This window comes from Pseudophryne corroboree, chromosome 7 (genome assembly GCF_028390025.1).
Source record: "Pseudophryne corroboree isolate aPseCor3 chromosome 7, aPseCor3.hap2, whole genome shotgun sequence".
NCBI lineage: Eukaryota > Metazoa > Chordata > Amphibia > Anura > Myobatrachidae > Pseudophryne > Pseudophryne corroboree.
In genome coordinates, this window is record NC_086450.1 from 492,315,671 (window position 1) to 492,459,849 (window position 144,179).

The following is a 144,179-nucleotide window of genomic DNA, read 5'->3' on the forward strand; positions in this document are numbered from 1 at the left end:
CTGTACTGTGAGATGTGTGAGATACACCTGGGGATTATGCACCCTATATTATTATTATTATTATTATTATTATCCTTTATTTATATGGCGCCACAAGGGTTCCGCAGTGCTCAATTACAGAGTACATAATTAATCAAACAGGAAAACAGCAACTTACAGTTGATGACAGTATAGGACAAGTACAGGGTAAATACACATAGTTACATCAGCAGATGACACTGGAATAAGTATCAGGTGGCAGAAGACTGCTGGATTTGGTGCAGTTGAAGATTATTAAAGTGATCCGAAGATCTCCTTCTTTATAGTCATCTAAAAGTTGGTACATATATAAGACTGGGTCCTTTTCATAGGTTATATAATAATAAAACCATGTGTTCATAATAGGTGCTCGTGCTAATACCAGCCCTCACCACTCATCCTTGGAACCATCCTCTGTTTCAAACATATGCTCCACTGCTTTACCAATCATTGTGTCAGCCAAATGGACATCGCTGATTCGGGATGAGGCAACTCTGTCTGGTAGAACTTCAAGAGCAGACACCCTTTCATCCTTGTGAAGCTCAAGTCCATAGACACAATCAAATCCATCATACTTTATAAGATAGAGGGAGGGATTCACTGGTACTTGATCCAGAACTGTTCCTTTCCACTGGGTTATTGGCCTACTGCCCTCTTTCCACCCATGCTGTATTCTACAGCTTACAATATTTCGCCTTGGCTGGGAGATTGGTTTACTTGGTCCCATATTGTTTCGATGTTTCTTATGAGATGTTGTATTCTTCATCATATTTGCAGAAACACCTGCATGTGCTGCATCAGCTCTTGATCACTGAGCGGCCGCCTTTCCAAATGGAGTCTTCATTTATCTGTGTATTAAAGGGCAGCAGGGCTGCCGAACTAGGGTGAAAAATGTAGTCACTCCAAGTTAGTTGTAGTCCTTCCAGTCTACATTAAAAAGAACTCCTTCCTTTCCACCTTTCAGATAAACTCGGACCCTCAATTGCTCTGATCAGAAGTCACTTATCTGGGGCAGATGGGATGTGTTTCCCTCCACTCCCCCTGCAGGTGATGGCTGCGGCACAGTGCTCCCCTGCGGCCAGTTGCCCCAATCCTCCTCCTCTCTCCTTTGTAGACTCCGTCACCACCACTGTGCGCTGCTATGGAAGAGCAGCTCCCGCCTCACTCCCCCTGAACTTCCAAGCCCTCCGCTCAGACACTCCAGCGCTCGTTCCCTTCCCTCACCCCCTCCCTCTCCACACACTGCCAGATTTGGAGCTGGCTGCTACTATACGGCCGCCTGTCACTCTGCTGCCAGGACCAGGCCTCGCCTTCCTGCCAAATACTGATCCCTCCAGTGCTGCATACTGTATACTGTACTGTGCGACGTGTGTTATACACCTGGTGATTATACATCCTGTAATCTGTACTGAGCGATGTGTGAGATACACCTGGTAATATCTGTGCTCAGTGTGCTGCATTGTGGGGACCACCAGTATATAATTATAGTAGTACAGTACAGTAGGCCATTGCTGTATCTTGCAGCTCTGTGTCACTGCAAGTATCCATTTCATATCTGTGCTGCATTGTTGTGAGCAGTATATAGTAGGACAGTGCAGCATTTTGGTGATCAGTAGTATACATATAGTACAGTACAGTAGGCCATTGCTATATCTTGCAGCTCCGTGTCAGACTCAGTTCTAGTATCCTGATCAGTGCTCAATATCTGCTGCATTGTTGTGACCAGTATATAGTAGTACAGTGCAGCATTGTGGTGACCACCAGTATGTAGTAGTACAGTACAGTAGGCCATAGCGTTATCTTGCTGCACCGTGTCACTGCTAGTATCCTGATCAGTGCTTAATATCTGTGCTCAGTGTCAGTGCTGCATTGTGGTGACCAGTATACTACAGTACAATAATCCAGTGCTGTTCTCGCTGCTCAGTGTCAGTTCTCCGTAGTATCATCAGTGATCAGTATAATCAGTTCTCAGTATAATCAGTGCGCTGTTAGACTTGTGCCCGTTTTCCGCCATTAGTGCAGTGGGATTTAGACAATTGATGAAGTTATTATGTCCCCGGTACAAAATCCCATCTAGATTCCACTTCACTAGGCAGGCGATAGCGAGATTTTACCAATTAATATCAGTGATTTATAATTATTAATTACAGTGATCTTGCCAAATAATTCCAGTGATTTTGTCATTTTCTTCCAGTGATTTGGACCAATAATATAATTTATTCTATTATTTATTAGCAGTTTCTTATATAGCGCAGCATATTCCGTTGCGCTTTACAATTAGAACAACAGTTATAGAACAAAACTGGGCAAAGACAGACAGACAGAGGTAGGAAGGCCCTGCTCGCAAGCTTACAATCTATTGGGAAATAGGCATTGATACACAAGGATAGATGCTACCTGTTACATAATGGTTCCCCAGATTGCTAGGTTCTTAATGGGTTGTATGATATCATCACCCAGCAATGTTGGAAGACAAAATGTGAGTTTATGTGGACTGTACAGAGGGGATGTAACTTGATAGGGAAGCATTGAAGGTTATGTGTGTGGGTCTGAAATTTGGTAGGCTTGTCTGAAGAGATGAATTTTCAGGGAACGTTGATTAGAACGAATAATTCCAGTGATTTTGTTATTTTCTTCCAGTGATTTGGACCAATAATACCATTGATTAGAATTAATAATTCCTGTGATATTGAGGTGTTTGTGTCGCTTAGCTTAGCCGTCCAGCGACCACAGTGCACCTCTTTTTCTCTTTTCTTTGAATCATGTGCTGTTTGGGGCCAATTTTTTTAAGTGCCATCCTGTCTGACACTGCAGTGCCAGTCCTAGATGGGCTAGGTGTTTGCGTCGGCCACTTGGGTCACTTAGCTTAGTCACACAGCTACCTCATTGCGCCTCTTTTTTTCTTTGCATCATGTGCTGTATGGGGACTATTTTTTAAATCTGCCATCCTGTCTGACACTGCAGTGCCACTCCTAGATGGACCAGGTGTTTGTGTTGGCCACTTGGGTCGCATAGCTTAGTCACACAGCGACCTTGGTGCACCTCTTTTTTTCTTTGCATCATGTGCTGTTTGGGGACTATTTTTTTGAAGTGCCATCCTGTCTGACACTGCAGTGCCACTCCTAGATGGGCCAGGTGTTTGTGCCGGCCACTTGGGTCGCTTAGCTTAGTCATCCAGCGACCTTGGTGTAAATTTTAGGACTAAAAATAATATTGTGAGGTATGAGGTGTTCAGAATAGACTGGAAATTAGTGGAAATTATGGTTATTGAGGTTAATAATACTATAGGATCAAAATTCCCCCCAAATTCTATTATTTAAGCTGTTTTTGAGGGGTTTTTGAAATCCAAAACACACCCGAATCCAAAAAAAAAAAAAAATTCAGGGAGGTTTTGACAAAACGCGTCCGAATCCAAAACACGGCCGCGGAACTGAATCCAAAACCAAAACCCGAAAAATTTCCGGTGCACATCTCTAAAAATAATTAAAACTTGCTAATTATGCTGTAGCACAAATGAAGAGGATTATAGAACACAAAATGAAATTACAGACTAAAGAATCCTATTTTTCACAGAAAGTACCTGTTTCTACAACTATTACTTTACCCAATAAAACAGACAATGGGGGTCATTCCGAGATGTACGTAGCTACGATCATTCACACTGACATGTGGGGGGACGCCCAGCACAGGGCTACCCCACCCCGCATGCCAATTCCGCCCCCCCCCCCCCCCCCCCGCCTTTGCACTTCAAGAGTAGCTCCCGACCAGCGCAGCTTTAGCGTGCTGGCCGGGAGCCACTGCGGCCCGCCCCCGTTTGGTCCGGCCATTCCTGCGTTGGCCGGACTGTGCCCACGAAACGGTGGCGAAACGCCGCCATTCCGCCCCGCCCAGCGAAACGCCGCCATTCCGCCCCGCCCAGCGACCGCCCCTGCCTGTCAATCAGGCAGAGGCAAACGTAGCGGCCCGACGGCCTTTGGCCGTCTGGCATGTGCCGGCGCACTGCGGCGCCGGCGCAGTTCTGACCCGATCGCACCGCTGCGATAAACTGCAGCGTGCGATTGGGTCAGAATGACCTCCAATGAGCGTTCCGGCAGGTGCTCTGATCCCTCCATAGATGCTGCAACAAACAGGACACAAATATATATTTATGTGGAATAAACAAATAAAGTGACGTCATTGCGATTGGGCAATCCGTTATTGGCAGCGCACACTGGCACATCTTCAGCCCATGGTATAAATAGCTCACGCACATGGGTAAATATTCATATCACCTTACCTGGAGGGAGAACTCTGATCGGCGGTCTGACACAGCCTGAGGTATGTTGCTACGGGTGATGGTAGATTGAAATTGTACTTTTGTTACAATTACACATATTACAGGGAGATTGGTACATGCAAGTAAATCATTCTGGTTCAAAAAAAATTATAGTTGTTTCCACATCATTGTAGCATCACCACCGTCATGTATGTGTGGGAGGTATTGTCCAAAAGAGAACAGAGAAGATATATGCCCATGCTTGGTTATGTTCCCAGCTGCATGGCAATATTAATGCCATGTGTATATACTGTATACAAAACAGAAAAGACTTCTGCTATCGGCGCTAACTATAATATGCTGCAAATCGGTATGTGTCTAGCAAATAAAAACGTGGGGGATTAGTTCATATTTTGATCAAAACCTTTAAGCTTGCAGCCCCCATCCAGGGACCCCATTTCTCTGAAAGCCCCAACCATTGCACACTGTACATGCACAACATATTATTAAATTGCATTAAAAAATGCACTCGCTTCTCAGGTACAAAAGGTACCATGCTACCTTTATAAAGGGTCCATCTATACAGAGGCTGATTTAGATCTCATGAGGTCCTAGGCAAGAAACTGATTTGGGGCCCCCCTTCCTCTAACAATCCATAACACTATATCCTGTCATCAGCGCCTCTGGCTGTGCCTGCTGTGTGCACACCTCTTTCCCTCACACGTCCCTCATGCGGCAGCAGCAGAGCAGGTCCTACTTGTACTCCTGCAGTGGGGGCAGATTCTGGAGCCTTCTCTCGGGCAGTGTGGGGACCAATTCTGCTCATCTGCAGCTAACCCCAGCAACTCTCCCAGTAGCCACGCTGCTGCAGGAGGTGGAGGCTGGAAATGACCAGAATCATCCCCAAACAGCAGCACCAGCAGGGGCAGAACTATGGGGGTAATTCCAAGTTGATCGCAGCAGGACATTTTTTAGCAGTTGGGCAAAACCATGTGCACTGCAGGGGAGGCAGATATAACATGTGCAGAGAGAGTTAGATTTGGGTGTGGTGAGTTAAATCTTCAATCTAAATTGCAGTGTAAAAATAAAGCAGTCAGTATTTAGCCTGCACAGAAACAAAATAACCCACCCAAATCTAACTCTCTCTGCACATGTTATATCTGCCTCCCCTGCAGTGCACATGGTTTTGCCCAACTGCTAAAAAATTTCCTGCTGCGATCAACTTGGAATTACCCCCAATGCTTTTCTTTCAGGGGGAACTGGCAGTGGACATCCACTCACTGCGAGAGGTTTGTGTTGCATGTTCAGAGAGAGAAGGACGCCAAAGCGAGCCTACAACAATTGAGAGACCCTGGACAGGTGCAAGAAGCAAGATGGTAGGTAGCTGGCAGTAGATGTTTAAGAAGAGAGAGAGAGCAAGAGAGGTGGAGAGAAAGAAGTAGAGAGAGGAGAAAGGGGCGAGAGAGGGGAGAGAGAGAGGCAGAGGGGGATAGAGGAGCAGTCCGTAGCAGGACAAACCAGGAGACGGGGGAGTGAGAGTCCAGTTTTGTCTTATTCCAAAATAGTCTTTATACAGTATTTATAGACAAAGTAGTATTTTCTACACACCTGCAGTCCTAGAAGTGCACACGTCTGTGCCAGTGACTGATACAGATGGAGCCCCACTCATTTAGGGTTCTCTGCTGCACCTAGGTGCACCAAGTCTTATTGCATACTTGCCGACATTCTGGCTGCTCTCTGCGGGAGAGAGCAGCCAGGTCGGCTCAGCAGGGGGGCAGGGGAGGGCTGTGACGTGGTGGAGGAGGTGGACCGGAGGCGGGACGGGGTGGAGCAGGGGCGGGACGGGGGAGGAGTTATCGTTGCACATCCGTTAAGCCACGCCCCCGCTCTGTAATGCCGTGATCCCCGGCATTACACTGCAGGGGGCGTGGCTATGATGACGCGATTCAGCAAGAATCGCGTCATCAACTGCCCGGACCGCCCACTTTACACATAAAGTGGGCGGACGGGCAGGGGGACCCCTGATTCCGGGAGACTTGCCTGCTCTTCCCGGGGGCCGGGAGGGTCACCCAATTTTCGGGAGCCTCCCGGCCATTCCGGGAGAGTAGGCAAGTATGGCTTATTGGCTCAGTTACTCCTATGAAAGGGATAAATGAGGAGGGCTCCTTCTGTAGTCTACACAACGGCTCTTCTTCATATTTTAACACCTTAAGTGCCTGTGTAGCAGCCTATAAAGTGTGTGGATGGGCTCCGCAGAAGAATGACAGAAGACGCAGAAATAAGTCAGTATAGGGGACACAACGTCCATAGGCAAATGCAGGGGGGGGGGTTCCAGTTGCCTGGAAACCCCCCTCCTCTTGGCAAGTGGCTCAAATTAGGACAATAGCAATGGTATATAATAAGATTACTAGAGCTGCTACCACATCATACAGTGCAAGGGACAGAACAGAGCTGCTGCACATGCCCAGTCTGTGTGTGTGGTTCTCAGTCCTCAATCAGTGCAATGGACCGGAGAGTTGCTACCAGGAAGAAGAGACAGGAGCCTTACCCTGAGGTGGGAGGATGTGTGCTTAGAAAGTGCAGTATTGGTTCTATTATGTTTGTGTATTTATTACAGTATGTTTAACCCTTTCCTGACCACTTATTTATATTATTTAAATATGTTTGATACAGCCAATACTATAGGCAATCTATAGTGTTAAATATTAATACGGTATTCCATGTTCCGCTTAGTAGGAGATTGTGGATTGCATTTGGAAACCCCCCTATAGAAATCCTGCGTTTGCCACTGACGTCCAATGACTGCTCTCTACACTCTCACATACAGCAGGCTGGGTGTCATGCAGGAGGTGGACATGGAGAGGTGAGCGGATGTTCATCACAAGGCTTTCTCTCCTAGCGTTAGTCCTGATCACAGTTCAGGGACAAATCATAGGGAAGTGTGGAGGTGGCAGGTCACACTGGAGAAGGAGGAGGTGGATAGCAGCTCCCAGGACTCTAGTCTGCATTCCCTCTCCCCGGCCGGAGGTGAGAACCAGACAGCTGGACTATTGCGAGACCTGTCACATAGAATTTGACAGCAGATAAGAAATACTTGGCCTGTGTAGTCTGCCCCTGTACACTCATGCACTAGGGTTCATTTGTGTTGGGAGCCAATTAACCTACCTATCCGGAGTACCTGGTGGAAAACTATGCTAGCAAGGGGAGAACATACAAACTCTACACAGTTAGGGCCATAGTGGGAACAGAACCCATGACCTCAGTGCAGTGATGTAGTAATGATAATCATTACACCGTCCACACTAAAGGGAGTATGCAAGTCACTTTATTCCATGGACACTAACATACTGCGCACCGATACTGTATATGATAGTACTATATATATATATATATATATATATATATATATATATATTCATCCTGTGGTTCAGTACTCACTATTGTAAATGCAGTTGCCTGGGTGCCCTTGCTGATAATGATGTATATAATAAGTGTGATGTCCTTTCCTTAGATGCTCCCAGCACCAGGTGACACATGCTGCACAGCACTCCAGGACTTCTTATCAATAAACTTTTACTGCAATATATCAACAGGTTACTAGAGACTAGAGATGAGCGGGTTCGGCTCTCAGAGAACCGTACCGTACCGAACTTCACCATTCGAGTCCGGTTCCGAGTCAGGCTCGGGTTTTTCCGCCTGACTCGGAAACCCTAACGAGGCGAAACGTCATCATCCCGCTGTCGGATTCTCCCGGGATTTGGATTCCATATGAGGAGCCGCACGTCCCCGCCATTTTCACTCTGGTATTGGGAAGTGTACAGCGAGGACGTGTCTCCATTCTCTCAGTGTCCATGTCTTGTGCTGAATCTGTCCAGTCACAGTGGTGGTGTCCTCTGCTGCCATATGTCCAGTGCTGTCCAGTGGTGCTGTGTTGTGCTGCATCAGACCAGTGGTAGTGTCCTGGCCATCAGTCATTCCAGTGACCAGGCAGTCACAGTGGTATACGCTGCTGCTATATGTCCACTGCTACATTATTATAATAATAACAAGTAGAGATGTGCACTTGAAATTTTTCGGGTTTTGTGTTTTGGTTTTGGGTTCGGTTCCGTGGCCATGTTTTGGGTTCGACCGCGTTTTGGCAAAACCTCACCGAATTTTTTTTGTCGGATTCGGGTGTGTTTTGGATTCGGGTGTTTTTTTCAAAAAACACTAAAAAACAGCTTAAATCATAGAATTTGGGGGTCATTTTGATCCCAAAGTATTATTAACCTCAAAAACCATAATTTCCACTCATTTTCAGTCTATTCTGAATACCTCACACCTCACAATATTATTTTTAGTCCTAAAATTTGCACCGAGGTCGCTGGATGACTAAGCTAAGCGACCCTAGTGGCCGACACAAACACCTGGCCCATCTAGGAGTGGCACTGAAGTGTCACGCAGGATGGCCCTTCCAAAAAACACTCCCCAAACAGCACATGACGCAAAGAAAAAAAGAGGCGCAATGAGGTAGCTGTGTGAGTAAGATAAGCGACCCTAGTGGCCGACACAAACACCTGGCCCATCTAGGAGTGGCACTGCAGTGTCACGCAGGATGGCCCTTCCAAAAAACACTCCCCAAACAGCACATGACGCAAAGAAAAAAAGAGGCGCAATGAGGTAGCTGTGTGAGTAAGATAAGCGACCCTAGTGGCCGACACAAACACCTGGCCCATCTAGGAGTGGCACTGCAGTGTCACGCAGGATGGCCCTTCCAAAAAACACTCCCCAAACAGCACATGACGCAAAGAAAAAAAGAGGCGCAATGAGGTAGCTGTGTGAGTAAGATAAGCGACCCTAGTGGCCGACACAAACACCTGGCCAATCTAGGAGTGGCACTGCAGTGTCACGCAGGATGGCCCTTCCAAAAAACACTCCCCAAACAGCACATGACGCAAAGAAGAAAAAAAGAGGCGCAAGGAGGTAGCTGTGTGAGTAAGCTAAGCGACCCTAGTGGCCGACACAAACACCTGGCCCATCTAGGAGTGGCAATGCAGTGTCACGCAGGATGGCCCTTCCAAAAAACACTCCCCAAACAGCACATGACGCAAAGAAAAAAAGAGGCGCAATGAGGTAGCTGTGTGAGTAAGCTAAGCGACCCTAGTGGCCGAGACACAAACACCTGGCCCATCTAGGAGTGGCACTGCAGTGTCACGCAGGATAGCCCTTCCAAAAAACACTCCCCAAACAGCACATGACGCACATAAAAATGAAAGAAAAAAGAGGTGCAAGATGGAATTGTCCTTGGGCCCTCCCACCCACCCTTATGTTGTATAAACAGGACATGCACACTTTAACCAACCCATAATTTCAGTGACAGGGTCTGCCACACGACTGTGACTGAAATGACGGGTTGGTTTGGACCCCCACCGAAAAAGAAGCAATTAATCTCTCCTTGCACAAACTGGCTCTACAGAGGTAAGATGTCCACCTCATCATCATCCTCCGATATATCACCGTGTACATCCCGCTCCTCACAGATTATCAATTCGTCCCCACTGGAATCCACCATCTCAGCTCCCTGTGTACTTTGTGGAGGCAATTGCTGCTGGTCAATGTCTCCACGGAAGATTTGATTATAATTCATTTTAATGAACATCATCTTCTCCACATTTTCTGGAAGTAACCTCGTACGCCGATTGCTGACAAGGTGAGCGGCGGCACTAAACACTCTTTCGGAGTACACACTTGTGGGAGGGCAACTTAGGTAGAATAAAGCCAGTTTGTGCAAGGGCCTCCAAATTGCCTCTTTTTCCTGCCAGTATAAGTACGGACTGTCTGACGTGCCTACTTGGATGCGGTCACTCATATAATCCTCCACCATTCTTTCAATGGGGAGAGAATCATATGCAGTGACAGTAGACGACATGTTCGTAATCGTTGTCAGGTCCTTCAGTCCAGACCAGATGTCAGCATCAGCAGTCGCTCCAGACTGCCCTGCATCACCGCCAGCGGGTGGGCTCGGAATTCTGAGCCTTTTCCTCGCACCCCCAGTTGCGGGAGAATGTGAAGGAGGAGATGTTGACAGGTCGCGTTCCGCTTGACTTGACAATTTTGTCACCAGCAGGTCTTTGAACCCCAGCAGACTTGTGTCTGCCGGAAAGAGAGATCCAAGGTAGGTTTTAAATCTAGGATCGAGCACGGTGGCCAAAATGTAGTGCTCTGATTTCAACAGATTGACCACCCGTGAATCCTTGTTAAGTGAATTAAGGGCTCCATCCACAAGTCCCACATGCCTAGCGGAATCGCTCCCTTTTAGCTCCTCCTTCAATGCCTCCAGCTTCTTCTGAAAAAGCCTGATGAGGGGAATGACCTGACTCAGGCTGGCAGTGTCTGAACTGACTTCACGTGTGGCAAGTTCAAAAGGTTGCAGAACCTTGCACAACGTTGAAATCATTCTCCACTGCGCTTGAGACAGGTACATTCCACCTCCTATATCGTGCTCAATTGTATAGGCTTGAATGGCCTTTTGCTGCTCCTCCAACCTCTGAAGCATATATAGGGTTGAATTCCACCTCGTTACCACTTCTTGCTTCAGATGATGGCAGGGCAGGTTCAGGCGTTTTTGGTGGTGCTCCAGTCTTCTGTACGTGGTGCCTGTACGCCGAAAGTGTCCCGCAATTCTTCTGGCCACCGACAGCATCTCTTGCACGCCCCTGTCGTTTTTTAAATAATTCTGCACCACCAAATTCAAGGTATGTGCAAAACATGGGACGTGCTGGAATTTGCCCAGATTTAATGCACACACAATATTGCTGGCGTTGTCCGATGCCACAAATCCACAGGAGAGTCCAATTGGGGTAAGCCATTCCGCGATGATCTTCCTCAGTTGCCGTAAGAGGTTTTCAGCTGTGTGCGTATTCTGGAAACCGGTGATACAAAGCGTAGCCTGCCTAGGAAAGAGTTGGCGTTTGCGAGATGCTGCTACTGGTGCCGCCGCTGCTGTTCTTGCGGCGGGAGTCCATACATCTACCCAGTGGGCTGTCACAGTCATATAGTCCTGACACTGCCCTGCTCCACTTGTCCACATGTCCGTGGTTAAGTGGACATTGGGTACAACTGCATTTTTTAGGACACTGGTGAGTCTTTTTCTGACGTCCGTGTACATTCTCGGTATCGCCTGCCTAGAGAAGTGGAACCTAGATGGTATTTGGTAACGGGGGCACACTACCTCAAGAAATTGTCTAGTTCCCTGTGAACTAACGGCGGATACCGGACGCACGTCTAACACCAACATAGTTGTCAAGGCCTAAGTTATCCGCTTTGCAACAGGATGACTGCTGTGATATTTCATCTTCCTCGCAAAGGACTGTTGGACAGTCAATTGCTTGGTGGAAGTAGTAAAAGTGGGCTTACGACTTCCCCTCTGGGATGACCATCGACTCCCAGCAGCAACAACAGCAGCGCCAGCAGCAGTAGGCGTTACACGCAAGGATGCATCGGAGGAATCCCAGGCAGGAGAGGACTCGTCAGAATTGCCAGTGACATGGCCTGCAGGACTATTGGCATTCCTGGGGAAGGAGGAAATTGACACTGAGGGAGTTGGTGGGGTGGTTTGCGTGAGCTTGGTTACAAGAGGAAGGGATTTACTGGTCAGTGGACTGCTTCCGCTGTCGCCCAAAGTTTTTGAACTTGTCACTGACTTATTATGAATGCGCTGCAGGTGACGTATAAGGGAGGATGTTCCGAGGTGGTTAACGTCCTTACCCCTACTTATTACAGCTTGACAAAGGCAACACACGGCTTGACAAATGTTGTCCGCATTTCTGGTGAAATACTTCCACACCGAAGAGCTGATTTTTTTGGTATTTTCACCAGGCATGTCAACGGCCCTATTCCTCCCATGGACAACAGGTGTCTCCCCGGGTGCCTGACTTAAACAAACCACCTCACCATCAGAATCCTCCTTGTCAATTTCCTCCCCAGCGCCACAACACCCATATCCTCCTCATCCTGGTGTACTTCAACACTGACATCTTCAATCTGACTATCAGGAACTGGACTGCGGGTGCTCCTTCCAGCACTTGCAGGGGGCGTGCAAATGGTGGAAGGCGCATGCTCTTCACGTCCAGTGTTGGGAAGGTCAGGCATCGCAACCGACACAATTGGACTCTCCTTGTGGATTTGGGATTTCGAAGAACGCACAGTTCTTTGCGGTGCTTTTGCCAGCTTGAGTCTTTTCATTTTTCTAGCGAGAGGCTGAGTGCTTCCATCCTCATGTGAAGCTGAACCACTAACCATGAACATAGGCCAGGGCCTCAGCCGTTCCTTGCCACTCCGTGTGGTAAATGGCATATTGGCAAGTTTACGCTTCTCCTCCGACAATTTTATTTTAGATTTTGGAGTCCTTTTTTTACTGATATTTGGTGTTTTGGATTTTACATGCTCTGTACTATGACATTGGGCATCGGCCTTGGCAGACGACGTTGCTGGCATTTCATCGTCTCGGCCATGACTAGTGGCAGCAGCTTCAGCACGAGGTGGAAGTGGATCTTGATCTTTCCCTAATTTTGGAACCTCAACATTTTTGTTCTCCATATTTTAATAGGCACAACTAAAAGGCACCTCAGGTAAACAATGGAGATGGATGGATACTAGTATACTTATGGATGGACCAGCGACTGCCGACACAGAGGTAGCTACAGCTGTGGACTACCGTACTGTGTCTGCTGCTAATACAGACTGGATGATAATGAGATGAAATTAATATATATATATATATATATATATATATATATATATAATATCACTAGTACTGCAGCCGGACAGGTATATATATTTATTATGTAATGACTGATGACGGACCTGCTGGACACTGTCAGCTCAGCAGCACCGCAGACTGCAACAGTAAGCTACTATAGTAGTATGTATCAAGAAGAAAGAAAAAAGAAAAAAAACACGGGTAGGTGGTATACAATTATGGATGGACCAGCGACTGCCGACACAGAGGTAGCTACAGCCATGGACTACCGTACTGTGTCTGCTGCTAATATAGACTGGATGATAATGAGATGAAAATAATATATATATATATATATAATATCACTAGTACTGCAGCCGGACAGGTATATATATTTATTATATAATGACTGATGACGGACCTGCTGGACACTGTCAGCTCAGCAGCACCGCAGACTGCTACAGTAAGCTACTATAGTAGTATGTATCAAGAAGAAAGAAAAAAAAAAAACACGGGTAGGTGGTATACAATTATATATATATATTATATACAATTATATATATATATATATATATATATATATATATTAAACTGGTGGTGATTAATTAAACTGGTGGTCAGGTCACTGGTCACACTATCAGCAACTTGCAAGTAGTACTCCTAAGCAGACAATCACAATATATATACTAGAGATGAGCGCCTGAAATTTTTCGGGTTTTGTGTTTTGGTTTTGGGTTCGGTTCCGCGGCCGTGTTTTGGGTTCGAACGCGTTTTGGCAAAACCTCACCGAATTTTTTTTGTCGGATTCGGGTGTGTTTTGGATTCGGGTGTTTTTTTCAAAAAACACTAAAAAACAGCTTAAATCATAGAATTTGGGGGTCATTTTGATCCCAAAGTATTATTAACCTCAAAAACCATAATTTACACTCATTTTCAGTCTATTCTGAATACCTCACACCTCACAATATTATTTTTAGTCCTAAAATTTGCACCGAGGTCGCTGTGTGAGTAAGATAAGCGACCCTAGTGGCCGACACAAACACCGGGCCCATCTAGGAGTGGCACTGCAGTGTCACGCAGGATGGCCCTTCCAAAAAACCCTCCCCAAACAGCACATGACGCAAAGAAAAAAAGAGGCGCAATGAGGTAGCTGTGTGAGTAAGATTAGCGACCCTAGTGGCCGACACAAACACCGGGCCCATCTAGGAGTGGCACTGCAGTGTCACGCAGGATGTCCCTTCCAAAAAACCCTCTTCAAACAGCACATGACGCAAAGAAAAAAAGAGGCGCAATGAGGTAGCTGTGTGAGTAAGATTAGCGACCCTAGTGGCCGACACAAACACCGGGCCCATCTAGGAGTGGCACTGCAGTGTCACGCAGGATGTCCCTTCCAAAAAACCCTCCCCAAACAGCACATGACGCAAAGAAAAAAAGAGGCGCAATGAGGTAGCTGTGTGAGTAAGATTAGCGACCCTAGTGGCCGACACAAACACCGGGCCCATCTAGGAGTGGCACTGCAGTGTCACGCAGGATGTCCCTTCCAAAAAACCCTCTTCAAACAGCACATGACGCAAAGAAAAAAAGAGGCGCAATGAGGTAGCTGTGTGAGTAAGATTAGCGACCCTAGTGGCCGACACAAACACCGGGCCCATCTAGGAGTGGCACTGCAGTGTCACGCAGGATGTCCCTTCCAAAAAACCCTCCCCAAACAGCACATGACGCAAAGAAAAAAAGAGGCGCAATGAGGTAGCTGACTGTGTGAGTAAGATTAGCGACCCTAGTGGCCGACACAAACACCGGGCCCATTTAGGAGTGGCACTGCAGTGTCACGCAGGATGTCCCTTCCAAAAAACCCTCCCCAATCAGCACATGATGCAAAGAAAAAGAAAAGAAAAAAGAGGTGCAAGATGGAATTGTCCTTGGGCCCTCCCACCCACCCTTATGTTGTATAAACAAAACAGGACATGCACACTTTAACCAACCCATCATTTCAGTGACAGGGTCTGCCACACGACTGTGACTGATATGACGGGTTGGTTTGGACCCCCCCCCAAAAAAGAAGCAATTAATCTCTCCTTGCACAAACTGGCTCTACAGAGGCAAGATGTCCACCTCATCATCACCCTCCGATATATCACCGTGTACATCCCCCTCCTCACAGATTATCAATTCGTCCCCACTGGAATCCACCATCTCAGCTCCCTGTGTACTTTGTGGAGGCAATTGCTGCTGGTCAATGTCTCCGCGGAGGAATTGATTATAATTCATTTTAATGAACATCATCTTCTCCACATTTTCTGGATGTAACCTCGTACGCCGATTGCTGACAAGGTGAGCGGCGGCACTAAACACTCTTTCGGAGTACACACTTGTGGGAGGGCAACTTAGGTAGAATAAAGCCAGTTTGTGCAAGGGCCTCCAAATTGCCTCTTTTTCCTGCCAGTATAAGTACGGACTGTGTGACGTGCCTACTTGGATGCGGTCACTCATATAATCCTCCACCATTCTATCAATGTTGAGAGAATCATATGCAGTGACAGTAGACGACATGTCCGTAATCGTTGTCAGGTCCTTCAGTCCGGACCAGATGTCAGCATCAGCAGTCGCTCCAGACTGCCCTGCATCACCGCCAGCGGGTGGGCTCGGAATTCTGAGCCTTTTCCTCGCACCCCCAGTTGCGGGAGAATGTGAAGGAGGAGATGTTGACAGGTCGCGTTCCGCTTGACTTGACAATTTTGTCACCAGCAGGTCTTTCAACCCCAGCAGACTTGTGTCTGCCGGAAAGAGAGATCCAAGGTAGGCTTTAAATCTAGGATCGAGCACGGTGGCCAAAATGTAGTGCTCTGATTTCAACAGATTGACCACCCGTGAATCCTTGTTAAGCGAATTAAGGGCTCCATCCACAAGTCCCACATGCCTAGCGGAATCGCTCCGTGTTAGCTCCTCCTTCAATGTCTCCAGCTTCTTCTGCAAAAGCCTGATGAGGGGAATGACCTGACTCAGGCTGGCAGTGTCTGAACTGACTTCACGTGTGGCAAGTTCAAAGGGCATCAGAACCTTGCACAACGTTGAAATCATTCTCCACTGCGCTTGAGACAGGTGCATTCCACCTACTATATCGTGCTCAATTGTATAGGCTTGAATGGCCTTTTGCTGCTCCTCCAACCTCTGAAGCATATAGAGGGTTGAATTCCACCTCGTTACCACTTCTTGCTTCAGATGATGGCAGGGCAGGTTCAGTAGTTTTTGGTGGTGCTCCAGTCTTCTGTATGTGGTGCCTGTACGCCGAAAGTGTCCCGCAATTCTTCTGGCCACCGACAGCATCTCTTGCACGCCCCTGTCGTTTTTTACAAAATTCTGCACCACCAAATTCAAGGTATGTGCAAAACATGGGACGTGCTGGAATTTGCCCATATTTAATGCACACACAATATTGCTGGCGTTGTCCGATGCCACAAATCCACAGGAGAGTCCAATTGGGGTAAGCCATTCCGCGATGATCTTCCTCAGTTGCCGTAAGAGGTTTTCAGCTGTGTGCGTATTCTGGAAACCGGTGATACAAAGCGTAGCCTGCCTAGGAAAGAGTTGGCGTTTGCGAGATGCTGCTACTGGTGCCGCCGCTGCTGTTCTTGCGGCGGGAGTCCATACATCTACCCAGTGGGCTGTCACAGTCATATAGTCCTGACCCTGCCCTGCTCCACATGTCCGTGGTTAAGTGGACATTGGGTACAACTGCATTTTTTAGGACACTGGTGAGTCTTTTTCTGACGTCCGTGTACATTCTCGGTATCGCCTGCCTAGAGAAGTGGAACCTAGATGGTATTTGGTAACGGGGGCACACTGCCTCAATAAATTGTCTAGTTCCCTGTGAACTAACGGCGGATACCGGACGCACGTCTAACACCAACATAGTTGTCAAGGCCTCAGTTATCCGCTTTGCAGCAGGATGACTGCTGTGATATTTCATCTTCCTCGCAAAGGACTGTTGAACAGTCAATTGCTTACTGGAAGTAGTACAAGTGGGCTTACGACTTCCCCTCTGGGATGACCATCGACTCCCAGCAGCAACAACAGCAGCGCCAGCAGCAGTAGGCGTTACACGCAAGGATGCATCGGAGGAATCCCAGGCAGGAGAGGAATCGTCAGAATTGCCAGTGACATGGCCTGCAGGACTATTGGCATTCCTGGGGAAGGAGGAAATTGACACTGAGGGAGTTGGTGGGGTGGTTTGCGTGAGCTTGGTTACAAGAGGAAGGGATTTACTGGTCAGTGGACTGCTTCCGCTGTCACCCAAAGTTTTTGAACTTGTCACTGACTTATTATGAATGCGCTGCAGGTGACGTATAAGGGAGGATGTTCCGAGGTGGTTAACGTCCTTACCCCTACTTATTACAGCTTGACAAAGGGAACACACGGCTTGACACCTGTTGTCCGCATTTCTGTTGAAATACCTCCACACCGAAGAGCTGATTTTTTTGGTATTTTCACCTGGCATGTCAACGGCCATATTCCTCCCACGGACAACAGGTGTCTCCCCGGGTGCCTGACTAAAACAAACCACCTCACCATCAGAATCCTCCTGGTCAATTTCCTCCCCAGCGCCAGCAACACCCATATCCTCCTCATCCTGGTGTACTTCAACACTGACATCTTCAATCTGACTATCAGGAACTGGACTGCGGGTGCTCCTTCCAGCACTTGCAGGGGGCGTGCAAATGGTGGAAGGCGCATGCTCTTCACGTCCAGTGTTGGGAAGGTCAGGCATCGCAACCGACACAATTGGACTCTCCTTGTGGATTTGGGATTTCGAAGAATGCACAGTTCTTTGCTGTGCTGCTTTTGCCAGCTTGAGTCTTTTCATTTTTCTAGCGAGAGGCTGAGTGCTTCCATCCTCATGTGAAGCTGAACCACTAGCCATGAACATAGGCCAGGGCCTCAGCCGTTCCTTGCCACTCCGTGTCGTAAATGGCATATTGGCAAGTTTACGCTTCTCCTCCGACAATTTTATTTTAGGTTTTGGAGTCCTTTTTTTTCTGATATTTGGTGTTTTGGATTTGACATGCTCTGTACTATGACATTGGGCATCGGCCTTGGCAGACGACGTTGCTGGCATTTCATCGTCTCGGCCATGACTAGTGGCAGCAGCTTCAGCACGAGGTGGAAGTGGATCTTGATCTTTCCCTAATTTTGGAACCTCAACATTTTTGTTCTCCATATTTTAATAGGCACAACTAAAAGGCACCTCAGGTAAACAATGGAGATGGATACTAGTATACAATTATGGACTGCCTGCCGAGTGCAGACACAGAGGTAGCCACAGCCGTGAACTACCGTACTGTACTGTGTCTGCTGCTAATATAGACTGGTTGATAAAGAGATGTCTATGTAACTATGTATGTATAAAGAAGAAAGAAAAAAAAAACCACGGTTAGGTGGTATACAATTATGGACGGACTGCCTGCCGAGTGCAGACACAGAGGTAGCCACAGCCGTGAACTACCGTACTGTACTGTGTCTGCTGCTAATATAGACTGGTTGATAAAGAGATGTCTATGTAACTATGTATGTATAAAGAAGAAAGAAAAAAAAACCACGGTTAGGTGGTATACAATTATGGACGGACTGCCTGCCGAGTGCAGACACAGAGGTAGCCACAGCCGTGAACTACCGTACTGTGTCTGCTGCGACTGGATGATAAATGATATAAAAAATATATATATATCACTACTGCAGCCGGACAGGTATATATTATATATTATATAATGACGGACCTGCTGGACACTGTCTGTCAGCAGAATGAGTTTTATTTTTATAGAATAAAAAAAACAACAACACACAAGTGAAGTCACACGACGAGTGTTTAACTTTTTCAGGCAATCACAATATAAGTATACTACTAACTATACTGGTGGTCAGTGTGGTCAGGTCACTGGTCAGTCACACTGGCAGTGGCACTCCTGCAGCAAAAGTGTGCACTGTTTAATTTTAATATAATATCATGTACTCCTGGCTCCTGCTATAACCTATAACTGGCACTGCAGTGCTCCCCAGTCTCCCCCACAATTATAAGCTGTGTGAGCTGAGCAGTCAGACAGATATATAATATATATAGATGATGCAGCACACTGGGCTGAGCCTGAGCAGTGCACACAGATATGGTATGTGACTGAGTCACTGTGTGTATCGCTTTTTTCAGGCAGAGAACGGATATATTAAATAAACTGCACTGTCTGGTGGTCACTCACTATATAATATTATGTACTCCTGGCTCCTGCTATAACCTATAACTGGCACTGCAGTGCTCCCCAGTCTCCCCCACAATTATAAGCTGTGTGAGCTGAGCAGTCAGACAGATATATAATATATATAGATGATGCAGCACACTGGGCTGAGCCTGAGCAGTGCACACAGATATGGTATGTGACTGAGTCACTGTGTGTATCGCTTTTTTCAGGCAGAGAACGGATATATTAAATAAACTGCACTGTCTGGTGGTCACTCACTAGTAAACTCTCTGCACTCTCTACACTTCTACAGTACTCCTCCTAGTCCTAAACTCCAGTAAATCTCTCTCTCTTATAATCTAAATGGAGAGGACGCCAGCCACGTCCTCTCCCTATCAATCTCAATGCACGTGTGAAAATGGCGGCGACGCGCGGCTCCTTATATAGAATCCGAGTCTCGCGAGAATCCGACAGCGTCATGATGACGTTCGGGCGCGCTCGGGTTAACCGAGCAAGGCGGGAGGATCCGAGTCTGCTCGGACCCGTGAAAAAAACCATGAAGTTCGGGCGGGTTCGGATTCAGAGAAACCGAACCCGCTCATCTCTAATATATACTGGTGGTCAGTGTGGTCACAATGGCAGTGTGGCACTCTGGCAGCAAAAGTGTGCACTGTACGTTAAAATATGTACTCCTGCTCTCAGACTCTAACTGCTCCCCACTGTCTCCCCCACAAGTCAGATATACAGTCACACTATCACTTCAGCAAGTAGTAGTACTCCTCCTAATGCTCCCCAAAATTACTAAAGTAAATACTGTGTCTCTCTCTACTCTAGTCTCACTCTCTTCTCTATAAACGGAGAGGACGCCAGCCACGTCCTCTCCCTATCAATCTCAATGCACGTGTGAAAATGGCGGCGACGCGCGGCTCCTTATATAGAATCCGAGTCTCGCGATAGAATCCGAGCCTCGCGAGAATCCGACAGCGGGATGATGACGTTCGGGCGCGCTCGGGTTAACCGAGCAAGGCGGGAAGATCTGAGTCGCTCGGACCCGTGTAAAAAAACATGAAGTTCGGGCGGGTTCGGATTCCGAGGAACCGAACCCGCTCATCTCTAATAACAAGTCCCTTACAGTGTTGCTGTGTTGTGCTGCATCAGACCAGTGGTAGTGTCCTGGCCATCAGTCATTTTAGTGACCAGGCAGTCACAGTGGTATACGCTGCTGCTATATGTCCACTGATACAGTATTATAATAATAACAACAACAACAACAACAACAACAACAACAACAACAAGTCCCTTACAGTGTTGCTGTGTTGTCCTGCATCAGACCAGAGGTAGTGTCCTGTGCATCAGCCATTAGTCATTCCTGTGCCGCATATTGGGGGTAATTCTGAGTTGATTGCAGCAGGAAATTTTTTAGCAGTTGGGCAAAACCATGGCCCTCATTCCGAGTCGTTCGCTCGGTAATTTTCTTCGCATCGCAGCGTTTTTCTGCTTAGTACGCATGCGCAATGTTCGCACTGCGACTGCGCCAAGTAATTTTGCTATGAAGATAGTTTTTTTACTCACGGCTTTTTCTTCGCTCCGGCGATCGTAGTGTGATTGACAGGAAATGGGTGTTACTGGGCGGAAACACAGCGTTTTATGGGCGTGTGGATAAAAACGCTACCGTTTCCGGAAAAAACGCGGGAGTGGCTGGAGAAACGGAGGAGTGTCTGGGCAAACGCTGGGTGTGTTTATGACGTCAAACCAGGAACGACAAGCACTGAACTGATCGCAGATGCCGAGTAAGTCTGAAGCTACTCTGAAACTGCTAAGTAGTTTGTAATCGCAATATTGCGAATACATCGGTCGCAATTTTAAGAAGCTAAGATTCACTCCCAGTAGGCGGCGGCTTAGCGTGAGCAACTCTGCTAAAATCGCCTTGCGAGCGAACAACTCGGAATGAGGGCCCATGTGCAATACAGGGGAGGCAGATATAACATGTGCAGAGAGAGTTAGATTTGGGTGGGTTATTTTGTTTCTGTGCAGGGTAAATACTGGCTCCTTTATTTTTACACTGCAATTTAGATTGCAGATTGAACTCACCACGGGTGTGGTATTGAAAGTCGACAGTAACTAGGTCGACAATGTCTAGGTCGACCACTATTGGTCAACAGTAACTAGGTCGACAGGGTGTCTAGGTCGACAGGGTCTTTAGGTCGACAGGGTCTTTAGGTCAACATGAGTTTTTCATGTTATTTTGGTGTCGTTTTCTTCGTAAAGTGACCGGGAACCCCAATTAGTGCACCGCGTCCCCTTGCATGGCTCGCTTCGCTCGCCATGCTTCGGGCATGGTGCCTTCGCACCGCTACCGCTTCGCTCGGCACAGATTTCCATTCCAATCGTAGTCCACGTGGATCGCTAAGTATGAAAAGGTTCAAAAAAATAAAAAAATTGTGAAAAACTCATGTCGACCTTTTGACCTGTCGACCTAGAACATGTCGACCTAAAGACCCTGTCGACCTAGACACCCTGTCGACTTAGTTACTGTCGACCAATAGTGGTCGACCTAGACATTGTCGACCTAGTTACTGTCGACTTTCAGTCCGGATCCCCTCACCACACCCAAATCTATCTCTCTCTGCACATGTTATATCTGCCCCCCCTGCAGTGCACATGGTTTTGCCCAATTGCTAACAAAATTCCCGCTGCGATCAACTTGGAATTACCCCCCATTGTGTTATATAACTCCAGAAACATAATGGAGAACAAAAATTTGGAGTATAAAATAGGGAAAGATCAAGAACCACTTCCTCCTAGTGCTGAAGCTGCTGCCACTAGTCATGACATAGATGATGAAATGCCATCAACGTCGTCTGCCAAGGCCGATGCCCAATGTGATAGTAGAGGGCATGCAAAATCCAAAAAGCCAAAGTTCAGTAAAAAGACCCAAAAAAAGAAATTTAAATGGTTTGAGGAGAAACGTAAACTTGCCAATATGCTGGGAAAATACCGTTTCTGGCTCCAAAGATTTTTCCCACCGACCGTGATGAAAAGTTCAAACGTCCGTAGATGATGAATGCACAGCAGGGCAACGCAGACGCGTTTTTGGGACTATCCTGTCCCTTTTTCAAGGCCTTGAAAAAGGAACAGGATAGTCCCGAAAACGCATCGGCATTGCCCTGCTGTGCATTCATCTTCTACGGACGTTTGAACTTTTCATCACGGTCGGAGGGAAAAGTCTTTGGAGCCAGAAACAGGGTATTTTCCCGGGATACTCTGCTTTACCTCAACACCTGTGGCTCCATACACCCCCACCGGTATGACTTTCTCCTGTCTGCATTGTTGCATAATTTGCATTTTATGTTAATGTATTTTAACCAGTGTTACTTTTATTAAAAATACTTTTTATTTACTTATTTTATCATCTTTTGACACCTAGCACTAGGTAGTTACAAGGTTTTTTTGGCGCCCAAAAGGGGGAGTGAAATCTTTTCTAGTTTGCTTTTTCCTTTGGAGTCTAATAGGGGACTCATACCCCCCCAGGCCAGCCTATCAAAAACCAATACAGCGCCCTACTACTCCCACCTTTCTTCTTTGCCAATATGCCATTTACGACACGGAGTGGCAAGGAACGGCTGAGGCCCTGGCCTATGTTCAAGGCTAGTGGTTCAGCTTCACATGAGGATGGAAGCCCTCATAACTGAGGCCTTGACACTTATATTGGTGTTAGACGTGCGTCCGGTATCCGCCATTAGTGCAGTGGGATTTAGACAATTGATGGAGGTATTGTGTCCCCGGTACCAAATCCCATCTAGATTCCACTTCACTAGGCAGGCGATAGCGAGATTTTGCCATGTAATTCCAGTGATTTGGACGTATAATTATTAATTACAGTGAACTTGCCAATTAATTACAGTGTTTTGGACGTATAATTACAGTGATTTTGCCAATTAATTCCAGTGATTTGGACGTATATTTCCAGCTGGAATTGTTTGTGTCGCTTGGCTTAGTCATACAGCTACCTCATTGCACCTCTTCGACATCTTTGCATGAGGTGCTGTTTGGGGCCTAGTTTTGGAAAAGTTTGAAGTTTTCAGTCTGGTATAGATTGTCATCAGGTATGGTATCCTGATGACAATCGATGTGTTCATGTACATCTTTGCTATTTTGCTCAATTTAGCGCAATGTGCAAAACACGCCTAAGCTGATTTTCACGAGTAACGAGAGGATGGATTTAAAAAAAATTGTTTACCATAATAGAATATGTATAAAATAATATATTAAAAAAATCAAATTAATAAAAACTGAGTCTATGGCATGCTGAACCGTATCATACAGTACATGGCGGGATATACTGTAGCAAAGATGTATGTGGACACATCTGTATACCAGATTGAAACGTTGATTATTTAATGGTGCTGCTGTGTGTGTCATTATTGAAGGCATCCTAAGTGCAGCACCTTCTAGCAATGTGTATAATGAGCCACCCCCCCACCCCCCTCCCGCGCCCAATCACCGGCATTCAGCACAGTGATGTGACCGTCACAAGAATGGGTGAGTCTGCCCTGGACCCCCACTTACCCACAGAGCCGGTGGACACAGCGGTTGGCCGGTGGGACTTTCCCTCGGAACGCTGCGGGTGCGCATGCTGCTACAAGCTCCTCCTCCTCCGGTGACAGGCTCCAGGCTGCGAGTAGCTCCTCCTCCTCCGAGGACAGGCTCCAGGCTGCGAGTAGCTCCTCCTCCTCCGGTGACAGGCTCCAGGCTGCGAGTAGCTCCTCCTCCTCCGGTGACAGGCTCCAGGCTGCGAGTAGCTCCTCCTCCTCCGGTGACAGGCTCCAGGCTGCGAGTAGCTCCTCCTCCTCCGGTGACAGGCTCCAGGCTGCGAGTAGCTCCTCCTCCTCCGGTGACAGGCTCCAGGCTGCGAGTAGCTCCTCCGGTCCTCCACCTCATCTGCGACCTTGGACGAGGTGATGTGATGGGAAAACTGACCGGCTGTCCCTGCCACGTGAGCACGTTGTACGGATCACTCAGTCCATCACGCGCGTTGCAGTCTTAGCATCGCTGAAAAGGGGACAATGTGCCTAATTTTGTACATCTACGATCAGCTTCCCTGACATGCGGGGAGACGCCCAGCACAGGGCTAGTCCGCCTCGCATGTCAGACCCTACTCCGCACCGCACAAGTACCAAAGCGCACAGCAGCGATGATTTTGTACTGGAAGAGTAGCTCCTTACCAGCGCAGCTCCTGGACACTGGCAGGTAGCTACTCATCGCTGTCTGGGTCGCATCGGCTGTGTGTGATGTCGGTGCCCCCTAAATGGCTGCCAAACGCCGCCGGCCCGTCCCCTCCCACCCAGCGACCGCCTCGGCCTGTGAATCAGGCAGAGGTGATCGCAGGGCTGAGACAGCCGTTGACAGCGATCAGGTCTGAATTAGCCCCAATGTGCCCCTCAGCGGCAGCTTATGATTCAGGTCTCTGCCTGTCTATAGCCCCCCCCAAGACCTGCCATGCCCTAAGCTATTGCCTATGTTGTCTAGCGGTAAATACGCCACTGCATCTATATAGGGATGGCTTGTGAGCCACACCCAACTAGCTTTGGTTGAAAGCAGCCATGACAGTACTAGGCAAAACCTTTAAACAAAACAAAAGAAAATGGTGTTGAGCATACATGCCAGTCTTGGGACTTGCGGAAAAATGGGATCCCTTGGTCAATGGAATGCCATTAGAATCCAAAGGCGCTCAAAAAAAACATAAATAAACATTCATAGTGTATCATACATATACAGGAATGATTCAGATGGAATCTTTTAATAAGCTTTGTACCTATAATTGAGTCTACTTTTTTAAGAGTAGACCATCACACTTTTGGGGGGAGCTGGAGTTCCACCAGTGTAGGTTCTAAATGGCTTTGGTCTTCCTCTCCACAAGTGTGACCCCAAAAAAGAAAGATAGAAAAACCTCCAATGGTGCAATATCTTTTATTCACTATGTTGAACACATACAAGACAGGGTTAAGGGTGGTCTCTCACCATATGAAGTGGTCTACAAAGTAGACAATACCAGCAGGTTTTAAAGATGTTCCCACTCGGGCGTCCCCGGTACCGGCCGCTCAACTCCACAAGTGATGTCCCAACCGTTTCCCTCACAACAAACAGGTCCTCCTCCCGACGCGTTTCGACACAAGCAGTGTCTTCATCAAGGGATGCAAGCTTAAATGTTTTGATCAAAATATGAGCACACACAGCAGCGTCATTATATAGTCAATATGTCAATCAGGAAAAGGCGATCGCAGGGCTGAGACAGTCGTTGACAGCGATCAGGTCTGAATTAGCCCCAATGTGCCCCTCAGCAGCAGCTTATGATTCAGGGCTCTGCCTGTCTATAGCCCCCCCCCCCCTCCCCCCCCCTCCCCGAGACCTGCCATGCCCTAAGCTATTGCCTATGTTGTCTAGCGGTAAATCCATGAGCATACATGGCAGTCTACACGCAAGTCTTGGGACTTGCGGAAAAATGGGATCCCTTGATGGGGGCTGCAAGCTTAAATGTTTTGATCAAAATATGAACAAAATCTCCATAATTTTATTTGCCACACACACACACACACACACACACACACACACGCACACACACAGCATATTCTTTTTAGCACTGATAAAAGCCTTTCCATTTTGAATTGTACAACGGGTACTTGAAATAAGGACTCTTAGGCAAGTTTTCCTGTTAAACACAGTGTTTTTACTGGCATCAAACACTGATTAGTGCTCAGAGCCGGCCCCAACCAATATGATGCCCTAGGCAAGATTTTGGTAGGTGCCCCCTAGCACCGCCATTAGTTTCACCTCTGACCCTGCACCCCTTTTCCAGCACCATCACCCCTCGCCCATAGCAGTCCTCATTTTGTTGCTCCTAACCCCTATGTTTTAAATAGGAACAGTGCGCACATTCGGTGCACAGCCCAAAAAAGGGAGTGTGCTTGCCAGAAAGGGGCATGGCCACACAATAGTACCCCCCAATTCAAAGTATGCCAACAGTAGTGCAACTTTATTCACATTATATCATGCGATAATGTCCCTTATTCACATTACATCACACAGTAGTACCACTTCACCTTATAAATGTTATTCCTCACAGTAGTGTCCCTTATTCACATTACATCATACTGTATTCACATAATTATCCTTATTCACATAACACATACGAAATGCTACATTACAGTGATTTCCAGGAATTCTTTGCAATGTAGCATTTTGTATGCAGATACAGCTGCAGTCACACACAGAATATAGGCATGCTGCATATCATTTTAATCAGCAGAAGCTGCTTGTGCCCCTAGGCATTCCAAATGCCCTAGGCAATTGCCTAGTTTGCGTATGCCTAGGACTGGCTCTGCTCAGGCTTAAGCCTGAAACACAGGTGCATGCAAAAATAAGCCGAAACATAAAAGTTTAGCACTCCCCGTGCTTAGAGTCATTCTGCTGGATGCAATGACTTGCAACCACCATCCGCCATGCTCTCCTGACACAGCCAATGTTATCAGTCAATGGCACTACGGAGACTTCAGCCTACTAGCTGTCCTCTAGCAGGCATCAGTGCCCCAAGCAGTGGGTGAATGGGAGTTTTAAACCCCTCTCCAGCTTCTGATTTCCTACTGGCTCTGGGTAAGCTGTAAATTCCCAGCATTATATCTTCCCACTTTGAGTTGTGCACTCCACAAAGCCTGGAGTTCCAGAATTCCACTGCAGGTGCAGAATGTGCAGGCCTTCTTTTTCTCTCTTGGGGGGAGATGATCTACAGAAATGTGGGAAATTGTTGTGAGAAACAAGCCATCTCACCACTGTATATATACATGGTTTTAATATTGCCATGCAGCTAGTACCATGTTCAATATGGGTAAAACCGAGCATGGGCAAATTTTTTTTACATTTTGTTTTAAAAAATGTATTACGCAGCCAATAGCCATAGGGAGATCACCAGTTCGACTTTATGCAGCTTGGCGTGGGTAATCGTGTAAGCTGACAAAGGACACATCCATGTATGAGAGTGTAGGGACTTGGAAAAATGGATTTCCTTGACGGGGCCTTCTAGCGTAAATGCTTTGCTCAAAATATGTAATAAACCCCCATGCTTTTATTGGCTAGATACACACAGATTTGCAGAATATATTTGTTGAGTTGAAGATATGAAACCATATACTGGTCGGACTGTTAGCTGTTCCAATTGTAATGAAACTTGTAAAATATGTTGATAAGTAGTAACACAGAACCTTCAAGTCACAGGTTTGTAGACTTTAGACACATTCAATCAGTGGTGATATAACAAAATAAAATCTGCTATTACAGCTGGATGCCAGGAACAATTTTTAACAGTTTGTGACTGAGCATGAGGATATAGCAGTCCTGGGATGGGAAAGAGGGTGGAGGAGACGGCAGTACTGGGATGGAATAGAGGGAGAAGGAGACGGCAGTTCTGGGATTGGATAGATAGAGGGAGGAGGAGATGGTAGTACTGGGATAGGCCAGAGGAAGGAGGAGACTGTAGTACTGTGAGGAGCAGACAGTAGTACTGGGATGGGACAGAGGGAGGAGGAGACAGCAGTACTGGGATGGGACAGAGGGAGGAGGAGACAGCAGTACTGGGATGGGACAGATGGAGGAGGAGACAGCAGTACTGGGATGGGACAGAGGGAGGAGGAGAAAGCAGTACTGGGATGGGATAGAGGAAGAAGAAGACTGTAGTACTAGGATGTGACAGAGGAAGGATGAGACGGCAGTACTGGGATGGGACAGAGGGAGGAGGAGACGGCAGTACTGGGATGGAATAGAGGGAGAAGGAGACGGCAGTTCTGGGATTGGATAGATAGAGGGAGGAGGAGATGGTAGTACTGGGATAGGCCAGAGGAAGGAGGAGACTGTAGTACTGTGAGGAGCAGACAGTAGTACTGGGATGGGACAGAGGGAGGAGGAGACGGCAGTACTGGGATGGGACAGAGGGAGGAGGAGACAGCAGTACTGGGATGGGATAGGGGGAGAAGGAGACTGTAGTACTAGGATGGGATAGAGGGAGGAGGAGGAGGAGGAGACGGCAGTACTGGGATGGGACAGAGGGAGGAGGAGACGGCAGTACTGGGATGGGATAGAGGGAGGAGGAGTAGACGGCAGTACTGGGATGGGACAGAGGGAGGAGGAGACGTCAGTACTGGGATGGGACAGAGGGAGGAGGAGACAGCAGTACTGGGATGGGACAGAGGGAGGAGGAGAAAGCAGTACTGGGATGGGATAGAGGGAGAAGAAGACTGTAGTACTAGGATGTGACAGAGGAAGGATGAGACGGCAGTACTGGGATGGGACAGAGGGAGGAGGAGACGGCAGTACTGGGATGGAATAGAGGGAGGAGGAGACGGCAGTTCTGGGATTGGATAGATAGAGGGAGGAGGAGATGGTAGTACTGGGATAGGCCAGAGGAAGGAGGAGACTGTAGTACTGTGAGGAGCAGACAGTAGTACTGGGATGGGACAGAGGGAGGAGGAGACGGCAGTACTGGGATGGGATAGGGGGAGAAGGAGACTGTAGTACTAGGATGGGATAGAGGGAGGAGGAGGAGGAGGAGGAGGAGACGGCAGTACTGGGATGGGACAGAGGGAGGAGGAGACGGCAGTACTGGGATGGGATAGAGGGAGGAGGAGTAGACGGCAGTACTGGGATGGGACAGAGGGAGGAGGAGTAGACGGCAGTACTGGGATGGGACAGAGGGAGGAGGAGACGGCAGTACTGGGATGGAATAGAGGGAGGAGGAGACGGCAGTACTGGGATGGAATAGAGGGAGGAGGAGACAGCAGTACTGGGATGGGACAGAGGGAGGAGGAGACGGCAGTTCTGGGATTGAATAGATAGAGGGAGGAGGAGATGGTAGTACTGGGATAGGCCAGAGGAAGGAGGAGACTGTAGTACTGGGATGGGACAGAGGGAGGAGGAGACTGCAGTACTGGGATGGACAGAAAGAGGAGGAGACGACAGTACTGGGATGGGATAGAGGGAGAAGGAGATGGCAGTACTGGGATGGGATAGAGGGAGAAGGAGATGGCAGTTCTGGGATGGGATAGAGGGAGGAGGAGATGGCAGTACTGGGATGGATAGAAAGAGGAGGAGACGGCAGTACTGGGATGGGATAGAGGGAGGAGGAGACGGCTGTACTGGGATGGGATAGAGGGAGGAGGAGACCACAGTACTGGGATGGGACAGAGGGAGGAGGAGACTGTAGTACTAGGATGGGACAGAGGGAGTAGGAGACGGTAGTACTGGGAGAGGGGGTGGAGGAGACAGTAGTACTGGGAGTATGAGATGTTAGTACTGGGATGGGACAGAGGAAGAAGGAGACGGTAGTACTGGGAGGAGGAGACGGTAGTACTGGGACGTGGAGACGGTAGTACTGGGAGGAGGAGACGGTAGTTCTTGGAGGAGGAGGACCAGGACGGGACAGAGGAAGGAGGAGACGGTAGTACTGGGATGGGATAGGGAGAGGAGGAGACAGAATTTTTTTTTTTTTTAAATTGAAAAAAAAAGAAGAACAAAAGTATCTAGAACGTGTCCATCTACTCCTGTGACATTACAGGTTGGAGAGAAGTTGGCCGGTGTAATGATAAAGTTGGTTAGGTGTGTGGGGCAGCATTGTAGTTGGACAGACTAGTTGGACGGTTGGTCAGTTGGATGGTTGGAGGAAAGTTGGTGTGATGTATGGCCAGCAGAGTGAATTTCCTCACGCTACTCCTTCTTGTAAATGTCAGTACTATACCTGCACAGTATATCACTTGTACATGCGTCTGACAGGAACGCTGTGATATTTTCCTCTTATGTGTTTTTATTTGTTGACTGCCCAGCAGCCACAGCAGCTTGAGTCATATGGGGATATTTACTAAAGCTTCTAAAAATAAGAAATGGTGATGTTGTCCATTTCAGCCAATCTTATTCTGTCTATCATTTTCTAGGATTCAATTGAGAAATAAGACACAATCTGATTGGTTGCTATGGGCATTATCACCACTTCTCATTTTTAGAAGCTTTAGTAAATAATAATATACCCCAAAGGGTCTCTATTTACTGTAGTGTAATCGATCAACATACACACTTTGTACTACGATCCCCACCAGCTCCTTCGGTTTTTCCTTCACTTATGTACAAGTAAAACAAAAAACTTTTTTCCCCATTTAGAGAATGTGGTGGTTGCCGACCCTCCTCGTCCTTTTCCTGTTTCTGGAGAGGAGTCACCAAACAGCTGACATGGTGCCCGGGAACCAGGCGAATAGTAAGTGAAGTTAGAACGGTCACTGGTCTCCCTGGCAACACTGACATTGTCATTGGACACCCTGACTTCCTATAGGTTCTGACTGGAAGAATATGAATCCCGTTTTTATTTATTTTAATTTTAATGAAATATATGCTGTGACTGGATGACCTTGTTCTGCCAGGCAATCACATTCTCATTGCCAGGCGAAATAGAATAGGGTTTGGTTACTGGTCTCGGAATAACCCAAGTGGGCCTTACGTGCCTAATTTTTAGAACTAATTTCCGGGTGAAGGTAGTAGAAGGTGCCGTGTAAAGCGTGGCACAGCAATGAAGCAGGATGTCATGCTTAGGGTTACCACCTCATCCTTTTAATTCTGGACACATATTAATTACACAGGTTCTCTGGCTTGCTAATGTGATGCCCAATATCCGCCCCAGCCACTGCTGAATACTTTAACCCACCGGGGACCGCCGGGGTTTATTTGGCTGGTCGGCTGGTTGCTAGGCAACCGACTGAAAGGGGGACTAACGGGAGAGCACTAGGACCCAGTGCCTCCCAACCAAAAATGCAGGGATTGGCTGCCCGCAGAGCGGGAGAAGTAGAGGAGGAGTTGCGGGTGCGCGCCTAAAAAGAGAGGTCGGAAGGGAGCTGGGAGAAGTAAGCGACGGAGCCCAGCGCAGCTGACCGCCGCAGCAGGGAACGAGGAACGAGTGACTGCCGCTGGAGTCTACGCTGCTGCTGGCCGCCGGGCTGTGTGAGGAGAGCGTCACACAGCCGCCGGAGAGGGGAGGAGCACGCCGCCGCCGGGAACAGAGGAGACCCACTGCCACTGGCCAGAGAGAGAGAGCCGCAGTGAAGAGGCGGCCAAGACCAGGAAACGCTGTGCGCCTAAGAAGGAGAGAGGCACGTCTGGAACACTAACAGGTATCAGCTCCCCAGTGTTGTGCCCCCTGTAGTAACCAGGACCTCATAAAGCCAGCCTTACCCCTGGAGTTAACACAAGACCCAGTGTTGTGCCCCCCCTGTAGTAACCAGGGCCTCATAAAGCCAGCCTTCCCCATGGAGTTAACACAAGACCCAGTGTTGTGCCCCCCCCCCCCTGCAGTAACCAGGACCTCATAAAGCCAGCCTTCCCCGTGGAGTTAACACAAGACCCAATTAGGGACAGCGCTTTGGGCTATGCAAAACCCCCAGTCTCAATAGGCTGACCTAACCTCCATCTAAGTGGCCACCGGTGATCATTCACTAGACTTTCCATTCCGTGTTATTGGCAAGGACACTTGCATTTGGACTTCTCCGGATTATATGTATATTGGGCCAGAGACCCGCTTTATTGAGTTCATAGTGCCACCTAGTGGCGTGTTCAATGTACTGCCTGTGTATTCACGAAACCTTCTGTTCTAAAGGCCCTTTTTGGGGACGTTAAAGTTCTGAAATGTATTTGTGTCATTATTAGGCCATGTTCATATTACTGTTGTGAATGATATGTGAGAAATGGTAAAGATCCTAACTGAAAGGTATTAGGGTTACCAACCACCAATTCCATTTCCCTGAACGGGGAGTAGCCGCTGTTATAATAAATCTTTGTTACCGTATCCCACCGTAGTGATCCTTACACACTTGGGGTGTTGTCCGTACTGGGGTATCTCCGTCCTTCTGCCCAGGTCCTATACAGGTGTCCCCCGCAGATTCCAACAGGCTCCACCCAAGCAGGAACTGGGCGACCGGACCAGCCGCAACGGGACCTACACAAGACTTCAGGTACGCTTCACCACATATTACACTAACTTCAAGACTCCATTTCACTTTGTTTTAATCAGCCACAGAACCTGTGTAATCAATATGTGTCCAGAATTAAAAGGATGAGATTGTGACCCTAGTCATGCTCCACCCAAAGTGCATGTCTAGCCCCACATGTGGCCATATATATGTTTAAATGCTTGGTGCATGATATTTCTATATAACAGTAACAGTATGTTGTGGGAAATTTTGCAAGTACTTATTTGCAACTATTTGCTGCAATATTTGTTTTCTTCTCACACAGCACAATATACATGATAAATGTTATGCCTGTGCAGCAAATTCCAAATGCAATTTGACCCTGAGTGAATTGTTACTTTAATAATCATATCTCTGTAAAAAAAAGATTTTAAAACTTTTTGTTGTATTGTGTTTTTTGTTTGTTTACCTACAGATTACTAATAACATTCCACAGCTCACACACACACACACACACACACACACACACACACACACACACACACACACACACACACACGCTGAGATAAGAAACAGATCACAGGGGTCAGGCAAGCTATGTTCTATCCTGCCGGGAGTCCAACAAGGATTTGCTAGAGTCTACAGCAGAGGTTGATGTGCCCAGCGAGAAATCATAGTGACCTCAGCAAATCATGGTCCTTGCCCAGAAATTCCTTGGTGGAGCCCTGGCTGCAGTGAATAATTCAAAGAATCTGGAGATTTAAAATGCAGGGCAGAGGTAGATTAGAGCTTGAAATGGGCTTCTCCTTCAGGATCCCGGGGGATAGGCAACTATGTAGTGAGCGCAACACAGCACCCCAAGGAATTCCCTTATCGCCGTCAGTAACTGCCCATTACCGACTCCTCCCATTGCATAGTGGGTGGGTAACTTGCTGCCACCAACAGGCTCTGACACTGGCACCACTTCTCCCAGGCTCCTCCCACTGGCACCTGGAGCCACCTAATTCTTGGTATGTGTGGACACTTTCTGGGTAGTGTGTCACCGAATTCCCCTATTGATCCCTCAGTATGGATCAGTCTGCACTGAGTAGTTGGCAGAGTGTTTCAGCTTGGAAACACTGGGCTCCATCCAGAACAGCGGGAGAATAGAATTGCATTTTCTGTACGATCCTCTCTGACGGTTAGAGGAGATATGCTACAGAGCTACATTGTAGTAAGAGGACACGATACAGCAGGTTGTAATCCTGCTCCTAGACCTCTAGGACTAGTATACAAATCAACCATTTGTCACATAATATAAATAATAAATCTTACAGGAACTGAAGTTTCCGTCTTCATTTCATATATCTGCCACCCAAACCAGTTTGCTTTTAACACAATCTGATTTAGCGTATAACGGTCTCTTTCCTAAACACCTTCTTAGAAAACTCAGCAATACATGTATACCCCTGGAGTGTATTAACTGTTAACAAAGGCTTGGGGGCAGGATGCATTACCACCAATTAGAAGACCGAGAAGCCACAATTGAGAGGAGGATTGTCACCGAGAGGAGGAACGATGAGCGGGCACCACCAACCATGGTACTAGTAGGAGTGTCTGCCATGATATTAAACCCTGCAGAACCCATTTGACGAGCAGTCACTTATTTCCCAGACAATTTATTCACTGGTTCTCGGCGACCGGCAGTAACTAAAGCTAAAGGTAGTGCAGGTTTTATATCACAGGCACACACTGTATTTTAAACAAGAACAAAAAAACTAATGGATTACTAAAACTATTCAGAAACTAGCATGCCAGATCTTCAGGATAGCTTCAAAACTATTTACTGAAGATTATGCTTGCCAGTCTTCCAATCCAATAGCATAAATACATATTTTCCTGTACAATTCTCTCAAGTAATGTCTTTTTCAAATATAGAGAGCATATAGAAGCAACAAAAATACTAGTATATACAGCAAGCCAAAGTATTTATATAAATGCAGCAATGCTATCCTTAAAAGGCACAAGACATTTCCAAAATTAATATATAAATGATTAAATGCTGTAGTGTCACATTTACTGCATGCTTTAACAACTGACTTAGTAAAGAAATACTGCATAATATTTCAGATCACACAGGTGATTTGTACAGCAGCAACACAATAAAAATATCTTCATAGTACTCCAGGTGCTGCAAAGTAATGGCAATCAGTTCTTTTCCATATGAGCAAATGATAAAACTGTAGATTGATACTTACAGATCTTGAGTAAAAGTTCTGGTTCATTTCTCATGGTGGAATATATTTGAAAAACAATCCTTCTAAATGAAGCAAGCAAGTGATCTTACCTGAACAGATAATAGGACAAAATCCAGCTGCACTCCAAGATACAGCATACTTGCCTACCTGACCCTCTCCATGAGGGAGAAAATGCTCTGTTCCTGGACTTTCCTGGTAATGTATGATTGCCATCACCTGTGGTGAAACACCTTTCTTATCAATTACCTAGCTCACCACAGGTGATGGCAATCATACATTACCAGGAACGTCCAGGAACAGAGCATTTTCTCCCTCATGGAGAGGGGCAGGTAGGCAAGTATGAGCTACAGTCTAGGGGGCCTAATTCATATCTGACAGCAGCAGCAAAATACCCTCTCCAGGAGGGACAGAATTCTCTGTTACTGGACTTCCCTCTTAATGTATGATTGCCGGCACCTGTGGTGAACTAGTTGTTTGATAAGAAAGGTGTTTCACCACAGGTGATGGCAATAAGTAATTAAGAGGGAAGTCCAGGAGCAGAGCATTTTGTCCCTCCTGGAGAGGGTCATGTTGGGAGGTATGCTAATGTGCAAAACCATATGCAGGGCAGGTGGGGCAGATGTAAGATGTGCAGAGAGAGTTAGATTTGGGTGGGGTGTGTTCAAACTGAAATCTAAATTGCAGTGTAAAAATAAAGCAGCCAGTATTTACCCTGCACAGAAACAATATAACCCACCCAAATCTAACTCTCTCTGCACATGTTATATCTGCCCCCCCCCCCTCCCCCTGCACTGCACATGATTTTGCCCAACTGCTAAAAAATTTCCTGCTGCGATCAACTTGGAATTACCCCCAACACACGGTAATTTACTAAGAACCAGGGGGTATATTTACTAAGGTGTGAGTTTTTCTTAGAAGTGGAGATGTTGACGATAGCAACCAATCAGTTTCCACTTAACATTTATCTAGCTGCTTCTAGAAGAAAATATACAACACAAATGGCCTGGCACTAATAAACAATATTATCAAATATATAAAAAATATATAAGTGTATAGAAAATATTTATTAAATTAAGCAGCAAAAGGCAGGAAAGTGTGCTTTAGGTTGCACAGAACAGCACCTTGAAAACAGGTGTAATACAATTGAACAGCAGAGCGTCTCTGCACTAAAAAAAATATATGACATGGGAAAACTAGTCTGGCAGAAAATGTCACACCAATATAAATAATATAAATACAAATGTATTAAAAGTATACTGACCGGTCAAATAAACTAAGAACATTTTCAAATTTACCATATACAGATGGGTCCACGTTTATCTTGTCCTTTAATACGATTAACTGAGATTGGCCAATCAGACTTAATCCCCTGCTGTATTGTTCTCTGTATTGTATTGCAGATGAGAACAATAGATGGAGGGTTTATGTAAATAAACCGTGGTGTGCCTAGGTGCAGCAAGCTAGCAAAGATAACTGTGGAACCATCTGTATGTGGGGGGGGGGATTCCGAGTTGTTCGCTCGCTTTTAGCAGCATTGCACACGCTAAACCGCCGCCCTCTGGGAGTGTATCTTAGATTAGCAGAAGTGCGAACGAAAGATTAGCAGAATTGCGAATAGAAATTTCTTAGCAGTTTCTGAGTAGCTCCAGACTTACTCAGCCATTGCGACCAGCTCAGTCCTTTTCATTCCTGGTTTGACATCACAAACACACCCAGCGTTCGCCCAGCCACTCCCCTTTTTCTCCAGCCACTCCTGCGTTTTGCAACTCGAACGCCTGCGTTTTTCCGCACACTCCCAGAAAACGTCCAGTTTCCGCCCAGAAACACCCACTTCCTGTCAATCACACTACGATCAGCACAGCGATGAAAAAGCTTTGTTATGCCGTGAGTAAAATACCAAATTTTTGTGTAAAATAACTAAGCGCATGCGCTCTTAGCGGATAATCGCAGTATAGCGAAAATCGGCAACGAGCGAACACCTCGGAATGACCCCCATAGAGCACACATTTTCACAGCTTAAATAGCAGCTTTAAAATATACCTTCAGATATGTAAAAATCCACTGGATTTACCTATTTTGGGAGGTGGATCTATGATGTTTTAGTATAGCAGACAAAGGAATAAAAAACTTGTCTGTTGTTATAATTGTGTCCGCATTTAAAACATGATAATTTACCGGGAATGAACATGTTTTAAATGAGGACACAATTATAACATTAACCCCTCTTAATTTTCCAACCCAGAAATAAAGGTTACTAGATCAGCACATCTACCCAGCATGCCTTTTGTGGTCTGGTAAGCTTACGTCCCCTAGCAATGCAGAAGATTATGGTTCTAGTTTATTGGACCCTAGGGGGTGCCCGGTGATGCTGTGGTTCCTAGTGGTTTGCCAACTCTGGTGGTGAGTAACAGTGACCACAGTACTTCCCTATGAATAGCCCCAACTAGACTCACCCTCACAATCCCAACATAAAGGCCCCTGTAGTGTGTCCTAACATAGAATAAAGTGAGAACCACAGGCAAGAGTTCAGCAAGGCTCAGCTCTCTGGCCTATCTCAGAAAAGCATGAGACGCCAAGCTGACAGCGTCCTTTTAATGAAGGGAGTGCGGGGTGTGAACTGACCAGGAGGGTTAATGTGCAGGTTAGCCAGGAAATGTAAAAGGTCCAGCTGGTGTCCCAGGAAACTTTCATGCACAACTAGTGTTGGTTGCCCACAAACCCCTTTGACACAGAGCTTGTCCTGGCCTGGAATCTCATAGGATGTCCAGACCAACTGTAAGTCCTATGAAGTGTGTTGGTGGTTTGGTTGCTCCAGTGTTCATATTATCCGTAGGTCCCTGGCCAAGGTGGTACGAGAAGATCTAGGTGGCAAGCTAGGTTCCCCGGGTCAAAGGGGGTTAGCGAATTGGAAGGCAGACTTGATAGTTAGGGCAGACGGATGACAGATATAAATGATAATGAGATGCAGTGCCTGGGGTATATAGAGTGGGAGGAGGCAGAGGTAAGCCCAAACAAGGTAAGAGGTAAGCCCAGAGACTGCCCCAGCCCACATCCCTGAGACAGGTACTGACCACAGGAACTGTAGGTCCCTATGTACGAGTTGTACCTTATTTTAGTTCTGTAGTGATATCCCTTACAGATTAGACTAGGATGTGTCTTCCCAAATCAGTGGACAGGATACACACTTGTGAGTTGGCATTCCAGCCACTGAAGGAGTCACTGGTACCTTCTCCAGTGCTGATGGCACAAATTCGTGACCAGGACATTGTGGTATGAACTGATATGTCACTGCACTGGGAGCAGCACTGAGCCATGAGGGGCCATATGGGCAAGAGCACTCTGTGTGCTGTTTGAGCAGGATACTGCTATGGTACGAGGTATGGTATGCCTCATTGGAACTCAGTGGTTTGCAATTATGTGTGCATTGGGCCAACTTCAGCACTGTTTCTGCAACTGGCCCTCCACATTGATAACTGACCACCCTCTTTTTGAGTGGCTGCAATCTGGGGGCAACTGACAGACAGTTGTGGTGGAGCCTTGGACTTCAGGGGGACTGTTTGGACAAGGAAAAGCCCACTGCAGTATGGATGTACTTTCTAGGCTGGAGCCAAAACTCCCCAGGTAGCTACCTTTAACACAAAGAGACTGGAGGACCAGGAGCCAAATCATTGGGACATGGTCCGCTGGTTGCACATATAGAGAGGAGGGTGGGGAGAGTGTGGCGGGACACCCAGCCCACATAGCTGTGGCATTGAGAGAGTAAATCCCTTGTTCTACAGTGCCATATTCATGTGAACTATTTGTGCTTGGCGCCCTGTAAATGTACAGATGGGTCCACGGTTATCTTGACTAGTTTTCTGCGCCTAGGAACAACATGACCTATTAGCATAAACCCTTCATCTATTGTTCTCAAGTGCAATACAATGCAGAGAACAATACAGCAGGGGATTAAGTCCGACTAGCCAGTCTCAGTTAATCCTATTAAAGGTCAAGATAAATGTGGACCCATGTGTATATTTAAATATGTTTGGTCAAGCGCGTGCCACAGCTCCAAGCTAAGTCCGGCAGCTGTGACACTAGGGGCGGAATGTATTAAGATACATCGCCGCCCCTCGCCGCTAATCGCAGCAATGTTGATCGCATATGTACTAACATATGCGGTCAATATCGCAATGCGGTGACGGAGACCCCCGCGATACCTGTGAGGTGGTCTGCGGGGGGTCTCCGTCACCTCCCAGGGGTCTCCACACTCCCCGCACGCCGGGAAGTAGGAGCAGACTGCCCCCGGCGCCTCCTCCTCCCCCCTGCAGCTGGAAGGGCCTCCAGCTGCATTGCTAGGGGAGGAGGAGATTACCTTCCGGTACCAGGTCTGCCTGGAGGAAGGTATGCCGGGGGGAGGGGGGGGTCAGCGTCTGAGGCGGCGGGTTGCGGTGGTCAGCGATAAGAAGCCCATAGGCTTCTATAAGGTATCGCCATCCAGAGATGGTGATACCCTGGACGGTGAAAAACTGGCGGTAGGGTCTTAGTACATTTGAAAATGCGGTAAAACCCCCGTTTTCGGGGGTTTTACAGCATTTTTCCTTTAGTACATCCCACCCTAGGTGTATTACGCCGCAGTGCACTGCGTCTGGGGAATGTACATTTATTAGCCAGTGTCAAGGTGTAGCTGCAAAGCCCACTGCAGCTGGGAGCATTAGTCCGAGGCTGCACTGTAAGGCTGTCTTCAGTGTGATGCTGGAACACAGCATAGGCAAGTCCCAGCCCTGGGAGCTGAGACTGGTGATAACAGTACGGCATACATAAAATAAACTGTATTAAAAAATATACATTGCTGTAAAGCGCTGCAAACGAGCTGCTGTGCATTGGTGGATAGAGCAGAGTATATTTAACAGTCTGTAACATGTTTAAATGCATAGAAATTTCAGATGGGTCTATGGTGGTCATTCCGAGTTGTTCGCTCGTTGCCGATTTTCGCTATGGAGCGATTAGTTGAGAAAACGGCAAAAAAGCGCATGCGCATTAGAGATGAGCGCCTGAAATTTTTCGGGTTTTGTGTTTTGGTTTTGGGTTCGGTTCCGCGGACGTGTTTTGGGTTCGACCGCGTTTTGGCAAAACCTCCCCGAATTTTTTTTGTCGGATTCGGATGTGTTTTGGATTCGGGTGTTTTTTTCAAAAAACCCTAAAAAACAGCTTAAATCATAGAATTTGGGGGTCATTTTGATCCCAAAGTATTATTAACCTCAAAAACCATAATTTACACTCATTTTCAGTCTATTCTGAATACCTCACACCTCACAATATTATTTTTAGTCCTAAAATTTGCACCGAGGTCGCTGTGTGAGTAAGATAAGCGACCCTAGTGGCCGACACAAACACCGGGCCCATCTAGGAGTGGCACTGCAGTGTCACGCAGGATGTCCCTTCCAAAAAACCCTCCCCAAACAGCACATGACGCAAAGAAAAAAAGAGGCGCAATGAGGTAGCTGTGTGAGTAAGATTAGCGACCCTAGTGGCCGACACAAACACCGGGCCCATCTAGGAGTGGCACTGCAGTGTCACGCAGGATGTCCCTTCCAAAAAACCCTCCCCAAACAGCACATGACGCAAAGAAAAAAAGAGGCGCAATGAGGTAGCTGTGTGAGTAAGATTAGCAACCCTAGTGGCCGACACAAACACCGGGCCCATCTAGGAGTGGCACTGCAGTGTCACGCAGGATGTCCCTTCCAAAAAACCCTCCCCAAACAGCACATGACGCAAAGAAAAAAAGAGGCGCAATGAGGTAGCTGTGTGAGTAAGATTAGCGACCCTAGTGGCCGACACAAACACCGGGCCCATCTAGGAGTGGCACTGCAGTGTCACGCAGGATGGCCCTTCCAAAAAACACTCCCCAAACAGCACATGACACAAAGAAAAATAAAAGAAAAAAGAGGTGCAAGATGGAATTGTCCTTGGGCCCTCCCACCCACCCTTATGTTGTATAAACAAAACAGGACATGCACACTTTAACCAACCCATCATTTCAGTGACAGGGTCTGCCACACGACTGTGACTGAAAGGACGTGTTGGTTTGGACCCCCACCAAAAAAGAAGCAATTAATCTCTCCTTGCACAAACTGGCTCTACAGAGGTAAGATGTCCACCTCATCATCATCCTCCGATATATCACCGTGTACATCCCCCTCCTCACAGATTATCAATTCGTCCCCACTGGAATCCACCATGTCAGCTCCCTGTGTACTTTGTGGAGGCAATTGCTGCTGGTCAATGTCTCCGCGGAGGAATTGATTATAATTCATTTTAATGAACATCATCTTCTCCACATTTTCTGGATGTAACCTCGTACGCCGATTGCTGACAAGGTGAGCGGCGGCACTAAACACTCTTTCGGAGTACACACTTGTGGGAGGGCAACTTAGGTAGAATAAAGCCAGTTTGTGCAAGGGCCTCCAAATTGCCTCTTTTTCCTGCCAGTATAAGTACGGACTGTGTGACGTGCCTACTTGGATGCGGTCACTCATATAATCCTCCACCATTTTTTCAATGGTGAGAGAATCATATGCAGTGACAGTAGACGACATGTCCGTAATCGTTGTCAGGTCCTTCAGTCCGGACCAGATGTCAGCATCAGCAGTCGCTCCAGACTGCCCTGCATCACCGCCAGCGGGTGGGCTCGGAATTCTGAGCCTTTTCCTCGCACCCCCAGTTGCGGGAGAATGTGAAGGAGGAGATGTTGTTGACAGGTCGCGTTCCGCTTGACTTGACAATTTACTCACCAGCAGGTGTTTGAACCCCAGCAGACTTGTGTCTGCCGGAAAGAGAGATCCAAGGTAGGCTTTAAATCTAGGATCGAGCACGGTGGCCAAAATGTAGTGCTCTGATTTCAACAGATTGACCACCCGTGAATCCTTGCTAAGCGAATTAAGGGCTCCATCCACAAGTCCCACATGCCTAGCGGAATCGCTCCGTGTTAGCTCCTCCTTCAATGTCTCCAGCTTCTTCTGCAAAAGCCTGATGAGGGGAATGACCTGACTCAGGCTGGCAGTGTCTGAACTGACTTCACGTGTGGCAAGTTCAAAGGGCATCAGAACCTTGCACAACGTTGAAATCATTCTCCACTGCGCTTGAGACAGGTGCATTCCACCTCCTATATCGTGCTCAATTGTATAGGCTTGAATGGCCTTTTGCTGCTCCTCCAACCTCTGAAGCATATAGAGGGTTGAATTCCACCTCGTTACCACTTCTTGCTTCAGATGATGGCAGGGCAGGTTCAGTAGTTTTTGGTGGTGCTCCAGTCTTCTGTACGTGGTGCCTGTATGCCGAAAGTGTCCCGCAATTCTTCTGGCCACCGACAGCATCTCTTGCACGCCCCTGTCGTTTTTTAAATAATTCTGCACCACCAAATTCAAGGTATGTGCAAAACATGGGACGTGCTGGAATTTGCCCATATTTAATGCACACACAATATTGCTGGCGTTGTCCGATGCCACAAATCCACAGGAGAGTCCAATTGGGGTAAGCCATTCCGCGATGATCTTCCTCAGTTGCCGTAAGAGGTTTTCAGCTGTGTGCGTATTCTGGAAACCGGTGATACAAAGCGTAGCCTGCCTAGGAAAGAGTTGGCGTTTGCGAGATGCTGCTACTGGTGCCGCCGCTGCTGTTCTTGCGGCGGGAGTCCATACATCTACCCAGTGGGCTGTCACAGTCATATAGTCCTGACCCTGCCCTGCTCCACTTGTCCACATGTCCGTGGTTAAGTGGACATTGGGTACAGCTGCATTTTTTAGGACACTGGTGACTCTTTTTCTGAGGTCTGTGTAAATTTTCGGTATCGCCTGCCTAGAGAAATGGAACCTAGATGGTATTTGGTACCGGGGACACAGTACCTCCAACAAGTCTCTAGTTGGCTCTGCAGTAATGATGGATACCGGAACCACGGTTCTCACCACCCAGGATGCCAAGGCCTCAGTTATCCGCTTTGCAGTAGGATGACTGCTGTGATATTTCATCTTCCTCGCAAAGGACTGTTGGACAGTCAATTGCTTGGTGGAAGTAGTAAAAGTGGTCTTACGACTTCCCCTCTGGAATGACCATCGACTCCCAGCAGCAACAACAGCAGCGCCAGCAGCAGTAGGCGTTACACGCAAGGATGCATCGGAGGAATCCCAGGCAGGAGAGGAATCGTCAGAATTGCCAGTGACATGGCCTGCAGGACTATTGGCATTCCTGGGGAAGGAGGAAATTGACACTGAGGGAGTTGGTGGGGTGGTTTGCGTGAGCTTGGTTACAAGAGGAAGGGATTTACTGGTCAGTGGACTGCTTCCGCTGTCACCCAAAGTTTTTGAACTTGTCACTGACTTATTATGAATGCGCTGCAGGTGACGTATAAGGGAGGATGTTCCGAGGTGGTTAACGTCCTTACCCCTACTTATTACAGCTTGACAAAGGGAACACACGGCTTGACACCTGTTGTCCGCATTTCTGTTGAAATACCTCCACACCGAAGAGCTGATTTTTTTGGTATTTTCACCTGGCATGTCAACGGCAATATTCCTCCCACGGACAACAGGTGTCTCCCCGGGTGCCTGACTTAAACAAACCACCTCACCATCAGAATCCTCCTGGTCAATTTCCTCCCCAGCGCCAGCAACACCCATATCCTCCTCATCCTGGTGTACTTCAACACTGACATCTTCAATCTGACTATCAGGAACTGGACTGCGGGTGCTCCTTCCAGCACTTGCAGGGGGCGTGCAAATGGTGGAAGGCGCATGCTCTTCACGTCCAGTGTTGGGAAGGTCAGTCATCGCAACCGACACAATTGGACTCTCCTTGTGGATTTGGGATTTCGAAGAATGCACAGTTCTTTGCTGTGCTGCTTTTGCCAGCTTGAGTCTTTTCATTTTTCTAGCGAGAGGCTGAGTGCTTCCATCCTCTTGTGAAGCTGAACCACTAGCCATGAACATAGGCCAGGGCCTCAGCCGTTCCTTGCCACTCCGTGTCGTAAATGGCATATTGGCAAGTTTACGCTTCTCCTCCGACAATTTTATTTTAGGTTTTGGAGTCCTTTTTTTTCTGATATTTGGTGTTTTGGATTTGACATGCTCTGTACTATGACATTGGGCATCGGCCTTGGCAGACGACGTTGCTGGCATTTCATCGTCTCGGCCATGACTAGTGGCAGCAGCTTCAGCACGAGGTGGAAGTGGATCTTGATCTTTCCCTAATTTTGGAACTACCAAAGGAGGTTGGTGATTCCGCACCAGTGTTGCACAATTACATGTGTTTGTAAGGACCAGTATATATTTATACGGAGATAATCTCTTATTGCTATCTGGTGGTGCACCCAGAGTCAGAAAAAAGCTAGAGCAAACATGAAATGAAGAAGACTCTTTTTTGGGTGCACTCTTGTTAACTGTGTATATATGAATAATATTAAAACATATAATTTTATTATGCTTTATTAAAATATTGTCCGTATCCAGTCATTCTCCCCATGAAATTAATATATATCACAAAGCGGAGATGTCCATAAATAAATATATTTGTTGGGGAAACAAAGTCACAAATGGGATTATGTCCTGGTTTAGTCTATCCCAATATAGACTGGCATGGAGGTGTAGATATAATCACCGTCCACCTGTTCTCATGCCATACCTGTACAAGCAATGCTTGTTTTAATGGGACCAAAATTGGTCATGCAAGAGTAGGTATCACTTACACCGGGAGTGTGTATACCATATGTACTACCTTATCCTGTCCTTGACACTCAAAACCCTAATGGGTGTGCCTGATATAGAGGAATAGAGAATTCCTAATTAATTCTCACCTAAGAGAGTAATCATACATCTATTCTTATACCGTATCAGTACAGGCTAACGCATGTGTTGATGAGACCAGAATTTATATTATACAAATGTTCTTGCCTGAGAAAATCAGGAGGAATATATACAGGTGGGAAAGAAGAAGTAGTGGTGATACTGCTGTTGGTATTGAGTTTTGATTTGAAACAACCTCAGATTACTACACTGGGTATTCTCTGAGGGTCACCCCTCAGATACTGACCCAGCCCATCACCGTTTTGCTTCCAAGATCAGACGAGATTGGGCTCTAGCGGTGAGGTATGATAGTAACCTATAAATGAGGTGTTCCACTCACCAATGAGAGTGCACCTATTTAGTAGATTAGAAGACAAGTGTGGATCTGCTGTCCCTGTTAGACCTGGGATTACTCCCAGGAATCATGGATGAGAGTCCACTAAAATAAGAGAAGTAATGAATTATTTGTAAGAAAATGAGAAGATAACACAATGCACTATTCAGGCAAAATTGCACAATTGCACATCTGTATTGTCTATGGTATGTGTTCACGGTGTCCCCGTATACAAGAAAATGGGGGAAATAACCTGTTATGGGAAAAAAAAAATTTTTATCCACACATTTTCATTTCAATTTGAACAACATATCCAATAGTATCATAAAGAGCGGTCTCAGATACAATGTATATAAGAATGTATGACGGGTAAAGGTATTATAGTAATCAGGTACAGCATGCGTGTGTCACGACTGGAGCTATCATCTCCATTCATTGGTTACACCTGGGATAGATATGCTGTCTTATGCACCAATTAGTGTATATTCCAATGAAAAATCACAAGGACTGATAGAAAGATTAATAATATCAAAAGTGATACCGATTACCGCCCAGGTCCCTGGGTCAGTTAGGGGTGATTGGTAGTATAGGTATTCTCCCGTGTAGGATCCTATTGCATGCCTTGCTCAGAGTCCTTACTGCATATTAGGTAGGAGTCAGAGTCCTTACTGCATATTAAACAGGAAGCATATTGATAGGAAAACGCGTTTCACCCGTAATAACGGGCTTGCTCACTTCCAATGCTGCTGTCCTGGCTAGTACTGGGTTTAAAAACCCTGTTATTAATTGGTCAGCCAATGGCTGTTCGTTTCTAATTGGAAATACAGCTCCTGCTGTGTTCGGCAAAAGCCGTGATTGCATGTGTGGTTGCTTAGCAACCCAGGGAGTGTCAGCCTATCAGGGGTGAGGGGGAGGTCCCAAGTCCCGGACGGAGAGAGAAGCGGTTCTCTTACCGCTGTATCTATATGTATATATATGGTTGCTAGGCAACCTGGAGGATCTCGGCTTGCGGGAGGTGAGGGGGTCATATTACCGTGGATATTATGGAAAAGAGGGAAACACTATGTGCCTGGCTTTGTGGATATCGAGCCAGGCAGCTGCCCTAATCGAGAATACAGCTCCCGCTATGTTCGGCGGGAGCCGTGATCGTGTATGTGGTTGCTTAGCAACCCATGAGGTGTCAGCCTATCGGAGGTGGCGGGGAGGTCCCACGTCCTGGACGGAAAAAGAAGCGGTTCATTTTCCGCTATGTCCGTATATATGTATATGGTTGCTAGGCAACCTAGAGGATTCAGGCTTGTGGGAGGTGAGGGAGGTCCTATTAAAGGGGACACACTGAAAGAAGGACGCTCTATGTGCCCGGCTCTATGGATATAAAGTCAGACAGCTGATTAGTCATGGCTAGTATGTAGGCGACTCTATTGCTATGGCAACCTTATATACATTTCTCTTGTGGTCTGGATTTTCTAAAGGTAGCGTCACGTTGCATGACAATAGAATATTAGCATAAGTGGATAAAGAAAGTGAATAGAAAGAGATAAAGAGAAAGATAAGGAATAAAGTTGTGTAATATATATAAAAAAATAATTTTTGTTGTTTTTTGGGATAAATTATACGTCAGTGGGATTTAACCGCCCAGATATGGACCATTATTGTATAGCTTGTGGATTGGGTGTGGGAATGGCCAGTTGAGTGGAGAAAGTTAGGGGGGGGGGGGGGGGAGTTGGGGGGGGGGGGGGAAAGGGAGGGGTTTTTTTTGTTGGGTTGGTGTGGAGGGACGGGGGGCGGGGGAGGGAGGGGAGGGGGTTAGTTAGGGGGCGTGGGAAAAGGGGGGGAGGGGGGAAGTGGGGGAGGTAATAGGAGATGGTAGTATGGGGCTTGAGAAGCCTGAGATGGTGAATGGACGAATTGTGACAGGGTCATGAAGGAGTTTACATGGTTTAACTTGTCAGTTGGTGTATGTGGGTGAGAATTGTGATATTATAGTGGGTTATTGATAAGTGGGCGGTGTTGTCTGTGAGCTTTATTTTGAGGGGGTGAGGGGGGGGGGGAGGGTAAAGGGGGGGGGAGAGTTGTGAGAGGAAAGAATGGGGAGGGGGGTTATGCGGGTGTGGTGATGTGAGAATTGTTGTGAGGGAGAAAAGGAGGAAGGGGTGGGATGATTATTGATAGTATTGTGATTGAGGAGTGTATCTTATTGTCTGTTTGGAAAATGTGGTAAGTGTATGGTAGGGTAAATGCCTACCATGCGTGAAATAGATGGTGAGAAAAGGACTCCAGGATGTGTGAATACTTTGAACGGATTGAGATTATAAATGGATAAATGAATTAGATAATTAGGATATTGGTGATAAATAAATTGTAGAAGTGCCTGGTAGGAAGAAGAGAGTAATTGCTACACATGGTGAATACATGAGGTTAGTAGAGAGTTGGATCTTCATTGTATTCGATTTTGGTGATGCTGGCTATTGTTAATGTTGTTAACCATGAAACAATTTTTTGAGATTTTCAGAGAGATTTCAAAGGAAAGCACTATAATTAATGCTTTCATTTAGTCCTTGAGGTCTATATGTATTTAATTTGAAAATCCATTCTGTTTCCCGTTTAAGCAGTTCTTTCGTCATATCTCCTCCTCTTATTCCCAGTTGAATTTTGTCCAGACCAAACACCTTGAATTCTTTTGAGAAATCCGTGTGATGAGAGTGGAAGTGTCGTGCCACCGAAGTCAATTTTTTCATTCGGATCAGGTCTTGTTGGACGTTTCGGCAATTCCCTGCATGTTCCAAAATGCGTTCTTTTAGTTTTCTTGTCGTCATCCCGACGTATCTTAGATTGCAATTGCACTCTATACAGTATATCACTCCTTGAGTGCTGCAGTTAAAGAAGTGTTTGATCTGAATGGATTCTCCGTAGCGGTCAGTCACAGAATTGGTCTTCGATATGAGGGAACAGGCCTTGCAATGCCCGCAGGGGAAGGAGCCAGTTGGTGTGTTTGATTTGACCATAGGTTTTTGAAAGTGACTCCTAACTAGGAGGTCTTTGATATTCTTCGCTCTCCTCCAACTCATCTGGATACTATCATCTATAAAGGGTGCTAAGTCACTGTCTAATTTCAGAATAGGGAGATGTTTCTCTATTGCTTTTTTTAGAAGCCTCCATTCCGGACAGAAAGTCCCGATGAATCTGATCTTCTCATCCTTCTCCTGATGTGTTATCGATTTGGCTGGAAAGATCAGAGAGTCTCTTGGTATTTTGGTTACTCCAGTGCATGCCCTCTTCAATGAGCGCTTGCTGTAGCCCCTCTCTAGTAGCCGCTTGGTCAGTTCCCGGCTTTTAACTTTGAAGACCTCTTCCTCTGAGTAATTGCGTGTGAGTCTTAAGAATTCTCCTTTGGGAATATTTTCCACCGTCGGTGGAAAATGTGCGCTCGTTTGGAATAATAGAGTATTGGTTGCTGTTTCTTTTCTGTACAGCTCAGTTGCCAGGTATCCCTTGGGGGATTTGTATATGTGGACATCCAGGAAGGCTATCCGGTCTTGGCTGATGGTATGCGTTAATTTCAGATTCAGATTGTTTGTATTAAGGAGTTGAATAAATTCCAGAAGTAAGTCAGAGTCTCCATCCCAGATGACAAATATGTCGTCTATGTATCGCAGCCATAGTATGATGTGTACTGTATATTTGTCATTATTATCCGTAAAAACCGACATCTTTTCCCACCACCCAAGAAAGAGGTTTGCATACGTTGGTGCACATGCTGCCCCCATAGCGGTGCCCCTAATTTGGAGGTAAAAATGTTCTTGAAAAGTAAAGTAGTTCTTCTGTAATACGAAGGCTAGTAGGGAGTATAGAAGATCATTAAAGGTACTCTTCTCTCCTCCATCCAGAAAATATTTAGTAGCACTCAGACCTGCTTGGTGGTCAATACTGGTGTACAGTGCTTCAACATCCAGAGTCACAAGATAGAAGCTATCCTCAAAGATGATGTTATGAATTTTACGCAAAAGATCCGATGTGTCCTTCAAATATGAGGGTAGTTGAAGAACATAGTCTCGGAGGTGTAAGTCTAAAAAGCGACTGGGCTGCTCCAAGAGGCCCCCATTGCCAGACATGATGGGTCTACCAGGTGGTTTTTTTAGATCTTTATGTATCTTAGGGAGGAGATAAAAAGTCGGTGTCTTTGGATTCTGTACAATCAGATATTTATATTCTTGTTTGGTTATTGTTCCAGCGGCTAGTGCTCCTTCTATTAATCCAGTGTATTCCTTCAAGAATCGTGATGTTGGGTTGTTTAGTAGTCGTTGATAGCAGGTGGTTTGTTTTAGCTGACGTAGTGCTTCTGTAACATACATCGTGCTCGGCCAAAGGACTATGTTCCCTCCTTTGTCTGAGGGTTTTATTATTACCTCCTTCCATTCTTGTATCTCTTTTAATGCTGCTCTTTCTCCTGCGTCCAAATTTGGTGGAAAGAAATGAAGTCTGTTGTGATTTTTCTTCTGTATTACGTCAAATTCTCGGGATACCATGTCCATAAAGACTCTGATTTCTGGGCTATTATTATCAGGGGGAAAGAAGGTTGATTTCCCTTTACACATAGGACGATGTTTGCTGGTCATTTCCATCCCAGATTCCTGTTGGAGTTCTTCTAGAATTTCAATCATGCCCAAATCTTCAGTATCCCAAATGGGATCATTATCAGCCAGAACTCGTGTGGGGTCTTGTTTCTTAAAGAATTTCTTTAGGAGTAATTTTCTCCCATACATTCTCAGGTCTTTCTCCCACAGGAATCTATTGAATGGTTTAGATGGTGAGAAAGACAGGCCCTTGCTTAGGACCTTAGTTTGTTCTGGGGTGAGTATTCTCTCGGATAGATTAATGATCTTTAAATGATGCATAGATGGTTGATTTATCGAGCCTTCCTCTGTCGCTCCGGATATCTCGAGGACCGTGGGGTGTCCCAATTGTTGTTCCTTCCTCTGTCTCTTCTTTCTCCCCCTCCGTATTGGCCTCCGGGTCTGGTTCTTCCTCTTGTTTTCTGGCCCCGACCTAAAAAATAGGGCGAGTCCTCTCTATCCTCCGGGATATAGTGAGTGCGTGGGGCATCCGTCACTTCGTTTGCTGAATCTTCGCTATTAGATGACTCGAACTCGGAGAAGGTATAGTCCTCTTTTGGTTTCCTCTCTCTATGTTTTGGGGGCTGTATGTTCCAACGAAATTGATTGCCCTGTGAGAAGTCCCGTTTGTCCCTTTGAAGTTTGTTTCGCTTACGTTCTATGATGTTTCTTTCATAAATCTCCAGGTCTCTCTTGTGTTTTTCAAACGTAGATTGAAAAGAGAGATCTTTTTCCCACTTTTCCAGACTTTTTCCAACCTCTTCTATTTCTTTTTCTACCTGATCCAGGATCAGGGTGTCATGTTTGATGAGTATGTGTATTAATTCACTGGAACATTTAAGAAGGGTATTTTCCCACTCTGCCTTCAGATTATCTGTGGCTAAGGGAAAAGAGGGAAAAATCCTGGGTCTGAGGCCTCTTGGTACGATTTTGTGTTTAATATAATTCTCCAGAGTGGTGATATCCCAAGTGAGTCGTGTTCTCCTCTGTAATGTTTTCTGGAGTTTAGATAATGGGCCCCTCCAATCAGTAGTCGGGGTTTCTGAGTCCCCAGTTTCCAAAAAGAGATCTCCAAAGCCCTCAGTGTTCCTACGTCTGGTAAGTTCAGTTTTTAAGGAGAATGAAGACATCATAGGCGATTCTGATGTTCTGGTGGATACTGAGTTGATCCAGGGCAGTGGCAAAGAAAGAGAGAGACCACTGACAACTGGATAAAATGTTAGTTGATTTGACTGTGCAGGAATCAGAAACTGATCTAGGATCAGCACAAATACAGATTTACCAAAGGAGGTTGGTGATTCCGCACCAGTGTTGCACAATTACATGTGTTTGTAAGGACCAGTATATATTTATACGGAGATAATCTCTTATTGCTATCTGGTGGTGCACCCAGAGTCAGAAAAAAGCTAGAGCAAACATGAAATGAAGAAGACTCTTTTTTTGGGTGCACTCTTGTTAACTGTGTATATATGAATAATATTAAAACATATAATTTTATTATGCTTTATTAAAATATTGTCCGTATCCAGTCATTCTCCCCATGAAATTGATTTTCTCAGGCAAGAACATTTGTATAATATAAATTCTGGTCTCATCAACACATGCGTTAGCCTGTACTGATACGGTATAAGAATAGATGTATGATTACTCTCTTAGGTGAGAATTAATTAGGAATTCTCTATTCCTCTATATCAGGCACACCCATTAGGGTTTTGAGTGTCAAGGACAGGATAAGGTAGTACATATGGTATACACACTCCCGGTGTAAGTGATACCTACTCTTGCATGACCAATTTTGGTCCCATTAAAACAAGCATTGCTTGTACTGGTATGGCATGAGAACAGGTGGACGGTGATTATATCTACACCTCCATGCCAGTCTATATTGGGATAGACTAAACCAGGACATAATCCCATTTGTGACTTTGTTTCCCCAACAAATATATTTATTTATGGACATCTCCGCTTTGTGATATATATTAATTTCATGGGGAGAATGACTGGATACGGACAATATTTTAATAAAGCATAATAAAATTATATGTTTTAATATTATTCATATATACACAGTTAACAAGAGTGCACCCAAAAAAGAGTCCTAATTTTGGAACCTCAACATTTTTGTTCTCCATATTTTAATAGGCACAACTAAAAGGCACCTCAGGTAAACAATGGAGATGGATACTAGTATACAATTATGGACTGCCTGCCGAGTGCAGACACAGAGGTAGCCACAGCCGTGAACTACCGTACTGTACTGTGTCTGCAGCTAATATAGACTGGTTGATAAAGAGAAGATGTCTATGTAACTATGTATGTATAAAGAAGAATGAAAAAAAACCACGGTTAGGTGGTATACAATTATGGACGGACTGCCTGCCGAGTGCAGACACAGAGGTAGCCACAGCCGTGAACTACCGTACTGTACTGTGTCTGCAGCTAATATAGACTGGTTGATAAAGAGAAGATGTCTATGTAACTATGTATGTATAAAGAAGAATGAAAAAAAACCACGGTTAGGTGGTATACAATTATGGACGGACTGCCTGCCGAGTGCAGAGACACAGAGGTAGCCACAGCCGTGAACTACCGTACTGTACTGTGTCTGCAGCTAATATAGACTGGTTGATAAAGAGAAGATGTCTATGTAACTATGTATGTATAAAGAAGAATGAAAAAAAACCACGGTTAGGTGGTATACAATTATGGACGGACTGCCTGCCGAGTGCAGACACAGAGGTAGCCACAGCCGTGAACTACCGTACTGTACTGTGTCTGCAGCTAATATAGACTGGTTGATAAAGAGAAGATGTCTATGTAACTATGTATGTATAAAGAAGAATGAAAAAAAACCACGGTTAGGTGGTATACAATTATGGACGGACTGCCTGCCGAGTGCAGAGACACAGAGGTAGCCACAGCCGTGAACTACCGTACTGTACTGTGTCTGCAGCTAATATAGACTGGTTGATAAAGAGAAGATGTCTATGTAACTATGTATGTATAAAGAAGAATGAAAAAAAACCACGGTTAGGTGGTATACAATTATGGACGGACTGCCTGCCGAGTGCAGAGACACAGAGGTAGCCACAGCCGTGAACTACCGTACTGTACTGTGTCTGCAGCTAATATAGACTGGTTGATAAAGAGAAGATGTCTATGTAACTATGTATGTATAAAGAAGAATGAAAAAAAACCACGGTTAGGTGGTATACAATTATGGACGGACTGCCTGCCGAGTGCAGAGACACAGAGGTAGCCACAGCCGTGAACTACCGTACTGTACTGTGTCTGCAGCTAATATAGACTGGTTGATAAAGAGAAGATGTCTATGTAACTATGTATGTATAAAGAAGAATGAAAAAAAACCACGGTTAGGTGGTATACAATTATGGACGGACTGCCTGCCGAGTGCAGACACAGAGGTAGCCACAGCCGTGAACTACCGTACTGTACTGTGTCTGCAGCTAATATAGACTGGTTGATAAAGAGAAGATGTCTATGTAACTATGTATGTATAAAGAAGAATGAAAAAAAACCACGGTTAGGTGGTATACAATTATGGACGGACTGCCTGCCGAGTGCAGACACAGAGGTAGCCACAGCCGTGAACTACCGTACTGTACTGTGTCTGCAGCTAATATAGACTGGTTGATAAAGAGAAGATGTCTATGTAACTATGTATGTATAAAGAAGAATGAAAAAAAACCACGGTTAGGTGGTATACAATTATGGACGGACTGCCTCCCGAGTGCAGAGACACAGAGGTAGCCACAGCCGTGAACTACCGTACTGTGTCTGCTGCGACTGGATGATAAATGATATAAAAAATATATATATATCACTACTGCAGCCGGACAGGTATATATTATATATTATATAATGACGGACCTGCTGGACACTGTCTGTCAGCAGAATGAGTTTTATTTTTATAGAATAAAAAAAAAAACAACACACAAGTGAAGTCACACGATGAGTGTTTAACTTTTTCAGGCAATCACAATATAAGTATACTACTAACTATACTGGTGGTCAGTGTGGTCAGGTCACTGGTCAGTCACACTGGCAGTGGCACTCCTGCAGCAAAAGTGTGCACTGTTTAATTTTAATATAATATTATGTACTCCTGGCTCCTGCTATAACCTATAACTGGCACTGCAGTGCTCCCCAGTCTCCCCCACAATTATAAGCTGTGTGAGCTGAGCAGTCAGACAGATATATAATATATATAGATGATGCAGCACACTGGGCTGAGCCTGAGCAGTGCACTGCACACAGATATGGTATGTGACTGAGTCACTGTGTGTATCGCTTTTTTCAGGCAGAGAACGGATATATTAAATAAACTGCACTGTCTGGTGGTCACTCACAGTCACTATATAATATATTATGTACTCCTGGCTCCTGCTATAACCTATAACTGCCTGGCACTGCAGTGCTCCCCAGTCTCCCCCACAATTATAAGCTGTGTGAGCTGAGCAGTCAGACAGATATATATAATATATATATTATATAGATAATAGATGATGCAGCACACTGGCCTGAGCCTGAGCAGTGCACACAGATATGGTATGTGACTGAGTCACTGTGTGTATCGCTTTTTTCAGGCAGAGAACGGATATATTAAATAAACTGCACTGTCCTCACTAGTAAACTCTCTGCACTCTCTACACTTCTACAGTAACAGTACTCCTAGTCCTTAGCTCCAGTAAATCTCTCTCTCTATAAATCTCTCTCTCTTATAATCTAAATGGAGAGGACGCCAGCCACGTCCTCTCCCTATCAATCTCAATGCACGTGTGAAAATGGCGGCGACGCGCGGCTCCTTATATAGAATCCGAGTCTCGCGAGAATCCGACAGCGTCATGATGACGTTCGGGCGCGCTCGGGTTAACCGAGCAAGGCGGGAGGATCCGAGTCTGCTCGGATCCGTGAAAAAAACCATGAAGTTCTGGCGGGTTCGGATTCAGAGAAACCGAACCCGCTCATCTCTAATGCGCATGGTAATTTAACACAAAATTTAGTAGATTTACTCAAGCTCGAGCGACGTTTTTTCACGCTCGAGTGATCGTAGTGTGATTGACAGGAAGTGGGTGTTTCTGGGCGGAAACTGGCCGTTTTCAGGGAGTGTGCTAAAAAAACGCAGGCGTTCCAGGCAAAAACGCAGGAGTGGCTGGAGAAAGGGGGGAGTGGCTGGATGAACGCTGGGCGTGTTTGTGACGTCAAACCAGGAACTAAACTGACCATGGTGATCGCAATCTAAGAGTAGGTCTGGAGCTACTCAGAAACTGCAAGAAAATATTGAGTAGCAGTTCTGCTAATCTTTCGTTCGTACTTCTGCTAAGCTAAGATACACTCCCAGAGGGCGGCGGCCTAGCGTTTGCAATGCTGCTAAAAGCAGCTAGCGAGCGAACAACTCGGAATGAGGGCCATTATCAGAGGTTTTCAAACGTGATCCTCAAGGCACCCCACTGGTCCAGGTTTCAAGCTTATCCAGGTTTTGCCACAGGTGACTTAATTAGTCAGTCGGGTTGGGTATGGGTGACTGGCACCGGGGATTAATTGGTTAAGGGACACAGGGTGCAGGGGCTGAATTACCATTGGTTCAGCAGGTGCATTGCCCAGATCAGCAATGGGTTATCCCCTGGCTCCCTCATTTTGAGAAATGTTGGATGAATGGCCCAGTGCAGAGAGCATGGTAGGCCTCACTGCCTGAGGTACAGTACCTGCCACTTACGTTATGGAGGCAGGGCTGACCTTGTGTGTGCCGGTCCTGCCACCTATCAGCGCAGATGATCACAGCCACACACTGCCTCTAATTAGCAGACAGCTGTATATGAATTCTGAGTCACTTCTGTCTGTGAATTATAGGCAGCTTACACCCGGTGTAACTGGCGCTGACAGAGGCTGCCTGCCCGAGTGCTAAACTGAGGAAAGCAAAAGGGGCAGGGGCCCCTGTCACAGACAGAGGAGAGGCCACTGTGTTTCTACCCCCTCCAAGATACATGCCCGATGTTCTCCGCAGCAATCAGGCCATCATGCTTGTTCTCCTGTCACCCACTGTCTCCCCCTGCCTCCCGCTATCACCCTCTGCTTCCCCTTGCCTTCTGTTTTCGCCCTCAGCCTCTCCTGCCCTACGTTGTCACCCTCTGCTTCTCCCTGTCACCCACTGACATGTGGCATATTGTGAACTTGGGTTGGGGTGGAGGAGGGGGGCCCAAATCATATTTTGGAAACTAGGCCCACCACTCACAAGTTCCGCCACTGACAGGGTGGGTTTACCCCTTGTGGTACTGTGTGTTAGTGTGGGATAAAAGGAGGGCAAGTGAGCCCTGTGTGTATTCTCGAGCATCAAGGATTGTACTACTGTAACATGTGTATGCTGTGATTGCCCTGAGCCCCTTCAGTGATGGGAATGGCTTTTCTCCAGATATTGAGAAACAAATAATAAAAATTATTTTGCCTTAAGACGATGCGTCTGCTGAATCCTGTGACCATCAGAATAGTGCAAAACACTATTCCGTTCTCTGGCTGTTCTGGATAGAGCACATTGGGGCTAATTCAGATGAGTACTGGAGCTATTGCCTCTTTGGAAGCAGCAGTGATAGCAGGAGGCGTCTTTTACAAGTAGACACCTCCTTCTGCAGTAATGATCCGAGCTGTGTCCCAGTACGCCGCATCCTATCACTGCGACTCCATCACTCATGGGTCACGTGCTTTGCAGCTGCTGTGTTGGCTTTTCTGCATGCACAAGGATCGTTAAGTGGGGGAAAGGCTAGTTCTTCACTCACAGTATACTCCTGATCTCTATCTCTCTCCCTCTTTCTCTCCTCCCCTCTCTCTCTCTGTCTCTCTCTAGCATTGTTTCCTCAGCTCTCATGTTAAACCCTCTTGTTTTTTTCTGCTTGTTTCTCCCAGATTCTTTCCTTCATGTGAGCTCTTTCTACCCTTTACCCTCTCCCCATCACCCACAGCCTCTCCCCATCACCCTGTCTCTCCCTGTCACCTTCATCTTGTCACCCACTGCTTCTCCATTTCACCCACTATCACCTCTGCCTCTCCCTGTCACTCACTACCTGTCATCATCGCCCCGTTACCCTCTCCCTGCCACCAACTGCCTCTCCCTTTCTCCGACTCTTAATCACCCTCTGCCTCTCCCTGTTATCCTCTTCCTGTCTCTCCCTGTCACCAAAGCATATTTTTGCACCTGGGTCCACCATTCACAAGTTCGGCCACAGGTCCTTACATTTAACATGCATGTCTATAAATACGCACCGCACATTAAATATAACATGTTTTTAACATGTATATACGTTTACAGTACATGGCACATAGTGCCAATAGCCTACATACATGCAACTCTGGATACAGGCAAGATCTGCATTTATCTCCATATGCAATGCGACTGCACCTGAGCGCATCTCCAAATAAGTCCCTAGATGTCAGTGCCATATAGAAGCACAACACTCTGTTGGCTGCAGGCTACACTGTGCCTCAGAGGGCTGTTCCCAGCACACAAGCACTTCGCCTTTTTCAATGATATAGTAATGAATGGACCACTCTATGCTGTCACTTTTTCGAGTATATTTTACACTTAACTCTTTACTTATCTTGTACTTGCAGTTATTGTGTGCATAGATACCTGTCACCCACACGACTGCTCGGATGTGTATGCCCAGGGTCTGTCTACAGATGGTGTGTACATGATATACCCAGGTGGAGGGCATTCCCCTGCCATACCTGTGTACTGTGACATGACCAGTAAGGGGGGACCATGGACGGTAAGTAACAGCAGTGACCTCACACTGCAGGAGGGGTTCCCAAATTATAGATGTATACTGTATGTGGATTGCAGAAGTTGAGTCATTACTATACACCTTATTATACATGATGGCCCTCATTCCGAGTTGTTCGCTCGCAAGCGGATTTTAGCAGATTTGCTCATGCTAAGCCACCGCCTACTGGGAGTGAATCTTAGCATCTTAAAATTGCGAACGATGTATTCGCAATATTGCGATTACACACCTCGTAGCAGTTTCTGAGTAGCTCCAGACTTACTCGGCATCTGCGATCATTTCACTGCTTGTCGTTCCTGGTTTGACGTCACAAACACACCCAGCGTTCGCCCAGACACTCCCCCGTTTCTCCGGCCACTCCTGCGTTTTTTCCGGAAACATTAGCGTTTTTTCCCACATGCCCATAAAACGGCCTGTTTCTGCCCAGTAACACCCATTTCCTGTCAATCACATTACGATCGCCAGAACGATGAAAAAGCCGTGAGTAAAATTCCTAACTGCATAGCAAATTTACTTGGCGCAGTGCGAACATTGCGCATGCACATTAAGCGGAAAATCGCTGCGATGCGAAGATTTTTACCGAGCGAACAACTCGGAATGAGGGCCGATGTGTTTATCATACATAGGATTACCATACTAGCCCTTTAATCTGGGACAGTCATGGATAACACAGGTTCTGTGGCTGGCTGGCTGCAAGCCTGCATCTTACCTGGTTTTAATCAGCCACAGAACCTGTGTAAATCATGAGCTTCCCGGTTTAAAGGGATAGTATGGTGTATCTAGTCATACAGAAAGTGCCTCTGCAGCCATTGTTCAGCATGACTGCAGTTTGTAAAGACACACTTCTGCAGCTCTCCCAACTCCTGTGGTGATTTGCACACAGACCACTTTATATAAATAACCCACCTCCAAACTCATCCTCATTCATAGGGGTAAATTTACTAAGATTCGTATTTTCCCGTTTGAGGTCAAAGTTCAATCACGAATTACATCGAAAGTGTAAATATGCAACTTTTTGAATTGATTACGACTAATTTACTAAGCTGCCGTATTCTGCATTTTCGGGTTTTCCGATGTCGATGTCATTCGTTTTTTTTGTCAGTGTTTTACGTGAGTGACTTGTAAAACACTGCCGACTTTAATACAATGAATCTTGGCCGGATCTGAGAGATCCGTGCTGGGCTTCATTGTGCACCTTGTAAAAAAAAAAAAAAAATGTTTAACTGTAAAAAAAAAAATTGCGTGGGGTCCCCCCTCCTAAGGCAAACCAGCCTCGGGCTCTTTGAGCCAATCCTGGTTGCAGAAATATGGGGAAAAAATGGACAGGGGTTCCCCCATATTTAAACAACCAGCATCGGGCTCTGCGCCTGGTCCTGGTTCCAAAAATACTGGGGACAAAAAGCGTAGGGGTCCCCCGTATTTTTGAAACCAGCACCGGGCTGCACTAGCTGGACAGATAATGCCACAGCCGGGGGTCACTTTTATACAGTACCTTGCGGCCGTGGCATCAAATATCCAACTAGTCACCCCTGGCCGGGGTACCCTGGGGGAGTGGGGACCCCTTCAATCAAGGAGTCCCCCCCCCAGCCACCCAAGGGCCAGGGGTGAAGCCCGAGGCTGTCCCCCCCATCCAATGGGCTGCGGATGGGGGGCTGATAGCCTTTGTTCAAAGTGAATTATATTGTTTTTAGTAGCAGTACTACAAGGCCCAGCAAGCCTCCCCCGCAAGCTGGTACTTGGAGAACCACAAGTACCAGCATGCGGCGGAAAAATTGGCCAGCTGGTACCTGTAGTGCTACTACTAAAAAAATACCCCAATAAAGACAACACACACACACCTTGAAAGTATAACTTTAATACATCCATCCACACCTCCATATGCACATACTTACCTTATGTTCCCACGCAGGTCGGTCCTCTTCTCCAGTAGAATCCATGGTGTACCTGTTGAAAAAATTATACTCACATAATCCAGTGTCTTAGGCTCCTCGGTAAATCCTTTTGTAATCCACGTACTTGTAAAAATAAAAAAACGGATACCCGACCTCGCACTGAAAGGGGATCCATGTTTTCACATGGGTCCCCTTTCCCCGAATGCCAGAAACCCCCTCTGACTGATGTCTAAGTGGGTTTCTTCAGCCAATCAGGGAGCGCCACGTTGTGGCACCCTCCTGATCGGCTGTGTGCTCCTGTACTGTATGACAGGCGGCACACGGCAGTGTTACAATGTAGCGCCTATGCGCTCCATTGTAACCAATGGTGGGAACTTTGTGGTCAGCGGTTGACTTTCAGTGCGAGGTCGGGTATCCGTTTTTTTATTTTTACAAGTACGTGGATTACAAAAGGATTTACCGAGGAGCCTAAGACACTGGATTTGGTGAGTAGGATTTTTTCAACAGGTACACCATGGATTCTACTGGAGAAGAGGACCCACCCTCGTGGGAACATAAGGTAAGTATGTGTATATGGTGGTGTGTATGTATGTATTAAAATTATACTTTCAAGGTGTGTGTGTATTGTCTTTATTGGGGTATTTTTTTAGTAGTAGTACTACAGGTACCAGCGGGCCCATTTTTCCGCCGCATGCTGGTACTTGTGGTTCTCCAAGTACCAGCTTGCGGGGGAGGCTTGCTGGGACTTGTAGTACTGCTACTAAAAACAATATCTTTTCACTTTGAACAAAGGCTATCAGCCCCCCATCCGCAGCCCATTGGATGGGGGGGACAGCCTCGGGCTTCACCCCTGGCCCTTGGGTGGCTGGGGGGGTATCCCTTGATTGAAGGGTCCCCACGCCCCCAGGGTACCCCGGCCAGGGGTGACTAGTTGGATATTTGATGCCACGGCCGCAAGGCACTGTATAAAAGTGACCCCCCGGCTGTGGCATTATCTGTCCAGCTAGCGGAGCCCGGTGCTGGTTTCAAAAATACGGGGGACCCCTACGCTTTTTGTCCCCCGTATTTTTGGAACCAGGACCAGGCGCAGAGCCCGGTGCTGGTTGCTTAAATATGGGGGAACCCCTGTCAATTTTTTTCCCATATATTTGCATCCAGGGCCGGCTCAAAGAGCCCGAGGCTGGTTTGGTTAAGGAGGGGGTACCCCACGCATTTAAAAAAAAAAAAATTATAACATTTCCCACACCTTCCCACTGATAAACATGCACGGATCTCATGGATCCGTGCATGCCTATACAAACACAGGATAAAAAAGCAGGTCTGTTTTTTTTTAGCACTTTTTCACGATTTGTATTTTAGCACGGCAGTGTTTGGCTATTGTCGGCAGTGTTTGTGTTTTGCACTTTTTAGTAAATGACCGATTTCTAGCAAATTGCAGGCGTATTTGACCGATGGTGTATTGATTTGTGATTTTTTCCTAGGACTTCCAAAATATTACGAATGCCCTCATCACTGCCGAGATTTTTGCTTAGTAAATTACCGAGATGACACTTTGAAGAAAAAACGGCATCTCGGTCAAAATCGGGACCTTAGTAAATATACCCCATAGTGTTTAATTAAAATATAATAAATGTATCACTGTAAGAATAAACAGAAACCTAAAATGAAAAACTAACCCAGGCACAATGTTTGCAGACAAAGAGCAGGAATCAGGATAGATGCTATTTCCATCATGGACCCTGTAATGATAACAAGTCCTCTCCCTTCATTCACTTTACTTCCCATGACAGCATTATGGGGCCCATTTATCAACAAGTGATAAAACTTGTTGTGGATAATAAATGGTGCTCCAGCCAATCAGCTCCTAACTGTCATTTTTCAAACATATGACAATTAGGAACTGTTTGGCTGGAGCACCATTTATCATACGCAATGAGTTTTAACATTTACAATGAGTTTTAACATTTACAATGAGTTTTAACACTCATTGATAAATAGGCCCCTACATCTTCCTCTGCCTGTCGGTTCTGGGTGGGCTATTCATTGTCTTTGTGCTAAGAGATATGTCCTACACTTTACTCCTGAGCATTTCATTCTTCTCATCTTCAGGTGTTTCAGAAGAGGTTTGATGGGAGTGTGAGTTTTTACCGTGGCTGGAAGGATTATGAACAAGGATTTGGCCGAGCAGATGGAGAGTACTGGCTGGGTAAGTCCTTCATGCTTCACATTCCTGAGAACCTTCCTTCCCGACTCATCATTGTTCCTGTACAAATAAAAAGGTTATGTAAAAACTCACCTTTCTATCCTATCCAGGTCTGAAGAACATTCACCTTCTCACCCAAAAGAGGTCCTATCGTCTTCAGATCAACCTGGAGGATTTTGACAATGATGCCCGTTTTGTGATTTATAATATCTTCTCCATCTCTCCTCTTGCCATCTCTCCTGAGGAAGACGGCTATAAACTGCACATCGCTGGATTTCAGGAGGGCGATAACAACAGGCCTATTCGTGAGTGACAAAAACTCCCAAATCCATGTTTTAATTTTTATGTCTTCATTGTTAAGTCCCTGGACTAAAGGTGGACTGTTGTGGGGATTAGACAACAGACCTGGTCCATGGAGACCTACAGGAATCCAGTATTGTGCAGATGGCATAGCCTAGAGTAGAAAACTGACATTTGTGAAAACTTAATAAATAAGTGAACTAAATGACGGATATGGCTGGGGCCGGTGGAACCTCCAGTCAGTGACTAAACAAAGCTCTGTAGATGACTTTCTTGCCACTGCTGAGTTAGCAGGACAGAGTTTCTCAGTATGGAAATGTACAGTAAGCATGAGCCAGGCTATCAGGTAAATCACTTTGTTCTTTTTACTTCTTTATCAGTATATTATCGCAGTACCTGAGAGTAAGCAGAGACAGAGACATTCATCCCATCCGTCTGTATAGTAAGCAACCAAATGTATGTTCTTCCTTTACAGAAGACTCTCTAGGCTCTCAGAATGAGATGAACTTCTCCACTTATGACAATGACAGAGACACATATCACGGAAACTGCGCAGTGACATATAAAGGAGCCTCTTGGTACAAGGATTGCCACAGCGCCAACCTCAACGGCTTATACCTGAAAGGCCCCATCACCCAGTATGGCACCGGCATCACATGGGGTGGTTGGAGAGGGCATTACTACTCGCTCAAGAAGAGTGAGATGAAGATTGCAGTGAAGTAAGAAGAGATGGGGCAGTAGAGCCAATGTGTAGCATCATAAGCATTACCAGACTGCTGGATGAAAGACAAAGCAGCCCCACATTTCTGTTCTTCATTTCCCCCTTCCCTCTTTTACCCCTCCATTTACAATCTGAATGGCCTCTTGCCCTAGGGTGGGCTTATAGCTTCCTTTTCTGAGCTCACACAATATCTGTACATTTAATGGCATAAGAACAAAGTATAAATAAATACTATGCAAAAATAAAGTAAACTCTGGTGGAACATACTGAATGCGGTACTCCGGTATATCGATGAGATACACAATGTGCCCCAGTTTGGGTAATTTCCGCTGCAAGATACCTCAACCATGTGATCTTTGTGCCATTGAGCCAGAGTGATTGGGAGACTGTAGGGCGGATGTAGACTCAGTTCTACACCAGTTTCCATAGAGTATCTTATTTCACACATTTGCAGAAAGAGAACCCGACCTATATGTCTATAGTGATGCATTTCTGGGGCTCCACTATTGACCTAGTATTTTTGTGACGTATCATGGATAAGTTTTTTGACAAAGATATAAATCCCATGTTCTTTCACTAATGCATTTCAATATGATAGCCAAAGAAAGACAACACACAAAAAACAATAAATCATTTCATTTGCTAGGCAAAAAAAAAAGCTGTTTCATGTAAAACAAGTGAAAGCATGAAACCTGTCCTGGTCTTGATGGGGCCAATGGTGTCAAGAATTTCACAACAAACAGCAGAGTTTGAGGGAGTCTCTTCTTCCGGGGACATAAAGCAATATGGCAGACACTGTATGTTGTGGCGAAATAACGTGTCATGTGCAATTTGACACAAGTCTTCTACATGTGTGTAGCTGGTTACAAGGGATTATATAAGTAGAAGGACCCTGGTATTATTGATTAATTTCTATCTTCTAAAAATATGTCCTTGGATTGAATAGTATACAAATATAGGCCCTCATTCCGAGTTGTTCGCTCGCAAGCTGCTTTTAGCAGCTTTGCACACGCTAAGCCACCGCCTACTGGGAGTGAATCTTAGCATAGTAAAATTGCGAACGAAACATTCTCAAAATTGTGATTACACACCTCGTAGCAGTTTCTGAGTAGCTCCAGACTTACTCGGCATCTGCGATCAGTTCAGTGCTTGTCGTTCCTGGTTTGACGTCACAAACACACCCAGCGTTCGCCCAGACACTCCTCCGTTTCTCCAGCCACTCCCGCGTTTTCCCCAGAAACGGCAGCGTTTTTTCGCACACACCCATAAAACGGCCAGATTCCGCCCAGAAACACCCACTTCCTGTCGATCACATTACGATCACCAGAACGAAGAAAAAACCTTGTAATGCCGTGAGCAAAATTCCTAACTGCCTAGCAAATTTACTTGGCGCAGTCACATTGCGCATGCGCATTAGCGACTTATCGCTCCGTTGCGGAAGAAAAAATACAGAGCGAACAACTCGGAATGACCACCATAGCATCATCCAACAGAGCCAACTAGGCTCCCTGAGAGTCCGGGGCCACAAGCAAAGCTTTGGGCAGCTCAGATATAGATAATGCTTAGGGGTATTTGGGCAGAATCCAAGTACCTATTGTGGTTCTTCTTTAATAACAGGAGCGGGGCTGGTTGGACTGACGTTACCACAGAGTGCTTTACATTACAGATTGTTTGGGGTTTTGCTTACCAGTGACCTGTAATTCCTCATCAATCCGAGTGGTGGCATGTGCCCAAACTAGACTATAAAGGGGGGGTTTATTTCCTTCATGATATTACTCTAATATTCATAAAGCAAATGTACTATTTTTATAATTTAATGACTTCTCATAATCACTAATTCCATACCTTTTAATAATGTCCTCAGAATACTGCTATTGGATGGTGATTTATATATTGGATTACCTGTGACAGATTGTGGTTGGTTTGTGGTGTATCTTGCAATACATTCTGGAATGCTATATAGTGGAGTATTTGTGAGAAATGTTGGTTTGTACAACAAGATGGCTGCTACCTTGTGTTTCATTCATCCCCTTTGAGCCATACACTTGCAGACCATACAGAATCATGGGAGTTTCCTTCATTTCCAAAATGGAGTCTGGACACACAAAGGAACCATGTGGTAACACACACACACACACACACACACACACACACACACACACACACACACACCTCTTTCTCTCTCTCTGTATGTCTCTTTATCTCTCTTGTATCTTACATTGTATTTGACCCATACTGTTTTTTAATACATGTGAACAGTGCGAGTATCAATTGCTTCTATAAATACATTCTTACTATTTATATACCTGTGTGCAATCTTTCTTGAATAGAATTATCCTGATGATCAGGGGCGTATCTAGCCATTGGCCAGGATGGCACTCGTCAGGGGCGCCAGCTGAGGAGGGGCGCCGCCTGGCTGTGCCACCCGTGGCCAAGGGGCAGATTCACTATGCCCCTGTGTCCCCCACCTGCAGGGATGACCGGCAAAGACCACTGAAGGCAGCAGCCACTGTTCTTGTTTCCGGGGTTTGGCATTTGCACCGCTCCGCAGTCTGCACTACAATCAAGTAACTGCAAAACTACAGCTCCCAGCAGCCATTGCTGCTGTGAGCTCCCGGCAGCAATGGCTGCTGGGAGCTGTAGTTTTGCAGAGTTACTTGATTGTAGCGCGGACTGCGGAGCGGTGCCGGAACCCGGAAACATGAACAATGGCTGCCGCTGCTGCCTTCTGTGATTTTTGTCGGGCATCCCTGCGGGTGAGGATCTGCCCTGGCAGGGGGGACTACGCCAACACAGGTCGCAGCGGCGGATGACAGACCACCGGTCGGCCGCCCCCCTCCCTTCCAGTTAACTTCAGTGGCCGTGCTCCCCCCCCCCCCCCCTATATCCGCGGCTGCAGCGATATGTGTCACGTCTAGCAAAGTATGAGGATCCGGCAGCTGAGATTTGCCCGAGGAGGTAGCAGGCTGTGGATGAACAAGATGAGGGGGTTGGATATAGTTCCTTCGCATGGGACACAGAGCAATGAAGAACGTAGGCGGGGTTTGAGAGTCAATAGAAAGTATTATGTACAGGGCTGAGGTAGAGAACTGAGGCTGGAGCACGATGGTTAAGGAACGTAATTGCGGGTAAAGAACTGTGGGTTGTGGCTTGAAAGACGAGGTTGTGATTAATGAGCTGCGGAACTGTGGATAGCGGTTAAAGACGTGGCTGGAGGCGAAGAACTGTGGACTGTGGTTTGAAAGACGAGACTGTAGATGATGAACTGTGGAACTGTGGATGGTGGTTGAAAGACGAGGCAGAAGACCCCTCCTTTGCCTATATCGTAGGCAGATGTATAGGCTTGAATGGCCTTTTGCTGCTCCTCCATCCTCTGAAGCATATAGAGGGTTGAATTCCACCTCGTTACCACCTCTTGCTTCAGCTGATGGCAGGGCATGTTCAGGAGTGTTTGCTGGTGCTCCAGTCTTCGGCACGCGGTGGCTGAATGCCGAAAGTGGCCGGCAATTCTTCGAGCCACCGACAGCATCTCTTGCACGCCCCGGTCGTTTTTAAAAAAATTCTGCACCACCAAATTCATTGTATGTGCAAAACATGGGACGTGCTGGAATTTGCCCACATGTAATGCACGCACAATATTGGTGGCATTGTCCAATATCACAAATATCCAGGAGAGTCCAATTGGGGTAAGCCAATCTCCGATGATGTTCCTCAGTTTCCATAAGAGGTTGTCAGCTGTGTGCCTCTTATGGAAAGCGGTGATACAAAGCGTAGCCTGCCTAGGAACGAGTTGGCGTTTGCGAGATGCTGCTACTGGGCCGCCGCTGCTGTTGTTGCTGCGGGAAGCAATACACCTACCCAGTGGGCTGTCACAGTCATATAGTCCTGATGCTGCCCTGCTCCACTTGTCCACATGTCCGTGGTTAAGTGGACATTGGGTACAACTGCTTTTTTTAGGACACTGATGAGTCTTTTTCTGACATCTGTGTACATTCTCAGTATCGCCTGCCTAGAGAAGTGGAACCTAGATGGTATTTGGTATCGGGGACACAGTACCTCAATCAATTCTCTAAGTCCCTGTGAACTAACGGCGGATACCGGACGCACGTCTAACACCAACATAGTTGTCAAGGCCTCAGTTATCCGCTTTGCAACAGGATGACTGCTGTGATATTTCATCTTCCTCGCAAAGGACTGTTGGACAGTCAATTGCTTACAGGAAGTAGTACAGCAGCAACAACAGCAGTGCCAGCAGCAGTAGGCGTTACACTCAAGGATCCATCGGAGGAATCCCAGTTAGGAGAGGACTCGTCAGACTGTTCAGGATAATAGAACTGACACTGGGCAGCGAGAACAGCACTGGACTACTGTACTGTACTACTATATACTGGTCACCACAATGCAGCACTGATACTGAGCACAGATATTGAGCTGATATTGGGCTATTCAGGCAGAGAACGTAGCCACGTCCTCTCACTATCTCGACAATGCATGAGTGAAAATGGCGGCGACGCGCATCTCTTTATATGGAATCCGAATCTCGCGAGAATCCGACAGCGAGATGATGACATTTTCCCCCGTTCGGGTTTTGCGTGTAAGGCGGGAAGAACCGAGGCTGCCTCGGACCCGTGTAAACCACGTGAAGTTCAGGGGGATTTGGATCTCGACGAACCGAACCTGCTCATCTCTAATTAAAAGGTATATAATTAGTGATTATGAGAAGTTAATAAATTATAAAAATACAGTAGTACATTTGCTTTATGGATAAGAGATTAATATTAGGAAGGAAATAAACCCTCGTTTACACAGACACTGGTTAAATGCCAACTGCTCACTCAGGTGGTGCACGTGGTTGTAGAAAATATATCACTGCCACCACCACCATGCGCATTCACCTATGTCTAGATTTCATATGCAGTTGCTTGTCTACTACTCAGTTTCAGGTGATACTGCACTGAGTGTGTGTGTGTGTGTGTGTGTGTGTGTGTGTGTGTGTGTGTGTATATATATATATATATATATATATACACATATGTTGAGAGGCACTCAATTATGCTGTCCAGCTGCCGGGGTGCCGTTCCTACAAATAATCCACAGCAAATCCCATGTGTATGGGAAGGACGGCACTCCACGGACTTCTTAAACAGCAGCACCTTGACAAAAAGGCTGTTTAGGCCTTGAAATGTTGGACAATAAATGTATTCTGTTTAAGAAGTCCGTGGAGTGCCATCCTTCCCATACACATGGGATTTGCTGTGTATATATATATATATATATATATATATCTGGTATAGTTGGCACTCAATGGTCTGTGGTATTGCTGGGGTGCCCTCCTTAAATGCATATACAGTCACATACGGCTTGTTTGTGCAGACGGACTATCACCAGTCAGTGCAGGACAAGTACAGGTGGCATAAGAGCCGGCCCTAACCAATATGATGCCCTAGGCAAGATTTTGGCTGGTGCCCCCTAGCACCACCGCTGGTTCCACCTCTGACCTTGCACCTCTTTCCCAGCACCATCACCCCTCATCCATAGCAGTCCTTATTTTGGGGGTTGTACCCCCTATATTTTAAATAGGAACAGTTTGCACATTTGGCACACAGCCCAAAAAGGGGTTTGTTTTTGCTGGCAAGGGGCATTGCCACACAATAGTAACCCCAATTACGCCACACAGTACTGCAACTTTATTCACATTTGATCATGCAATAGCTTCCATAATTCATATTACATCCCACAGTAGTATCACTTTACCTTATAAACGTTACTCCTCACAGTAGAGCTCCTTATTCATATTACATCACACTGAATTGCTCCTTATTCACATTACACCACACCCTGTTGCTCTTTATTCACATTAGACGACACAGTGGTGCCCTTTCTATATGAAACACCACATAGTAGAGCACCGTATACACATAATGCCACACATTAGTAATGCATTTATACACATAATTCCACACAGTAATGCCCCTTACACATATGAGACACATTATTAATGTCCTTATAAATATAATGCGCCTTACACATTATGACAACCTTTATTAATACCCTTTTACACATAATGTCCCTTACACATATGAGACACATTATTAATGTCCTTATGAATATAATGCGCCTTACACATTATGACAACCTTTATTAATGCCCTTTTACACATAATGCCCCATACACACATGCGATTTCAAGTTAAAGAGACTCCCGCACCAGATTATAAATAAATGATCCTATGTAGGGAATATTTATAATGTAACATATTGTGTTGACCAAACAAATATTTCAACACAAGTGTATTAAAGTGGTGCTGCTTGTTGATATAAATATATAGGTTTGAAGAAGAAAAAAGCAAATCAACTTTTTGTAGCAGCACTCATTCCCTAAATTCTTTTTTAATCAAAAATATGATACATTCAGATAATTTATTATTAATAATGTAAACTATAAGAAAGATTCTCAATACCCACATGTGATATAAGTGCCTTTATTATTACCACATATGATGTATTATATGTCCCCTTATTATAAAGGGGACATGTAGAGTGAAATATTAAAACAATAGAGACAGAAAAACGTGTAAAAAAAAAAAATTTTAATTTATGTGTATAAAGATGTATTTAAAAGAAAATGCTGGTACGCTGTCTTGATTTATAAATCAATAAATACCTGTGATTCAAAAAATTATTGAATAATTTGTTTAATTTTTAGAAACAACCACTAATTCCTTTTGCCAGTGATGGTTATACAGGGTTAAATGTATCAGTGTTGTAACATTCCTGGTGAGTTCTCAATTCTGTAAATCACAATGCAACATTTGTTGCTATATAGTAATGTGATACGAATGTTGCAAACAACACTGCAAATTCCCGGATGACAGTTTATCTGTCTGATTATTTATAAATATGAGGCTCTTATTGTCTTAAATAGCACCGGTATATGATGTATATGATCAGATGCTGGCAAATTGTTCTTTAATATTGGGTATTATGGGTTGCCCCTGTTGGGGTGTATGCTCACTAACCAATACCCCTTAATTGATATCCTGCAATTACAGCAAAATCCTTGATAAAACTGCAAATTCACACAGTACTATCTTAAAAATAAGCCCGCTTTAGCACCTCTTTATTAGATTATATAAGAAGGAGACATAGGATTTATATATGGATGTTGATACTACTACATATAATGCTGTTTTAAGTGTACAGCTAATCCAGACACGTATGATTCACGAGTTGGTAATACCATCCTTACACAACCACTATTTATTGTAATGCCAGTGATGTGTGCTCACAATAAATCAAACATGCCACATTTTTCAGAGATATAAATATCTTATTTTAATCTCTCATATATTGATGTAATAATTCCAGGACCTTTTGTTGCCACAGTATCTGGTTGGTATTACAATGCGGCACAGGCACATATTGATAATTGACACTTTGATGCATATTGTGAAGCTTTTTACAAACAAATGTGATTTATTCATAACCTTCTTAGTTGATATCCTGAATCAGAAATGCAAATTCGCACAGTACTAGCTTGCAGGTGAACCTGCTTTAGCACCTTTATTGTTGGATTGTATAGGAAGGAGACATAGGATTTATATATGGCATGCCACGGACTTGTTTAGAAAAGCAGTGTATTAGTGAAAAGACATCCTTAGTCTGACGTTTCATCAGCACGCAGGGTATTTTTTTCAAGGACAGATGATGGAGAAGCAAACAGTGCATTAACAAAACTTACCTTAAATACCCAAGACACACTCCAAGTGTACCGAGAAGACGCAGTGGGCGGGGAATCTCCAGCATCCAGCTGCAGCCAGAGCTGCCAGAGATTCCCCGCAATATGTGACTGACTGTATGTGTATATATATATATATATATATCTCCGTATGTTGCAGTAGGCACTCATGTATAACACATATATGGCCGGGGTGCCCTCCTTGCAAGTATAGAATGTGGATGGCTTGTAGTACTGAGAGACAACGCTCTGCTCCCATGAGACAAACACAGGTGGCACTCCTCGGACTTCAAAAAATAGTGATGTTTATAAATGAAAAAACAGCATGAAGACTCTTCATGCCGTTTTTTCATTTATAAACATCACTATTTTTTGTAGTCCGAGGAGTGCCACCTGTGTTTGTATCATGGGAGCAGAGCGTTGTCTCTCAGTACTACAAGCCATCCACATTCTATACATATATATATATATATATATTATGTTAAGTGTAGCAGTCACTTAGCCACTTTCCTGAACTGTTAGTAACAGACTGGCTCTCCTCCACACCAGCTTCGGACCCTGCGGGTGGCGTCACAGCGTCCACGTCCTTAATCACGCCCAATGCGTTTCGTTCTGTCAGAACTTCATCAGGAGGTGTAGTTTATCTCCATGGATCTGTCTATATATACCCCTCTGGGTCCTGGTCATTAATAGTAAGAATTAATTACTTAAAATACCATGACCGAGTACATACTCTACAATGGAATAATAACCATTTATAACACACACATTATAGGTAGGAGATTGTCCTTTCTGGTCCGCTCCACAATAAATGTAACCCGCTTTATTATACTCAGATATAGTTTAACCAGTTAATTAGGTTATAATATATCTTTGACTTTCCATTACCTGGTTAAACTCCTCCCAGTGAGTAATCTACATATCTTTTAGTTTCTGTACAATGGGACTTGAAGATTCCATCCCCCCCCCCCCCCCCCACAATATATAAACAGATACAGAGTCATTTATATGTAACTAACACCGAGACTAATATCCTGATACATTATGTTACAACATTACTGTTGCTGGGTAATTAAGTACTCAGCTGTCTATGTAGGGATGTGCAGCTGGGCAGCTGCATGGGATTGTTAATCAGGGTTCAGCAGTGGTTGGTGCAGCACCATTTATATTCCCTTCCTGGCCGCTCTCAAATCACTGGTGATAGTTCCTACATTTGTGAGACCTGTCAGCTCATGTGAGAACCTGCCAGCCTGTAAAATACCCGTGATTCTGAGATCCTGATTGACTGATTCCTGATCTGATCTAGCTAGCCGTGAACTAAGGTTTTGGTGTGGAATTTCCACACAGGACCTGTCTTGCCTACGTTTCTTTATTGTATCCATCCTGTGCATTGTTGCATTGCAAATCATTAGTACAGGTATTTACAGTCTTGTTGTTCATAACACCCTGTGCATTGTTGCATGTACATAGATATTGTCATTTTATATTCCAACCTGTGCATTGTTGCACTTACGTGCATTAGGTTATCTTGTCTCTGTCTGCAAATAGTGCAGCAACATCTAGCCAGGGTTCTGTGTACGTCTCCCCGTACTGCAACCTACTCTTGCTCAGCCTCCAATAGCCGCCTTGTCCATACATAAAACCTGGGGGAATCTGAGTACGGGGCGGACCTAATCTGCCCTGCAAAGACGGCTGCTATAGGCAAAGTCTTTGGCTGCAGGAGGGTAAGGGTAATTGCGTGAGTGTCACCAGGAACCATCAGATAGCTCACAGCACACTGTAGTCCACATAATAATATCACCAGCCAAAAACCGTAGCTCCATGGGTCGTTTGTGTCCGGATGGATCCAGCACAAAATACGGCCCAGATTCTGTCTGGCGAGATCCAGGGTTTGACCCAACAGCTACGGAACTTTACCCTTCATGTGGACACCCAGGAGGAAACTCGTAGCCTATAGCACACTGTAGTCCACGTAACAATTACATCACTCAATTATACGTTATTGATACAATCTATCATTTAATGAGAAACATCCTGTAAGAAAGGCACGATGATCCCTCGTTTAAACCAAATGGTGCAAAACTATTTGGGGTATAAATCCAGCATGTCTCACGCTGAGAGAGTTTTTTTAAAATGTCTCCCCTCTTTCATTCATATTAATGATTTCAATGGCCTTAAAAGTGAAACCCTTCATATTCCAGCCACCACTCTCACCACATAAAGTAATATATCATAGTGTCCCACGTCATTTTGCTTTGTAACATGAATCTGGCACATTGCCGGCATTCCACGCGTTGACATTTGTACATTGCGGTGTTGACATTATGAATGCTGATATGCAAATACAGTCCTTACGACTGCGTCCCCTCTGCGTGAGATGAAGTAATGGGATAAAGGATTTGTTCTATCTGACCCAAACGGCCATGTACGCAAGGGACAAATACTTGTTCGGACAACATCAGGGTGACAATTTATAAAGAATTACATTGGCAATGTGAGCAGGGTGTGATATTATTACCTAGAATCGCAATGCAGGATGCCATTCTTACTGCGGGATGTATTGTACACCCACAGGGACAGAGGCTCTGAAAGGAGCCCATCCCTGCGATGTTCTCATTGTGGAGCTGTAAAGGGATATGTAAAGTAAGTGACATCACTGCGATTGGGCAATCCATTACTGGCTGCGCACACTGGCACATATATTAAGCCCTTGGTATAAATTACACAAGAACACAGGTAAATCTTCATCTCTACATACCTGGAGGGAGAGTTCTGGTCGGCAGTCGGACACAGTCTGAGGTACGTTGCTACGGGTGATGGTAGACTGAAATTGTACTTTTGTTACCCTTAATTGCAGTTTCATATATAGAAGTAAATTATTCTCATTGGTTTAAATGAGTTGTATTTGGTGGCAATTCCGCCTATTGGTTAGAGCTGCAGACTGCCGGGAATAGGGGAATTTATTATGGCCATAATGTATTATATGATGTCATGTGTCGACTGTACATAAAAAGAATTCCTTTGTTATTATAAACAATTTAGTTTTGCAAGTTTATCCCGCTAGCTTCAAAGTGCCTCAATCACGGGTCGTGGGTTTGTGTCATATATTCTTAATAACTATTAGAATTTTATTATGGTGACGAAAATCAGTTATGGACAGTGACTGGAGCTGCTCTGACTGGTGGATGGATGGAAGCAAGTACTAAAAAATGCATATACTGTAGACCAGTGGCTCTCAAACTGTGTGCCGTGGCTCCCTGGGGTGCCTCAGGACACATGCAGGGGTGCCTCAGGACACATACACGGGTGCCTCAGGACACATGCAGGGGTGCCTCAGGACACATGCAGGGGTGCCTCGGGACACATGCAGGGTGCCCTGGGTTGGTGCTCCAGGACCAATTCAAATTATTCATGGTCAATGTAATGGGCCAAAACCAGTGCTGGCGGCTGCTAATCTAAAATATGCGGACAAACAGAAGCAAATCTTGTCCCTCACCACACAACTGAACCTAAGGGGGACATATAAACACAATTTACTTCATTTAATATTTTGTTCTAAATTTCAGAAAAAGAAAGTTTTGTCCTGGAGGTGCGGTGAAAAAAATTCTGGTACTCTAGGGCGCCGTGATTCAAAAAGTTTGGGAACCACTGATGTAGACACTAAAAATACTATTTATTCAACAATCGGAACAAATAAATGGGTGTAAAACAAAAGTATATATATATATATATATATATATATATATATACATACAGAATATATATATATATATATATATATATTGTAAAACGGGTACTGGATTAAAGGATGTGTGAGGCAGGTCTTCTGGTCACACTGTCTTTTACTGGAATGAGATGCTATGCAAAGCACACACAGGCTTAAGCCTGGTCACACAGGTGCATAACCGAAAAGTAAGCAAACAAACAAAAAGTTCTAGCACTCCTTGTGCTCAATAGTTAATCCGCATCAATGGCTTGCAGCCACACGTGCCATGCTATCCTGGCACGCCCAATCTCCACAGTCCCTGGCACTACAAACTGTTCCCTACTTGCTGGCCCCTAACAGGCATCAGTGCATAGAACTCTGGGTAAATGCAAACTTTAAACTCTTCCCCTGCACCTTATTTCTTGCTATATATGTGTTCGGGATACAGTCATGCGACCGGTGGTGAGGAGACCTCCCCCCTACATTCCGCCCCTTCACAATCCTGACGGTCGGCATGCGGGTCAGGGACTGTTCCCACTTGTGGGTGTCCACGACACCCATAGAGTGGGTATAGAACCCATGGCAACTGCAGGTTGCCACCGAGCTGGCAGCGTGGCAAGCGCAGCCGGCTTCTTTCACTCCCCCCCCCCCCCCCCCCCGCTGGCATTCTGCGGCCGGGGAGCAGTACCGTGTGCCAGTCTCGTGTGTAGGACTCGTCATCCACAGTTTATGTGAGTGTGGAAACGGTGAGTCCCGCTCGTCATCTGCAGTGAAAGAGAATATATATAGAGAAATAATAAATATTTGGAGAGGTCTATAGAAAAGTGAAAGATTAGGATTATTCAATAGAATTTTGGAAATAAAACTACAAGAAGAACCACTCTCCCTATGGTGATAATTGAATCTAGTAAATACCATATAAGTAAACCAGGCTTTGGCAAACTGACTCTTGGGGGTATATTTACTAAGCTCCCGATTTTGACTGATTTTGAGTTTTTTCTTCAAAGTGTCATCTCGGGAATTTACTAAACTCAAATCTCGGCAGTGATGAGGGCATTTGTATTTTTTTTGAAGGCAAAGAAAAAAAAAATACGAATGAATACACCATCGGTCAAATACGTCTGTTATTTTATACAACTCGGTAATTTACTAAAAATTCGTATTTACAATCACTGCCGGCAATAGCCAAACACTGCCCGGAAAAAGTACAAATCGTAAAAAAAAGCAGTTTTAAAATAGACCTGCTTTTTTTTTACCGTGTTCTGATAGGCATACACGGATCTGTGAGATCCATGCATGTTTATCAGTGGGAAGGGGTGAGAAAGTGTTAAAAATCAGATTATTATTTTTTGCGTGGGGTCCCCCCATCTATGCATAACCAGCCTCGGTCTCTTTGAGCCGGTCCTGGATTTAAAAATACGGGGGGGAAATTGACTGGGGTTCCCCTATATTTAAACAACCAGCACCGGGCTCTGCGCCTGGTCCTGGTGCAAAAAATATGGGGGACAAAAACGTAGGGGTCCCCCGTATTTTTACCACCAGCACCGGGCTCCACTAGTCAGAGAGATAATGCCACAGCCGGGGGACACTTTTATATCGGTCCCTGCGGCCCTGGCATTAAATCACCAACTAGTCACCCCTGGCCGGGGTACCCTGGAGGAGTGGGAACCCCTTAAATCAAGGGGTTCCCCCCTCCAGCCACCCAAGGAGCTACACAACCAGCCACCCGAGGCTGGTTACGCATAGGAGGGGGGACCCCACGCAAAAAGAAAATTCTGATTTTTAACTCTTTCTTCACCTCCTATTATACACAATGAAGCCCTGCACGGATTTAACAGATCCGGCCGGGATTCATTGTGTTAAGTCTGGCAGTGTTTTACTAATCACTCCCGTAAAACACCGCCCGACATTACGAATGACATCAACATCGGAAAAAACTAAAATGAAGAATACGACAGCTTAGTAAATGAGGCGTAAAATAACAAAAAGTTGCAAATTCACACTACCGATTTCATTCGTGTTTAATCTCCCACCAAATCTGGACAATTACAAATTTTAGTAAATATATCCCACAGACTTTTATGGACCCAAAAGTCCTGATACATTGTTAGCAGCCAGCAGGGAATGCTGGGATTTGTAGTTCAACAACAGCTGGAGAATCACAGATTGCCTACCCCTAATATAAAATGAATGGAACCAGTAACACAAATACTTTTTCCTCAGAAGAAGATGTGGATTTGCTGCAACCTCCTCATCCTGTTCCTGTTTCTGGAGAGGGGTCATCAAGCTGCGGACATGGTGCCCGGTAACCAGGATAATAGTAAGTGATAAGTATAACTGGTCACCCTGGTAACACTGACTGTCACTGGTCACCCTGGTAACAACTGACTGTCATTGGCCACCCTGGTAACACTGAATGTACCGGTCCCCCGGGTAACACTGACTGTCATTGGTCACCCTGGTTACACTGATGTTGTCAACAGTCACCCTGGTTACACTGTCACCGGTCACCCTGGTAATACTGATTGTCACTGGTCCCCCTGGTTACACTGATGTTGTCACCGGTCACCCTGTTAACACTGACTGTCACTGGTCACCCTGGTAACACTGATCTTCTCACCAGTCACCATGGTTACACTGTCACCGGTCACCCTGGTAACACTGATTGTCACTGGTCCCCCTGGTTACACTGATGTTGTCACCGGTCACCCTGTTAACACTGACTGTCACTGGTCACCCTGGTAACACTGATCTTCTCACCAGTCACCATGGTTACACTGTCACCGGTCACCCTGGTAATACTGATTGTCACTGGTCCCCCTGGTTACACTGATGTTGTCACCGGTCACCCTGTTAACACTGACTGTCACTGGTCACCCTGGTAACACTGATCTTCTCACCAGTCACCATGGTTACACTGTCACCGGTCACCCTGGTAACACTGATTGTCACTGGTCCCCCTGGTTACACTGACGTTGTCACCGGTCACCCTGGTAACACTGACTGTCACTGGTCACGCTGGTAACACTGATCTTCTCACCAGTCACCCTGGTAACACTGACTGTAACTGGTCACCCTGGTAACACTGACCTTGTCACCGGTCACCTTGTTAACACTGACTGTCACTGGTCACCATGGCAGCACTGACATTGTCACGGGTCACCCTGGTTAACACTGACCTTTGTCACCCGTCACCTTGGTAACACTGATGTTCTCATCAGTCACCCTGATAACACTGACAGTCACCGGTCACCATGGTAACACTGACTGTCACTGGTCATCATGGTAACACTGACTGTCACTGGTCACCATGGTAACACTGACTGTCACTGATCTCCCTGGTAACACTGACTGTCACTGGTCACCATGGTAACACTGACTGTCACTGATCTCCCTGGTAACACTGACTGTCACTGGTCACCATGGTAACACTGACTGTCACTGGGCACTAGATAAGTGTTTGGGGTTCTGCAGTTAGCATGTAATCACCGCTTTATCCTATTTCCATGGTGACCCGGTCACTATAACAAACTCTGCTCCATCTGTAATGTGACATTGACTCCTCTCTAGATGGAAATGTTCCCATACTGTATGTCATCGGTAACGGTCTCTCTGGGATGTAGACAGTAGAGGCCTGATGTAAAGTTGAGGGAAAGTCCGTTTTGCAGACATATCTCCCGGTGTTACACTACGCGTGAGTCTACCATACACAGCTTTGTGACACTGAGGAGGTTTCAGAGTTACACGTGTCTGTGTCACATCCCCACTTGCGGCCAAAAGGGCAACAACTAGACGTCCGCACAGAGACCAGGTGTTCCGATGGCGTTGTGGGCGTAATTTGAGGCTATTCTGAGACTTTTGTGCGCAGTCTGATTCCAGGTGGATCAGTTGCACCAGATATAGGACTAGCGGAAATGCACACTGATAGTGATGGTGGGACAGCGCCGCCCCCTATGTCCAGGGAACTCCCCATATGGGCAGAGTTCTGCATTTATTATCTTGTGCGTATCCGTGAATGAGGCCCTACATGTCTACGGGGTCTATTTAATAAGCCTTGGACCAGGGACGTGCGGTGAGATAAACGGCTCAGGAGACAATGGCCCTCATTCCGAGTTGATCGTACGGTAGCTGTTTTTAGCTGCCGTGCGATCAGATAGTCTCCGCCTATGGGGGAGTGTATTTTTGTATAGCAAAGCTGCGTCCGCTTGTGCAGCCGAGCTATGCAAAAACATTTTGTGCAGTTTAGGAGAAGGTCTGGACTTACTTACCCACTGCGATCACTTCAGTCTGTGAGCTCCCGGAATTGTCGTCACACATCCGCCCTCCAAGCGACTCGACACGCCTGAGTTGGACTCACCACTCCACGAAAACGGTCAGTTGACGCCTGGAGCCGCCTTCTGCCTGTCAATCTTCTTGCGTTCACCGCTGCAAACTCTTTCTTCGTAGTTCCTGTCGCTGCCCAGTGACGGTCGTCGCCGGGTTATGACGCACCTGCGCATTGCAGCTGCAGCGCATGCACAGTTCCGACCCGATCGCACGACTGCGAAAAAGTGCAGTGTGCGATCGGGTCGGAAATGACCCCCAATGTGTAGTACCACAGCCAGATTTATACACAATATATGAGCCCAAGGGTTCATGTGGGCATTATACACAGGTGCAGCAGTATATACATGTGGGCATTATACACAGGTGCAGCGGTATATATACACATGTGGGCATTATACATAGGTGCAGCAGTATATACATGTGGGTATTATACACAGGTGCAGCAGTATATACATGTGGGCATTATACACAGGTGCAGCGGTATATACATGTGGGCATTATACACTGGTGCAGCAGTATATACATGTGGGCATTATACACTGGTGCAGCAGTATATACATGTGGGCATTATACACAGGTGCAGCAGTATATACATGTGGGCATTATACACAGGTATAGCAGTATATATACACATGTGGCCATTATACACAGGGGGTGGTCTTCTGTATGCCGAATGTCGGGATCCCGGCGCACAGTATACCGGCGCCGGAATCCCGACACCCGGCATACCGACAACTATTCTCCCTCGTGGGACTCCACGACCCCCCTGGAGGGAGAATAAAATAGTGTGGCGCGCGTAGCGCACCAACGTGCCCGCAAGGGGCTCCTTTGCGCTCGCCACGCTGTCGGTATGCCGGCGGTCGGGCTCCCGGCGCCGGTTTGCTGGGCGCCGGGAGCCCGAGCGCTGGCATACCGGACGACTCCCTACACAGGTGCAGCAGTATATACATGTGGGCATTATACACAGGTGTAGCAGTATATACATGTGGGCATTATACACAGGTGCAGCAGTATATACATGTGGGCATTATACACTGGTGCAGCAGTATATATACATGTGGGCATTATACACTGGTGCAGCAGTATATATACATGTGGGCATTATACACAGGTGCAGCAGTATATATACATGTGGGCATTATACACAGGTGCAGCAGTATATATACATGTGGGCATTATACACAGGTGCAGCAGTATATATACATGTGGGCATTATACACAGGTGCAGCAGTATATACATGTGGGCATGATACACAGGTGCAGCAGTATATACATGTGGGCATTATACACAGGTGCAGCAGTATATATACATGTGGGCATTATACACAGGTGCAGCAGTATATATGCATGTGGGCATTATACACAGGTGCACAGTGTATAGCTCCTAGGCCCTGGTTCTTCTTAAAAGCCTGCAGTGTTTCCCCTGGGAGCCTCCCAGGGGAGGATGGATCCTCCTGGGGAGGAGGATGACGGAGAGTCCCAGGCTGCAAGGCTGCGAGGCCCTGGGAATTCTGACCTACCGATTGCAGTGGAAGCCTCAGTGCTGGAGGATTTGGACAGTACAGCGTTTCCAGTGATTGTGGGTCCGGTGATGAAACAGGATCCCCAACTGGAGACCCCCAAACCGCAGGATACTGGCTCTCTGGGTGAGGTAACCCAGGGAGGTGATAAGGTGAATGAGCTTGCCTGTGGTGAGGCGGGGGTTAGTGCTGCAGGTGGAGATACTGAGGTTTCTGATTGCAGCCTGGAGGATTCAACATCCTCTAGTGATAAATACATGAATGTGAGTCTAGAGGAATTAAGAATGGAGCAGAACCGTATATACTCCCGCATTACTTATAAAAAAAGAAGGCGTAACTGTAACAGCAGATGGGAGAGAGTTGTCCTGAAAGATGAACTTTGGGAGCTGAATGACACTTTGACTGCAGTTAAAAAGAGGATTAAAATGTTGCAGGATCAGGCTCTATTGCAAAAGGAAAAAGCACTGCTAGAGTCCATACCAGGACAAGATGGCGGATGTGATGGCGGCCCGGTCCCGGCGGGTTCTGTGGCGGCATCTGGGCTCATAGTTCCAGTGGAAGACATGGAAGTGGGCGGCCAGACTGCGGAAGAAGTGGTGGATATCGTGGGCCATGATGGAGGTGAAACCTCTGGGATTGCGTCTGGTGCCGTGGATACCGAGGGGAACCCTGCGATGACGTCATCCTGTGCTTTCCATGAGGGGGAGGCGTCTCTCCCAGAGAGAGTGCTGGGTGGTGGCAGTGCAGGGGGCATGGTGGCTGCCGGGGTGACGGCGGGTGCCGGAGCTCTGGTGGCTGGTTCCTGTCGACTTGCTCCCGATGCACTTGTCTCTGAAGCTGCGGATGTGGGGACGGCGCGGGCCGTGGTAGATGCTGAGGCTGGCTCTCCCTGTAAGCCAGCAGCGACTGGCTCTGGCTTAGTCACTGTGGTGGCTGAGGGGGGCGGGGCCAAAGATGCATCATGTGTGACATCACGAGTGACATCATTAACTGCATCAATGGGGATTCCGGAGTATGAAGCCATATTAAATACTGGGCAAAGATTGGCCCAAGGACTGCCGGCAGTTGATAAAAGCAGCTTAACCCCTGAGGAGACTACACTAGTAGAAACAGTTTACGGAGATATGGATATGCCTGTGAGGGCTTTAGCGGCCATAAGCTTGATCCAGGCAAACCAAACTAGGATGGCTGGTGTTATGATTCCAGCACTCTGGTCAGAGGAGATCATATGGCAAGGACCGGAGCACTGGAACGGAATGCTGGGGAAGGGAGCAGGACAGGAAAATAGCCCCTGGCGCCCTAACTCTGTTGTCTCACCCGTGTTGTCAGAAATCCCCTGCGAGACTATGGTTTCTTGAGCCCTTGGCAGCCACGTTTGAAGGGCGGATTATGTCTGCCCAACTTCGATGCCCCCCGGTCTTAATGAGAGACAAAGGGAAACCCGAGACAGGGTGATAACAAGAGGCCCTCTAACTAAACAACCAGGCCAGGGGCTAAGCAAACTCAAAAATATAATATGTGTGGAGAAACCGCCAGGGAAAAGGACAACCAAAATATCCACTTGTCCAATTCTCCTACCCGGCACCGCCGAGTACCAGAGAGGACTTGTGGAAGCGGAACCCTCCGCAAATGCTCCAAACACAAAATATAAAAGGTAAAGCGGCTGAGCCGCAACACACGGCAGAGCCGCAACTCACGAACACCACTGGATATAAAACGGTGATCAGTCAGGACTCCAGGGAACCAAACGACCTCTTGGGATGAGATGACAACTCCCGAATACCGAACTTCTGAGGACTGGAATGACTGGATACAGCAGGACTGGAAACAGACTCTCAGCAAACAAAGGCAGCATGCAGGAAGCTATTACCGGCGTCTGTGAGAAGCCCTGGGAGTGTATTTAACAAGGAGTCCTCCAATCAGCTGCTAAAGGCTGATTAGAATAAATGCCGTGCAGCTGCCTTGCTGCACGGCCAGAGAGCAGGTGAATATCTTAATTTCCTAAAGCCTAGCAACGGGGAACGCGGTCCGCCAGTGGCGTCCCCATTGCTAGGGTCCGTGCGGCTCAGCGCGCCCGGCGTCTAGCGTTGCCAGGGAGCCGGCGGCTGTACGCGCACGGCGTCTCTAGTTGCTAGGCGCCGGGCCGCGCAGACAAGCGGACCCCGGCGCCTAACAGCTGGTGAGGCTGGTAGTGCGGGTATAGAGGTCAGTAAGAAGGTAAATGTTCAAGCACCCAAGGGTCTCCCTGTAATCTCTCCTGTGGTTAGACCAGGATCTGGTTCATATGCCAAAACTTTGGAGGGTTCTGGTTGGGCTAGTACTGGTCCTCAGCTTGGGGTAAGTGGGGGTCAGCCTATAAAAAGGCGTAATGTGGTTCAGTTTAGATGGGTAGGGGAAGGGGAGGCTCCTTCAAAGTCGGAGTTCTTGGATATAGTATTCTCGCTGGGTTTTAGGGCCGCAGACCCATTTGCGTGCATCCATCCGGTGAGAACTCCCGACTTTGATCTGAGCTTCCTCTCCCTGAATGGCTTGCAAGCTTTTGGCTCCCAATGGGAGAAGAACAAGACCAAGGAGCCGTACTGCCATTTTAAAACCAACACCATCACCAGGCAGGATAGGGTAAAGATTACTGTTCTGGTGCGCAATGAGTCACTACCGTCTGTGGATATCGTATATTGGTTGTCCAGGTCCTGCACAGTGTTGTCCCCACTTGAGAAATTTGATTACACTAAGGGGGTCTGGGGTGGTGCCTATTCGACCTTTGTGAGGCTGCACCAGGTAGGGGCTGAGACTAAGCACATACCATCTGCTGCTTATATTGGCCGTGACCGGCTTCAGTGCTTCTATCCTGGGCAGCCCAGAACTTGTCACAAGTGTGGTGATTTTCGCCACCTTAGTAATGATTGTACGGTTGTTAAATGTGCTTTGTGTGGCCAGATGGGGCACGGGTCCCGTGAGTGTAATAAGGTGAGGTGCAATCTCTGCGGAGCGGATGGCCATCCCTATAGTCGGTGCCCTAAAGCATTGCATAATCATGATGCAGGGGTGGTTGAGGAGGCACTAGAAATCAGGCCCAGTCATGAGGATAACATGGTGGTTGCTTTACAGCATCAGGATATGTTGAGGAAACTAGAAGCTGGTGGGGTAGGGAAAGTCCAGGTCGAAAGGGGGGAAGCATCTTTTCAGGCAGTGAGTAAAGGCAGGAGGAAGAAGCTGAAAAAGAAGGGGGTGGACGTTGTATGCTCTAATAGGTTTGACGTTTTGTCCTCTGCTGATGATGAGGATGAGGGGGAGGTAGTCATGGTTGGGGGAAAAGAGCTAGTGTTTGTTCCGAATACTTCTAAAAGTAAAAAGCCAAAACAGGCCTCTAATCGGTCTGTTGATGGAGTGGCAGTTACGGTCAAAGCTAAACAGGAAAAGGGGGGATGTGGTAAAGTTCAGAGCAAAACCAAGCACTTAGATAGTTCTCAGGGGGATCTAGAGTGGGATCCTACAGGGACAGAGTTAAGCCAGGCCTTGGTACCGTTATTAAATAAGGTTGAGGTAGTGCAGAGTTCAGAGGGGAAGGCCCCTCAATCTCCGGGAGAGGTGATGGTGGTGGAGGAGACTCCTAGCCTTGAGGCGGGGAGCCTTACCTATTCTCCTTTGGCGTCCTCTGGTGGGGATGATCCTGGGGGCGGTTCTTGTATTATTGCCCCAAAAGTCCCTGATCCGGATCCTCCCCCAGACAGGGTTGCAAATGGGGAGGGGTGTGATATTAGGGAGGGTGTTGTTGTACAGGGATCTAAGGGTCTGTTCTGTGAGACTGCGGTCTCAGTTGTTGGTGGGGTGGAGGAGGGGGAGGTGGAAGAAATCTCTTTGTCCGATGAGGATGTTCTTCCCTTCGGGGTTACGTGTAAAAGAGTAGGATCCTCGGATGAGGATTCTAAAAGACAAGCAAAGAAAAAGTGAATGGGGTCCTACCTCTATAATCCAAGAAACATGGATCCCCAACCAATACGATGTGCCACCATTAATGTGGTTTCCGTGTTTTCTGAACGTGCTCGTTTCTTGGCCTTCGATTTTTTCAACACTGTTGATGTTGACTTTTTATTTTTGCAGGAGACCAGGGTAGGTGACTAGGCCACACTCCATCGGGCCAAGTGTCAGTGGAAGCGGGGGCCTTCCTTCTGGTCTCTTGCGGCCGAGGCGTCCAGTGGGCTGGCAGTGCTTTTTACTGATATGGTAAACGTGCACAGGATTATAGATTTACAGGTAGGTAGGTGCATGGTTTTAGATGTCAACCTGAGAGGACATGACCTGAGGCTAATAAACATCTATGGGCCCCATTCAAAATGGGACAGGAAATGTCTTTTCAGGGAGATAAAACCGTTTCTTTTTACGGCCCGGTAGATTGTCTTTGGAGGTGATTTTAACACCGTCATTAGGTCAAAAGACAGAGGGGACACAAAGACGACCCTGGGCTATGATTCCAATTTTCTAGTTAGCATGGTTAGAGAGGCTGGTCTGGTGGATGTGCACGTTCGCCATTTCCCAGACCTCACAGGTTTCACCTATCATTGTGGTAGTCGTAGGTCTAGGATAGGTTTTTTGTTAAGGAGTCCTCGAAAACTTTGCCTTCTGAGACAAAGAAAGTAGAGTTCTCCGATCACGTTTTTCTGTGTGTTGCTTTGAACGTCTCAGAAACCCCTCAGAAAGGGCGGGGCATTTGGCATTTGAATTCCGAGCTCCTAAAGGAGGAGGGAGTTAGCCAGTCCTTTAGAGACTTTCTTCAACTACAGGAAACACTTCTGGAGGCTGGTTGGAGTAGGTCTGAGTGGTGGGAGGAGTGTAAAAAGAGGACTCGAAGGCTTTTTTAAAGGCTGGTAGCCAGGAAAAACTTGACAAAAAGATGTATCTACCAGAGCCTGAGAAAGAAACTGGATTTCTTGATCTCTGAGCGTGGAGATAGTGGGGAAATCTCCCGGGTGAAGGCTCAGATGAAGGAATATCAGTACGATCGCCTGGCTTCTTTGATTCTGGAGAGGGATTATGGAAAGTACCACTCGCCTGATCCCTACCAGAGTTGCAGAAAATCAGTTGATGTGAGGGAGGTCCGGGGCCTGTTTGATGACCAGGGTACTCTTCATGAAGACAGGGAGGGTATTTTGGGAGTCATCAGGTCCTATTACTCCAGCCTTTTGTCTGAGCAGCCACTCATCAGAGAGAGGATAGATCAGTTTCTGAGGGAGACACCTGGACTTGAGCAACTTGATCCTTCTTTTGACTCTTTGGGCAGTGATGTGACAGTGGAGGAGGTCAAGAGAGCCATAGACGGTTTGTCTATAAAAAAATCTCCGGGCCCAGATGGGTTAACATCTGAATTTTTTAAAGCTTTTTCAGACATATTGGCTCCTCATCTCATGGAGGTATTTAATGAAAGCCTGGGTAAGGGATCACTCCCTCCCTCTATGAGATCCTCTGCTCTCATATTATTGTCTAAAGGTAGGGACCCGGTGCGTGTTGAGAACTGGCGCCCCATCGCTCTTCTCAATACGGACAGAAAGATTCTGGCAAAGGTACTTTTTAATCGGCTGATGGAAGTTTCCGGGCTGTTACTTTCTCCGTCTCCGCATTACACTGTAAAAGGCTGAAGCACCTTTAGTGCTGTCCTTGGCATCCGGGAGCCTGTGGAGCAATGTCGTGCTGAAAAATGGGGCAAGTATTTGCTGGCATTGGATCAGTCCAAGGCTTTTGACCGAGTTAATCATCAGTACCTGTGGGCTGTGCTGGAGAGGTATGGTCTTCCAGCGAGGGTGGTAGATTGGTTACGTGTCATTTACAATCAGGCTGAGAGCTTCCCACTTGTCAATGGCTGGGTAGGCCCTGCTTTTGCGGTCGACTCGGGTGTCCCCTGAGCCCCCTTCTATATGTATTTGCAATTTATCCTTTTGTGCGGAGGATTGAGAGCGGTGCTGTGGCAGGGGTTCAGCTGGGCCCTGGGTTGCCGCTGAGGGTGGTGGCCTACGCAGACGATGTTACTGTGGTCCTGTCATCTGTGGCAGAGGCACGTGGCATGGAACATCTTATCTGTGAGTACTCTGAGGCTTCGTGCTCCAGAATCAATCAGGATAAGTGTGAAGCTTTCTGGATGGGGGAGGAAGGTGATAAATTTACCCTTCCGGATAGCCTCCCCCGCGCCAGTCCAGAGATAAAAATTCTAGGTATCAAATTTGGCCGTGGTGATTATGCCACTCAGAATTGGGAGAAGAGGCTGGAAGATGCTACCAGGAAGGTGCAGTCCTGGAGAAGGTGGCAACTTTCTCTCAGGGAGAGGGTTGACTTATGCAAAACAAAAAAAAAATCTGATTCCGCTTTTTCTGTATGTCAGTTATGTGTGCTTCTTGCCACAGTCTTTGTGGACCAAGATGAATTCTTTATTCTTCCTGATGTTATGGGGGAATAGAATGAATCTGGTCAAGAGAGGGATCACCTACAGATCGAGGGAACAGGGGGGGCTGAGTATGGTCAACCCTGTGGTGTTTTTTGCTACAACGTTTTTAAAACTGAATCTAGGGAGTTTGTATCTAAGAACTCCCCCTCAATGGGTAGAGAGTTTTAGGCCTTGGGTGTTTCCCTTCCTCAGGTTATGGATAGATGGTGGCCAAGTAAAAACCTTTCGAGTCCGGCATGGCTACCTCCCGATCTACGTTATACTGTGCTTGAAGATGACGAGGCTTTGGGGGCTGGAGGTGGGTGAAGTCAAAAACTTCTCTAGAAGGGAGTTGGAGAGAAGAATTTTGCGGACTCACTTTTATGCTCCGCTGTCGTTAAGGGACTGCCCAGGCAGTGTCTGCTCAGATGGGTTGTCTTTGATTAATTCTCAAAGAATCCCACTGAAGTTCAGAGATATTGCCTGGCTTTCTTTCCAAGGGAGGCTTTATGTGCGGGGTAACCTCAAGTGTCGAAGTGCCAATGATCGTGGCTGCCCACGTGAGGAATGTCTAGGGGAGGTGGAGACAATGGACCATTTCCTCCTTGAGTGTCCCTTCAATATAAAGGTTTACAGAGCGGTATCAAGGGCCTTACGCATCCCGTGCCTTTCGGGGCTTAGTTACCCTGAGTGGGTTTATGGGGCATTCAAAGGGTGTAGAAGGTTTGATTTAACCACACTTTTTATAGTTAGTTTAGCAGTTAGGTTTCACACATGGGGTGCATGGTGTCAGGTTTCCCTCAGAGCAAAGGTCCTCCCCTGTGAGGAGGTGGTGGGAAATATTATGCACGAGGTTAAGAGGATGATGGATATGGATAGGAAGAGGTTGGATGCTGTCGGGTGGTCCAGGCTCTGGCGCCACCTGAAACCCCCTTGAGTGGGTTGCAGAAGTCCTTTTCTTGTTCATCTTATGGCTTCCTATCCTTCACCTTCCCGTAGATTTTCTTTTTTCTGTTTTTTTAATTAAAGCGGTTTGCATGTGACTAAAAGACTTCATTCATCTTTTCATTGCTTATGGTTATGATATGTATTGTACGAATACAGTAGGTTGTTTTTTGCTTAGATGTTAAGCAATTTTGACATTGCGTATAGTTATACAAGCTTTGTTGCTTTTTGGTTTGGATTATTGGGCAACAATTCAATGTATATTGTATGTCCTATTTTTATGAGTTTTACCATATTTATGTAATGTATGTTGCAAATTTTCTTAATAAAAGATAGCAGTATATATACATATGGGCATTATACACTGGTGCAGCAGTATATATACATGTGGGCATTATACACAGGTGCAGCAGTATACACAGGTGCAGCAGTATATACATGTGGGCATTATACACAGGTGTAGCAGTATATACATGTGGGCATTATACACAGGTGCAGCAGTATATACATGTGGGCATTATACACAGGTGTAGCAGTATATACATGTGGGCATTATACACTGGTGCAGCAGTATATACACGTGGGCATTATATATAGGTGCAGCAGTATATATACATGTGAGCATTATATATAGGTGCAGCAGTATATACATGTGGGCATCATACACTGGTGCAGCAGTATATATACATGTGGGCATTATACACTGGTGCAGCAGTATATATACATGTGGGCATTATACACAGGTGTAGCAGTATATATACATGTGGGCATCATACACTGGTGCAGCAGTATATATACATGTGGGCATCATACACTGGTGCAGCAGTATATATACATGTGGGCATTATACACAGGTGCAGCAGTATATATACATGTGGGCATTATACACAGGTGCAGCAGTATATACATGTGGGCATTGTACACAGGTGCAGCAGTATATACATGTGGGCATTATACACAGGTGCAGCAGTATATATACATGGCATTATACACTGGTGCAGCAGTATATATACATGTGGGCATTATATATAGGTGCAGCAGGATTTACTACTGGAAATTTAGTGAGTTTTGATCAGAGATGTGTGGACAAGTTGGGCGGGGGAGGCAGTGAATCACCTGTTATAGGGGGAGATGCACTAATGGCCCGATTCAGTAAGGATTGCAAAGTAGCAGAATTTGCAATCCTTGTGAGCGCATGCTGACCGCCGAATCCCCCATTGATCAAGTAGAAATTGCAATCACACTGCAATTTCTGATTGATGGCAGAAATTAGGGTTGCCTCCTGCCGACGCGGCTTGGCTGTGCCCGCAGGAGGCCCACCGCCATCTTTATGATCGTGGCGGCTGCGTGTGATGCCCCCCATTTGTAGGATGCCGCCCCCGTTACCCCCCCTCCCCCCGCAACGCCTGCATCATTTAAGTAATGTTTGCGTTTGGATTGCGATTAGAGTTCCAACCTGCATCAGACACTGAGCCTTGAAACGTGATAAAATGGGGAGAGATACAGGCCCTCCATTCAGACCTGATCGCACGCAGGCTATTTTTCGCACTGCTGCAATCAGGTAGTCGCCGCCCACAGGGGAGGGGTTAGCGCTGTGCAGGGGTGCGAACGCTTGGGCAGAGAGCTGTACAACTCAGGACTTACTCACCCGCTGTGATCATCCTGGACGAAGCTGACGTCAGGAAACGTCCGGGCACGCCTGCGTTTTTCTGGACACTTCCTAAAACGGTGAGTTGACACCCCCAGATGGCCTCCTGTCAATCTTCTAGCGTTCGCCGGTGCGAACGCTGTCTACGTTCAATCTGTCGCTACCCATTGATGGCTGTCGCCGACGCGCCTGCGCTTTGTGGACCACATGCATGCGCTGATCACACCCGATCGCAAAAAACAAGTTAGCGTGCGATCGGGTCTGAATGACCCCCACAGTACCTGCTATCAGCTCCTAACTGCCATGTTAAAGGCTGTGTTTGAAAAATGAAAGTGAGGAGCGGATTTGCTGCTACGTTATCAGTACATCTGGTCCATAGACTTTTTATTCCAGAGTTTTGACTGTAAAAATGATTGCAATAATACAAAGAAGATATTTATAAAATATTCTATGTATTTTTCATATACTTTGGCGTATACTGGAGTATGACAGGAAAGGCTCTGCCTCACCCGCCTCTCCCCACCACACAGCACTGTGGAGAGGGATAAAGTACCAGCCAATCAGCTTTTAACTGCCGTGTTACAAGCTGTATTTGAAAAATGACAGTTAGGAGCTGATTGGCTGGTACTTTTTCCATACCTACTCTCCAAGAAAGGGCGGGAGGCTCCGGAAAATTGGGTGGCCCTCCCGGCCCCCCAGAAGAGTGGGAAAGTCTCCCGATTTCTTAGGCACCCCCTGCCCGGCCGCCTGCTTAGCGAGTAAAGAGGGCGGTCAGGCTGCCTCGGACTGGCTGACCGGGGAACCGCTTCTGGTCCACTTATGCCGGGACAATGTTTAGAGGCAGCCGGTTCTCTGCACTCGCACCTGCAATTACCTGCGATCCAGGTAGCGGGTGTAAAGAGCCGGGTGCTCCTGAATACTGTCCTGGCATAAATGGACGGTAGCACTTTCCCCGGTCAGCCAGTCCGACGCTGCGGTCAGGGCAGTCACGTCACACCTCCTGTTATATAATGCCAGTGATCTCGGCAATGTAGGGCGGGAGGCGTGGCTACAATGACGGGATCACGGCCACCACACCCCACGTACTGCCTCCATCATTTAGTTATGCCTCCACCGCGCCCCCTTTGTCTTGTCAAACCCACGCACTGGCCCCCAGCTGAGCTGAGCCGACTCTCCAGGAGAGAGCAGCCCAGAAGTCGTCAACTATGACTTTTTTATCCATCCAAGGCTTAGTAAATAGACCCCTGTGTCACATAGAAGGTACATTGCATGTCAGTGGCTGGTGAGGCACAACAGCCATAATGTCCGCCGAATCCTGACGATGAGCACTACCACCACCGAGCCAATGCCCGCTACTGCCTCTGAGCCGATGCCCGCTGCCACCACCAATGGCTTACAAACTCGGCCACCGTCAACTGACCCAGCCCTCCGCCACTAATTTGCATCTCAGTCTGATGCCGCCAATGCCCGCTGCCTGCCTGCTCATCATAAAAAAATAAAGATTAGTGTTTGGGACTAGGAAGGGAGTGGGAGGAGGACATGAATGCAATTTTGTTGTCCAGGGCTTCCATTAACTTTATGGAGAAGGGTCTAAATGGGTTAAAAAATGTAAAAAATAAATAAAATGCGTGGGCTCTTTGAGCCGGTCCTGGTTGTTTAAATACTGGGGGAAAAATTGGACAGGGGTTCCCCGTATTTAGACAACCAGCACCGGGCTCTTAGCCCGGTCCTGGTTCCAAAAATACGGGGGACAAAAGATGTAGGGGTCCCCCGTATTTTTAAAACCAGCACCTGGTCTCCACTAGCCAAGGACATAATGCCACAGCTGGGGGACACATTTATGTAGGTGGCCATGGCATTACCCCCCCAACTAGTCACCCCTGGCCGGGGTTCCCTGGAGGAGCGGGGACCCCTTAAATCAAAGGGTCCCCCCTCCAGGCACCCAAGGACCAGGGGTGAAGCCTGAGGCAGTCCCCAGCACCCCTGGGCAGTGGGTGCCAGGCTGATAGCCATAAGTGTTTAAAAAAAGAATATTGTTTTTTGTTGTGGAGCTACAAGGCCCAGCAAGCCTCCCCTGCTTGCTGGTATTTGGAGAGCCTCAAGTACCAGCATGCGGGGAAATAACTGGTCCGCTGGTACCTGTAGTTCTACAAAAAAAAATACCCAAATAAAAACACAACACACACCGTGAAAGTAAAATTTTATTATAACACACTGACACACTCACACATACTTACCTACATCCCACGCCGGTCACGCCCACTTGTCCATGTAGAATCCAATAGGGCCGGTAAACTTCAATCCACAGGGGGAGAGAGAGAGAGAGATACCTGCTGCTGTGTGTGGACGAAGCAGGAGGAGGACAGGGGAGAGCAGTCTGGTGCCTGTGAGCGGGAGGGGTGGACGGAGCTGGTGGAAGGGGACAGGGGAGAGCAGCACTCACTGCAGAGCCACTGCTGCTCCTGTCCCAACGTCCGCCTCGCGCCGCGTGTGCGTGATTGGACAGCTGATCCAGTGCTGGATCCGCTGTCCAATCACAGGTGCCTCGCTGACATGGGGGTGGTGTCCCTGTCAGTGAGGCACTTTTTTCAGTGCCGCTTTCTCCATGGTTTTCAGTGGGCTTTTACAGCCCTGTGCTAGGCTCCGCCCCCCGCACTGTCCCCTTTCCTATTATGTATGCGAGGCACTGTTATCAGTGCCTCCCTAAGTCATTAAACACAAAAAAACAAATTGCATTACATCAAGAAGATACTCATGACCCAGAATATGTCATAAGTATCTTCTTTGTATCTGCCTCCCCTGACTGCATGTCCCTGTTGCACGTCAGAGGTCATCTGTACCCAGTACACAAGCACGTTGTCTTTGCTTTTTCCATGATCTGGTAATAGACCCCCCAACCTATATAATATACTGACATTTACAGCTGCTGTATATTGTACTTTGTAAGTCTTTACTTGTCTTTTCCTTTCAGTCATTATGTGCATAGATACCTGTTACCCACACGACTGCTCGGATGTGTATGCCCAGGGTCTGACCACAGATGGGGTGTACATGATATACCCAGAAGGAAGGTACTCCACTGCCGTACCTGTGTACTGTGACATGACCAGTAAGGGGGGACCATGGACGGTAAGTAACAGCAGTGACCCACAGTGGCAGCTGCAATGCTGGGTTCTCATATACCCTGGGGTCAGAATCACTGGTGTATCTATAATGGGTGCACCCACCGCACCCATTTCTTGAATACTTACCCCTCCAGAGTCCCACAATGATAATGGCAACATGGCCATTTTCCCGGCATTTCTGTGCATGTGCAGGGGAGAAATTGCTAGGAAAATAGCCGTGGCGCCATTTTCCCGGAGATCTGCAAATGCGCATTACAGTCTCAGCCCTCTGTTGGTCAGACTCTATAGTGCCGTCAGCAGAGATGCGGTGGCCTGGACAGGAGAGGCTGCACACGGGCCTTCTCTCTCTCTTAAAACGCCCCTGGTCCAGACCCACGTCCACGCTTATTCCCTTCATAGTTCCTTCTACTATATGCAGGGTATAAGGTTACACACAGTCCCCTGCAGGTGCATGGTGTAAGCTTCTATGTGACAGTCATGAAATATGGAAAACATTAGGGTAAACAAATAGATGGTTTCTATCAAAAACTGAAAGCATCAACATTACCTGGAGCCACCATGCATGATGTCTCCTGGACACTTCTGGCTCCTGCCTGCCCTGTATATTCCCTAGTTGTGCTGTGACATCCTGCATCCTGGGCAGGAACCAGGAGATGAGGAGACTGTCCATCTAAGATCTGGAGCCCTGGAACCCACGGAATGTAAACTCTTGGGACAGAATTCAAACCAAGGGGACCAGTTATCAACAAGTGATAAAACTCGTGAATGATAAAATGCGTTGCTTATGATAGATGGTGCTCCAGCCAATCAGCTCTCAACTGTCATGTGTTCATAAAATAAAAGTTGGGAACTAATTGGCTGGAGCACCATTTCTCTGAGAACCGGACCCACCCGAACATACCAGATCCGAGGGGGATCCAAGTCCGGCTCAGGTTTTTCCCCCTGACTGAGATCCCAAAACGAGGCAAAGCGTCATCTTCCTGCTGTCGGATTCTTGTGTGTTTTGGATTACATATAAAAGTCCTGGTGATCGGCGCTGTTTCACTCCGGCGGAGGTGCTTGTGCTGTGTTCTTCATCCAGGGGCTGCTGTGTCCTCCAGGAGCTGCTTTTGCCAGTGTCCATCCAGGGGCTGGTGTGTCCGTCCAGGGGTTCTGCTTTGTTAGTCCAAGGGCTATGCTCCAGTGTAAAAAAAAAAAAGCCAAGAAAAGTTTTTTTAAAGTTTTAAATAATATTTATTTTGTGTTCTGTTTTCCCGAGTGTAATATTCATACAATTCATGTGATGCTGCAGGTCGTACCACAGTGTAGTATTATACAAGTACTGTGACACTGCTGGCCGTACCCAAGTGTATACATAACAAGTACTGTGACACTGCAGGCCGTACCCCAGTGTAATATTTCATACAATTACTGTGACACTGCAGGCCGTACTGCAGTGTAATATTCATACAATTACTGTGATGCTGCAGGCCGTACCCCAGTGTAATATTTCATACAATTACTGTGATGCTTCAGGCCTTACCGCAGTGTAATATTCATACAAGTACTGCAATGCTGCAGGCCTTACCCCAGTGTATACATAGTAAGTACTGTAATGCTGCAGGCCATACCACAGTGTAATATTCATACAATTACAGTGGCGCTGCATTCCATACCCAAGTGTAATATTTCATACAATTACTGTGATGCTTCCGGCCTTACCGCAGTGTAATATTCATACAAGTACTGCGACGCTGCAGGCCGTACCCCAGTGTATACATAATAAGTACTGTAATGCTGCAAGCCATACCACAGTGTAATATTCATACAATTACAGTGGCGCTGCATTCCGTACCCCAGTGTAATATTTCATACAATTACTGTAATGCTGCATGCCTTACCGCAGTGTAATATCCATACAAGTACTGTGACGCTGCTGGCCGTACCTCATTGTAATATTGCATACAATTACTATGACGCTGCAGGCCTTACCGCAGTGTAATATTTCATACAATTACAGTTATGGTTGATGATTATTTTAGTGAAAGCATCCAAATAGGCATGTCAGACAGTGCATTTTACTACTGGCAGGGGGGAAAAAGGCAATTTGGAGGCCCCTGGACCGAAGATAATGTTCACGCTGATATGGGTGAGGAATCGGATGATGATGATGATGATGATGATGATGATGAAATCTTGCCTATGTAGAGCCAGTTTGTGCATGTAGAGGTTATTGCCAGCTTGTTTGGTGGGGGCCCAAACAAACCAATCATTTTGCTGAAGTGATTGGTTTGTTAAACTTTGCATGTCCTGTTTAATATATACAACATAAGGGTGTGTGGCAAGGCACAAGGATAATTCCATCTTGCACCTCTTTTCCTTGCATTATGCGATGTTTGGAGCATTGCTGACTGTCTTCTTGTGTAGACGACAAACATTTGTATAGTTTATTAAACTGCCGCCCTGTCTGCCACTGCAGTGCCATTCTGTTTCCTAGATGTGCCACGTTGGAAGTTTAAGTGCCACATGTGTGTGCCGCCCACTGCTGTCCATTAGATTAGTCATCCAGCTACCTCGCTGCAAGCTTTAGGCCTAAAAACAATCTTGTGAGATGTGAGGTGTTCAGAATAGACTGGAAATTAGTGGAAATTAATATATAATACTGTAGGGCCCTCTATCTGAAATTTCAGAATGAAATAATCTTTCAATATAGCTACTATATAGGAAAGAGCGGGTTCAGTTCTCAGAGAACCGAACTTCACACTCCAAGCCCGGACCGAGTCTGGCTCAGGACTTCCTGCCAGACTCGGAAACCAGAACGAGGCGAAACATCATCATCCCGCTGTCAGATTCTCGCGAGATATGGACTTTGTATATATTGCGCCTCCCGCACTCCAGTCCTAGAGAGAGTAGCGAGAGGACATGTCTCCTCAGTGTCTGTGCAGGAAAGTGGCGTGGGGTGGCGACCTGCTCTTTTGTGTCATTCCAGTGGTGCTGTCCTGTGTTGTATATTATTTACTCAAAATAAAGGGGTTATTAATATTTAATCCAAATAATTTTTACAGGCTTTGCCATGTGTGTGTGCTGCATATTAATATATAACTCCAGAAAAATAATGGAGAACAAAAATTTGGAGGATAAAATAGGGAAAGATCAAGAACCTTTAAATGTTCCCTGAAAACTCACCTCTTCAAACAAGCCTATCAAATTCCAGACCCACCCACATAACCTTCAGTGCTTCCCTATCTAATTACATCCTCTGTAGAGTATTCATAACATCACATATCTTGTCTTTCTTTAGTCTCACACCCTCCTGACACTTGGATAACTTTGTGGGGTATCATCATACAACCCATTAAGAACCTAGCAATCTGGTGGACCATTATGCAATAGGTAGGTATCCTTGTGTATCTATGCCTATTTCCCTATAGATTGTAAGCTTGCGAGCAGGGCCTTCCTACCTCTATGTCTGTCTGTTTTTACCTAGTTTTGTTCTATTACTGTTGTTCTAATTGTTAAGCGCAACGGAATATGCTGCGCTATATAAGAAACTGTTAATAAATAAATAATAACATAAAAACCATTTCCTCTTAGTGCTGCTGCTGCTGTTGTTGCTGCTGGGAGTCGATCGTCATCCCAGAGGTGAAATCGGATAACCACTTGTACTACTTCAACTGAGCAATTGACTGTCCAACATCCTTTGCGAGGAAGATGAAATATGACAGCAGTCATCCTGTTGTGAAGCAGAAAATTGAGGCCTTGACAACTATGTTGGTGCTAGACGTGCGTCCGGTATCCGCCATTAGTTTAGTGGGACTTAGAGAATTGTTTGAGGTAGTGTGCCCCCGTTACCAAATTCCATCTAGATTCCACTTCACTATGCAGGCAATACCGAGAATGTACAGAGACATCAGAAAAAGTGTCCTCAGTGTCCTAAAAAATGCAGTTGTCCACTTAACAGGGCAGACAAAGGACTATATGACTGTGACAGCCCAATGGGTAGATGTATCACCTTGCACAGCAACAACAGCAGCGGCACCAGTAGCTGCATCTCAGAAACGCTAGCTCGCTCCAAGGTAGGCTACGTGTTTGTCACCGGGTTCAGTAAGAGGCACACCGCCGACAACCTCTTAGAGAAAGTGAGGGAAATTATCGCCCAATGGGTTACCCCACTTAGACTCTCCTGGGGATTTGTGATATCAGAGAATACCACCAATATTGTGCGGGCATTAAATCAGGGCAAATTCCAGCATGTCCCATGGTTTGCTCACACAATAAGTTTGGTGGTGTAGCATTTTTTGAGAAATGATGGCTGTGCAAAAATTTCGGGACACTCTCGCCATTCAGCGACTGTGTGCTGAAGACTGGAGCACCAAGCCAACACTCTTAAACCTGCCCTGCCACTCTTGAACCTAAAGCAAGACTTTGTAACAAGGTGGAACTCAACCCTCTATATGCTTCAGAGGATGGAGGAGCAGCAAAAGGCAATTCAATCCTATACATCCACCTATGACATAGGCATAAGAGGGGGCATGCACCAGACTCAAGCGCAGTGGAGTTTGATTTACGTGTTGTGCAAGGTTCTCCAGCCCTTCGAACTTGCCACATGTGAAGTCAGTTCAGACACTGCCAGCTTGAGTCAGGTCATTCCCCTCATCAGGCTATTGCAGAAACAGCTGGAGAAAGTGAAGCAGGAGCTAAGACGGAGTGATTCCACTTGGTTTGTGGGACTTGTGGATGAAGCTTTGCCAGCCAGGATCCGAGGGTGGTCAATCTGTTGACATCAGAGCACTACATTGTGGCCACCATGCTCGATCCTAGGTTTAAAGCCTACATGTTGTCTCTCTTTCCGGTGGACACAAGCCTGCGGAGGTGAAAAGACCTGCTGGTGAAAAAAACTGTCAGCTGATGTGGAACATGACCCTTCAACAGCTCCTTCTTCATTTTCTGGGGCTGCCAGGAAACAACTTAGATATCCGATTCCTAAACAACCCGCTGGCAGTGATGCAGGGCAGGCAGGATCAACTTTGGACATCTCGTCCGGACTGAAGGACCTGCCAACAATTTCTGGCATGTCTACTGTCACTGCATATGATGCTGTCACCATTGAAAGAATGGTGTAGGATTACATCGGTGACAGCATCCAAGTAGACATGTCAGACAGTCCGTACGTATACTGGCAGGAAAAAGAGACAATTTAAAGGCCCCTGTACAAACTGGCTCTATTTTACCTAAGTTGCCCCCCCTCCAGTGTGTACTCGAAAGAGTGTTTAGTGCAGCCGGTAACCTTGTCAGCAACAAGCGTAGAAGGTAACTTCCACCCAATGTGGATAAGATGATGTTCATCAAAATGAATTACAAATCCTTTCGGGAAGACCTTTACCAGCAATTGCCTACAGAAAGTACACAGGGACCTGTGATGGTGGATTTCAGCGGGGACGAGATAATACTCTGTGAGGAGGATGTACACAACAATGAAGGAGGTGAGGAATCGGTCGATGAGGATGAGGATGACATGTTGCCTTTGCAGAGCCAGTTTGTGCAGCGACCAATTACTTGCCAGCTTGTTTTGTGGGGGCCCAAATTAACCAATCATTTCAGTCACAGTCAAGTGGCAGACCCTGTCGCTGAAATGATTGGTTTGTTAAAGTGTGCATGTCCTGTTTATACAACATAAGTGTTCCATCTTGCACGTTTTTTTCCCCCTTTGCATTATGTGCTCTTTGGGGCCTAGTTTTTCAAACTGCCATGCTGTCTGCCGCTACAGTGCCTCTCCTAAATGGGCCACGCCGGATGCAAGGTCTCCTGGTCCCTGCCCCTTACCTAGCAAGAGGATGATGCTGGGCACTGAGAGCCACCGTATCCCTGGCAACGGGGACGCTGGAAGCAGACTGTGTTCCTTGTTGCTGGGTATCTAAGTACTCAGCTGTGGTACAGGGACGTGCAGCTGGGCAGCTGCACGGTATTTTGGAATTTAGGGTTTGTGCAGTGATTGGTGCAGCTCCATTTATATTCCCTTCCTGGTCACTCCCAAAATGATGGTGATAGTTCCTGCTTCTGTGTGAACCTCTCAGCTCATAGGAGATCCTGTCAGCCTGTGTTGTGTTCGTGACCTGGCGACCTAGCCTGATCGATTACCTGACCAGATCCAGCCAGCCTTGTGTTCAGGTTTTTGTGGAGTATCCACACAAACAGTTCTTTGCTTGCATTTCTATTTATAACATCCCAGAGCATTGTTGCTCTCACTGTTTATTTGTTTACAACATCTTAGAGCATTGTTGCTTTCATTATCAGTTGTGTATTTTGTGTTGCAGGGTTAGTTAGCTTTCCCCTTACTCCCTCGCAGTCTCAGTTGGTGCCTTGTTACCTCGTAAGATCTGGGGACATCGGAATCTGGGCGGATCTAATTTGCCCATTCAAACGCGGCTGCTAAAGGAGAAGACTAGCTCTGCTGGCACCAACCGACCACTGGGAGGAGTAAGAGAGTCAGGGGTAGAGCACAAGTTACTGCGGTCATCTATTCTAGCTGCAGCTTTACCCATGAGTACTGGAACTTCCTGGTTGCCGCATACTCCCCGGAGTTCCAGGTACTCAGTTCATAACACCAGGTGTTTGTGTCGCACACTTGTGTTGCTTAGCTTAGTCACCGTGCGACCTCGGTGCACCTCTTCATTTTAATGATGTGCTCTTTGGGGCCTATTTTTTAAAACTGCCATCCTGTCTGCCACTACAGTGCCACTCCTAGATGGGCCAGGTGTTTGTGCTGCCCACTTGTGTCGTTTAGTTTTGTCATCCAGCGACCTCGGTGCAACCTTTTGGTTGAAAAACAATATTGTGAGGTGTGAGGTGTTCATAATAGACTGGAAATGAGTGGAAATTAATGTTGTTGAGGTTATTAATACTGTTGGATCAAAATGACCCCCAAACTCTGTGATTTTAGCTGTTTTTATGTTTTTTTTTCAAATACCATTCCAGATCCAAAACCGAAACCCGAAAACATACTGTACTGTTTATAATATATGAAATAGAGATGTGTGTCGGGCATTTTTCATGTTTTGTGTTTTGGTTTTGGATCTGGATTGGTTTTGCCAAAACCACCGTTTCGGGTTTTGGTTTTGGATCTGGTTGATTTTTTTTTAAAGAACATAAAAATACCTTAAATCACAGAATTTGGGGGTAATTTTGATCTACGGTATTATTAACCTCAGTAACATACATTTGCACCCATTTCCAGTCTATTCTGAACACCTCACAATATTGTTTTTAGGCCTAAAGGTTGCACCAAGGTCGCTGGATGGCTAAGCTAAGCGACACAAGAGTGAGGCACAAATACCTGGCCCATCTAGGAGTGGCACTGCAGTGGCAGACAGGATGGCAGTTTTAAAAACTAGGCCCCAAACAGCAAATAATGCAAAGCAAAAAAGAGGTGCACTGAGGTCGCTGGATGGCTAATCTAAGTGACACAAGTGTGCGGCACAAACACCTGGCCCATCTAGGAGTGGCACTGCAGTGTCAGACAGGATGGCAGATTTAAAAAATAGGCCCCAAACAGCACATAATGCAAAGGAAAAAAAAAGAGGTGCACTGAGCTCGCTGGATGGCTAAGCTAAGTGACACAAGTGTGCGGTACAAACACCTGGCCCATCTTGAGTGGCATTGCAGTGGCAGACAGGAAGGCAGTTTTGAAAACTATACCCAAAGAGCACATAATGCAAAGAAAAAAAAAGGGTTGCAAGATGGAATTGTCCCTGGGCCCTCCCACCCACCCTTATGTTGTATAAACAGGACATGCACACTTTAACAAACCAATAATTTCAGTGACAGTGTCTGCCACACGACTGTGGCTGTAATGATTGGTTTGTTTGGGCCCCCACCAAAAAAGAAGCAATTAATCCCACCACCAAAAAAGAAGCAATTAATCTCTCCTTGCACAAACTGGCTCTACAGAGGCAAGATGTCGTCCTCATCCTCATTCACATCCTCCGATTCCTCACCCCTTTCAGTGTTTACATCCTCATCCTCACAGAGTATTAATTTGTCCCCACTGAAATCCACCATCACAGGTCCCTGTGTACTTTCTGGCGGCAATTGCTGGTAAAGGTCTTCCTGGAGGTATTTATAATTCATTTTGATAAACATCATCTTCTCAACATTTTGTGGAAGTAGCCTCGTACGCCGATTGCTGACAAGGTGACCGGCTGCACTAAACACTCTTTCAGAGTACACACTGGAGGGGGGCAACTTAGGTAAAATAAAGCCAGTTTCTGCAAGGGCCTCCAAATTGCCTCTTTTTCCTGCCAGTATACGTACGGACTGTCTGACATGCCTACAGTGATGCTGTCACCCATATAATCCTCCACCATTCTTTCAACAGTGACAGCATCATATGAGTAACAGTAGACGTATCAGTAATTGTTGGCAGCTCCTTCAGTCCGGACCAGATGTCAACACTTGCTCCTGACTGCCCTGCATCACCGCCACGGGTGGGCTCAGAAATTTTATCCTTTTACTTGCAGCCCCAGTTGCGAGAGAAAATGGAGGAGGAGCTGTTGACGGGTCACGTTCCGCTTGAGTTGACAATTTTCTCACCAGCAGGTCTTTGAACCTCTGCAGACTTGTGTCCACCGCAAAGAGAGATACAACGTAGGCTTTAAACCTAGGATCGAGCACGGTGGCCAAAATGTAGTGCTCTGATTTCAACAGATTGACCACCCTTGAATCCTGGCAAAGCGAATGAAGGGCTCCATCCACAAGTCCCACATGCCTAGCGGAATAGCTCTGTCTTAGCTCCTCCTTCAATTTCTCCAACTGCTTTTGCAAAATCCTGATGACGGGAATAACCTAACTCAAACTGGCAGTGTGTGAACTGACTTCACGTGTGGCTAGTTCGACGGGTTGAAGAACCTTGCACAAGGAAATAATTCTCCACTGTGCTTGAGCCAGGTGCATTCCCCCTCTTTTGCCTATATCATAGGTGGATGTATAGGCATATATGGCCTTTTGCTGCTCCTCCATCCCCTGAAGCATATTGAGGGTTGAATTCCACTTTGTTACCACCTCTTGCTTCAGTTGATGGCAGGGCAGGTTCAGGAGTGTTTGCTGGCACTCCAGTCTTCGACACGCTGAATGTCGAAAGTGTCATGCAATTTTTCGGGCCACCGACAGCATCTCCTACATGCGCTTGTAATTTTTCTAAGAATACTGCACCACCAAATTAATTGTATGTGCAAAACATAGGACATACTGGACTTTGCCCAGATGTAATGTACGCACAATATTGGTGGCGTTGTCCGATATCACAAATCCCCAGGAGAGTCTAAGCGGGGTAAGCCAATGTGCAATGATGTCCCTTAGTTTCCGTAAGAGGTTGTCAGCGGTGTGCCTCTTATGGAAACCGGTAATACACAGCATAGCCTGCCTAAGAACGAGTTGGTGTTTGCTGCTGTTGTTGCTGTGGAAGGCAATACATCTTCCCAGTGGGCTGTTACAATCATGTTGTCCTTAGTTTTCCCTGCTCCACTGGTTAAGTGGACACTGGGAAAAACCGCATTTTTCAGGACACTGAGGACACTTTTCTTAATATGCGCTGTACAGTCCGGGAGTCACTTTCCTGGTGAAGTGGAATCTAGATAGGATTTGGAACCAGGGACACACTACCTCCATCAATTCTCTAAATCCCACTATACTAGTGGTGGATACCGGATGCACGTCTAACACCAACATAGATGTCAAGGCCTCAGTTATCCGCTTTGCACCAAGATGACTTCTGTCATATTTCATCTTCCTCACAAAGGACTGTTGGACAGCCAATTGCTTAGTTGAAATAGTACAAGTTGTCTTCCGACTTCACCTCTGGGATGACGATCGACTCCAAGCAGCAACAACAGCAGCGGCAGCAGCAGTAGGTGTACTACTCATGAATCCTCCAGAGAAATCTTGGTTAGGAGAGGACTCGTCAATCATGCCAGTGACATGGTCTGCAGGACTACTGACATTCCTGACTGAGGAGGAAATTGACACTGAGGGAGTTGGTGGTGTGGCTTGCAGGAGCTTGGGTACAAAAGGAAGAAGGGATTTGGGTGTCAGTGGACTGCTTACGCTCTTATCCAAAGTTTCTGAACTTGATAATGACTTCTGATGTATGCGGTGCAGGTGACGTATAAGGAATGATGTTCCTAGGTGGTTAACGTCCTTACCCCTACTTATTACGGATTGACAAAGGCAACACATGGCTTGACACCTGTTGTCCGGATTTGTGGAGAAATAATTCCACACCAAAGAGGTGGCTTTTTTGGTATTTTGCCCAGGTATCACAATGGGCTTATTCATCCTATGGACAAAAACTGTCTCCCCTGGTGCCTGACACAAACAAACCACATCAGAATCCTCCTTGTCAACTTCCTCCTCAGCGCCAGCAACACCCATATCCTCGTCCTGGTGTACTTCAACAGTGACATCCTCAGTTTGAATATCAGAAATGGACTGTGGGTGCTCCTTCCAGCACTTGCAGGGGGCGTGCAAATAGTGGAAGCAGAGAAGTAGCTAGGTAGCCACCTCTTCCCATCCAATGTTGGGAACGTCAGACATCGCAACCGCCGACACACTTGGACTCTCCTTGGGGATTTGTGATACCATCTTAGAACGCACACTCTTTTCATTTTTCTAGCAGGAGGATGAGGGCTTCCATCGTCATGTGAAGCTGAACCACTAGTCCTGAACGTAGGCCAGGGCCTTAGCCGTTCCTTGCCATTCCGTGTCGTAAATGGCATATTGGGAAGTTTACGCTTCTCCTCAGACGATTTAAATTTATATTTTTGGGTTATTTTACTGAACTTTGGCTTTTTTGGATTTTACATGCCCTTTACTATGACATTGGGCATCGGCCTAGGCGGATGACGTTGATGGCATTTCATCATCTATGTCATGGCTAGCAGGGCCGAAACTAGGATTTTCGTCACCCGGGGCAAGTCAGTAAAACTAAATAAATAAATAAATAAATAATAATAATAATAATAATAATAACAACAACAAAAACAATAGAGGCCATATCATTCTAAAATAATCAGATTATCTAAAATTTTTGAAAAAGGGGATACTACTGGACAATATTCCCCTATGTGCCTCGAATTCCGAATGCGTCACATGCGCCGCCAGCGTGTACAACTACAGAACATGCTTGTCTGTGTGTCCCCATACATTGCACTATATTATAACACTTCATCACTGCACTACATTCCCCTATCCACTGCCCTACATCACTATTACTACATCTCCTTCCTGCTGAACTACATCACTACACTACATGCCCCTATCCACTGCACTACATACCCTATATGCTACACTAAATCCCTACACTACATCCCCTTATATGTTACACCACATCAGTGCACTACATACCCTATTTGCTACACTACATCCCCTTATATGTTACACCACATCAGTGCACTACATACCCTATATGCTACACTACATCCCCTTATATGTTACACCACATCAGTGCACTACATGCCCCTATATACTGCAATACATTACTACACTACATACCCTATATGGTACAATACATCACTGTACTACACCCCACTATAAGCTACACCAAATCCCCCCATCTGGGAGGCAAAGCGGAGGTTGATACTGCCAACATGGAGCACAGTGCACTTCTATAGCTTGTACGCTGCGGGCAGACAGGTGGGTCAGAGACATTGCCCTGGAAGCTGTCTGCTGTCTCACTGGAGCAGCACAGCACTGCCGGTTGGGAAAAAAAAAACCTTGCTCCACTAACTCCTTGGCACCCCCTGAAATCCTGCACCCTGGGCGCATTCCCCCTTAGCCCCCCCTAGTTACGGCCCTGTGGCTAGTGGCAGCAGCTTCAGCACTAGAAGGAAGTGATTCTTGATCTTTCCCTATTTTATCCTCCAAATTTTTGTTCTCCATTGTTTTCTGGAGTTATATAACAATGGGCCTAATTCAGACCTGGACGCACGCAGGCGGTTTTTAGCGCTGCTGCAACCAGGTAATCGCCACCTTCAGTGGAAGGGGGTTATGTGTGTGCAAAGGTGCGATCAGCTGTGCAGTAAGCTGCACAAACAAAAGTTTGTGCAGTTTCTGCACAGCCCAGGACTCACTCAGCCGCTGCGACAATCATCGGTTGTGATGTCAGGAATCCTCCTTTGGAATGGCTGGGCACACCTGTGTTTTTCCGGACACTCCCAGAAAATGTCGAGTTGCCGCCTACAAACGCTTTCTTCCTGTCAATCTTCTTTGCGATCGCCGGCGCTTTCTTCGTTAGACTCATCGCCGGCGGCTGATGCGACTGCGCATTGTGGTGCATGTGCATGCACTGTTCAGACCTAATCAAGTGGCTGCGAAAAAAGGCATGAATGGCTCTGAATGGCCCCCAATATGCGGCACAGGAGAGCGTACCCTTACACCACACAGGGCAAACCCTGTAAATATTATTTGGATTAAATATTAATAACCCCTTTATTTGGAGTAAATAATATACAGCACAAGACAACACTACTGGACTGGACATATACAGCACCACTGGACTTATACGGCAGTACCACTGGAGTTATATAGCAGTACCGCCGGACTTATACGGCAGTACCACTGGACTTATACGGCAGCAGCACTGGACTTATGGCAGCACAGGACACCACCACTGGACTGATGCAGCACAAGACAGCATCACTGGGCTGGACTAATGTAGCACCACTGGACTGGACTTATACAACACCACTGGATTTATGGCAGCACAGGACACCACCACTGGATTTATGGCAGCATAGGACACCACCACTGGACTGATGCAACACAAGACAGCACCACTGGACTGGACTTATACAGCACCACTGGACTTATACGGCAGTACCCCTGGACTTTGACTGCAGTACTCCTGGACTTATACGGCAGCAGCACTGGAATTATATGGCAGTACCCCAGGACTTATATGGCAGTACCCCTGGACTTATACAGCAGCAGTACTGGATTTATGGCAGCACAGGACACCACCACTGGACTGATGCAGCACAAGACACCACCACTGGACTGGACTTATACAGCAGCACTGGACTTATGGCAGCACAGGACACCACTACTGGACTTATGGCAGCACAGGACACCACCACTGGACTGATGCAGCACAGGACAGCACCACAGGACTGATAAAAAAGAGCAGGTCGCCATTCCACTTTCCCGCACATACACTGAGGAGACACGTCCTCTCACTACACTCTCCAGGACTGGAGTGAAAATGGCGGCGACGCGTGGCTGTTTATATATAATCCAAATCCTGTGAGAATACGACAGCGGGATAATGACATTTTGCCTCGTTCTGGTTTCCGAGTCTGGTGGGAAGTCCCGACCGGGCTCGGATCCTGTCCCGGAGCATGAAATTTGGGGGGTTCAGATCTCTGAGATCCGAACCCACTCATCCCTAATATGAAATAAGTCACTATAAGAAGATATAAAATCTCCTGACTCCCAGTGGGTGCCTAAACCTAACCTACCCCGGTGGTAGCTAACCCTAATCCTCCCGTGTGGTGACTAATCCTAATCCTCCCCGGTGGTGCCTAACCCTCCTTTCCCCGCTGCCTAAACCTAACTTTCCCCGCTTGGTGCCTAACCTCCCCTTGTAAGTGCCCAACCCTGACCGCTCCTTCCCGGTACCTAACCATCCCCTTCCCATCCCTACACCCTAACCCCAACTCCCCTCCTAATGCCTAAACCTAACCTTCCACCCCCCCACCCGCTTCCCACAGTAGGATGCAAGTGGGTCCAGCTGGAAGAACTATCAGGATTCTGGCTGTCGATATTTTGACGCCGGGATCCTCATCTCCGTTGGGATTTAAACGTCAGGATTATGCCGTCCTTCGGGATTCTGGTGTCAGTATATCGACCGCCGAGGATCCCATCCTCTGGGATATTACCTGCATCCCCCTAATGGGATCTGGAAGTACATAACAGCTTTTCAATGTGAGAGGGGGTTGCTGTCATTTGCACTTAAAATTTACTGTACAGGGGACAGGAGGTCTCACTGTTATGGTGAATCAACCCAGGCTGAGGCTGGTTAGGGATACGATGGGGGAGATTTATCATAACGTGGAGAGGGGTAAAGTGGAGAGAGATAAAATACCAACCAATCAGCTCTAACTGCCCTGTTACAGGCTGTGTTTGAAAAGTGACAGGAGCTGGTTGGCTGTTTATACATAGGGGTCTATGTACTAAGCCTTGTAGAGAGAGAAACTTGACGGCGATAAAGGGGTCTATTTTCTAAGCCTTGGAGAGTGGATGGAGATAAAGTCCAAGCCAATCAGCTCATAACTGCCCTGTGACAGGCTGTGTTTGAAAAATGACAGCTAGAAGCTGGTTGTTTGGTACTTTACCTCTCTCCAATGTATCTCTCGCCAAGTTTTGATAAATATTTCACTTAGAGGCGTTCTCTTTTTGTCCCCTCACATGAGATGAAAAGTGTCCCAGTTATTGCTATGAAATGCCACAAGGCTTTACAACTGGAAACAAATGAGACATTACAGACAAAAAAAGAAAAGGGGTAAAACAATCTTGTGAACATGCGCCAAATCTATAGGGGAATAAAGGTGGTCCGGACAGATTACAGTGGGGAGAAGTGCTTAGAGGGGTGCTGAGAGTGAAGTCCTATATACTTTTCCCCTGAGCGTCTTAATCTTCTCATCTCCAGGTGTTCCAGAAGAGGTTTAATGGAAGTGTGAGTTTTTACCGTGGTTGGAAGGACTATAAATATGGATTTGGCCGAGCAGATGGAGAGTACTGGCTGGGTAAGTCCTTCATTTGATACTTACCTGAGAATCCCCCCCTACCCTGCCCATTCTCAGTCCTGTAAAAATAATAAGATGTTATGTAGAAACTCTCCTTTCCATTCTGTCCAGGTCTGAAGAGCATTCACCTTCTCACCCAAAAGAGGTCCTACCGTCTTCAAATCAACCTGGAGGATTTTGACAACGATGCCCGTTTTGTGACTTATGATACCTTCTCCATCTCTCCTCTGGCCGTGTCTCCTGAGGAAGACGGCTATAAACTGCACATCGCTGGATTTCAGGAGGGGGATAAAAACAGGCCTATTCGTAAGTGACAAAAACCTCCAAATTCATTTTTATAGTAAGTCTTTGAAGTAAAGGAGGACTGCTGTGGGGAGTAAAGAAAGCCTGAGACCCAAGGCAAGTAAATACCTTGCAGGAAATTTCTGACTTTATCAGAAGAAGTCATGCAAATAGCCTCCTAATTCAAGAGTCTCTATGATATTCAAGAGTCTAATAGATTGGGCAAAGGTCCGTAGTGATCTACAGGAATCCAGTGATGATCTATTTGGTTGGCCTAGAGTAGACAACCAACATTTGTGAAAACTTAAGAGAAACATGAAATGTATGTAAATCTGCAATACGCATGAGCCAGGCCAACTGGTAAAATCTGGCAATTCAATTTGTTCTTCTGTTTAATTCCTTATTAAACAGGATTTTAATTACCTACGGGTAAATCCTTTTCTAGTAGTCTGTAGAGGATGCTGGGGTCAACATTAGTACCATAGGGGTATAGACGGGTCCACTAGGAGCCACTGGCACTCTATGACCCCCAGAGTCCCTAGACATGGCTATGTGAGACAATAAACACACACACACACACACGCACACACCACACACACAGACACACACACACACACAGACACACACACACACACACACACACACGAAATGTCAGACACAGTTTCCCCCCCAAGTATGCCACAGAGAGACACAGAGATTGGATCCCACCCACACACAGCGTTTTCCTAGGTAGATACAATACAACTACCCGGCACTGTGTACCTTAATAGACTACACAGTATTTACACAGCCTCCCCCCTTCTACAACCCGCTGGTACCGCACAGGATAGCTGGAGTTACTTGGAGGGACTGCTTTCCCTGTCAGCGTCTCTGTAGAGGATCTGCAGGAAAGAAAATGGCGCTGAACGCTGCTGGGTCCACTCTGAGGAGAAGCTCCGTCCCCTTAACGTGGAGCTGCTTCCCACTCTTCAGTGTTTTGTACTGGCATGAGTATTGTTGCTGGCAGTGTAACCGAGGTCCTTGACAGGCTTGCGACCAGTGTAGGGTATAGGCGCTGGCTCAGGGCGCCCCCAGAGCCGGCGCTACCATTAGGCAGCTTTAGGCAGCTGCCTATGGGCGCCGGCACTTGAAGGGCGGCGCTGATGCAAAAAAAAAAATTAAGTAAGTGACTCTGCTCGACATGAGGGATGTGAGGGGGACCCGTTCCCTGCTAACCCGGTGTCAGATCAGCTGGGTTAGAGCCACTTGCCCCTCCGTCGTTGCTTGCTCACTCCCCCCACTCTCCCTCCCCCACCCGACCCGATGACCATGTAGATTTTTAGATTTTCTCCCTCCGGCGGAACCACAATCCGGCCACAGCGCTGCTGGAAGCCGGGTGCCAGTGGTGTATAGAAACGTATTTATTTGCCGCCCAGCACCCGCCTGTAGGAGCCCCCAGCATCAAGAGCCGGAACGTTTCTTAGAGGCTGATGCTCAGGCAGGGTGCTTCTGACTCTAAGCCAGCTCCAGTGCACATCGCTGGGGCCGGCTAAGCTTACAATGCACATCCGGGTCGCTGGCTGACCCCTCCCCAGGGACCAGTGGCCGCCTCTATGATAAAGCTCATCTGACCCTGATCATCCGAGGTTGGTGTGGAAGTCAGGACCATCCACAGGGAGTGGTCATTACAGGAGCCTCAGCATTGGACACAGGAGGCCAGGACACCGGGACTGGAGCTGCTACTTCAGGTAAGTCAGTGACTGTCACTGACTCTGCTTGCCTGATGTACACTCGCAGCAGTTCACTAGTACAGCCCCATGCCCTACAGCATTCTGCACCCCTGACTGCTCCCTATGCCCCTTACTGCTCCCTATGCACCTGATACACCCCTGACTGCTGCCTATGTCCCTGAGTGTTCCCTATGCCCCGGATACGCCCTTGACTGGTCCCTATGCCCCTGAGTGTTCCCTATGTCCCGGATACACCACTGACTGCTCCCTATGCCCCTTACTGCTCCCTATGCACCTGATACACCCCTGACTGCTGCCTATGTCCCTGAGTGTTCCCTATGCCCCGGATACGCCCTTGACTGGTCCCTATGCCCCTGAGTGTTCCCTATGTCCCGGATACACCACTGACTGCTCCCTATGTCCCGGATACACCGCCGACTGCTCCCTATGTCCCTGATACACTGCTGACTGCTCTCTATGCCCCTTACTGCACCCTATGTCCTTGATACACCGCTGACTACTCCCTATGCCCCTGACTGCTCCCTATGCCCCTTACTGCACCCTATGCCCCTGACTGCTCCCAATGCCCCTGATACACCACTGACTGCTCCCTATGTCCCTGATAGACCGCTGACTGCTCCCTATGTCCCTGATAGACCGCTGACTGCTCCCTATGTCCCTGATAGACCGCTGACTGCTCCCTATGTCCCTGATAGACCGCTGACTGCTCCCTATGTCCCTGATAGACCGCTGACTGCTCCCTATGTCCCTGATAGACAGCTGACTGCTCCCTATGTCCCTGATAGACCGCTGACTGCTCCCTATGTCCCTGATAGACCGCTGACTGCTCCCTATGTCCCTGATAGACCGCTGACTGCTCCCTATGTCCCTGATAGACCGCTGACTGCTCCCTATGTCCCTGATAGACCGCTGACTGCTCCCTATGCCAGTGATACACCGCTGACTGCTCCCTATGTCCCTGATAGACCGCTGACTGCTCCCTATGTCCCTGATAGACCGCTGACTGCTCCCTATGTCCCTGATAAACCGCTGACTGCTCCCTATGTCCCTGATACACCCCTGACTACTCCCTATGCCCCAGACTGCTCCCTATGTCCCTGATAGACCACTGACTGCTCCCTATGTCCCTGATAGACCGCTGACTGCTCCCTATGTCCCTGATAGACTGCTGACTGCTCCCTATGTCCCTGATAGACCCCTGACTACTCCCTATGCCCCTGACTGCTCCCTATGTCCCTGATAGACCACTGACTGCTCCCTATGTCCCTGATAGACCGCTGACTGCTCCCTATGTCCCTGATAGACCGCTGACTGCTCCCTATGTCCCTGATAGACCACTGCCTGCTCCCTATGTCCCTGATAGACCGCTGACTGCTCCCTATGTCCCTGATAGACCGCTGACTGCTCCCTATGTCCCTGATAGACTGCTGACTGCTCCCTATGTCCCTGATAGACCGCTGACTGCTCCCTATGTCCCTGACTGCTCCCTATGTCCCTGATACACCCCTGACTACTCTCTATGCCCCTGACTGCTCCCTATGTCCCTGATACACCCCTGACTGCTCCCTATGCCCCTGACTGCTCCCTATGTCCCTGATACACCCCTGACTACTCCCTATGCCCCTGACTGCTCCCTATGTCCCTGATACACCCCTGACTACTCCCTATGCCCCTGACTGCTCCCTATGTCCCTGATACACCCCTGACTACTTCCTATGCCCCTGACTGCTACCTATGTCCCTGACTACTTCCTATGCCCCTGGCTGCTCCCTATGTCCCTGATAGCCCGCTGACTGCTCCCTATGTCCCAGATACACCCCTGACTGCTCCCTATGTCCCTGATAGCCCGCTGACTGCTCCCTATGTCCCTGATGGACCGCTGACTGCTGCCTATGTCCTTGATAGACCGCTGACTGCTCCCTATGTCCCTGATAGACCGCTGACTGCTCCCTATGTCCCTGATACACCACTGACTGCTCCCTATGTCCCTGATAGACCGCTGACTGCTCCCTATGTCCCTGATAGACCGCTGACTGCTCCCTATGTCCCTGATAGACCGCTGACTGCTCCCTATGTCCCTGATAGACCGCTGACTGCTCCCTATGTCCCTGATACACCCCTGACTGCTCCCTATGTCCCTGATAGACCGCTGACTGCTCCCTATGTCCCTGATAGACCGCTGACTGCTCCCTATGTCCCCGATAGACCGCTGACTGCTCCCTATGTCCCTGATAGACCGCTGACTGCTCCCTATGTCCCTGATAGACCACTGACTGCTCCCTATGTCCCTGATAGACCGCTGACTGCTCCCTACGTCCCTGATAGACCGCTGACTGCTCCCTATGTCCCTGATAGACAACTGACTGCTCCCTATGTCCCTGATAGACCGCTGACTGCTCCCTATGTCCCTGATACACCCCTGACTGCTCCCTATGTCCCTGATACACCGCTGACTACTCCCTATGTCCCTGATAGACCGCTGACTGCTCCCTATGTCCCTGATACACCCCTGACTGCTCCCTATGTCCCTGATACACCGCTGACTGCTCCCTATGTCCCTGATACACCGCTGACTACTCCCTATGTCCCTGATAGACCACTGACTGCTCCCTATGTCCCTGATAGACCACTGACTGCTCCCTATGCCCCTGATACACCCCTGACTGCTCCCTATGTCCCTGATACACCGCTGACTACTCCCTATGTCCCTGATACACCCCTGACTGCTCCCTATGTCCCTGATAGACCACTGACTACTCCCTATGCCCCTGACTGCTCCCTATGTCCCTGATAGACCACTGACTACTCCCTATGCCCCTGACTGCTCCCTATGTCCCTGATAGACCACTGACTACTCCCTATGCCCCTGACTGCTCCCTATGTCCCTGATACACCGCTGACTATTCCCTATGTCCATGATAGACCACTGACTGCTCCCTATGTCCCTGATAGACCGCCGACTGCTCCCTATGTCCCTGATACACCCCTGACTGCTCCCTATGTCCCTGATAGACCACTGACTACTCCCTATGCCCCTGACTGCTCCCTATGTCCCTGATACACCCCTGACTACTCCCTATGCCCCTGACTGCTCCCTATGTCCCTGACTACTTCCTATGCCCCTGACTGCTCCCTATGTCCCTGATACACCGCTGACTGCTCCCTATGCCCCTGATAGACCCCTGACTGCTCCCTATGCCCCTGATAGACCCCTGACTGCTCCCTATGTCCCTGATAGACCGCTGACTGTTCCCTATGTCCCTGATAGACCGCTGACTGCTTCCTATGTCCCTGATAGACTGCTGACTGCTCCCTATGTCCCTGATAGACCGCTGACTGCTCCCTATGTCCCTGATAGACCGCTGACTGCTCCCTATGTCCCTGATAGACCACTGACTGCTCCCTATGTCCCTGATAGACCGCTGACTGCTCCCTATGTCCCTGATAGACGGCTGACTGCTCCCTATGTCCCTGATAGACCACTGACTGCTCCCTATGTCCCTGATAGACCGCTGACTGCTCCCTATGTCCCTAATACACCGCTGACTGCTCCCTATGTCCCTGATACACCGCTGACTACTCCCTATGTCCCTGATAGACCGCTGACTGCTCCCTATGTCCCTGATAGACCGCTGACTGCTCCCTATGTCCCTGATAGACCTCTGACTGCTCCCTATGTCCCTGATACACCGCTGACTACTCCCTATGTCCCTGATAGACCACTGACTGCTCCCTATGTCCCTGATAGACCGCCGACTGCTCCCTATGTCCCTGATACACCCCTGACTGCTCCCTATGCCCCTGACTGCTCCCTATGTCCCTGATACACCCCTGACTACTCCCTATGCCCCTGACTGCTCCCTATGTCCCTGATACACCGCTGACTGCTCCCTATGCCCCTGATAGACCGCTGACTGCTCCCTATGTCCCTGATAGACCGCTGACTGCTCCCTATGTCCCTGATAGACCGCTGACTGCTCCCTATGTCCCTGATAGACCGCTGACTGCTCCCTATGTCCCTGATAGACCCCTGACTACTCCCTATGTCCCTGATAGACCGCTGACTGCTCCCTATGTCCCTGATAGACCGCTGACTGCTCCCTATGTCCCTGACTACTCCCTATGCCCCTGATACACCCCTGACTACTCCCTATGCCCCTGACTGCTCCCTATGTCCCTGATACACCCCTGACTACTCCCTATGCCCCTGACTGCTCCCTATGTCCCTGATACACCCCTGACTACTCCCTATGCCCCTGACTGCTCCCTATGTCCCTGATACACCCCTGACTACTCCCTATGCCCCTGACTGCTCCCTATGCCCCTGACTACTTCGTATGCCCCTGACTGCTCCCTATGTCCCTGATACACCCCTGACTACTCCCTATGCCCCTGACTGCTCCCTATGTCCCTGATACACCCCTGACTACTCCCTATGCCCCTGACTGCTCCCTATGCCCCTGACTACTTCGTATGCCCCTGACTGCTCCCTATGTCCCTGATAGACCGCTGACTATGTCCCTGATAGACCGCTGACTGCTCCCTATGTCCCTGATAGACCGTTGACTGCTCCCTATGTCCCTGATAGACCGCTGACTGCTCCCTATGTCCCTGATACACCACTGACTGCTCCCTATGCCCCTGATACACCCCTGACTGCTCCCTATGTCCCTGATAGACCCCTGACTGCTCCCTATGTCCCTGATAGACCGCTGACTGCTCCCTATGTCCCTGATAGACCGCTGACTGCTCCCTATGTCCCTGATAGACCGCTGACTGCTCCCTATGTCCCTGATAGACCGCTGACTGCTCCCTATGTCCCTCATAGACCGCTGACTGCTCCCTATGTCCCTCATAGACCGCTGACTGCTCCCTATGTCCCTGATAGACCGCTGACTGCTCCCTATGTCCCTGATAGACCGCTGACTGCTCCCTATGTCCCTGATAGACCGCTGACTGCTCCCTATGTCCCTGATAGACCGCTGACTGCTCCCTATGTCCCTGATACACCGCTGACTGCTCCCTATGTCCCTGATACACCGCTGACTGCTCCCTATGTCCCTGATACACCCCTGACTGCTCCCTATGTCCCTGATAGACCGCTGACTGCTCCCTATGTCCCTGATAGACCGCTGACTGCTCCCTATGTCCCTGATAGACCGCTGACTGCTCCCTATGTCCCTGATAGACCGCTGACTGCTTCCTATGTCCCTGATAGACCACTGACTGCTCCCTATGTCCCTGATAGACCGCTGACTGCTCCCTATGTCCCTGATAGACCGCTGACTGCTCCCTATGTCCCTGATACACCCCTGACTGCTCCCTATGTCCCTGATAGACCGCTGACTGCTCCCTATGTCCCTGACTGCTCCCTATGTCCCTGATAGACCACTGACTACTCCCTATGCCCCTGACTGCTCCCTTTGTCCCTGATACACCCCTGACTACTCCCTATGTCCCTGATACACCACTGACTACTCCCTTTGCCCCTGACTGCTCCCTATGTCCCTGATAGACCACTGACTACTCCCTATGCCCCTGACTGCTCCCTATGTCCCTGATAGACCACTGTCTACTCCCTATGCCCCTGACTGCTCCCTATGTCCCTGATAGACCACTGACTACTCCCTATGCCCCTGACTGCTCCCTATGTCCCTGATACACCCCTGACTACTCCCTATGCCCCTGACTGCTCCCTATGTCCCTGATACACCGCTGACTGCTACCTATGTCCCTGATAGACCACTGACTGCTCCCTATGTCCCTGATAGACCGCCGACTGCTCCCTATGTCCCTGATACACCCCTGACTGCTCCCTATGCCCCTGACTGCTCCCTATGTCCCTGATACACCGCTGACTGCTCCCTATGCCCCTGATAGACCGCTGACTGCTCCCTATGTCCCTGATAGACCGCTGACTGCTCCCTATGTCCCTGATAGACCGCTGACTGCTCCCTATGTCCCTGATAGACCGCTGACTGCTCCCTATGTCCCTGATACACCCCTGACTGCTACCTATGTCCCTGATACACCCCTGACTGCTCCCTATGCCCCTGACTACTCCCTATGTCCCTGTTACACCGCTGACTGCTACCTATGTCCCTGATACACCCCTGACTGCTCCCTATGCCCCTGACTACTCCCTATGCCCCTGATACACCCCTGTCTGCTCTCTATGTCATTTGGGGAACCAATAATGTGGCGTGTAGGATGGGTCCAAATTTTATATATGTGATAAACATTTTCAGCTGAGGGGCTTAGTATTTTGGTGGGGGAGGGGGGGTTGTGCTGTCGATTAGCCTAGGGTGCTGAGAAACCTTGCACCGGCCCTGGGCGCCCCTCACAGTGCCGCACTATGTACCGCTGAGCCTCCGGAGTGCAGTTAATACTGCGCTCCTACCCTGTGGCCGCCATCTTCACACCGGCTCCCCGCTTGCCAGGGCGGCCGGTGACTCACTCGCCACCGGAATCTTCTGGCTCTGTAAGGGAGTGTCGGCATGCTGTGGGAGTGAGCAGTCGCCTGGGGCGGCTAATGATCATCACCCTCAGGAGCTCAGTGTCCTGTCAGTAGAGGTCGTGGCTCAGACCTCTCAGGGCGGACACTACTCCCCCCCTTAGGCCCACGGAGCAGGGAGGCTGTTGCCAGCAGCCTCCCTGTGCCTAAATAACTCTTAGAAAAAAAATATTAAAACTAAAGAAGCTCCCCTAGCTGTGACCGGCTCCTCCAGGCACATTTTCTAAACTGAGTCTGGTAGGAGGGGCATAGAGGGAGGAGCCAGCTCACACTCTCAAACTCTTAAAGTGCCAGTGGCTCCTAGTGGACCCGTCTATACCCTTATGGTACTAATGTGGACCCCAGCATCCTCTAGAACGTAGGAGAAATATATTTTACATAGAGTGATTAGTACATAATTATTTATAAAAGTAAATTAATCACCTAAGGAGAATCACAGTACCTGAGAGTAAGCAGAGACACAGACATTCATCTCATCTGTCTGAATAGTAAGGAACTAAAATGGTGTTCCCCCTTTACAGAAGACTGTCTAGACTCTCAGAACGGGATGAATTTCTCCACTTATGACAATGACAGAGACACAACTGCAGCAAACTGTGCAGAGATATTTAAAGGAGCTTCCTGGTACAAGAATTGCCACAGCTCCAACCTCAACGGCTTATACCTGAGAGGCACCACCACCCAGTATGCCACCGGCATGACATGGGCCGGCTTCAGAGGGCAATTCTACTCTCTCATGAAGAGTGAGATGAAGATTGCAGTGAAGAAAGAAGAGATGGTGCAGTAGATCCCACATATGGCATCATAAGCATTACCACGCTGCTCAATGAAAGACAAAGCAGCCCCACCTTTCTGTTCTTCATTTCTTTTACTGCTGCCACCGCTCTGACCAAGAGGCCGGGGAATCTCCATCTTCCAATGGGGATCCTGGTATCGGTTTCCCCCAAAACAGAGGCGACACCCCTACCCGGCCCCAAATGTATAATCTACTGACGTCTTCAGCTGTAGTGCATCGAATGACGCAGGACCCATACTGCACAATGGCACCTAGCGCTATGGTGGTCATTCCGAGTTGATCGCTCGCTAGCTGTTTTTAGCAGCCGTGCAAATGCTATGCCGCCTCCCACTGGGAGTGTATTTTAGCTTAGCAGAAGTGCGAACAAAAGTATCACAGAGCGGCTACAAAGTTTTTTTTGTGCAGTTTCAGAGTAGCTCTAAATCTACTCCGCGCTTGCAATCACTTCAGACTGTTCAGTTCCTGTTTTGACATCACAAACACGCCCTGCGTTCACCCAGCTACGCCTGCATTTTTCCTGGCACGCCTGCGTTTTTCCGAAAACTCCCTGAAAACGGTCAGTTGACACCCAGAAACGCCCACTTCATGTCAATCACTCTGCGTCCAGCAGTGCGACTGAAATGCTTCGCTAGACCCTGTGTGAAACGACATCGTTCGTTGTGCCCGTACGACGCGCGTGTGCATTGCGCTACATACGCATGCGTAGAACTGCCATTTTATAGCCTGATTGCTGCGCTGCCAACAAATGCAGCTAGCGATCAACTCCGAATGACCACCATTGTGCGTTAGAGCTGACAGGATCTGAATTAGAGCCTTTTACATCTTACTCTGCGCTCACTCAATATCTTTATGTATAATGGCATAAGAAGCACTACATAAATAAAAGCTAAGCAAAAATAAAGCAAACTGTTATCCTGTTGACTTTTATACGAATATAAAGTTGTGTAAAATATGGAGCGTACTGAAGGTGGTACTCCGGGATAGTGATGAGATACCAATGTGCCCGAGTCTGGGTAACATCAGGTGTAAGAACACTAATGATCTTTTATCATAAAGCCAGAGGGGGATCATTATGAATGAGCGTCAGATGGGAGGCCAACGGTCACAATATAATGCAGAATCCCGAAATGTGAAATCCCGACTGGGGTGAAGTAAGTATGTTCTGTCCCCCACCCCATACTGTAACTCTTACCCTCCCTTCCTGCAGCCGAATCCTAACCTTCCTCCTACGTGGCTAACCCAGGGGTAGCCAAACTTGGTCCTCGAGAGCTACCAACAGTGCACGTTTTCCAGGTCTCCTCACAGAGTCCACCTGTGGATCTTTTAAAATGTGACAGTTAGTAATAAATGCACATGTGCACCTGCCAGGTGAGCGGGAAAACATGAACTGTTGTTAGCTCTTGAGGACTAGGGTTAGCTACCACTGGCCTAACCCTAACCTCCCCCTGGTGGTGCCTAACCCTACCCCCTCTGCCATAGGGCCTAAACCTAACCTGCCCTTGTAGGTGCCTACATCTAACCACTGCTTCCCAGCAGCCTAACCCTTCCCCCCTTAGTGCCTAAACCTAACCACCCCCTAGTGGTGCCTAACCTTAGAACCTCCCCTCCTACCCTTGCAGCGTAAACCTAACCCATCCCCCCACATTCTAACCCTAACCCACCCAATATACTTACATTTGGGAAGCCAACTGTCTCGATTCAGCCTTCGCCTTTATTGAAGGTGTCGGGATTCCAGCATCCTAAACGCATCCCACTAGAGTTATTGGGAGACTGTAGGGCGGGTGCACCCCAGTTTGCATGGAGTATCTTGCAAACCCCAAATCAGTGCTACCCCAGTTTGCATGGAGTATCTTGTATTATTTCACCCTGTGCATGTGCAGAGAGAACCGCGCCTATACACTTATACCAACACTATTCTGCGGTTCCCCGGACCACCTACAAGTAGATTTGTGAAGAAACTTTCAGAAAACAGTTTTTTTTTTTGTTTTTGATGCAAAGATATAAATCGCATGTTCTTTGCCTTTATAAAAATCCCCCACAATAAAAATAAATACGTATTTGAATCTGCTAGCCAAAGGAAGACAAAAACACAATGCATAATTTAATTTGTTAGAGTTAAAAAAATGCTATTTCCAGTAAAACCAGTGAAAATGTAAATCCTGCACTGGTTGTAATGGGGCCAAAAGTATAAAGAATTAAACAACAAACAGCAGCGTATGAGAAAGTCTCTTCTTCTGGGGACATGACTCATTATGGCAGAAAGTGCGTGTTGTGGTGAAATAAACGTGCAATTTGCCGCAAGTCTAATACGAGTTGGCATTGATATACCGACACACAGAATCCTGATGCTCAAAATAGCAGCAGCGGCATCCTGAAGATCAAAATCCTGAAGGATTTGGTAAATAAACTGGGAATACAGGGAGAGTCAGGGAGAGAGCAGAGGTGAGAAAGCTGTGAGCTGGGAATACAGGGAGTGTCAGGGAGAGAGCAGAGGTGAGACAGCTGTGAGCTGGGAATACAGGGAGTGTCAGGGAGAGAGCAGAGGTGAGGCAGCTGTGAGCATGAAATACAAGGAGTGTCAGGGAGAGAGCAGAGGTAAGGCAGCTGTGAGCATGAAATACAAGGAGTATCAGGGAGAGAGCAGTGGTGAGGCAGCTGTGAGCATGAAATACAAGGAGTGTCAGGAATAGAGCAGAGGTGAGGCAGCTGTGAGCTGGGGATACAGGGAGTGTCAGGGAGAGAGCAGTGGTAAGGCAGCTGTGGGCTGGGGATACAGGGAGTGTCAGGGAGAGAGCAGTGGTGAGGCAGCTGTGAACTGGGGATACAGGGAGTGTCAGGGAGAGAGCAGAGGTGAGGCAGCTGTGAGCTGGGAATACAGGGAGTGTCAGGGAGAGAGCGGAGGTGAGGCAGCTGTGAGCTGGGAATACATGGAGAGTCAGGTAGAGAGCAGAGGTGAGGCAGCTGTGAGCTGGGAATACATTGAATGTCAGGGAGAGAGCAGAGGTGAGACAGCTGTGAGCTGGGAATACAGGGAGTGTCAGGGAGAGAGCAGAGTTGAGACAGCTGTGAGCTGGGAATACAGGGAGTGTCAGGGAGAGAGCAGAGTTGAGAAAGCTGTGAGCTGGGAATACAGGGAGTGTCAGGGAGAGAGCAGAGTTGAGAAAGCTGTGAGCTGGGAATACAGGGAGTGTCAGGGAGAGAGCAGAGGTGAGACAGCTGTGAGCTGGGAATACAGGGAGTGTCAGGGAGAGAGCAGAGGTGAGACAGCTGTGAGCTGGGAATACAGGGAGTGTCAGGGAGAGAGCAGAGGTGAGACAGCTGTGAGCTGGGAATACAGGGAGTGTCAGGGAGAGAGCAGAGGTGAGACAGCTGTGAGCTGGGAATACAGGGAGTGTCAGGGAGAGAGCAGAGGTGAGACAGCTGTGAGCTGGAAATACAGGGAGTGTCTGGGAGAGAGCAGAGGTGAGGCAGATGTGAGCTGGGGATACAGGGAGTGTTAGGGAGAGAGCAGAGGTGAGGCGGCTGTGGGCTGGGGATACAGGGACTGTCAGGGAGAGAGCAGAGAGAAGGCAGCTGTGAGCTGGGGATACAGGGAGTGTTAGGCAGAGGTGAGGCGGCTGTGAGCTGGGGATACAGGGAGTGTCAGGAAGAGAGCAGGGGTGACGCAACTCTGAGCTAGGAATAGAAGTAGTGTAAGGGAGAGAGCAGAGGTGAGGCAGCTGTGACCTGGGAATACAGCGAGTGTCACGGAGAGAGCAGAGGTGAAGCGGCTGTGAGATGGGAATACAGGGAGCGTCAGGGATAGAGCAGATGTGAGGCAGCTGTGAGCTGGGGATACAGGGAATGTCAGAGAGCAGAGGTTAGGCAGCTGTGAGCTGGGGATACAGGGAGTGTCAGGGAGAGAGCAGAGGTGAGGCAGCTGTGAGCTGGGAATACAGGAAGTGTCAGAAAGAGAGCAGAGGTGAGACAGCTGTGAGCATGAAATACAAGGAGTGTCAGGAATAGAGCAATGGTGAGGCAGCTGTGAGCTGAGGATACAGGAAGTGTCAGGGAGAGAGCAGAGGTGAGGCAGCTGTGAGATGGGAATACTGGGAGTGTCAGGGAGAGAGCAGAGGTGAGGCGGCTGTGAGCTGGGGATACGGGGAGTGTCAGGGAGAGAGCAGAAGTGAGGCAGCTGTGAGCTGGAGATACAGGGAGTGTCAGGGAGAGAGCAGGGGTGACGCAACTGTGAGCTAGGAATAGAAGTAGTGTTAGGGAGAGAGCAGAGGTGAGCTGGGGAAACAGGTAGTGTTAGGGAGAGAGCAAATGTGAGGCAGCTGTGAGCTGGGAATACAGGGAGTGTTAGGGAGAGAGCAGAGGTGAGGCTACTGTGAGCAGGGAATACAGGCAGAGTCAGAGAGAGAGCAGAGGTGAAGCAGCTGTCAGCTGGGAATACTGGGGCTATCAGGAATAGAGCAAAGGTGAGGAAGCTGTGAGCTGGGAATACAGGGACTGTCAGGGAGACAGAAGAGATGAGGCAGCTGTGAGCTGGGAACCCAGGGAGTGTCAGGGAGAGAGCAGAGGTGAGGCGGCTGTGAGCTGGGAATACAGGGCGTGTCAGGGAGAGAGCAGAGGTGAGGCAGCTGTGAGCAGGGAATACAGGGAGTGTCTGGGAGAGAGCAGAGGTGAGGCAGCAGTGAGCTGGGAATACAGGGAGTGTCAGGGAGAGAGCAGAGGTGAAGCGGCTGTAAGATGGGAGTACAGGGAGCGTCAGGGATAGAGCAGATGTGAGGCAGCTGTGAGCTGGGAATATGGGACTGTCAGGGACAGAGCAAAGGAGAGGCTGCTGTGAGCAGGGAATACAGGGAGTGTCAGGAAGAGAGCAGAGGTGAGGCAGGTGTGAGCTGGGAATACAGGGAGTGTCAGAAAGAGAGCAGAGGTGAGTCAGCTGTGAGCTGGGAATAGAGGAACTGTCAGGGAGAGAGCAGAGGTGAGGCAGCTGTGAGCTGGGAATACTGGGACTGTCAGGAATAGAGCAAAGGTGAGGAAGCTGTGAGCTGGGGATACAGGGAGTTTCAGGGAGAGAGCAGTGGTGAGGCAGCTGTGAGCTGGGAATACAGGGAGTGTCAGAGAGAGAGCAGAGGTGAGGCGTCTGTGAGCTGGGGATACAGGGAGTGTCAGGGAGAGAGCAGGGGTGACGCAACTGTGAGCTAGGAATAGAAGTAGTGTAAGGGAGAGAGCAAATGTGAGGCAGCTGTGAGCTGGGAATACAGGGAGTGTTGGGGAGAGAGCAGAGGTGAGGCTGCTGTGAGCAGGGAATACAGGCAGAGTCAGAGAGCAGAGGTGAGGCAGTTGTGAGCTAGGGATACAGGGAGTGTAAGGGAGAGAGCAGAGGTGAGGCAGCTGTGAGCTGGGAACACAGGGAGTGATAAGGAGAGAGCAGAGGTGAGGCAGCTGTGAGCTGGGGATACAGAGACTGTCAGGGAGAGAGCAGAGGTGAGGCTGCTGTGAGCTGGGGATACAGAGACTGTCAGGGATAGAACAGAGGTGAGGCTGCTGTGAGCTGGGGATACAGGGAGTGTCAGGGAGAGAGCAGAGGTGAGGCAGCTGTGAGCTGGGAATATAGGAACTGTCAGGGAGAGTGCAGAGGTGAGGCATCTTTGAGCTGGGAATACCGGGAGTGTCAGGGAAAGAACAGAGGTGAGGCAGCTGTGAGCTGGTAATAGAGGAACTGTCAATGAGAGAGCGGAGGTGAGGCAGCTGTGAGCTGGGAATACATGGAGAGTCAGGGAGAGAGCGGAGGTGAGGCAGCTGTGAGCTGGGAATACAGGGAGTGTCAGGGAGAGAGCAGAGGTGAGACAGCTGTGAGCTGGGAATACAGGGAGTGTCAGGGAGAGAGCAGACGTGAGGCAACTGTGAACTGGGAATACTGGGACTACTAGGAACAGAGCAAAGGTGAGGAAGCTGTGAGCTGGGAATACAGGGAGTGTCAGGGAGAGAGCAGAGGTGAGGCAGCTGTGAGCTGGGAATACAGGGAGTGTCAGGAAGAGAGCGTAGGTGAGGCAGCTGTGAGCTGGGAATACAGGGAGTGTCAGGGAGAGAGCAGAGGTTTGGCAGCTGTGAGCTGGGAATACAGGGAGTGTCAGGGAGAGAGCAGAGGTGAGGCAGCTGTGAGCTGTGGATACAGGACGTGTCAGGGAGAGAGCAGAGGTGAGGCAACTGTGAGCTGGGAATACAGGGAGTGTCAGGGAGAGAGCAGAGGTGAAGCAGCTGTAAGATGGGAATACAGGGAGTGTCAGGGAGAGAGCAGAGGTGAGGCAGCTGTGAGCTGGGGATACAGAGACTGTCACGGAGAGATCAGAGGTGAGGCTGCTGTGAGCTGGGGATACAGGGAGTGTCAGGGAGAGAGCAGAGGTGAGGTAGCTGTTGTGAGCTGGGGATACAGAGACTGTCAGGGATCGATCAGAGGTGAGGAAACTGTGAGCTGGGGATACAGGGAGTGTCAGGGAGAAAGAAGAGGCGAGGCAGCTGTGAGATGGGGATACATGGAGTGTCAGGGAGAGAGCAGAGGTGAGGCAGCTGTGAGTTGGGAGTAGAGGAACTGTCAGGGAGAGAACAGAGGTGAGGCAGCTGTGAGCTGGGAATAGAGGAACTGTCAGGGAGAGAGCAGAGGTGAGGCAACTGTGAGCTGGCAATACAGGGAGTGTCAGGGAGAGAGCAGAGATGAGGCAGCTGTGAGCTGGGGATACAGGGTGTGTCAGGGAGAGAGCAGAGGTGAGGCAACTGTGAGCTGGGAATACTGGGACTGTCAGGAATAGAGCAAAGGTGAGGAAGCTGTGAGCTGGGGATACAGGGAGTGTTAGGGAGAGAGCAGAGGTGAGACAGCTGTGAGCTGGGAATACAGGGAGTGTCAGGGAGAGAGCAGAGGTGAGGCAGCTGTGAGCTGGGGATACAGGGAGTGTTAGGGAGAGAGCAGAGGTGAGGCAGCTGTGAGCTGGGGATACAGGGAGTGTCAGGGAGAGAGCAGAGGTGAGCCGGCTGTGGGCTGGGGATACAGGGAGTGTCAGGGAGAGAGCAGAGGGGAGGCGGCTGTGAACTGGGGATACAGGGAGTGTCAGGGAGAGAGCAGAGGTGAGGCAGCTGTGAGCTGGGGATACAGGGAATGTCAGAGAGCAGAGGTTAGGCAGCTGTGAGCTGGGGATACAGGGAGTGTCAGGGAGAGAGCAGAGGTGAGGCAGCTGTGAGCTGGGAATACAGGAAGTGTCAGAAAGAGAGCAGAGGTGAGACAGCTGTGAGCATGAAATACAAGGAGTGTCAGGAATAGAGCAATGGTGAGGCAGCTGTGAGCTGAGGATACAGGAAGTGTCAGGGAGAGAGCAGAGGTGAAGCAGCTGTGAGCTGGGAATACTGGGACTGTCAGGAATAGAGCAAAGGTGAGGAAGCTGTGAGCTGGGGATACAGGGAGTGTTAGGGAGAGAGCAGAGGTGAGGCAGCTGTGAGCTGGGGATACAGGGAGTGTTAGGGAGAGAGCAGAGGTGAGACAGCTGTGAGCTGGGAATACAGGGAGTGTCAGGGAGAGAGCAGAGGTGAGGCAGCTGTGAGCTGGGGATACAGGGAGTGTTAGGGAGAGAGCAGAGGTGAGGCAGCTGTGAGCTGGGGATACAGGGAGTGTCAGGGAGAGAGCAGAGGTGAGCCGGCTGTGGGCTGGGGATACAGGGAGTGTCAGGGAGAGAGCAGAGGGGAGGCGGCTGTGAACTGGGGATACAGGGAGTGTCAGGGAGAGAGCAGAGGTGAGGCAGCTGTGAGCTGGGGATACAGGGAGTGTTAGGGAGAGAGCAGAGGTGAGGCAGCTGTGAACTGGGGATACAGGGAGTGTCAGGGAGAGAGCAGAGGTGAGGCAGCTGCGAGCTGGGAATACAGGGAGTGTCAGGGAGAGTGCAGAGGTGAGGCAGCTGTGAGCTGGGAATACATGGAGAGTCAGGGAGAGATCGGAGGTGAGGCAGCTGTGAGCTGGGAATACAGGGAGTGTCAGGGAGAGAGCAGAGGTGAGACAGCTGTGAGCTGGGAATACAGGGAGTGTCAGGGAGAGAGCAGAGGTGAGACAGCTGTGAGCTGGGAATACAGGGAGTGTCAGGGAGAGAGCAGAGGTGAGGCAGCTGTGAGCTGGGAATAGAGGAACTGTCAGGGAGAGAGCAGAGGTGAGGCAACTATGAGCTGGCAATACAGGCAGTGTCAGAGAGAGAGCAGAGATGAGGCAGCTGTGAGCTGGGGATACAGGGAGTGTCAGGGAGAGAGCAGAGGTGAGGCAACTGTGAGCTGGGAATACTGGGACTGTCAGGAATAGAGCAAAGGTGAGGAAGCTGTGAGCTGGGGATACAGGGAGTGTCAGGGAGAGAGCAGAGGTGAGGCAGCTGTGAGCTGGGGATACAGGGAGTGTTAGGCAGAGAGCAGAGGTGAGGCAGCTGTGAGCTGGGAATACAGGGAGTGTCAGGGAGAGAGCAGAGGTGAGGCAGCTGTGAGCTGGGAATACAGGGAGTGTCAGTGAGAGAGCGGAGGTGAGGCAGCTGTGAGCTGGGAATACATGGAGAGTCAGGGAGAGAGCGGAGGTGAGGCAGCTGTGAGCTGGGGATACAGGGAGTGTCAGAAAGAGGGCATAGGTGAGGCAGCTGTGAGCTGGGAATACATGGAGTGTCAGGGAGAGAGCAGAGGTGAGACAGCTGTGAGCTGGGAATACAGGGAGTGTCAGGGAGAGAGCAGAGGTGAGACAGCTGTGAGCTGGGAATACAGGGAGTGTTAGGGAGAGAGCAGAGGTGAGGGAGATGTGAGCTGGGGATACAGGGAGTGTTAGGGAAGAGCTGAGGTGAGGCGGCTGTGAGCTGGGAATACAGGTAGTGTCTGGGAGAGAGCAGAGGTGAGGCAGCTGTGAGCTGGGAATACAGGGAACGTCAGGGAGAGAGCAGAGGTGAGGCAGCTGTGAGCTGGGGATACAGGGACTGTCAGGGAGAGAGCAGAGGTGAGGAAGCTGTAAGCCGGGGATACAGGGAGTGTCAGGGAGAGAGCAGAGGTGAGGTATCTGTGAGCTGGGGATACAGGGACTGTCAGGGAGGGAGCAGACGTGAGTCAGCTTGAGCTGGGAATATAGGAGTGTCAGAGAGAGAGCAGAGGTGAGGCAGCTGTGAGCAGGGAATATAGGGAGTGTCAGGGTATCAGGAACTGGTGCAGAATCCGGAATTCGGGAATGTCAGGAACTGGTGCAGAATCCGGAATTCGGGATCAGGTACCAAGTGGTTGACGTTACCCAGAACAGAGGCGCGGAGTCTAACACGCCGGGAGGTTTTCACCAGGGAACCCCGCAAGGGGATATGGGCTTCGCGGCTTCCGACGTGCAGGTCGCGGCCCCCTGTCTGGGTCACTTGATACCTGAACTGGACTAGAGTTTTGGTAGAGGTGTTGTATATGACCAACCTCAGGGATACACAGGAACAATCAGGAACTGGAGAAGGTGGCAAGGTGCACACGGCCAGATGGTACGCTGGGGCCGTGGAGATGGAACAGCAGCAGGCACTCCAGGGGTGACACAGGAGGTAACGGCACACGGACGGACTGGGGTGCAGACACTTGGAGACAGGGTAACAGCAGTCGGCAGACTAAAGTCGTCAGCAAGATGTTGAAGCTGGAATTCAATACCGGAACAAGGCAATACCCACTGGACAGATGAACTGAGACCAGAGAGGAACCAGAGAGCAGAACACCACATGGAGTAGCTATAACTGGCAAAGCCTCTTGGGATTGAGAGGCTTAAAAGAACAGGCTGGACCAATCAGTTGTGAGCACCAGACAGGCCCCCAGTAATTGATATAACATGCAGCTGCAGTGCAGAATGAGCAGGCTGACAAGCTGAATAGTAGTTTTCAGGTAACGAGCTGTAATTACAGAATCCAGACACCTGTGAAGTCAGTTGCTGAGTGCAGGAGCTAAGGCACTGGGAGACAACTATGCAGGAGCTAGCTGTGACCTGTAGTTCCACAAACTGAAGCAAAGGTAATTTAGAACAATAACAAAACATGAGTGCTCAGGATTGTAACACAGGGAGAGAGCAGAGGTGAGGCAGCTGTGAGCTGGGAATACAGGATGTGTCAGGGAGAGAGCAGAGGTGAGGCAGCTGTGAGCTGGGAATACAGGGAGTGTCAGGGAGAGAGCAGAGGTGAGGAAGCTGTGAGCTGGGGATACAGGGACTGTCAGGGAGAGAGCAGAGGTGAGGCAGGTGTGAGCTGGGAATACAGGGAGTGCTAGGGAGAGAGCAAAGGTGAGGCAGCTGTGAGCTGGGGATACAGGGAGAGTCAGGGAGAGAGCAGAGGTGAGGCAGCTGTGAGCTGGGAATACAGGATGTGTCAGGGAGAGAGCAGAGGTGAGGCAGCTGTGAGCTGGGAATACAGGGAGTGTCAGGGAGAGAGCAGAGGTGAGGCAGCTGTGAGCTGGGAATACAGGGAGTGTCAGGGAGTGTCAGGGAGAGAGCAGAGGTGAGGCAGCTGTGAGCTGGGGATACAGGGACTGTCAGGGAGAGAGCAGAGGTGAGGCGGCTGTGAGCTGGGAATACAGGGAGTGTCAGGGAGAGAGCAGAGGTGAGGTAGCTGTGAGCTGGGAATACAGGGAGTGTCAGGGAGAGAGCAGAGGTGAGGCAGCTGTGAGCTGGGAATACAGGGAGTGTCAGGGATAGAGCAGAGGTGAGGCAGCTGTGAGCTGGGAATACAGGGAGTGTCAGGGAGAGAGCAGAGGTGAGGCAGCTGTGAGCTGGGAATACAGGGAGTGTTAGGGAGAGAGCAGAGGTGAGGCAGCTGTGAGCTGGGAATACAGGGAGTGTCAGGGAGAGAGCAGAGGTGAGACAGCTGTGAGCTGGGGATACAGGGAGTGTTAGGGAGAGAGCAGAGGTGAGGCAGCTGTGAGCTGGGAATACAGGGACTGTCAGGGAGAGAGCAGAGGTGAGGCGGCTGTGAGCTGGGAATACAGGGAGTGTCAGGGAGAGAGCAGAGGTGAGGCAGCTGTGAGCTGGGAATACAGGGTGTGTCAGGGAGAGAGCAGAGGTGAGGCAGCTGTGAGCTGGGAATACAGGGAGTGTCAGGGAGAGAGCAGAGGTGAGGCAGCTGTGAGCTGGGATGCAGGGAGTGTCAGGGAGAGAGCAGAGGTGAGGCAGCTGTGAGCTGGGAATACAGGGAGTGTCAGGGAGAGAGCAGAGGTGAGGCAGCTGTGAGCTGGGAATACAGGGAGTGTCAGGGAGAGAGCAGAGGTGAGGCAGCAGTGAGCTGGGATGCAGGGAGTGTCAGGGAGAGAGCAGAGGTGAGGCAGCTGTGAGCTGGGAATACAGGGAGTGTCAGGGAGAGAGCAGAGGTGAGGCGGCTGTGAGCTGGGAATACAGGGCGTGTCAGGGAGAGAGCAGAGGTGAGGCGGCTGTGAGCTGTGAATACCATAAAATAATAATATAAATCCCAGGTGATGGACTCTGTGTAATGTGGGCCTGAGCTCAGCAGCCATCAGGACTGGTTTCATCTTATATCCGGGTGTCAGGGGTCTCAGGAAGGTCACAGTACTCACAGCTGGGGGTCTCCACGCTGATAAGAAAGTAGTGCTGGTAATGACGGGGATTTCCACAGATAACAAAGAGTCCCAGTCAGCTTCATGGGCTATGCGGGAACCCAAAACAGGAACCTGAGAGGAACTGCAGCCTGTATATAATGTGTTCTATGTATCCTGTATATATTGTGTACTGTGCAGCCTGTATATAATGTGTACTGTGCAGCCTGTATATAATGTGTACTGTGCAGCCTGTATATAATGTGTACTGTGCAGCCTGTATATAATGTGTACTGTGCAGCCTGTATATAATGTGTTCTATGCAGCCTGTATATAATGTGTACTGTGCAGCCTGTATATAATGTGTACTGTGCAGCCTGTATATAATGTGTACTGTGCAGCCTGTATATAATGTGTACTATGCAGCCTGTATATAATGTGTGCTATGTATCCTGTATATATATGTGTACTGTGCAGCCTGTATATAATGTGTACTATGCAGCCTGTATATAATGTGTGCTATGTATCCTGTATATATATGTGTACTGTGCAGCCTGTATATAATGTGTACTATGCAGCCTGTATATAACGTGTGCTATGTATCCTGTATATAATGTGTACTATGCAGCCTGTATATAATGTGTGCTATGTATCCTGTATATAATGTGTACTATGCAGCCTGTATATAATGTGTGCTATGTATCCTGTATATAATGTGTACTATGCAGCCTGTATATAATGTGTACTGTGCAGCCTGTATATAATGTGTACTATGCAGCCTCTATATATAACATGTACTATGCTGCCTGTATATAACGTGTACTGTGCAGCCTGTATATAATGTGTACTATGCAGCCTGTATATAACGTGTGCTATGTATCCTGTATATAATGTGTACTATGCAGCCTGTATATAATGTGTGCTATGTATCCTGTATATAATGTGTACTATGCAGCCTGTATATAATGTGTACTGTGCAGCCTGTATATAATGTGTACTATGCAGCCTGTATATAACGTGTGCTATGTATCCTGTATATAATGTGTACTATGCAGCCTGTATATAATGTGTGCTATGTATCCTGTATATAATGTGTACTATGCAGCCTGTATATAATGTGTACTGTGTAGCCTGTATATAATGTGTACTATGCAGCCTCTATATATAACATGTACTATGCTGCCTGTATATAACGTGTACTATGCAGCCTCTATATAACGTGTATTATGCAGTGTGACAGGACGGTACCGTACGAAAGCACTCTCCGCTTTCGGGTCCCGTCGACTGCACACAGAATGGAAGGTCAAGTCACACGAGGCCTGACCACATAGGGGATTCCCGCTTACTGTCAGTAACCGACTGTTACTGACTCCACCCACTGCATTGTGGGCGGGTTTATGCTGCCACCACCAAACTCCTAACCTGCCGTGGCATTTGAAACCACGGTTCTGCTGTGTATGTGCCGACGCACTGCCGAAGCACTGCCTTACCACACCTGTGTGGTGTTGACGAATCCCCACTAGCCACTTGCTAGGCCTCTACCGGTAGCTGGCGGAAGGCGGAACTTGGAGACATTAGGTGCTTCCCTGGACAGCGGGAGGACAGGGCTATGTTTGGCCTAACCCTGTAGGTCACAAGATGAAGCAATCTTCTTGAGGCAATGATGTTTATTTGCTCAAATACAGCCTTCAAAAAGGCTTCTCCCTATTGCTAGGAGCAACAGCAGTACAGCAAGATGTTCCAGCAGAATGAAGATGGTACAATTACAATACCCTTGGAGGCTCACAGGCATCCTCTTTTTATCTCAGTTCTACACACAGTACCACAGGGGGGTAAGCCCTCCCTGTCTTCTCCAACCAATCAGGTTATCGCAGAAAATATAAATAAATACAAGTTACATTTCAAAAGTTAGGAATTAGATAAAGCACATTCCTGCTCCTCTTCATATATAACCAAACCAGTGGCTTTCCCAAACACAATCTGATTACCATGTTCCTGTCTCTTTCACAAATGTAAATGTAACTTGAATTTCAATTGCATTCACCCTCTCACACATAGACAACGTTCTTATACTGTAAATTAAACGTAATCTGCATCACACATAATGCAGACTAAGAAATGTTACATTAAACTGTTTTATAAATGAAACCCACTAGTTTGCATTCATAAAACACAATCTGATTTAGCAGGAACTTGTGTCTCCATGCAAAACCAGTTCACACAATATTCAGAGGACACACCAAACAAATCCTTTCACCCGCATGTGTCTATGAAGTTACACAGAGACACATCTCAATCTCAAAGAAATGGCTTGTCCATACACCCCTTTCCAGGTGCCAGGGTCATCAGCATCTCAATTCCTAGGTGAGAAGCTTCCAGGCCATTTGTCCTCAAACGTAAATGCATTTTATACCAACACAGCTTACACATTCCTTCTAAATGCTGGCATTTGCTGCAATGTAAATGTGCAATCCTACAACTGTGCCTAGAGCATTAACTATAACATGGTGGAAACACAGTATTAAACATATTTTGAAATATCTGGTGCCTAGCACCCATGATACATTTAAAGATGGCGCCTAGCACCAGTGCACAGTTTAAAAGTGGCGCCAAGCGCCCATTGTCCTTGAATATGGCGACGGTCACTGAGGGTTAACCCCTTCAGTGCCGCGCCGCCATTGTCCACGTGGGCTGTCCGGCCACATGCAGCCTGTATATAATGTGTACTATGCAGCCTGTATATAATGTGTGCTATGTATCCTGTATATAATGTGTACTGTGCAGCCTGTATATAATGTGTTCTATGCAGCCTGTATATAGGCCCTCATTCAGAGTTGTTCGCAGCGGATCATCGCATCGCAAACGGCAGGAAAACCACAAACTGCGCATGCGCAAAAGCGGAAATACGCATGCGCAAAGATAGCGATACGACACTTGTGCATAATTACTACAAAGAAAACTGCTCGTAATACACAAACAAAAACGGGGAGTGACGGAGGCACGGCAGAGGCACGGCTTTGCAATCCTACGAAATAGGCGTGAAAGTGGGCGGCTAGTGTGGGAGTATGCATCCAGCAGTAGGTGTGTTTTTGGCAAAAATGCGTATCCTATGTTAAAAGTACATAACAAATGTTCGCTGTCTGCACGCAGCAGAAGAGATAAGGGCCCTACACACTTAAAGATTATCTGTCCAATCTGCCTGATTGGAAAGAAAATCTGGAAATGTCTGGGAGCAAATGACAATTGACTATTTGCTCTCAAACCCTGGAAAACAGACAAAAATGGACTTAAGGGCCCTACACATTAAACGATGCGCCGCCGAGGTGCCCGGCGGCCGATACGTCACGCGGCTGCATTGAAGTGCAGGCAAATATGGACGAGATCGTCCATATTGGCTTGCATGCACAGCCGACGGGAGACCAGCGATGAACGAGCGCGGGGACGCGCATCGCTCATCGCTTGAGTCGCCACACTGAAAGATATGAACGAGTTCTCGTTCATTTATGAACGAGATCGTTCATATCTTTCAGAAAATCGCCCTGTGTGTAGTGCCTATTACAGACAAATTGGTTAAGTTTGTTTCATTAAACAAATTTATCAGAACAACTATTTGTCCATTTTCTTGATTTTGGGAGTAAATGGTTGATTATCATTTGCTCCCAGACATTGCCAGATTTTCTTTCCAATCAAACAGATTGGACAGATAATCTTTAAGTGTGTAGGGCTCTTAAAAGTCTGCAGCTACTCAGCACTTGCGAAGTACTGTTACAAGTGTGTGTCTGCTCTAATTAGCAATTGATTAGCAACTGAATTCACCTGTTGAGCATTTACTTGCAAGACACTGCTCTAACAAAATAATACAAACAGCAATTATATGGCCACTTCATATTTGTATTGTAGCACAAACAAATCTGACACACTCACAAATAATGCACTGTATTTTTTGTACCAATACAAATGAACTGATGTTAAATGCATGTTTTAATTATTTGTTTAATAATCTCAAATGTGACTAAACCAATTTATAAACTACATCAGCTAAATCTTCTCAACATAGACCTATTCCTTTGTACATACCAAATAACATGAGCACCATAATGCAGCCTACATTTAATGTGACTTCATATTTGTTTTTTTGTTTTTTTTTAAAGAATATGTGTCCATATCTAATACTATGGCATGTTGCCCCTAGTAACCCAAGTTTTTTTTTTTTGTTTAATTTTTTTGTATATGTTAAATTAAGTGTTGTGCAAGGCATACAGATGTAAAATTACACTATGCAATGTTTGTCTTAATATTCTGATTGTTCCCTTGTTCCACAAATGTCAATATGCCATGTTCAAGTTTCCAGGGCACAGATTTCATGAGTGCATAACCTTTAATAAAACACACAAACAATTGTAAAGTAATTTTTTTTTACTTCAAATAAAGGTCAAAATCAACAACACAACATGGCTACAAATGAGCATCACATACAGAGATGGACATAGCAGCAAGCAGATGGCATTGTGCAAATGCACATAGCAGAACCCAGTACTATGGTAACCCCTTATTCTTCCAGAATATGATTTTTTAATTTAAGTAAGTGAACCCCCAGCCAGACTAAACTTTTAGGGGAACTGAGGTAGATTCCGGAACAAACACACAAACACAAACATACACAGCACGCTAGGAAGAAGAAGATGGCTCAGGTGTAGGCACAAATAACTCACAGGCTACAATTTAAAGAAAACCTTTCACTTTGAGGGAGTTCTACATTCTGGCCACACAAGCCAAAATAAAAAAATACATTGAGGCAACATGTAAAACATGGGTGCTGCCCATCTGGAGAGACATCACTTTCTCTTTTTTTTCCCCGCCTGATGATGTTCTCCTTGGCTTGGTCTGCGGAGCGACCTTCGAGGGCCCTGCCCAGTGGGATGTTCTTCCTGGGCAGGGGGAGGGGAGGGAGCCTATGTGGCTGGCTCTCTGCCACTGTGGGCAAGGGAGACAGCGATGTCCTGGAGCCCTTGCCGAATGAAATTGGCAAGTTCATGGAAGGAGGAGGCGAGTTGATCTTGTCCCTGCCAGACCTTGGCAGAGTTGAGCTACACCTTGCTCCACACTGGTTCTGTGCTCAGTGAGCCGGACAGGTATCTGGCTTACCTCCCGGAGCATCCTGTCCTTAAAAGCATTTAGGCTCTCACCATACCTGGCTATTTCAGTCAGGATTTCTAGGATAGCAGAGGGTTGGGTGGGGGGGCCAGTTGGAATCTGGATGGGTGGGATTTGTGGTCCCACACTGCCAGACACACTAGGTCCCTCCACCTCAGCCTCAGCCACATAACCCTCCTGTGACTCTACCTGCTCACCCCCCTGTGCTGTGTTATGTGCAAAGCAAATAGAAGAATGAGTGGAAAAAGAGTAGATAAAAACAATATGAGACTTTTGCATAAAAACAATAAATAATAATATGTGTGTAAGCTTACCTGGCAAGTCATGTGCATGGAGTATTTCAGGCAGGTCTGTGTCCATTTAAGACACCCCAACCCCCTCCTCGTAGCTCACACAGTCCATCGCCATCTCCTCCAGATCTGTGTATTCCATAGTGGCAGCTGGTCCTCCCCCTGTTGTCCTCGAGGCATTCCACTCCGCAGACCTCTTGCCGTTCAGGCGGGATTTGAAGTCGGCCCAACTACATATGTGGTGAAAAACAGGGACAAGGTAGTGTTAAATTTTGGAAACCTGCTTTAATATATAGTACCCATGCTATGCATTTGGTTGCTATAGGCAACATCTCATCTAAGTTACTTTTTAATAATACTTGGCACAGAAAATGGACTGGCAATATACACTTACCGTCTGCGAACTTCCTATGAGGTGCGGACTATTGAGCCAACTTCATTAATAGAGTTAGTGATGTCCCTCTAAATTCTGTCTTTGGTTGCAGCACCCATGTTTTTGGGTTCTCAATGTATTTTTTGCATGGCCTTTGTGACCAAAATCCGTAACTCCCTCTTAGTGAAGGCGGGCTGTCTTTCTTTAGTAGCCTGTGAGCTATCATCCTGACCTTCATCACCATCTTCCTCTTCACTAGCTGCTTGTGTAGTTTGTGTTTGAGCTGCTAGTCCAGAATCACCCTCAGTTTCCCCACTAGCTATGTCTGGCAGGGGATTCACTCCTAACTCCTGGGTAGCAGAAGGAGTTTGTATAGTACTGGGTCCTGGTATTTCTGAGTCAGCATTTGCAAAATCAAGCATCTGCCTCCGCAGTGCTAATCTTCTCTGTGTTATAGGCCCTACACACTTGGCGATATTCTGAAAGATATGAACGATCTCGTTCATAAATGAACGAGAACTCGTTCATATCTTTCAGTGTGGAGACTTAAGCGATGAACGATGCGCTGCCCCGCGCTCGTTCATCGCTGATCTCCCGTCGGCTGTGCATGCAGGCCAATATGGACGATCTCGTCCATATTTGCCTGCACTTCAATGCAGCCGGGTGACGGGGGGAGTGAAGAAACTTCACTCCCCCCATCACTGCCCCCCCGCCGCCGGGTTGCTCGTCGGCCGTATCGGCCGTCGGGCACATCGGCGGCACATCGCCAAGTGAGTAGGGCCCCTTAGTGCTGCCATCTGCTTCTGCACCTCGTCCATCTCTGCTGCCGTCTGCTCACGAGTAGCCATGTTGCTGGTAGCATGTGTGTATGCACGAGTGTTCAGGTATTTATAGCTGCTTGTGTTTTCCGGTGCGGAATTCCGCGCAGGTGTATGTTATGCTAATTGGTCCAGTAATTGCTGCACTGGCTATGTGAACGCCCTGCATGCAGCCTGTGTGTGGGTGTATGCGGAAAATTACTGAAGCACGGTGGACATTTCTGAGTGAGCACATTTGAGTGAGTTTTGACAGTATTTTATATTGTTTCAGTACATTTTTTTAAGGTAATATTCTCCTTTTCATGTATGTTGTGTAAGATTGTTGTATCCAATAGTTTATTAGTTTAAAAAGTATTTATTTTATTATATATATATATATATATATATATATATATATATATATATATGAACAGAAAGTATGAGCGCAAACAAACGGTAATATACTTTCTTAAATATGTGTATACATATATATATAAACACACATAGAAAGTCCAGTAGAACTAAAATGTCCACAGAATTAATTGAGAAGCAATGTTCCTTAGGTTCACTGACAGCCAATATCGTTTGGAAAGGAAAATTTGTCAGTGTGCACTTCTGGAGCTTCCAGCTGTCGCCTCCCCAATGTTACCCGATCCCGAACGGGTGATAGTCCTGACAAAAAATTGAAGAAACAGGGAGCGCCAATAGTGCATTAAAAGAGTACAATGGTTTTTATTTTTAAAAATCCAGATCGGTCACAAGTAAAAAACCCGTACCATAAAAGGCGGTCAAACCACCGCTTGTATAACCAGCATAAGATTTTACCCCACTGTGCGAAGCAGTATTCTCGATTTCAAATCCACAACGTCAGACCACGCTCTGGGCGTGGTCTGACGTTGTGGATTTGAAATCGAGAATACTGCTTCGCACAGTGGGGTAAAATCTTATGCTGGTTATACAAGCGGTGGTTTGACCGCCTTTTATGGTACGGGTTTTTTACTTGTGACCGATCTGGATTTTTAAAAATAAAAACCATTGTACTCTTTTAATGCACTATTGGCGCTCCCTGTTTCTTCAATTTTTTGTCATATATATATATATATATTTATATATATATGTGAAGACTAATATGTTTATGATGTGAAGTCATATTTGAATGATATGTGTGTGTGTGTGTTGTGTGTGTGTGTGTGTGTGTGTGTGTGTGTGTGTGTGTGTCCGCGTGTGTGAATCACCACCCATGAGAACTATACAAACTGTCCTGCACATCAATTTACACATATCAATAAAGTTGATTACAGATGACACCATACATTTCCAACCAATCACATGCAACCACAAACTATAAATATAAGCCCATATATGGAAAATGCCATTGCCATGATGCGCGCAGCAGCATTCACACGCCGCGAGCTGCGCGTCCTAGTGGCAGTGATGGACTGCCGTGTAGGCAGCGCAGGGCCCTTTGTCCCAAATAGGGTGAAGCGCGAGGCCTACGCGGAGGTCCGTCGCTTATTGCGGACCCGCGTCCGCAGCCGGAGGATCGTTATCCAATTGGAGAGGCGCTGGAGCGACCTCCGCAGGCGTACGCCGCACCTGTTGGCGGAGCTCCGCCAACAAATCCGCACCCTACGTAGGCGCAGTAAGTAAAATATTACAGTACATAACAGATTTTTAGCATAAACTTTGCCTACTTTCACTAAGTGAGAGTGTGAAAATTAGCACACTTACAATAAACTTATAGAATAAACATGAGTGTGTGTGGGTAGGGCAAGCAGTACTGACTGTGTAGCAAGGTGCTTCTGAAAAAGTGCATGTTGTTGTACAGAGTTGCTACACAGGCTGTCAATTGAACCCAATAACTTGCTCAGTGGGGTAATTTTAATAAGGTGGGAGCTTTTTAGAACTGGTGATGTTGCCTATAGCAACCAATCAGATTCAATGTATTATATTCTAGAAGCAGCTTAATAAATGTTACATATAATCTGTTTGGTTGCTATGGGCAACACCACCAGTGTCAAAATTAGATAAACCTATTAATGTTACCCCTGTGTCTTTAACATGGGACAGAACAGAGTAATTAAAAAATGCTGTTGTAATAAATTTTCATGCTACAACCAAAATATTACATATGTCATTCTAGGGCGTGCACAACGGCAAGCTGCTGCTGCTGGGAGCCCCGACCAGTCCCCTTCTCAGCCCCCCTCCCCTTCTCACACCCATTCCCCCTCTCCGTCCCAGTCCGCTTCTCAGCCCCCCTCCCCTTCTCACACCCATTCCCCTCTCCTTCCCAGTCCGCTTCTCAGCCCCCCTCCCCTTCTCACACCCATTCCCCCTCTCCTTCCCAGTCCGCTTCTCAGCCCCCCTCCCCTTCTCACACCCATTCCCCCTCTCCTTCCCAGTCCGCTTCTCAGCCCCCCTCCCCTTCTGTCGCCCAATCCCCCTCTCCTTCCCAGTGCCCTTCTCAGCCCCCCTCCCCTTCTGTCGCCCAATACCCCTCTCCTTCCCAGTTCCCTTCTCCGCCCCCCTCCCCTTCTGTCGCCCAATCCCCCTCTCCTTCCCGGTCCCCTTCTCAGCCCCCCTCCCCTTCTGTCGCCCAATCCCCCTCTCCTTCCCGGTCCCCTTCTCAGCCCCCCTCCCCTTCTGTCACCCAATCCCCCTCTCCTTCCCAGTCCCCTTCTCAGCCCCCCTCCCCTTCTGTCGCCCAATCCCCCTCTCCTTCCCAGTCCCCTTCTCAGCCCCCTCCCCTTCTGTCGCCCAATCCCCCTCTCCTTCCCAGTCCCCTTCTCAGCCCCCCTCCCCTTCTGTCGCCCAATCCCCCTCTCCTTCCCAGTCCCCTTCTCAGCCCCCCTCCCCTTCTGTCACCCAATCCCCCTCTCCTTTCCAGTCCCCTTCTCAGCCCCCCTCCCCTTCTCTTTACCAATACCCCTCTCTGTCCCCCTCCACCTCTGTAGGACAAACCACCACACCGCCCACCTCACCCTCTCTTTCTCATTCCCCCTCTCTGGCCCCCTCCCCCTCTGTGACCCAACCCACGTCTCCGCCACCCTCCCGCTCTCAATCTGACCCACCCTCTGTACCAAGCTCCCCCTTCCAGCCTCTTCCCCAGCCAGCCTCCTACCCCCATCCAGCCTCCTTCCCCCATCCAGCCTCCTTCCCCAATCCAGCCACCATCCCCACCTTCGGAATGGGCAGCAGAGGCCCCGAAGGCACTTCTGGGAGGTGCTCAAGTGGCACAGGACAGTAAGTTGACACTCATTAACATTTAATTTTTTACCGAATTTAACTTCACATTCTAATAAATGCAGTGTTGTACTGGGGTAAATCTTTTGCCAAGGTAACATGTTTGTCTTCTTCATCATGGTATGGATGTTGCATTTACATTTGTGTGAGGAACATTAGATGTACAGTGTCTACGTCTGCAATGTTGAGGATGCCCACTCTAGGTCGACACTCATTATGTCGACAGGGTTGCCCAGGACAACAGGGTTTGTATATGCAACATTATCTGCTAAACAGTTAGACGTGAGTGGAGTGTAGTAAGTTGTTGGACTTTTACACTTGTGGTTGGGTATTCCAATATTTGCACATTGAATTTGCATGCTTCACTTTGTTAGGCTGGCTAAGGACCCAGTGATTTTTGTTGTGAAATTTACACTCAAAAATAAAGAACATTTAATTTAAAAACATGTTTGACCTTATGTAGTAAGTAAGCCAGGCTTTCAGGGAAGGTGGGTATGCTACAATATGTTGTCCTTCTGAAGATGTTGATATGCAGTGTGATGATGCAGGGCCAACCCCAAAAAAGATAAGTCGGCTTCACTCCAGATGTGAATGAATGCCAACATGGTGTTACATTTACTAAGATGGTAGTTCTCTTTAAGATGAGATGTTGCCCATAGCAACCAATAAGATTATACTTGTAATTTTTGTGGCCCCTTCTACAAGATAATATGTTGAATTTGATTGGTTGCTATGGTCAATGTCCCATCTTAAATAGAACTCCCATATTAGTAAATTTACCCCATGGTGTGGTACACTTTAAAAAAAAAATAATAGTTAAAAAAAAACATTGCTGAGCAGGCTTGTGTGTTGTTCTGCTACTGATTTATCCTTAAAACAGACATGGGCCCTCATTCCGAGTTGTTCGCTCGCAAGCTGCTTTTAGCAGCATTGCACACGCTAAGCCACCGCCTACTGGGAGTGTATCTTAGCTTATCAAAATTGCGACCGAAAGATTCTCAAAATTGCGATTAGACACTTCTTAGCAGTTTCTTGTGTAGCTCCAGACTTACTCAGCATCTGCGATCAGTTCAGTGCTTGTCGTTCCTGGTTTGACGTCACAAACACACCCAGCGTTTGCCCAGACACTTCTCCGTTTCTCCGGCCACTCCCGCGTTTTTCCCAGAAACTGTAGCGTTTCTTCGCACACACCCATAAAATGGCCTGTTTCCGCCCAGAAACACCCACTTCCTGTCAATCACATTACGATCACCAGAACGAAGAAAAAACCATGAGTAAAATACATAACTGCATAGCAAATTTACTTGGCGCAGTCGCACTGCGGACATTGCGCATGCGCATTAGCGGCTAATCGCTCCGTTGCGAGAAAAAAATAATGAGCGATCAACTCGGAATGACCCTAGTCACTTAGGCATTAAAGCAGGCCTGTCCAAACTGCGGCCCTCCAGCTGCTGAGAAACTACACATCCCAGCATGCCCTGACACAGTTTTGCATTCTCTGACCCCAAAACTGTGTCTTGGCATGCTGGTATATGTAGTTTCACAACAGCTGGAGGGCCTCAGTTTGGACATGCCTGCATTAAAGTGTGCTTTGTGCCTTGCTAGTATAATAGGTAATGTGAGTAAGTTAGTAATGTTTTCTTTGGCTCTTCTTTTCAGATGCTGCAGTTGGAGATCCCACCAGTTTGTCGGAACTTTTAATACGCCTAAAAGGCAATTTAAAGGGCCGTCATTGCAGACATCGAGGCCATAGAATTTTTTTTTAAAGTTTATAATTTTAATTTGGATCACATTTTAATTTCTTAATAAAAAAAATAAATTGTTGAAGTTAAGCGGATGTTGTGTTTATTTATGCTATAAAGTAACAGCACATTGGCGCGCAGAAATTGGTGACCTTAAACAGTTCACACATCTTACTTAAGAATAATTTAATAAAAATACACCAACAATAATTAAAAAAAAAAAACGTTAGGAGGTTATGGAATATAAATACATGTAAACACATTTATTCACACACTACACATCTATACAATACTTCAAACATTTGCATTAGACCAGGCACATTTCCCATATCTACATTTGTAATTTTTCCAGATCAATGTTTATGGCCAATTATGGCTACAAAGTGTTCTTCTGGTATTCTTTGAAGACTTAATTGGTCAGGACCATTGTCATTCATTACACTAATTGGATTAATAATTGAGGAGGGCTTGTGGACTTTAAACTGAAAGGTGTAATTTCACTTAATAGAAAAAAATCCCCATTGTTGTGCGTTTTTCCGCAAAAGTGTGCACTTTTAAGAAGAATGTGTAAATCTACGAAAACTTAGTAATTTTACGTTGAGGTTTGTGTTAATGCGATGCTTTCGCATTGCTGCGATGTCATTTGGCGTACGCCCACATTGTGTAATACTGCGGACGAATTGGCAAAAATACGTTGGGGGCGGATATTCGCAATTTTGCAACATGTTCGCAATTTTGCTCATACTGTACCTTGTGCGAACGAAAAAAATAGCGAACAACTCGGAATGACCACCATAATGTGTACTATGCAGCCTGTATATAATGTGTACTATGCAGCCTGTATATAATGTGTGCTATGTATCCTGTATATAATGTGTACTATGCAGCCTGTATATAATGTGTACTATGCAGCCTGTATATAATGTGTGCTATGTATCCTGTATATAATGTGTACTATGCAGCCTGTATATAATGTGTACTGTGCAGCCTGTATATAATGTGTACTATGCAGCCTGTATATAATGTGTGCTATGCAGCCTCTATATATAACGTGTACTATGCTGCCTGTATATAACGTGTACTATGCTGCCTGTATATAACGTGTACTATGCAGCTTGTATACAGGGGCAGGAAGGGTTGCTCCGGAGGTGCTCAAGCTTCGGATGTCAAAAGGGGTAGAGGGCGCTCCACAGTGTGAATGCAGCACCTGCCGCCCGCCCACACCTCGCAGCTGTCTACTCACTAACAGTCTGAGCTCTGTAAGTTTCCTCTGCGCTCAAACGTAGTGCATCAAACGCATGTGCATATACTGTAACCTCAGACGGGTGGAGACACTGGAGAGGAGAAAGAAGCCGGGATGCACCGACTCAAACTGTAAAAAGAAAAAAGAGGTGTGTTCTTGCTGCGCCTGCCTGCTATTATTAAGGTCCGTACACACTTCCCGATTAAATGAGCGACGTCGCTCATTTTCCCCCTCCATGAGCGACGTTGCTCATTTAATCAGTAAGTGTGTATGCTGCCAGCGACGGACGATGCGCGGCCCCGCGGGTCGGCAACGATCGTCGCTGTCGGTAGGGCATGCATGAAGGATGTGGACTGTCGTCCACGACCTTCATGCAGGGCTGGCGGGGGCGTGACGTCACTGAGCGATATGAGCTGTCATATCGCTCAGTGTGCATAGTCGGCCGCCCGCCGGCCGGCCAGCCCGGGAGGGGGAAACATTAGACGATGTCGCTCACAGAGCGACATTGTCTAATGTGTATGGGCCTTTAAGGCTTAAAAAACAAAAAACAAACAGACGTATAGTACACTATTTTCCACTTTGTATATATGCGAGTGCCACTATAATTTATAGAGCCAGTCACTGATGGGTGTAATATAATAAATATAAGGGATGGGGACCTACTATAATCAGTGAAAGCGAGGGGGAGGGAGGGGGGTAAGCACTGCCGCTCTCTGCCATAAAAAAACAGAAAAAACATTTCAGTGCACAAATGAAGAGTTATGGTAAGACTTATCATTGTTAACTCTGTTTCTGCCAGGTACATTGGGTTCCACAGGGAAACATCGGGGTGTAGAGTGGATCTTGATCCAGAGGCACCAACAGGCTAAAGCTTTAGCTGTCCCAGGATGCATTGGGGCCTCCTCTATAACCCTGCCTCCAGGCACTGTGAGCCCAGTTTCATTAACCAGTCTAATGCAGTAGCAGGCAAGAGAGAAGGCAGATGTTAGTCACACGGAACCACATTCTCATGACAGGAGAAGGGACCAGCAGCTAATGCCATACAAACCCATAGAAGCTAGTTGCGTCAGGGTAGGTGCTCTGTGGAACCCAGTGTACCTCGCAGAAAGAGTTAACACTGGTAGGTCTACCATACTCCTTTTCTGCAGCAGGTTATGGCCCTCATTCCGAGTCGTTCGCTCGTTCTTTTTCATCGCATCGCAGTGAAAATCCGCTTAGTACGCATGCGCAATGTTCGCACTGCGACTGCGCCAAGTAATTTTGCTAAGAAGATAGGATTTTTACTCACGGCTTTTTCTTCGCTCCGGCGATCGTAGTGTGATTGACAGGAAATGGGTGTTACTGGGCGGAAACACAGCGTTTTAGGGGCGTGTGGTTGGAAACGCTACCGTTTCCGGAAAAAAACGCAGGAGTGGCCGGAGAAACGGGGGAGTGTCTGAGCGAACGCTGGGTGTGTTTATGACGTCAAACCAGGAACGACAAGCACTAAACTGATCGCACAAGCAGAGTAAGTGTGGAGCTACTCTGAAACTGCTAAGTAGTTTGTGATCACAATATTGCGAATACTTCGGTCGCAATTTTAAGATGCTAAGATTCACTCCCAGTAGGCGGCGGATTAGCGTGTGTAACTCTGCTAAATTCGCCTTGCGACCGATCAACTCGGAATGAGGGCCTATATTGGTTTCCACAGGGAAACAACAGGGATGTCCTAAAGCAGTTCCTCAAGGGAGGGGACGTGCCTTAGCGGTTGTGAGAATCCAGCGTCCAAAGGAAGCATTCTGGGAGGCAAAAGTATCAAAGGCATAGAACCTAAGAAACGTGTTCACTGAGGACCACGTAGCCTTGCACAATTGTTCAGTGGACGCGCCACGGCGGGCTGCCCAAGAAGGTCCAACAGACCAAGTAGAATGGGCTTTGATAGCAGCAGGAGCTGGGAGCCCAGCCTGCGCATAAGCGTGTGCAATCACCATTCTTATCCATCTGGCCAAGGTTTGCATATTCGCAGGCCAGCCACGTTTGTGGAAACTATACAGGACAAGAAGGGTATCTGACCTCCTGATAGGGGCAGTCCTCTCCACATATATACGGAGATCCCTTACCACATCCAAAGAACGTACTTTGGGAGAAAAGTCCGAAGAGATAAAGGCTGGGACCACAATCTCTTAGTTAAGGTGAAATGATGACACCACCTTAGGCAAATAACCTGGTCAAGTTCGTAGAACTGCCCTGTCATGGTGAAATATCAGAAAGGGTGGACGACAGGATAAAGCGTCTAAGTCCGATACCCGTCTTGCAGAGGCAATAGCCAGCAAGAACAGGACCATGGCCATGAGCCATTTAAGGTCCACCAACTCAGGAGGTTCAAATGGAGACTCTTGCAGGGCATGCAGTACAGCAGACAGATCCCATGGAGCCACAGTAGGAACATAGGGAGGCTGAATCCGTAAGACACCCTGAGTGAAAGTATGAACGTCAGGTATAGACACAATTTTTCTCTGAAACCAAACCGAGAAAGCAGAGATACTGTATGTGAACCTTTAGGGAGGCCAGATGAAGACCAAAGTCCAGGCCTTTTTGCAGAAAAGCCACAATTCTGGAAGTTCTGAGGGCCTCATTCAGATCTGTTCACTTGCTGCCGTTTTTCGCAGCGCTGCGTACAGGGTACTACTGCGCATGCGTATGCACCACATTGCGAAGGCGCACCGCATGTGTACAAACAGAATCAATGTTTTGCACAGGTTCTAGCGACACTTCCATTCGCACGGCCGTTCGCAAGGAGATTGACAGGAAAGGGGTATTTCTGGGTATCAACTGACCTTTTCTGGGAGTGTTTGGAAAAACGCAGGCATGTCAGGGAAAACGCAGGCGTGGCTGGGCGGGAGTGTGACGTCAAATCCAGACACGAATAGGCTGAAGTGATCGCAAGCGCTGAGTAAGGTCAGAGCTACTCAGAAACTGCACAAGCTGCTTTTGTACAGGGCTGCTGCACACGCATTCGCACACTTGCACAGGTAAAATAAACTCCCCTATAGGCGGCGTCTATCCGTTTGCAGCGCTGCAAAAAATAGCTAGCGAGCGACCAGACCTGAATGAGGCCCTATATCTATAGGCATCGTAATTCTTATCAGCACACCAAGTAAAGTAAGATTTCCAGACCCTGTAATAAATCCGGGCAGAAGCCGGTTTGCGGGCCTTCAACATAGTTTGAATAACCGCTTTGGAATATCCTTTGGCCCTCAGGAGTGATGCTTCAAGAGCCACGCCATCAAAGCCAGTCTGGCCAGGTCTGGGTAGAGACAAGGGTGCTGTACGAGGAGGTCTGGTCACTGAGGAAGTAGAGGAGGATGCCCTGTCGACAGACCCTGCAGGTCTGAGAACCAATGCCATTTGGGCCACACTGGAGCTACTAGAAGTAGCATTCCTCCTTCTTGTTTGAACTTCCGTAGGACCATGGGCAGGATTGACACTGGAGGGAATACGTAGGGCAGCCAAAAGTTCCATGAAACTGCCAGTGAGTCCACGAATGCTGCCTGAGGATCCCTGGTCCGAGATCCGAAGACCGGAACCTTGTAATTGTGTTGAGACGCCATGAGGTCTACGTCCGGTAGGCCCCACCTGTCCACTAGGAGTTGAAAGATTTCTGGATGATGACTCCACTCCCCGGCATGCACATCCTGATGACTGAGAAGTCCGCTTCCCAGTTCAGAAAACCCGGAGTGAACACTGTCGATATTGCTGGCAGATGGCATTCCACCCAACAAAGGATATTTGACACTTCCATCATTGCTATGTGGCTTCGAGTGCCGCCTTGATGGTTTATGTAAGTCACCGTGGTGGCGTTGTCTGATCGTACTTGAACAGGCCTGTTCCGTACCAGAGGCAGGGCCCTCAGATCCAGAATATTTATCGGGAGGAGCAATTCCTCCTTGGACCAACGACCCTGAAAAAAGTGTTGCTTCATCACCGCTCCCCATCCCCTAAGACTGGAGTCCTTTGTCAGTAGGACCCAGTCGGGGATACAGAAGGGCCGGCCCAGGCTCATTCGCTGGTCCTGTAGCCACCAGTTCAGAGAAAGATGCACCTCCAGAGTTAAAGATATCATGTGAGATCTGAGCCGATGAGGTAGGCCATCCCGCTTGGAAAGGATTACCCATTG

General features: G+C 47.5%; 2 protein-coding genes and 1 pseudogene across 2 annotated transcripts; 2 read left to right on the plus strand and 1 right to left on the minus strand.

Annotated features, from left to right (window-relative positions):
• The first annotated feature begins 4,301 nt into the window (after positions 1 to 4,301).
• LOC134943912 (microfibril-associated glycoprotein 4-like) lies at positions 4,302 to 62,370 on the plus strand. Its single transcript, XM_063932479.1, has 7 exons — positions 4,302 to 4,335; positions 5,527 to 5,649; positions 30,413 to 30,506; positions 56,831 to 56,988; positions 61,005 to 61,101; positions 61,209 to 61,403; positions 61,874 to 62,370. The coding sequence occupies exons 2-7, from the start codon at positions 5,647 to 5,649 to the stop codon at positions 62,119 to 62,121; spliced, it is 795 nt and encodes a 264-aa protein (XP_063788549.1). The 5' UTR covers positions 4,302 to 4,335; positions 5,527 to 5,646; the 3' UTR covers positions 62,122 to 62,370.
• LOC134946120 (5S ribosomal RNA) lies at positions 44,460 to 44,577 on the minus strand (annotated as a pseudogene).
• A 10,234-nt stretch (positions 62,371 to 72,604) lies between the features above and the next one.
• On the plus strand, positions 72,605 to 116,500 carry LOC134943913 (microfibril-associated glycoprotein 4-like). The gene is made up of 6 exons (XM_063932480.1): positions 72,605 to 72,655; positions 75,786 to 75,882; positions 91,385 to 91,542; positions 106,216 to 106,312; positions 106,424 to 106,618; positions 115,360 to 116,500. The coding sequence occupies exons 2-6, from the start codon at positions 75,792 to 75,794 to the stop codon at positions 115,623 to 115,625; spliced, it is 807 nt and encodes a 268-aa protein (XP_063788550.1). The 5' UTR covers positions 72,605 to 72,655; positions 75,786 to 75,791; the 3' UTR covers positions 115,626 to 116,500.
• The last annotated feature ends 27,679 nt before the right edge of the window (positions 116,501 to 144,179 follow it).

Excerpts from the sequence above, each read along its gene's own strand:
- LOC134943912 (XM_063932479.1), top strand. Across the intron at positions 30,507-56,830 it reads GCCCGGGAACCAGGCGAATA|TTATTGTGTGCATAGATACC; the intron begins GTAAGTGAAGTT and ends TTGTACTTGCAG. Across the intron at positions 56,989-61,004 it reads GTAAGGGGGGACCATGGACG|GTGTTTCAGAAGAGGTTTGA; the intron begins GTAAGTAACAGC and ends TCTCATCTTCAG.
- LOC134943913 (XM_063932480.1), top strand. The coding sequence starts at position 75,792 with ATGTGGATTTGCTGCAACCTCCTCATCCTGTTCCTGTTTCTGGAGAGG. Across the intron at positions 75,883-91,384 it reads GCCCGGTAACCAGGATAATA|TCATTATGTGCATAGATACC; the intron begins GTAAGTGATAAG and ends TTTTCCTTTCAG. Across the intron at positions 106,313-106,423 it reads AGATGGAGAGTACTGGCTGG|GTCTGAAGAGCATTCACCTT; the intron begins GTAAGTCCTTCA and ends CATTCTGTCCAG.